At 36.4% G+C, this 144,179-nt stretch overlaps 1 protein-coding gene and 1 non-coding gene across 4 annotated transcripts; one reads left to right on the plus strand and one right to left on the minus strand.

The window, feature by feature from the left end:
* Window positions 1-24,847: 24,847 nt before the first annotated feature.
* LOC150021954 (U2 spliceosomal RNA) lies at window positions 24,848-25,037 on the minus strand. Its single transcript, XR_016513563.1, has one exon. It is a non-coding gene; the product is annotated as a U2 spliceosomal RNA (small nuclear RNA).
* A 27,731-nt stretch (window positions 25,038-52,768) lies between these two features.
* Window positions 52,769-116,864, plus strand: SPOPL (speckle type BTB/POZ protein like). Of its 3 annotated transcripts, none has more exons than XM_090279536.1 (12): window positions 52,769-53,009; window positions 93,975-94,111; window positions 94,291-94,412; window positions 94,664-94,815; window positions 97,986-98,113; window positions 99,801-99,896; window positions 103,434-103,611; window positions 103,692-103,747; window positions 105,629-105,751; window positions 109,106-109,248; window positions 109,337-109,390; window positions 112,567-116,864. In XM_090279536.1, the coding sequence occupies exons 2-12, from the start codon at window positions 94,034-94,036 to the stop codon at window positions 112,709-112,711; spliced, it is 1,275 nt and encodes a 424-aa protein (XP_090135662.1). In that variant the 5' UTR covers window positions 52,769-53,009; window positions 93,975-94,033; the 3' UTR covers window positions 112,712-116,864. The 3 variants fall into 3 exon arrangements, with proteins under 3 accessions (XP_090135662.1, XP_090135670.1, XP_090135664.1); XM_090279538.1 differs by lacking the exon at window positions 52,769-53,009 and adding an exon at window positions 53,295-53,405; XM_090279544.1 differs by lacking the exon at window positions 99,801-99,896.
* The last annotated feature ends 27,315 nt before the right edge of the window (window positions 116,865-144,179 follow it).

The raw sequence follows: 144,179 nt of genomic DNA on the forward strand, positions 1-144,179 counted from the left end.
TTGCCAAACACATAGCTGGAAGGCTCTCTTTTTGAGACTGGAACACAGCAAGCTGGTGCCAAGCTTTGAAAAACCTTTACAAGAAGGGCAGAATCATACACTCTAGTGAAGATGAAGATTGTACACAGTCTTATCAGCAGAGCTGGCCCTCTACCATTCCCCCAAGCTATAGAAAAGTAGATCTAATGTAAAATACTCAGTCCCAGCCCCGACCCATAGATATGAGAAAAACAAATGTGAGAATATGGTGGGAAGAAAGCATCAACACTGTATTAATAAGTATTACCAAAACGTGATCAAGATTAAAATAATAGCATGGAAAATAAAGTTAATGCAGAGTAAAATAACCCAACCTAAAAGAAAATATAGCTTAAAATGAGAAGGAAATATCTCACAATTCCTTCAAGCTATGATGTATTTAATTTTGATGCATAAATTCAGTTTTCTAAATGGCTCAAAACCGAATCAATAAAACAACAGTATGAGAGGAGGACAGAAATTGCCCATCTGAGAAAAATAATTTAGGATAGATAACATTTTTCTCCGGCTATAAAATTCGTTGGCTCTTCTTTCTTCCTTTAAATAAAATAGAGTTGATGAACTCAGGAAATGAAGTAGCCTCATTGTTTGAGGAGATTCCCTAGGATACCACCTGTTTCCTGCTTTGAAGATTATACCCTTCCCTCACATTTGGAAAGATAAATGCTTCTTGAAGACTCGGGTGAAACTTGGCAAATGCGTACACACCTACACATGTGTAAAGAAGTAGATATTTGAGATTTACTGAAGAGTTAAAATCTTTGTGATCCTTAAAAAGAGCAACATGCCCTGACTGGTGTGGCTCAGTGGATTGAATGCCGGCCTGTCAACCAAAAGATCACTGGTGTGATTCCCAGTTAGGGGCACATGCTTGGGTTGCGGGCCAGGACCCAGGTCAGGGTATGTGAGAGACAACTGGTGGATGTTTCTTTCACATACCAATGTTTCTCTCCCTCTCTTTCTCCTTTCTCCTCTCTCTAAATATAAATTAAACTTTTTTTTTTAAAGCAACATAACTTAACTAGTATGTACTGTTAATTCTCATTGGTCAAACCCCAATCCACCATCACCAACACCCTCATTCTCTGCCTCACTCTGGTCCAGGGGAAGCTAACCCCAGAGACTGATCAGCCTTGTTACCATGGTTGAGGCTTCCAGGTGGGCAGGGGATCTGAGCTGGGAGGAGGGAGAAGCTTAGGTATTTTTTTCCCCTATCTCCCCCTGCTCCATGCATCTTTCTGGCAGTAGGTGTGACCTTCCATAATTCCAATTTATATGGGAGAGACCCCTCTTCCAGTGTCTACTGTCAGTGGACTTCAGGAACACTAGTTTTCCTCCCCCTGCCTCTGTAGTTCTGGGGAGACAGCAGCTTCAAGCTGTTGTTAGCCTCTGGGATCTTACTATTCCTTGTCTTTTTCTCTTAACCTTTTAAGTATCTAAGGTTAAACCTGTTTTCTGCCAGGATCCTGAGTTGTAATAACAGAAACTGATCTTGGTTCAATTGAAATAAAGTAAATAAATTTGAAAAAACAAAGAAAATAAAAAAGATTGCTGAGTATGGTATTGCCCTCATCGAGAAAGGCTGGAAATAATAATAAATGCAGAAGAAAAAGGGGAGAAGAGGAGGAAACAAATCTAAAGGATTAGAGAGAAGCTATAGATATGAAAGGTAAAAATGATCTAACATAAAAAATTGGGTTATAAAAAAAAAGCAGTAAAACATATTTAAAAATATAAAACAAGAAAAAATTTCCTAAAATTAAGAAAATAAATGATGTGAACTAAAGGAATATGCTGTGTTGGAAGTAAATTTGATGCAGAGCAGTCCACACAATTTAATATTCTAATTAAGCTCTTCTCATTATGCTAGTTATGCTATTATCAAGATATTCAAACATAAGACAGAGAAAACCAATCACTATCATAGGGGGAAAAATCACATTAGCTTCAGATTCCTTTACAATAGAGTTTGGTTCTACAAAATTTGGAGGGAAAGAGAAACATCATTATAGTAATTATAATATTTCTATATGTTAAAATAATTTTTAAGAAAACTTGAAATATGAATAGAGTGAGATGAGAGAAAATAGGTGACTGCTAATATTCTCATCATGTACAGTAGGTAGTCACTATTAAAATTGAGACCTTGAAAAAGAATTCCAATTTTTTAAAGTTTATTTTCCCCAAATTTTTTTTCATAAGCCTAGAAAAGTCTTTTAGTAGTCATATATATATATATATATATATACATATATATATATACATATATTATTTTATGTAGATGGAAGAAATTTTTATTTGAATTTCACAATTCCATCACACTTTTGGGGATGGGTTCTTTTCTTTCTTTCTTTCTTTATTCTTTTTCTCAAATAGAAGTTTGCTTGTTTTGTGAGGGTTTTTTTTGTTTGTTTCTTTTTTTTGGTTGGTTGGTTTGTTGGTTGGTTGGTTTTACTTTAGAAAAATATAAGGACCCAGCAATTCCATTTCTGAGTATTTATTCAAAGAAACCCAAAACACTGAAGTGAAAAAACATATACCTCCATATGTTCATTGCAGTACCATTTACAATAGCCAAGATATGGAAGCAACCTAAGTTTCCATCAATAGATGAATGGATAAAGAAGTGGTGCATATATACAATAAAATATAAATCAGTCACAAAAAGTAATGAAATCTTGCCATCTGCAACAACATGGATGGACCTAGAGGGTATTGTGGTGAGAGAAATAAATCAGAGGAAGAAAAATACCATATGATTTCACTTATATGTGGAATCTAAAAATCAAAATAAATGAACAAGCAGAACAGACTCATAGATAGATACAGAGAACATTTTGATGGTTGCCAGATGGGAGGAAAATTGTGGGGGATGGGGAAATAGATGAAGGAATTAATAAATACAAATTGGTAGTTACAGAGTAGTCATGGGGAAGTAAACTATAGCATAGGTAATATAGTCAATAATATTGTAATAACCATGTATGATATCAAGTGGGTACTAGATTTATAAGGGTGATCATAAGTTATATAAGTACAATCACTGGGTTGTACACTTGAAACTACTAGGATATTGTGTGTATGTCAACTGTAATTTAAAAATTACAAAAATATCTATAATGCAACCATTTTAAAAGTGCTTTTTCTTCCTGTTTATCTCTCTAAGATTTGAAGATATATGACTGGATTTAACTTATTTTTAAATCATTTTATAGTATTTTAATTATTTGTAAAAATATACTTAATATTTACAAGAAAAACATAAGTAATTTTATTAAAAATTTTAACAACTATATATTTGAGTAGACGGAAATGACTTGTTTTTGTGTTCTTCCTTTGCTTTTTAATAAAAGTTTGTCTTTGAAAAACACAATATTAGGCTTTATTTGAGGAGATGTGGAAAGCTTCAATAATTTGCGACAGCATATTGTAGGATAGAATATCTATTGTTGCATAGCAAATCACTACAAAATTAGGTGGTATAAAATCACAACTCTTTTGTATACTATGGCCCCATAGGTCAGGCATTTCAGCAATGAACAGTGAAGATGACTTGTTTCTGCTACATAATCTTTTGGTCCTCAAGTGAGGTCACTTAAATATCTGGGAGACAGCTGGAATGACTCAGCTGAGGCCACATGTCTGAACACTCTCAACTAGGCATCTTGATTCTCCTCCATGTGCCCTATCCACTTGGCTACCTTGAGTCATCCCAGGGTTCTAAGAAGAAGCACTATAAAGAAGAAGAGTCTCTAAAATGCAAGCACTCATTAACCTTCTGTTTATGTCATGCTTGCTAAGATCCCATTAGCCCAAACAAGTGACATGGTCAAGCCTTGACTCAATGTGGAAGGGCACACCCAAGAAATTGGAATCTCAGCACTATCATTTTTGGCCTTGACAAGTAATTTAATTTCTCCAAGTCTCAGTTTCCTTCTCCATAAAATGAACATAATACCCACTTCACATAATATGAGAAATTAAATGAAACCATAAAAATATAGGTACTAGAGGACTTAAGAAATAGTAGGTGGTGACAGATATTAATTCCCACTTAATACATACTTATAAAAGGTATTTCTTATTAAAAAGAAAACTCGTTGCTTATCTTATAAATAACCTTTTGAATAAGCTTTGCATTTTTGTACAGTTGTGATTAGCATTATTTTAAATCTGCTTTTCAGTGTTCTAATTTAGTTTGTTGTTGTTACATAGAGAAGATTAAGGCTTTATTTTCATAGTAACTCTCAAGTATATAATAAAGTATTGATAACAATAGTCATCAAGCTGTACATTAGCTCCCCAGAATTTATTCATCTAACAAATGAAAGTTTGTACCCTTTGATCAACACCTCCCAATTTACCCTACCCCTCAGCCCCTGACAACAACCATTCTACTCTCTGTTTCTATGAGTTCAATGTTTTTAGATTCTAAATATGTACAATAGGTTGCTCCCACACCCACATGTGGCCAATAAAAATTGGGAGGGATATCTTGATTGCAGAAGTCACCCCTATGGAGTGAAGCATCCCAGCCCCACACCAGGTCCCCTAGCTCAGTGTTCCGGTACCAGGAAGAGAAGTTTCTGAAACTTCTGGCTGTAAAAATCAGCAGCGATTGAGGCTGATGGAGACAGAGGGCTTCTGGGGTCCCACAGGGACTTAATCAGACTCACTTTTTTTAACTCCAGTGCTGGGACAACAGCTTGAAAGAAACCAGGGAAATATGGGGAGCAACTGAATTGTCCAACATTAGAGTGAGTACTAGGAGTGGAGAGTTAGCTTTCTTCCAGACAGAAGTGCTGGCAGAGACTAGTGTTCCTTTGCTGAGCCCTCCCCCTGACAGAGCTGGCAGGTAGATACCATATCTGAGTCTCAATCAACCTGGCTTTTACTGATTGTCCCACCCTGGTGATTCCTGAGGCCCCTCTCAACTTTCAGGCCCATTTAAGCAGTTTTCAGTGGCTTTTCCATACAAAGTGCCTGTCTTGGCTCATGCTTTAGAATTCCTTAAAAATCTTTCAAACAAGCAGCACCTGCCATTGGTGTACCTCGTATCTCTCATTAAGTGGACCCAGGCCCAGCATAGGCAGCAGCCAGCTTTGGTTCACAACTTGAGCTCATCTGTACACTTCTAAGCACAAGTAGCAGCCATATGCAGATCACTTTTGTAGCTAATGCCAGGTGGCACTGGGCAGAACAAAGGCAATGGCGTGACCTTGACATGCACCTGTAGGGAAGCCTCAAAGCCAAAGCACCCAGTGGACAGCTTTAGACCACAATGAAGCATCACCACCTAACCACTTCCACAAGCAACACACTCAAGTGTTGACTCAGCGGGCACTAGCATCATACTGAAGTAAGGCCTGCTCTTTGAGGAGGGCTCCTGCACAGATGACCCTCCACAGTGGTCAAAGGTTGGTGTTTGGTGGTCATAGATAGTCCTTGTAGCTGACTGGCCTGGGGGTAAATCCCTACCATTGATGTGCCAGCAACAATCAGTGCTCAACTACAATGGCAGGGTCTACACAGCCCATGCAGTGAATAAGAAGGCTTTGCCACTGTACCCTGAAGGACACCTGCTACATTAGGCCTCTCTATCAAGCCTGAGAAATGTAGCAGCTCTATCTAATACATAGAGAGAAAAAAAAAAAAAAAACAGAGGGAAGATGCCAAATAAAGGGGGTGGGGGGTGGGAAATGTCCCAAATGACAGAACAGAACAAAACACCAGAAAAAGAATTGAACAAAATGGAAACAAGCAGTATATTAGATGCAAAATTCAAAACACTGGTTATAAAAATGCTGAATAAACTTAGTGAGAACATCAACAGCATGAAAAAGAACCAGTCAGAAATAAAGGATACACTAACTGAAGTTAAGAATGATATACAGGGAATCAACAGTAGAGTAGATGAAACCAAGAATCAAGTCGGCAATTTAAAATATAAGGAAGCAAAAAAACACGTACTTAAAACAGGAAAAAGAAAAATAATTTAAATAAGGATAGTGTAAGGAGCCTCTGGGACAACTTCAAGCGTATCAACATCTGCTTCATGAGGGTGCCAAAAGGAGAAGAATGAGAGCGAGAAATGGAAAACCCAATTTGAAAAAACAATGACAGAAAACTTCCCTAACCTGGTGAAGGAAATATACATAAAAGAAGCACAGAGAGTCCCAAACAACATTGACACAAAGAGAACCACACCAAGACACATCATGATTAAAATGCAAAAGGTTAAAGACAAAGAGAGAATTGTAAAAGCAGCAATAAAAAAAGCAGTTGGTTACCTACAAAGGGAGCTCTCATAAGACTGTCAGCTGATTTCTCAATAAAAACTTTACAGGCCAGAAGGAATTGGCAAGAAATACTTAAAGTCATGAAAAGCAAGAACCTACAATCAAGATTACTCAGCCCAGTAAAGCTATCATTTAGAACTGAAGGACAGATAAAGAGCGTCCCAGAAAAGAAAAAGCTGAAGGAGTTCATCACCACTGAAGTAGTATTATTTGAAATGTTAAAAGGATAGTCTTTAAGAAGAAAAAACATCAAAAATTTGAACAATAAAATGGTAATGAATGTATATCTATCAATGATTTAATCTAAAAAACAAAATAAACAGGAACATAAAAAGACTCACAGGTGCAAAGAACATTTTGATAGTTGCCGTATGGAAGAGGGTTTGGGGATGAAGAAGGTGAAGGCATTAAGAAGTACAAATTGGTTGTTACAGAATAGTCATGGGGATGTAAAGTATAGATAGGAAATGTAGTCAATAATAGTCTAATAACTATGCATGATGTCAAATGGGTGTGAGATTTATCAGGATGATCACTTAGTTAGGTAACATCTAATCACTGGGGTACACACCTGAAACTAATATAATAATGTATGTCAACCGTAATTGAAAAATAAAAATAAAGTATAAAATAAATAAATATTTATTTATTCGTGACTCAGTTGGTTGGACGTCATTGCGCAAAGTGAAAGGTTGCTGGTTCAATTCCCAGTCAGGGAACCTGCCTGGGTTGTGGGTTTGGTCCCCGGCTGTTTCTCACATTGATGTTTCTCTCAGTCTCTTTCTTCCTTTCTTCCCCTCTCTTTAAAATAATGAATAAATAAATAAATATCTTAACAAATAAATAAATAAATAATAAAATTCACTGTAAGCCATAAACAAAAAGATTATATCATTTAATTATTACAGAGATTTATTCAAGAAAGTCCTCATTACCAAAAGTTAGATGTAGCTTTATATTATTCTCTTAGTATATTACTTATACATAGTTACCTGTTTTATTATTTTTAAACTGTCATTTAAAAACATGAGCATAACAATATAGTTTATTCTAAACTACACCTTCTTTCATCACATAATTATATTAGAAAACACTAAGCCTTCTGCTACAATGAGATAATACAATTCCTAGGTGTTCAAAGACACATGGCGAAAACAATGCCTAAAAGGGGAATGTTATCTTACAGTAAAATATGCTTACCACTGAGGGCTTCGTTTTACCACTGCTAATGTGCTTCTGAAATTTTGACAGAGATGTACCTGTATGATGCCATTGACTGACAAGTCATTACATACAAAACACCCAGAGGGAGAAACAAATGACAGTAAGAATTCGAAACAAGACAGTGAGTGCATTTTGAAATGAATTTTGTAAAGCATATTCATGCAAATTAAAACCTTCTTTCTTGCAAACTGCCATAACTGTTTTCCTTGATTATAATGAGGCATTTGGTAGAATTAAGTATTTGATATCTATAAATCATTTAAAAATGGAATAAAGAGCTGTGGTTATTGTTGTCTGATGGGTTGCCTCTGAATTTACTCAGGGAATGAAGAACAGAGATATGATTCTGTGAGTTTTCTGGCAAATAAGACACATTTTTTTTCACAAAGGAGGATAAGGACTCTGTGTGAACTCATAACATTTTAGAACTTAGAGAAAATGAGAGAGAGTTAAATTAGAGAAAGAGCTTAGAAATCACCCAGTAAAGACCCTTCATATAACCATTTCTCTTGTTGTTATTCACTTGGTTTAAATGTCTTGTTCAAACTTAGTAGCAATCTTAGTCACATCAACTCTGAGTTACCCCTGCATTACCCACAGAAGGAAGAAAAATTTTACCAGTGTATGTGGAAAGGGTTTCAAATTGCAAAACCCCATCAGGAGGTCCCTGAGTTGAAAGAAGTGGGGAAATATCTTGATGTAAGTACAAGCCAGCCCTGACTGGTGTGGCCCAGTGGGTTGGTTATCATCCCACAAACTGAAGAAAGGTCACTGGTTTGAACCCCAGTCAGGGCAAATGCCTGGGTTGCAGGCCAGTCCCCAGTTGGGGGCTTGTGAGAGGCAAGTAATCAATGTGTCTCCTCCTCTCTTTCTCCCTCCTTTCCCCTCTCTCTAAAATAAATAAAATCTTTAAAAAAAATAAAGAAAAGAAAACATAACTCAGTTTCCTCTCTTTTGAGTACATTAAAAATAGTCAAAGAATCTGGAAGTTGGTAAAAGACCTAAGAGGTTACTTGTTTATACATTCCCTGCTTTGTTTTTAAAAATAATTTACAGTGGTTTTAAAAGTCAAGTAGCAAAGCCATACTTCCCAGAGAAGAAATCTGTGCCATCTCAAACTCATGTTCTTTTTTGTGTTCTAATGACAAAATACATATTTATTCACAAGCAGGTTACCATAGATTTGATAAAGCTAGTTATATTTTAAATCTCTTATATCAACTCACATCCTCTTTTCTATAATGTATACTTAGTTTGACTTAATACAATCCACTTTTAGGACTGTTTTCAAGATCATAATCTATTCATAAACTTCCCCCCAAAAGCTACAAATTTTTCTTCTATCAAAAACATTGTCTAAGATTTATTTATCCACTGCCTAAAATTAAGTATCTTTTCTTGATTCTGAATCAGCACAAGAATCACCTGTTGTGCAAAGTCATAGGCTTCACTCCAAACCTAATGAATCTGAATTTCTGGAGATAAGACCAGAGAATCCCCATTTTAATAAGCACCTTCTGATACTTATATAGACTGAAATCTGGGAACCAGTGCCTAAGAAATAGAAATAAAAAGCTGATGCGAATTCGACCACCTTTAAACTTACTCTTAGAAAAATCTTCTCATTCTACAAGGAAAAAGAAACCAAATTTATCTTAAAGCTCTAAAGTCCTACAAAGCACTACATTTACATAGAAGTAGGAATCCAAGACATAGTACTTTGTTGGAGGCTAATTGTTCAAAAGGTGGTAGTCTGCATGAAGACGGTGCACAAAAATAACAAGAGAGAAGCTATCATCATATCTGGGAAGTTGGAGGTAGAGGCATGCCTGTGATATGGTGCCCTCATCTTCTGCCATGAATATGAACACACCTCAATATATTGAAATTGAAGGTAAGCTTCTCTTATTTGAAACTTTGAATTCTTAAGACACCATTATAAAACGCTGGCTTCAGTAGCCCACATTAGGGTTAAACCAATTTTATGAACCTTAATCCAATATTGCAGTTTGCACATTGGTAGGGGCATCAAAAGACTGAGTTCAAAACTAAGCTATCAATATTAAATTATCCAAGGGTCTAATTAATCCTTGGAGCTCTCTTATTTCTCTGTCTACATTCACTTACCTGGTATTTTCATGGCTTTAATTATAATCAATACTCTGATGGCCACTAAATTATCTAATCCAATTCTCTTACCTAAATTCTAGATTTACATTCAACCACGTATTTGAAATCACTACTTGGATAGCTAATAGACATCTCAAACAAAATATTTCTAAAACTGAACTGTTCACCTCCCTCCAAACCCACTCCTCTTGTAGCCTTTGTCATCTGGTTAAGTGCAACCATACCCTTCCAAATGCTGAGGCCCAAAACCTTGCAGTCGTCTTTAATATTTTTCTCTTTTTCATCACAAATCCAATTCTTCACTAAATCCTCTTGGCTCCCCCTTAACATACATTGAGAACCTAACCTCTTTTTGACCATTTCTTCCACTCCCATCTAATCTGAGGTACCATCTTCTCTTGCCTGAATTATTGCAACAGTCTCATAGCAATTGGTTTCTTGGGCTCTAACCTGACCTCACTCTAATCCATTTTCAACACAAAAACCCAGAGTAAGCCATTTAAAAACTAAGCCCAAAGATATTACTGTGCTACTAAAATTTCTCCAATATCCACTCATCTCACCAAAGTTTTTGCCATGGTCTCCAGGACCCTATGTAGATCTGGTTCTCCATAACCTTTGAGATATCTTATCCCACTACTCTGCACCTTGCTCACTCTGCCCCAGACACCTTGTCCTGGCCTCCCAAGATGTCATCATGCTCCTGCCTATAGGGTCTTTGCACAGGCTTTCTCCAGATACTCATTATTTAATCCTTCACCTCCATTATGTTATTGCTCAAAAACATCACCTTGTCGATGAATATCTCCTTGACCACCCTACTTAAAATGTGCTTGGTGCTCCCAGAGCTACTCTTTACCTTCCTTTACTTCTGCTATGGTTTGAATATCTGTGTGTCTCCCATCATCCCCCACCCCACCCCAGCTGCCCAAATTCCTATACTAAAATCCTAATGCCCAATGTGATTATATAAAAAGGTAAAGCTTATGGAAGGTGTTTAGATCCTGATGGGCAGCCCTCATGAATGGGGTTAGTAGTCATAAAAAAAGAGTTCCCTAGCCCCTTCTAGGTGAGGACACAGTGAGAAGGCCCCAGCTATGAACCAGAAAGAGGGCCTTCACCAGAAGGTGACCATGATGGGACTTTGATCTTGGACTTCCAGCCTCTAGAGCTGTGAGAAATATAATTCTGTTATTTTTAAGCTACCAAGTTAATGGTATTTTGTTTTAGCAACCCAGACAGACTAAAGATGCCTGCTTTATTTTTCTCTTATGTGTTGTCACTATTTGATATTCTCTATAATTTAGTTGTTTATTTTTAGTTACTATTTGCCTTCCTTCACTAGAATATAAACTCTATTGAAACAATAATTTTTTGTCTTTGTTTTTCACTGTTGTATTTTCAGTACCCAGAATAACTCAAGGAACAAAGTTAGTTTTCAAACAAATGTTTTTTAAATGAATCAGTTAATGAATAAAGAAGCCTAACTGGCTCTGTGGCCCTGATAGAACAGGTCATTTAAGTTCACATCCTCTGTCCTCATTCGTGAAATGTGATTCATGATCCTTACTAAGATGCCATCCATGTTCTAAAATTAAAGTCATTATCATAGATCCATAGATATGGCAGAAAGCCCAATGAAGCTCTGGGATAGAGTCTCACTATTTGAACAGTGCTATAAAGCCAAGCTGGAGTGGCTATAAGGAAGGCACCCAGTGGTCCCATGATGAAGACTGAGTTTTAACAAAACTTGGTTTCAAGGTGGATTTGAGGTTGCACTATCCTGTCTCAAAAGAGTCATTAAAAATTTTTTTTGTTGATTTTGTCCTTATATCTTTTTGTTGCTTTGAGCTACCCAGGCAGTGTTCACTGCCTCCACTCAGCATGATTTTGGAAATGCTAGCCACATTGTAGGATTTCAAAGGATAAAACATCTAATTAAAATGAGATTTCTGGTGGGAGCAGCTTTCAGAGAATGTGACTAGACAACACTTAACCAAAAAGATGTGAGACTAGCAGTCAGAGGAACTTGATCCTAAATCTAGTTCTGTCATTATCTGGGTAACATCAGTGAAGCCACTTGGTTTTTATACCTCAATAGCCTCATTTGTCAAAGAGGGATTTGCCATACCTCATAAGGTAATTGTGGAAATTGCAGAGATAAGTATTTTAAAGTATATAAATGCCCTACACTTACATATGTTGAGAAATTATTTCAGCACTAATAAAGTGTTAAGTTCTGAAAATGACAGAGAATTAAACTATGAGATGCAGTCCTATAGGCTCAAAATCTTCCTAACAGGATATGACATGCACACTGGGAGACATTCCAGGAAAGACGCTGTTGACAGAGTGGAACAGTCAGCCATATGCAATTACAATGTTGAATCCAATCATCGTCATGAGTTCAAGGTAGATATTTGAAGATCACTGTGGGGATTGGGAGGAACCTGACATTCTGGGTGGGTAGTAGAGACAGGATTCTCACAAGGAAGGTAAAATTAGCAAAGACAAAGTCACTTCCAACTCAAGAATCAAATACAAGTTGTACAGTTAATCTATTTAAAAGGCACTAGCTTTTCCTGCATGCAGAAATTGAGTTTGGTTGCCATGAGACCACAGTAGATGTTCTGAGTGCCACACTTTGTACCAGCACAGCTGTAATTAGGACAGATTGCAATCAGGACACTTTTCTCTGGCTCTATAGATACTGACAAAATCCATGTTTTCTTTTTCTAAGCCTCAGCTCAGAAATCAGTACTGATCAAACAAAGCACACATTCCTTTTGGCACTAAATTTGACTTGGCAGAGTCTGTATGAGGATCTTGGCAAGCAAGAGATTTATTTTTTTAAGCCATGGCCAGTCACTGGAAGCAAACCTAAGCCTTATACGGTGTTCCAAGAAGAAAAGTGAGGAATTTTTAGAGATGGGCAGAAGAGGGGATTATGAATAACCATAACAAGATCCTTAGGGCAGAGAGCTATATTGTATTAAACTTTATAAGTTACCCCCTTTAACAACTAACTACATATGTTAATTAATGAGAGTATAAATGCCTAGTCAGGATAGTCTGAGTCTGTACGATTGTACCATTTGGCTGCAAAATCAAAACATTCAGCCTTTAGAATCACTGGGGACTGGCTCACCACTGTATGGAATAACAATTGTTATTTCTGAATGCCATCCATGTAGCACTGCCACCAGGATCAAGTACCATTTGAAAGAAGCAAATGTGTGCTCTATATTATATTCAGTCTGTTTTGGCCAAGGTCACACAGATGGATTCACAAAGGAAGTATTATTGCCATTGTCATGGAAGCACAAACCAACTTTTAGAAGACAAATACTAGTTGAAAGACAAAGTGAATTTAAGCCTATGTAAACAAGAGGAAATTCTTTTTTTAATTTTAATTTTTTGTCCCGCTTCATTGAGATACAACTGACAAATAACATTATGTAAATTTAAGTGTGCAACATGATGATTTGATATACAATGAGGTCTTACATAAATTACCCAGACATATAATATGAAAAATAGACATTTATTGAAAAAAAAATACAAGATACATTGTACATAGAAAAATGACACCTCAGTCCCCTTCAAAGTAGGCACCTTGGAACCTTACACTGTTCTCTTAGAGACTCTTCCCCTGTTCAAAACACTTTGCAAGGTTATTTATTGGAATTGCCATCAGCTGCCTTGCCATATTTTCCTAAATCTCATTGATGGTCTGAAATCTCTTCCCTTTCAAAGGTGATTTTAGCTTTAAGAAAAGCCAGAAGTCTTTGCTGATTGCAGCCCACACATGTTCGACATTTTCAGATGTTCTGCTTGTTGCAGGCCTTCCAGAATGTAGATTACTTGCAACAGATCCTCAACCATCTTTGAAGCATTTGTGCCACAACTTTATTTGCACTGCACTTGTTGCATCATCCCCAAAGCCTTCTGAATCATCCGAATAGTTTCCACCAAGGAATGTTCAGTCTCAACACAAAATTTGATGCAGATTCATTGCTCTACTCACTCATTTTGAATGCAATGGCCACACAGAGCACATGCTCATTCAATGGTGTCCACTGCCTCCACTGACTAAAACAGTGAAGTTGTCATTGTTCAAGCCTGTGCAGTCCAGTCCACTCTCCTTGGGTGCCAGGTTACAGTGATGTCATGCAGACCATTCTTGTCATATTAACAATGGCTGAACTTTTTCTGGATAGACCTCATATGTATATATTGTGAAATGATTACCACAATAAAGTTAAATACATTCTTCACATCACATTCTGTGTGTGTGTGTGTGTGTGTGTGTGTGTGTGTGTGTGTGTGTGTTGAAAACATTAAAGACCTATTCTTCCAGGAAATTTCAAGTATACAATAGAGAATTGTTCATATAGTCCACATGCCATACATTAGATCCCCAGAATTTACTCATCTTATAATTAATAACCTCTTCTACCTTTCTCTGCCAAGCTTTCAACCTTTAAATTCCCCCAAGCATTTCTGTTTTATACTCTTTTATAATTGTTCACAATAACACAGTTGTCTCCCATCCCCCCCACCTTTTGCCCCTCTCTACCTAGCCCCCTCACCCAGACTTCCCCACATTGCTGTCTGTGTCCCCATGGGCTATGCATACATGCATATATGTTCGTTGGCTAATCTCTTCCTGTCTCCCATACCTCCCACTCCTCTTAGATCTGTCAGTATGTTCCATGTATTTATGCCTCTGGTTTTATTTTGTTCATCAGTTTATTTTGTTCATCAGTTTATTTTGTTCATTAGATTCCACATATAAGTGAGATCATATGGTATTTGTTTTTCTCTGATTTGCTTATTTCACTTAGCACAATATTCTCCAGGTCCATCCATGCTGTTGCAAAGGGTAAGAGTTCCTTATTTTTATTTACATTGTGTAAACATACCACATCTTTTTTATCTATTCATCTACTGATGGGCGCTTGGGCTGTTTCCATATCTTGGCTATTGTAAATAACACTGCAATAAACATAGGGATGCATATATTCTTTCTGATTGGTGTTTTGCAGTTCTTGGTTACAGTTCCTTTGATGACTTTAGCTCCTCTTCATATGCATGAACTTTTCTTATGTGAAACAGTCACTTAATACAATAGTAAGACCCTACAAATATCCTGGTTACTTATATGGGCATACCATATAAGGTATCCAACAGATTTTCAACAATAGTAACACATAGTTATGTGATATATTATCTTTATTATTATATTCATTGTATTACATTATATATTCATGATATTACATGACATCATATTATATTCATATAACTATAACTCCACTGGACATATCTCTTGGTGACTCACAAAGTGCTTCAGTATCCATTGTGTCACAATGAGCAAAACAACTGTACCAAACTGCTGATAAACAGAGCATTATGTTTAATAGATTAATGGTAAGCACAAATATATCTTTATTTCAAAACTACTTAATATGCAGATAATTCTTGGTAACCTTAAGCATTTTCTATCTACATACTTATCAAGATTAACTCTACTTAGTTTCCCAGATCAAACAAATCAGGTATGATCTATATAGTATGTTTTTAAAGATTTGCTTGTGGTTATATTCATTTGTGCTCCAAGTTTGTTTGTTTGTTTTTCTTTTTCCATAATAGTGCCCTTCTTATGTTTTCCTTTTAGCTTCTTTCCAGGTTCAAGGGTTTTATTTTCCATGGCAATTTCTTTCTTTGGGTGTTTATTTTCAGGCTATGTACAATGAGTCCCCCAAAAGTTGGGTCACTGACTGGTCCTTATGTAGCAAAAATAATCAATATATTATTAAGCAAGTAATCAAAATGTTCTTGGAAGTAATATAGATTTATAATTTTCTTGGCTTGTTCCATGGAGCTCTGAGATTCTACAGATGTGCTTTGTTGGCCAACATAATATGAAGAGAAAGCTAAACTCACTTGCATCTCACACTCCTCAACCTGTGAAATCTTTTCCTCATCTATTTTATATATTGGGATTTTACATAAGATTGTAAAATGGATTCCATAGCATACATTTAGTTTGACAGTTAGTAATGTTCCCCAACTACTTATTGACTGTTAATATTTCATTTTGTTTGATGTAGTGCTTGTTAACAAAGCTAGTACTGAGTATCAATGATGCAGACCAGTCTTTTATTTGATGTGGAAATATTTTTTAAATATCAAGGGTTAAAAGCTGAATAAATGCTTACTGTCAAAAGTAGCATTATGCACAACACTTAACTGAGCTTCCACCCTACAGTTCTAAAATCTAAGGAAGAATATCTGTTGTTGCTTTGAAGATTTGGATTAGAAATTATTGGAGAAGCACATTCACATGCAGTTTGACTCTTTTTCACATTGGAATAATTACCCAGCATTGTAGCTGGAATCAAGTAAGGGATTTTGAACATAGTAATGAATTGTGGCAAACCTTCCAAGAAATACAGAACCATATGTCTCAGGGACTTGGTTGGAGGCTGAAGCTATAGATAAGGATATGGTAAGGGAATGCTAGTACTTCTAAAGTCAACTAGGGAAAGTTATAAATTGAAATTCATTGCTAATGTGGATGAAGTTGGAATTCATTTTTCCCATGATGTTTAGGGTGTAATTTGTCATAGTAGTAGGAAATTGCATGCTAAACTTTATAATTTGCTTTCTAATGATTAAAGAACAAAATGTCCATATTCTTAGAATTTTCATACTAGAAGCTTAAATTTATATATGGCTTATATTATCCAGATGACTACAATGAGAAACTATGAGAAGCTTAGGCAAGATCAGAAAAAGGTCAAAATATGAGGCTGAATATAGTGAGAATTCAAACACAATTCAGTAGTCCCCCTTTATCTGTGGTTTTGCTTTCCATTGTTTCAGTTACTTATGGTCAACCAATGTCTGAAAATATTAAATAAAAATTTCTAGAAATAACTTATAAGTTTTAAGTTGCAAGCTGTTCTGAGTAGCGTAATAAAATCTTGTGCAATTCAGAGTATGAATCATCCCTTTGTCCAGCATCTCCATGCTGTGTATGTTCCCTGCCATTAGTCACTTAGTAGCTGTTTAGATCATCAGATCAACTGTGTCAGTGTCACAGTGCTTGGGTTCAAGCACCCCTCATTTTACTTAATAATGTTTTATTCACCTCCCTCATCTCATTACATAGGCATTTTATCATCTCACATTATCCCAAGAAGACAAAGGGTGAGTACAATACAAAAAGATATTTGAGATATAGAGAGGCCACACTCACATAACTTTTATTACAGTATATTGTTATAATTGTTCTATTTTATTGTTAGTTGTTGTTAATCTCTTACTGTGCCTTATTTATATATATTTTTACTTATTTATTTTAATTCCTCATCCAAGGATATGTTTACTGATTTTAGAGAGAGAGGAAGACAGAGAGAAAAGAGAGAAACATCAATGTGAGAGAGAAACATCAGTCAGTTGCCTCCTATATGCACACTGATCGGGTATCAAACCCACAACCTAGGTCTGTGCCCTGACTGGGAATGGACCTGGCAACCTTTTGATGTATGGGAGAACACACCAACCAAATGGGCCACCCTGCCAGGGTTGTGACTAATTTATAAATTAAACTTTATTATGAGCATGTGTGTATAAGAAAAAAAAAAAACAGCATAAGATTTGTTACTATCCTTGGTTTCAGGCATCTTCTGGAGGTCTTGGAACATAACTTTCATGGATAAGGGAGATCTACTATAGATGAAAACAGCCAGCTGTAGAAGTTCCATATTTATAAGGTCTTTTCTTTTTCCTGAGGAGATTAAAATCCAGGCAAGAAACCAAATGTAAATAAGAAAACCAGTAACTTCATCATATCCATTTATTATCTATAGAAAGGATGGGATGTGTTTACAGAAGCACAGTAATTCAAACTGAGGCTAGAAAAAGAAAAAGCAAAAATAAAAGTTCATAGAAATTTATTCAACAGTATTTAAGAAGAAGAGCTATTATACTGTATTTAAGTCACCTAAGGTGCACACTTCTTGAATAAGGATGGCTCATCAAGCTTTTCTTGTAGACTTCTAGATAACTTTTAGGATCCCAAGAAATAATAGAGAAAACAGTTAAATTTAAGTAAAAGAGATTATTTTAGATGTGTTGGGTGGGCCTGCTTCAATCAGTTGAAAGGCTTTAAGAGCAAACTGAGGTTTTCTGGAAGAAGAAAAGAATTCCTCCTATGGACTGCAGCTTCAACCTGTGTCTGAGATTTCCAATATGCCTTTCCTGACAGCCTGCCTGTCCTGCCTGACCAGCTCCCACAATCACATAAGCCAATTCTTTTAAATAAGACTTTTAGTGTATACCTATTTGCCTTGTTTTTTTTTTTTTTTTCTGGCTGAACCCTGATATACTCTCACAAAGCCTTTCTCAGGCAACTAACAGAGAATATACGTCATCAAAAAAAAAAAAAAGAGGAAGACTAAGGTCAAGCAAACTGGGAATTAAAATTAAAGGGAAGATTAAGGCAATTCCAGGATTATGATGACTAAAATCTCCAGGATAGCAAGTATGAACCATGTTGGATAGGATGTCTAGTATCCATAAGGGAAACAGGAACATTCGTAAGATAAAAATCACTCATATATATCAGACTGGCAGCTTGAGAGGAAGACCAATGCCAGACAGATTTCAAAACAATATTAACAGGAGTTCTTAGTGTCCCAGACAAAAATGTACAAGTTGCCTGGCCATTCATTGGTACAACCACAGATGCTTCTAGTTCACTGCAAGCACAGAAAGCAGAGACACCAACAAAGCTCTTCCAGTGCCCTAGCTGTGCTGTAAGTATATTTTTGCTTGAGATTAACATCAATTTTATGTCCTGTGTTCTGAAGAAGAATCTCATCTCTGTTACAAAGGACAAGTTTAAAATAAAAATTCTGAGCAATGGATTATTTTCTATGATTTGTTGTATTAGAGAAAATAAAGGGTTAAAGAAATGATCTAGGGAAGATGCCAGAAAGAAAATAATTTCTAAGAGGCAAAGTAGAATTAAAAGTTGTACTGATAGAAAAATGCTTCTAGTAAATGGGAAGAAACTCAGTACTACCAAAGTTGTGCTGTGCAAATAAAACTCCAACGGCAGAGTAACAACTTTGATATCTCTCTGTTACCAGAGTCTATAAAATCAAATCACATTATTTAGATATCAGCATTATGTGTTTTGCTTAAAGGGGTCAAAGGCTAAATTTAAAGCAATTTTAGGAATGAACTGGGTTGTCAGGAGAAGAAATGCCTTCTGAAGTTCTGAGGAGTCCAGAAATCATCAAGTAAGGGAATTCTGAGCAGTAACTTCTATTATCCTCAGGTAGATATGTGAAGTGTCATTCAGACATCTCATAGACTCTGAAGTAAATGAACAGGTTATAAATAGTAACTACAATTGTTTAGAGTTAATTGGGTAGTCATAACAAAAGCTTCAAGTAGCTTCAAGACTATTTTCTTCCACATCAGCATCTGAGGGTTGTAGGGAAAGTTGGAGGTACAATGCCTTTATTTTTAGTGAGTTTATCTTTAACTAATATAGCACATGCATTTATATGTGCATATAAGAAAAAAAAATTATAGTATTATAAATTGGGCAGGTTGTGACATGAGACATCCTGATACTTTAGCAACATGTATAACCAAGAAAGGAAGAGAAACTGAGAGTGTAAGGAGAAGGACATGAGAATCCCAACCAGTCTTGAGCAGCTGGTTTCTGGAAGAATAGCCAGGAAGTCAAATATCCAAAAGCCAAAGGACATGGCAGCCTCAAGGCTGGGTAACTAAGGGTCCCCATCAGTTAGGCATAGAATAGGAACAGGAATCCATATTTGATGTTGATTATCACTCTCTTACAGCTAGCCCCTTGCCAGGAGCCAGGGTTCATGGGAAAAAGACTTGGTGTTAGTCATGGGGACTTGGAGTCAGCCAAGTGAGCTCCAGTTCAGGGAATATCTGAAGTCCAGCAAGGAAAGCAGAGCTGATTTATGATTGGATTATTACACTGTGTAATGAGGGAAAAAAAGGAAAAAAAAACAAACACCTGCAACAAAATGTCTTATGCTCCAATCCAAGAGTTTTCTACACCTATGCCAATTACAAAGAAGGAAGAATAGTTCTAGGCTCTATTGATAGGTCATGTGAACAAAACCGCTTGGATCTTCTGACCTGATCAGGCTTTGCTAGGGAACTGGGGTCAGCCTGATTCAGCATGAAGACATTATTGTCTCCAGCTTGGAGAAACTGGGGACAACAAAAGTAGGGAAAAATGAAATCATTAGGGACAACAAGTACACATCTAAAGCTACATAAAAAGGAATGACACTGGAGTCTTATTTCAAAGCTGCTATATATGCTGAGAATCCAAGGAACCCTTGTCAGTGATAAATCACAGTTTTTAATGAACAGGGTTATAGGAGTTCTATGCTATATACTTCTTAAAAATGTGCTCCTGATCAGGCCAATGGAAAGAAACTTTCGCACATTCACTCAGGCAGATAGCCGTTCAGAGTGATAACAGGAATTATGTTTTGATCTCAGTAATAGTTTGTGAAGCAGACTGGAGAGTCATGGAAAGAATGATCAAAGCAAAGACAAAAATAATCTGTGCTTTCTTTTTCCCATAGAGCACGAAAAATCTTTTTTACCCACCTTTCGTTATTCTTTGAAATAACTTGCAGGGGAATAAAAGCAGATGTCTGGAGAAGTCATCAAGAAAAGCCACAAATCAAAAAGAGATTTCAAACAGAAATGTTTTTAATGAACTGGCTGAAGGTTTTGTGTTTTCCTGCCCCTGTTCCATCACAACTTATCCCAATCAGTACTTTTCCAAATCTAAATGTGCTGTCATTCTCCTTTCTTTGGGAAGAGAAGACTTAAAAACTGGATGGAAGCATGGCTTAGAGAACCAAAAAAGCATTTTTCTGTAATCCAGACCTACTGCTTTTCTTTTAGTCCACAGCACAGCAACCTGGAGCTGGAAAACCTGGAATAAATCCTTGGCCATCATTCTGTTATGTTTGCAAGGAAAAAATATGAAGTCGTGCCTTTTGAGAGCTGTCTTAACTCACAGAACATTCACTCATTGGCCTTTTTTTTTTTTCTTTCTAGGGTCATAGTACTTAACAACGATTGAAAAGATCTTTTGGTAGTCTGGATACTTTTTTTCTTTTCTTTTTAGAAGAATAGGTACGTTTTTCCTATCTAGCTAGGGGTTTTGGATAGACATATTATTTCTGGATAAATAGATGTCTGCCACCCCCACCACCAAAATTAAGTAATTTCTATAACTTTCAATTCTTTTTTAAAAAAGATTTTATTCATTTACTTTTAAAGAGAGGGGAAGGGAGGGAGAAAGAGATGGAGAGAAATATCAGGGTGCAAGAGACCCTTGGACTGGTTCCTTCTCACATGCCCCCAACCAGGGACCTGGCCTGCAATGTTGGCATGTGAACTGATTGGGAACTGAACCAGCAACTTTTCAGTTGGTAGGCCAGCACTCAATCCACTGAACCACACCAGCCAGGGCAAATTATTATTTTTTTTAGAGTTCACAGCCTTCTTTATTGTTTATGTTATTACAGTTGTCCCATGTTTTTCCCCTTTGCCCTCCTCCACCCAGCCCACCCACAGCTTCCATAATCAGTCTCCTCACCATTGTCCATGTCAAAGGGTCCTTCATATATGTTCTTTGACTAATCTCTTCACCTTCCTTCAATCAGTCCCCACTTCCCTCATCCTGCTTACAGCTATCAGTTTGTTCCATGATTTTATGCCTCTGGTTCTCTTTTGCTCATTAGTTTATTTTGTTTATTAGACTCTTCCTATAAGTGAGATCATATGGTATTAGTCTTTCACCAACTGGCTTATTTCACTTAGCATAATAGCTTCCAGTTCCATCCATGCTGTTGCAAAAGGTAGGAATTCCTCCAGTTCTTAATATGACTGGCCCTGAGTCTAAGTCAGTCAATGGCTATAGTGTTAAAAGGGGCCTGAAGATACCATCTTGCCCTGTCTTCTGTGTTCTGACCAATAAAATGTAATTATGCCCATGTTTTAACTTTCTGGAGTGAAATTCAATGTTATGCTAAGGTTTCACTGCAGCTCAGAGAGCAAGAGAATCCAGGACAACTTTGCAGAGGGCCTTGATCTAGCACCACCCCATGCTGTTTCTCTTCTGGAACAGAGGCTAATTTAAGACATATTATTTACAAACTAGGTCATAGACATTAACTTAATAATTGAGTTCTGTGAAATTTCCAAGTTAGGTGACCATGATTAAAGAGTATCTTTACAATAGCAGCTTCATAAATAAAACAAACAATGATTTTGTAGAATGTTGTAGTCAATAAAACACATTTTTCTTTTTAAGAAAGCATTAAATAATGTTAGGAAACATTATTGGTAATTATTTAGATTCTTGCACCAATACATATAATTATAGAAAGCCTATATACTGCAGTGAATATATTCTTTTCTGAGATAAAATCATAGAGTCAATAATTGTAATCAGAGAAATAAAAAAAAGAAATGGCTATACAGAAAAATATGGTAGCACATGCTGTTGAAATATGGTAAGAATTGTCTGTGGTCTCTGTGTTCCTTGTTGGATAGGTCTGGGGTGGGGGGGTTGGTGAATAAAGAAGAATATGGGAAACCTAGGACTGGATTTAAATAGGAATTATGGGATTTACACTATGTTACCCTTGCTCCAGATAATGCCATTATTCTTCATTAATCATACTCAATCACAATCCCAGTTTTCCAAGGGAGCTTATAACCACACAACATGTGCCAAGAAGAGGAAAGCGGTACATCCACAGATGGTCTCAAGAAGTTTGGATGGCATCTCCAGCCAACTTTTTTTAAAAAAATATGTTTTATTGATTATGCTGTTACAGTTGTCCCAATTTCCCTTCCCTCTGCTCCCCTCCACCCCGGTGGCCCTCCTCCCTCCAGTTGTTCCCCCCTTTTAGACCATGTCCATTCCATTGGTTGTGCATATAGTTCTTTTCAACCTCTTTCTGTCTACTCCATTCCCTCCTACTATGCTTCTTAATTTCTGTACCATTTCCCTCCCTCTCCCTCTCCCCCTCCCCTCTTCCTACTGACCTCCCCCCAGTATGTTCCCCATACCTATAGTTCTTTTTCCACTTTCGTTGCCTATTTAGTTTGCCTTTGTTTCGATTCGCTAGCTTCTGTTGTTGGTTCTTGTGATGCAGTTTTCATTTTAATGTTCATAGTTTTGATCCTCCTTCTTCTAAACCAGTCCCTTTAACATCTCATAATAGTAGTTTGGATCTAATGAACTCCTTCAGTTTTACTTTGTCCTGGAAGCACTTTCTCTGCCCTTCTATTTTGAATGACAGTTTCGCTGGATAGAGTATTCGTGACTGTAGGTTTCTGCTTTTCATTACTTTGAATATTTCTTGTCAGTCCCTTCTTGCCTGCAGAGTCTCCCTTGAGAAGTCAGCTGATAGTCTAATTGGGGCCCCTTTGTACATGAGTCTTTTCTTCTCTCTTGCTGCTTTTAAGATTCTCTCTTTATCTTTAATTTTTGACACCTTGATTATAATGTGTCTTGGAGTGGTTCTCCCTGGGTCCAGTTTTTTTGGAACTCTCTGTGCTTCCTGGATCTGTAAGTCTATTTCCTTCCCCAAGTTTGGAAAGTTCTGCTTCATTATTTTTTCACATAATTTTTCAATTTCTAGTTCTTCTTTCCCCTCTGGCAATCCTATAATCTGAATGTTTGATCTTTTATAGCTGTCCCAGAGGTTTCTGATCCTCTCCTCATTTTCCTTACTTTTTGTTTCCTCTTTCTGCACTGGTTGACTGTTCCTTCCCTATGTTCTGGTTTGTTGATTTGATCTCTGGATTTTATTTTCTCACCACTTGTCTTGTATGTGTTTTCATTTGTTTCAGTATGAGTGGCTTTCTTTCCTTCCCTCTCCTGTTCCAAATCTTTTGTTAATTCTGTAAGACACCTTATAACAATAGCTCCGAACTGAGCCTCTGAAAGGTTTCTTATTTGTTCGTCTGTCAGGTTCTTCATCTGCTGCCTAGTGAGCTGCATCACCGGGATTTCAATCGTTGTCTCCTTCATTTTGACAGATTTGTGTTTTGCTTTGCTTCCTGGGCAGGCTGTGTGGGGGCAGAGCCCCATGTACTTGTCACTACCTGGCAACCGGTGGCGATCCCGACCTTTTTCGATGCACTGTGGCACTTTGTGTGAGGGCGGGGGTCCAAGATGGATTCCTGCCATTATTCTCCACTGGGAGACTGGGATCCATCCTCCCTCCCTCTGGGCCTCACCGTCCAATCCGATGCAATGGGGGGGCTGCCTTTCCCCGCGTTGGGGTTGCGAGCTGCCGGGACTCGACTACAGCCGGGATTGCTCCCCTTGCTGCTCTCCCCACTGCTACTGCAAACAGCACCACCCGACCTTTTTGTTCTGGTTCTGATTTTGCCCCTCCTACCCATCCAGGTGAGCACTGCTGGTTTATAACTTCATACACTGGGCTTCCATGTAGTTTTATTTTCTGGAATTTCTGGTTATCTTTTGTTTTGAGGTAGTTGTATTTCTTTCTAGTTGTAGAGGGAGACCGTGCGTGTCTGTCTAAGCCTCCATCTTGGCCAGAAGTCCTCCAGCCAACCTTTGAGAAGTGTTTATATTCAATGGAAAATGGGAATATGAAAACTCTATTATAAAGTCTAAAGAATGTATTCCTATGATATAGTTTCAACATTTTTTCATAAAACTAGATAATTGATTATTTACATTAACAATGTGGACAAAGACTTCTTTCTGGTAAATTAATATCACCAACTCCATGTTCATGTGACCATGCATATTCTTCTTTTTTGCTTTAGAATAAAATCTTTTAGTTTTCATATTTCTTGCAAAAATGCAGACTTTTAAAAATTGATTTTAGAGATAAGAAGGGAGAGACACAGAGAGAGAGAGAGAGAGACATGTATTTGTTGTTCCACTTAGGACAACGCTCTAACCAACTGACCTCTGCACTTGTCAGGGCTCTGCTGAGTGTTTTGAGAGGACACCTACTAGGAAAGGTAACAAATTACTGCAAACGAATTCTACTCTTCATATGACTAATTTTGTCTCCCAAGGGAGGTGCACCATTCCTGGAAGTACTGCAATACTGGGTCAATTTGCAAAGTGGACTGAGCAAGCTCCTATTCTATCTTCTTGCTCCAAAAATACATTTAATATAATGTCCTCAGATAGAGATGTATCAGATATTAAACTGATAAGAACAAATACTATACTTGATCTTAGCCAAAAGGCTGATAAGTGATTTTAAAACACAGACTTTTAAAAAATAAGATCCATAAATTGATTTTTTAAACATTATGGTTATGATGTTTTAAAACAAGTTATTATAGCCCTGGCTAAGTAGCTCACTTGGTAAGAGTGTTATCCTAATAAGCCAAGTTTGTGGGTTCACTCCCTAGTCAGGGCATATACAAGAATCAACCAATGAATGTATAAAAAAATGGAGCAAAAAATTAATGTTTCTCTCTCTCTCCCTTCCTTTCTTTATCTAAAATCAATTTTAAAAAATTAGTATAAACTTTATATTACTGATGAAATTAAGGAATTATTTTTAGTTTTTAAAAGCAATAATTTTTAAATTTTATACTTATAGTTGAGAATATTTCTGGGCACCATGTCCATATTTACATATATGTATACACACAATTGAATTCACACATATATTGCACATATACATAATTTTATACATTGCTTTGTCTCTAAAAGAATGTAGGGAAGAATGAAAAGACATAAATATGACATGAATCTGCCTTTAGATTTTGTATTGAAATTCAAGTTTATATTGTACAGTAGATAATGTATTTGTCAGTATAAGCTAGATTATGCTTTGTTTAATAAAAAACAAACCCCCAGATCCTAGTAGCTTAACAAAAACAAAAACTTCTTGTTTAACAAAAGCCATAAGGTACAAACAAGTTCAGCTTGTTCAAGGGTCTGAAAGAAGGTCATTCTCTGAACAGAGCTATAGATTAATTCAGAGAAGTAGGAAAATGTGAATCATGTGGAATCAAAACAGCCATAGTGTAGGATTTAGATTTAAGTGTTCTGAGAAGTAGTCCTTGGGGTATTTTGAGTAGAGATGTAGTATGACGTGATTCATATTTTACAAAGGCAACTGTGTCTTGTACAGAGAGAATAGTATCTGGGAGGCAGGAGTGGAAGCAGGGAGTTGGCAGGAAGCCAAAGCTCTAGTCCAGGTGGGGGCTGATGGAGGCTTGGTACAGCAGTGGAGATGGAGAGAAATAGACAGAATTCCATAAGGAAATTCCAAAGACATACATGAACTGGAAAAATATTTGCACCCCATATCACATAGGATTGATCTTCTACAGATCAATAAGAAAAAGACTGATAACCTGAAAGAAATTCAGTTTGCAAGAAAGGAAATAAAAAAGGCTTTTACATACATATATGTTAAGCTTCTCTATTTCACTACTAATTAAGGTAAATGAAAATTAAAATTATACTAGAATGCTTGTTTAAGTAGAATATTGGCAAAAAGCAAAGAGTTTATTAGGACATAGACTGAAGCTCGGTATGAAGAAATAAAGACTCTCATACATTTCTAGTATGAATGTAAATTAGTATACTCTATGTGATGGACAAATTTGAGACGTCTATTGAAATTACAAATGTACTTGTCCTTAGGCCCTGCAACTCTGCTGTCATAATCGATCCTACTGATAAACTTTTATTCTACATCCTAGTAACAGATGCTATCAGTGCCTTCCCCACATCCCTCAGGTACACAGCCCTCAATCAATGACTCTCAGACATTGGTGTGTTTTTACTTCAGCTCTCTCATCCTTAAGATTGTGAAGAGTGCATTTTGCTCTTTTCTTAAGTTTCTCCATTTTTAATTCCCCCATTAGGTTATGCCCCAGTTACCCACTGAGATACTTGGCTTAATTAATAGTGCACCACTGGTTGACTCCTTTATCCCGAATCACTTCCTTCTTTTACTAGTTTCCCCATCACCTACAAATAAACTATGCACAATCAATGTTGTTTTCTGTAGGACCCCAACTAAGAGAACCCTCAGCCTTTTTTCTCAATGTGCTTTCCACCTTTAGATTCCCAGTGGGCATGCTATTTGCATTTGCCCCTACCTTTTGGGACTCTTCCTTGGACACAGAACTTCTATAGCATTCCAGTCACTAGTCATTTTGACAACCAAAAACTTAATCCATGCATTTCCACATGCCTCTGTCTTTTCCTTGTGAAACAGCTTCCCCTCTACCCCTCACAAGTAGTGTCAATTTCTTCTCTTGTGTGTCTCCTAACAACACTGGGCCTGGTAGGGACCTAAGTGTCCTTTTTACTGTTCTTTAGTGCTTCTAAATCATTTTCTTGCTCTCTTTACCCAAAACTTCAGCTTTGTACCTCATATCTTCCCACCATAATACCATGATCCCTCATTGTAAGTGTAACCCTTGAAGACTCCTTCTTATTCCTTAAAGGTTTTAACCCCTCACTAATTATCATTTTAATTACTCCTATTTTAATTGTTGGTGATGGTATTATTTACCATGGCCTCTAAGCTTCTTGACCTTCTCTCTTGTCTGTTTCAGTGGCTTTATCTGTCCTTCAAAAGAGAACCTATACAACTTGTTAGCACAATACCGATTTCTCTGTATCTGTGCCACTACTGCCTTCTTTTCTGTTACTATGAATAAACTGCCCTATCCCTATCTAGACCAAACATGCTTTCTAATATCCTAATCCTACACTTTATTATCTAATCAAGGACATCCTCCAGCAAATCACATCTCTCTACCTGCATCATAAATTTTTCCCTTTCTCCTGGGTCATTTCTTTCAGCATTCAAATATGCTGCAATTTCACCATATGGACTGATAATACACTCACTTGGTTTTTGTCCTGCTTCATTGGACACTTCGTCATAGCCTTTCTTGCTGTTTCTGCCTTGTTCTATGACCTCTAATTAGAGGAGGGCACCATGGCTCAGTTCATGGCCTTTTCTCTATCCATGCTGCCTAGATCGGTGATTTCACCCAGTTTCATGGCTTGAAATTCCACATATACACTGGCAACTGCAGAATTAATTTCTTTATCTGGGCCCGCTCCTCTGAATTCTAGACTCATATATTGAACATTCTACTTATTTGGATACCTGATAAATGGTTTAACTGGTAATGTTCAAATACAGATTTTTTATCTCCTCCTACCAAATGGTCTTCTTCTACTCAGGAAATGGCATACCTATTCTTCAGGTTGCTCAAACTATACTCCTGGTATAATTATTTCATTTTTCTCTTTCTCTCATACTCCGCATTTACTACCACATATACCTCCATTGCCAGCATCCTGTCCAAAAAATTGCTTTAAAAAATTATAGTAGCCTATTAATTGAATTCCCTATTTTCATTTTCCCACCTCTCCGTCCCATAATTTAATTTCAACACAGAAACTAAAGTGACCTTCAAGCACTTAAGCTAGATCATGTTATTATTTTGATCAAAACCCCAAATTTCATTTGGAGTTAAGGTGAAAGTCCTTACAATGGCCCACAAGATCACATAGAATCTAATCCCCCCAGGTACTGCTCCATAGCTGCACTTTTTGAATAAATAACTAGACAGCAAGACAGATTAAGCATATATTTTAGGAATAGAACTATTAAGAACTGCCAATGGAGCCCTGGCTGCTGTGGCTCAGTGGACTGAGCATCGGCCTGCGAACCCAGTGTCGCTGGTTCGATTCCCAGTCAGGGCACATGACTAGGTTGCACATCAGATCTCCAGTTAGGGGCGCAAGTGAGAGGCAACCGCACAGTGATAAAAAAAAAAAGAAGAAGAAGAAGAAGAACTGCCAATGGACTGGATGTGGTAGGATTAGGCAAATAAAGCAATTAAATGTGGTAAATGACTCCTTGGTTTTGGGCCTGAGGACCTGGGTAAATGAAGAGTAGGTATGGGTCTGATGTGCACATATGGGATAGGATTATAGTGAGTAGATAAGAATTTTGTCATGTACATTTTAGGTTTTAGGCACCTATTAGACATCTAAGTGAAAGTTATGAGTACACAGCCAATTATATACATCTGTAAGAAAAAAATAGGTGAGTGTGATTTCATAGAACTGTAGAAAAATATTGTTTCAAAGAGAATGCAGTGATAAATTTATTTTTGATGCTGTTAAAATTGAGTAAAATTAGGACAGAGGTTGACAATGAATTTAACAAATACAGGTCATTTAGCGACCTTGGGACAATCATGTTGGTGGAGTGGTGGAATGGATTCAGGAGAGCATGGAAAGCATCAAACATGAGAGAGTTTAAATAACTAACTGATCTGATGGTGAGAAGATGAGCTGGCTCCCTTCTGGTCACAGTATTTTTTTGAAACACCTTTATTGTGATATAATAAACCAACATTAAATTTATCATTTGAAGTATACAATTTAGTGGTATTTAATATAATCACAAGGTTGTACAACCACCACCACTAATTCCAGAATGTTTTTAATATCCCCAAAAGAAACCCCATAGTCATTAACAGTCACTATCCATCTTCTCCACACTACCCTCTAACCCCCAACTCCTGGCAATCACTAATTTACTTTCTGTTTCTATGAATTTGCCTAGTCTGAACAATTTATACAAATTGTATCATGCAATGCATGGCTTTTTCTTTCACTTAGCATGTTTTCAAGGTTTATTTATTTTTTAGTATGTGTCAGAACTTCATTTTTTTAATATCTGAATATTATTCCATTATATGGACATTCCACATTTTGTTTATGCCTTCATCGGTATATAGACATTTGAGGAGTTTCCACCTTTTGGCTATAATAAATAATGCTGCTATGAACCTTTATGTAAAGGTTTTTATGTGAACATATTTTTATTTCTTTAGATACATACCTAGAAGTAGAATTGCTAAGTCATATAGCAACTATATGTTTGGAAATTTGAGGAACTACCAGACTGTTTTCCAAAGAGTCTGCATTTTACATTCCCACTACCGATGTACCAGGGATGTCTATTTCTCCACATCATCATCTGACTTTATGATTACAGCTTGACAAATACCAATGTAAAATTTAAGCTGTACAGAATAATGGTTTGACTTACATATATTGTGAAATAATTATTGCAGTAATTTCAGCTAACATCCATCATCTCATGTAAATACAATATAAAGAAAAAAGAAAAAAAATTTTTTCTCATGATGAGAACTCTTAAGAATTACTCTCTTAGCTTTCCTGTAGAACACATAGCAGTATTAGCTACAGTCACCATGTTGTATACATATCTAGTACTTGTAACTAGCAATTTGTACCTTTTGACCACTTTCTTTCAAATCCCCTCACTCTTTGCCTCTGGTAAGCACATGTCTGATCTGTGAGTTTGGGGGATTTCATTTGTTTGTTTTGTTTTTGTTTTAGATTTCACATATAAGTGAAATCACAAAGTATTTGTCTTTTTCTGTATGGCTTATTTCACTAAACATAATGCCATAGAGATCCATCCATGGATGCCAATGGTAGGATTTTCTCATTTTTATGGCTAAATTATATACATATAATTATACTACACCTTATTTATGCATTCATCCATCAATAGGCACTTGTTTGTTTCCATGTCTTAGCTATTGTAAATAATTCTGCTATGAATATGGGTGCAGATATCTTTTTAAGTTAGTGTTCACCCTCCCCCCATTGATGTATTCTCAATATATTCTCAGAAGAGAAATTAATAGATCACATGGTAGCTCTATTCTTAATTTTTTGAGGAATCTCCATGTTTTCCATGGTGGCTAGAAAACAATTCACAACGCCACCAACAGTGTACAGGGTTTCCTTTCCTCCACATCCTCACCAGCACTTGTTATCTCTTGTCTTTTTGATGATAGGCATTCTAACAGGCATGAGGTAATATCTCTTTGTGATTTAATTTGCATTTCTCTAATGATTATGATGTTGAGCATTTGTTCATAATGTTATTGTAAAAAAATCATTTTCTTAATTTAATTTTCAGATTATTCATTGATGTATAGAAACACCCTGATTTTTCTATATAATTTTGTATCCCAAAACCTTGATGAACTCATTTACCATGACATTTTGATTGCTGTAGCATTATAATAGTTCTTAAAATCAGGGACCATTAGCCCTCAATATTTATTTTTTCTTCTTCATAGCTATTTGTGTAATGTCTTTGTCTAGTTTTTGATTTTAGGATAAGACAGACCTCATAGAATTAATTGTCATGTAGTGCTTACTCTTCAAATTTTTTTGAGCTCTGGCTGGGTGGCTCAGTTGGTTAAAGAGTCAAAAGGTTATGGGTTCCATTCCTGGTTGGGGCACATACCTATGTTGCCAATTCAATCCCAGGTTGGGGTACATACAGGAGGCAACTGACCAATGTTTCTCTCTTACATTGATGTTTCTCTCTCTTTATCCTTTCCTTCTCTCTAAGGTTAGTAAACATCCTTGGGTGGGGATTAAAAAATGTTTTTGGAAAATTTTGGGTACAGTTGATATTATTTCTTCCTTAAAAGTTTGGTAGAATTAACCTGTGAAGTCACGAGGACCTATAATTTTCTTTCTTTTCTTTTCTTTAAAATCAAAAATTGTTTTAATGTATTGATTTTAGAGAGGCAGCAGAAAAAAGGGAGAGAGAGATAGAAAGAAAGGAGGAAAGGGAGAGGAAAGAGGGAGAGAGAGAGAAATATCAATTCAGTTGTTCCATCAATTCATGCATTCATTGGTTGGTTCTTGTATGTACACTGATTGGGGATTAAACCTGTAGCCTTAGCATACTGGGATGACACTCAAGCCAACTGAACTACCCAGCCAGGGCCAAAAACAATCTTGAAAAAGAATAAAGTTGAAGGACTCACATTGATCAACTTGGAACTTACTACAAAGCTACAGCAATTAAGAGAATGTGGTACTGGCATAAGGACAGATATAAAGACCAATGGAACAGAATCAAGCCCAGAGAAAAAATATCACATGTCTGGTCAAATTATTTGCAATGAAGTTGTCAAGACCATTCAATGAGGAAAGGAGTGTTTTCAACAAAAGGTGATCTGAAAACTGGATATTCACAAGTAAAAGAATGTAGTTGGATCCTTTCCTTGTGTCATACAGAAAAATTTACTTGAAAATGGATCAGGACTTTTGGCCAGGATGGAGGCATAGATAGACACATTGTGTCTCCCTCCACAACTAAGACAACCAGAAGTACCAGAATATCAAGCTGCATGGAAGTCCAACAAACGAAGATATAAAGAAGAAATACTTATCCAGACAGGTAGGAAGGGCAGAACAGAGTGAAGAGGATGCAGTGTGGAGGTGCAATGGTGGCAATAGCAACAGCGGCAGGCCAGAAGAAAGTGCAGTCTCACATTTTAAAAAGTTGGGAGGTACACTGGGGAATGATCCCAGCACCAGACCAGATCATGCAGCTCACAGCTCCAGTGCCAGGGAAAATAAAGCCACATTGCTTCTGACTGTGAAAACCAGTGGGGGTTGGGTCAGAGGAAGAAATTGCCTGTCTCTCAGCAGAGTCCATTTGTTTTAGAATGTCCAAAGATCCATCCACTCTGGTAACCACAACCAGAGCAAAAGCTAAAGGGGCATCAGTCTCATACGGGAAGTGGAAAAAGTGCCTGGAAAAGGGGTGAGTGCTGAGCAAGCAAGCATCCTTGTTACCTCTCAGCTGCAATTTTCTTTATTTCCTTTTAGAAAGGAAAAAGCTTTCCAATTTCTTTGTTATGAGTCTTTTCAGGTAATCTTTCTTTCTTTTTTCCTTTCTTTCTTCTTCTTTTTTTTTTTTTTTTTAGTGTGTTTTTCAAGGAATATATCTATTCCGTCTAAGTTATCAAACATATTGATACAAAATTGTTTATAATATTTCCTTATCATTTTACTGTCTGTAAGATCTATAGTAATGTCACCTCTCATTCCTGACATTGGTATTATGTGTATTTTAACTTTTCTTCCTAATCAACCTGACTATGGATTTATCAGCCTATTGATTGTCTCAAAGAATCATCTTTTCAGTTAATTGATTTTCCTTATTGTTTGTTTTCTATTTTTTATTTCGGCTTTAATATGTATTATTTCATTCCTACTTTTTACTTGGGTTTAATTTCCTTTACTTTGTTAGTTTTTTATGGTAGAAGTGAGTTCATTGACTTGGGATCTTTTTTTTTTTTTAATATAGGTGCCGAATGATATAAGTTTCTCCCTAAGAGAAACATCCCAAAGATTCTTATATGTCGTGTTTCTATTTTCATCCAGTTAAAGTAACTTCTAATTTCTCTTTTGGTTTCTCCTTTAGATAATGGGTAATTTAAAAGGACATTGTTTAGTTTCAAAATATTTGAGAATTTTCCAAAGATCTTTGGATTATTGATTTCCAGTATAATTCCCCTGTGGTCAGAGAACATACTCTGTATGATTAGAATCTTTTTTGTATTTTCTGAAATTTGTTTTAGGCCCAGAAAATGATCTATTTAGGAAATGCTTTGTGTGAACTTGAGAATAATGTATATTCCATTTTTTATTGTGTGCAGCATTATATAAAGGTCGATTAGAAAAAGATGGTCACGAACGCTGTACAAATCTCTGCATTCATTGTTCATTTTCTGCATACTTGTTCTATTGTTGAGAAAAGTATTGAAAACTCTGGGTATAATTATGGATTTGTCTTTTTTTACTTAAAGTTCTGTTAGTATTTACCCCATGTGTGTTGAAGAACTGAATTGACCTCTTAATTCTTATGAAATAACCATCATAATTCTTGTAAAATGAAAAGAGATGTTGCTCTACTGTGTTCTCATTTGGATTATTTCCAATTAAAAAGATCTCATCACATGAAGATTATAAAATATTATGGCTGGTAATATTTTCTGCTCTGAAAATTTGCCCAATATTAATTTGGCTTCCTCAGCTTTCTTTTGACTTGTGTTAGTATTGCATGTCTTTTTCATCCTTCTAACAACCTGCTTGTAGGCAGCATATATAAGGTTGGTGCAAAAATAATATTCGATTTTGAGGTCTATTTTAAAAATGAAAAAGACCATGATAATGAAAATATTTATTCATTGACATAACATCTTTTGCTTTCTAGAACCTCATTCCATCTGTCAACTAGCTTATAAATGCCACACTTGTAAAATTCTTTAGGTTTTGAAGCAAAAATATGAATCCAACTCATTTTCAACCTCTTCTCTTGATGTCAACCTAAGACCATTAAAATGGTCCTGTAGTCCCCGAAACAAGTGATAATCAGGAGCAAGGTCAGGAGAATATGGAGGATGAAGCAATATTTCCCAACCAAGCTCTTTCAGGAAATTTTTGGTGAGTCAAGCTGTGTGAGGACAAGCATTATCATGATGGAAGATGACACACTTTCTCTTGATGAAGGAGGGTCGCTTTTGGTTCAAAGCTGCTTTCATACGACGAAGTTGTTCACAGTAAAGATTAGCAGTAATTGTTTGATTGTTGTCTAACAATTCGTAATGGATGATCCCTTCCATATTCCACCTTACACTCAACATGATCTTCTTTGGATTAAGTCCTCATGTTGGTTGTTGAACTCTTCTTCCTCCTCGACTGATCCACAATTGGCAGCATTTAATATTATGGTAAAGGATTCACTTCTCAGCACCTGTAACAAGCCTACCTAAAAATGGTGTCTGAAGGTGTCACGAAAGCAATGATTCACAACAAGCAACACACTGTTGCAGATTCTCTGGAGACAGTTTCGTGTGCGACCCATTTTCCAACTACTGACACTTTTCTGATCCTTTTCAGTTGGCATAGCATGGTTGTATGGGCTACATTAAATTGTTCTGCAATTTCCCTGAGGTAATGGTGGGGTTTTCTGTGACAACAGCTTCCAATACTTAGGAATCAAGTTTTTTTGGATGACCCTCTTTTGGCTTGTTTTTCAAACTGAAATCCCCACTTCAGAAATGGGAAAACCACCTCCTGCAACTTCTTTCAGTCACTGCATCATCCCCATAAGCACTCTGAATAGACTTTGCTGCTGTACTTGCATTGGCACCTTTATGAAACTCATAGAGTAAAACACTTCTAATGTGGTCTTTAGATGGGAACATGGGTATAAATATTGCAGACAATTATGAACAATACTTTGATAATCTGAAAAATTAAAGTATAAATCAGTCATTGTGACAACAAAAAATTATAAGAAGAGGCATAAATTTAATAAATATTGTCTAAAACTTTCTTTTAAAAAAGTTGAACATTATTTTTGCACCAACCTGATATTTGAATCTTGCTTTTAAATCTAATCTGACCATTTTACTGTTTTTATTTCACTGCTGAGATCATTTACAATAATCATTTAATATGACTATTGACAAAGTTAGATTTTATTCTATTAGTTTTCTGTCTGTTTTTTATTTACCTTTGATAAATAAGTTCTTTGTCCCCACTTCTTTTTCTTTTCTGTCTTATTTTGGATTAACTGAGTATATTTTATAAATTAATTTTTCTGCTCTCTTGGGTCATTCACTGTAAGTTTTTCTTTAGTTATTTTAATGACTGCTTTATCTTGTCACAGTCTGTGTTCAAATGATATTATACCGCTTAAGCTCCACAACAATAATTTTGCAGTAAGATACTTCCATTTCTCCCTCCTAGCCTTTATGCTAATGTTGCCATGCATTTTACTTATACATATGTTATAAGCCCCACAAAACATTGTTATTTTTGTTTAAATAGTAAATTATCTTTTAAAAGTTTAAAACATAAGAAAACTATTTTATACATTTACTCATTAAGTTTCATTGCTCTTTATTTCTTTGTGTATATTCATGTTTCCATCTGGTATTATTTTCCTTCTGTCCAAAAAGCATCTTATGACATTTCTTATGGTATGCATCTGCTGGTAACAAATTCTTTCACCTATTGTATGTCTGAAAATATCCTTACTTCTGTGGTACCTTTGAAAGATATTTAGTAGGATACATAATTCTATACTGACAAATTTTTTCATTACTTTAAAGATGTTGCTTCATTGTGTTTTAATTTAGATTGTTGTCAATAAAAAAAAATCTCATGCCACTCTTATCTTTGTTGCTCTGTATATAACATGTGTTTTATCTCTGGGTACTTTTAAGTTTTTTCTGTTTATCACTATTTCTGAACAATTTGGTGATGACTTGGTGTAATTTTCTTCATGTTTCTTTTCGAATTTATGGGTTCATAGTTTCTAAATTTGGAAAGTTTTTGAACATGTTTCTTCAAACAGCTTTTCTGTCCCTACTCTTCTTCTCCTGTGAGGACTCTAATTGCCTACACATTAGGTCACTTGAAGTTGTACCAAATTCACTAATAGGCTTTCCTTTCTTTTTGGATTCTTTTATTTCTCTGTGTTTCATTTTGGATAGTTTCCATTGCTATGCCTTTAAATTCGTTAATCTTATCTTTGCCATACCTAATTTCTTATTAATTCTACCTAGTGTATTTCTTATTCAGACATTGTAGTTTTCATCTTTAGGAATTTGATGGGTCATTTTTTTTTTATTATCACTGCCTAAATTTTTGAATATATAGAATACACACTCACAATAAACATTTTAATGCCCTTCATTGCTAAGTATATCCTCTGTGTCAATTTTGGGTCAGTTTTAACTGATTGGTTACTCTCATTGTGGATTGTGTTTTCCTATGTCTTTGCATGTCTACAATCTTTTTTCTTTTTCTCAAATACAAGCAAAAGTTTCTTTAGAAAGTTGTCGCGACTTCCGGCCAAGATGGAGGCTTAGACGGACGCGCTAGGTCTCCCTCTACAACTAGAGAGGAATACAACTACTTCAAAACAAAGGATAACTAGAAATTCCAGAAAATAAAACTACACGGAAGCCCAACATATGAAGTTATAAACCAGCGGCGCTCTTTGGGCAGGTAGGACGAGAGAAAGGGGGCGGAGCTGTTTGTGGTCGCACCTGGGACAGCGGCGGGGAGAACAACCCCGGCTGCAGTGGAACCCCCGGCAGCTCGCGACCCCAACGCTGGGGAAAGCAGCCACCACATCGCCTTGAACAGTGAGGCCCAGGGGAGCGGGAGGACGGATCCCGGTCTCCTAGCGGAATAACTGTGAATCCATCTTGGACCCCCGCCCCCAAAGAAAGCGCCACAGGACTGCGAAATAGGTCACGGACAGGCGCCGGTCGCTGGATTGTGACGCGTACACAGGCACCGCCTCCTATAGCCGGCCAAGAAAACAAAACGCATCTGTCAAAATGAGGCAGAGATGATCAGTTCTGGGCCATTGTTATCAGGTGGCTTACAGAATTCACAAAAGGTCTGGAAAAAGATGAGAAAGAAGCGAAAAACACTCATAACGAAAGGAACAAAACCACATACGAGACAGATGGTGAGGAAATAAAATCCAGAGTTCATTTCAACAAACCGGAATATGGAGAAGGAACAAGCAGTCAACCAATGCAGCGAGAGGAAATGGGAAGCAACGATGAGAGGATCAGAAACCTCTGGGACAGCTATAAAAGGCCCAACATAAGAATCATTGGTTTGCCAGAGAGCGAGGAAGATGAACTAGAACTTGAAAAATTGAGTGAAAATATAATAAAGGAGAACTTCCCAGACTTGGGGAAGGAAATAGACTTACAGATCCAGGAAGCACAGAGAGTTCCAAAAATACTGGACCCAGGGAGAACCACTCCAAGACACATTATAATCAAAATGTCAAAAATTAAAGATAAAGAGAGAATCTTAAAAGCAGCAAGAGAGAAGAAAAGAATTATGTACAAAGGGGTCCCAATTAGACTATCAGCTGACTTCTCAAGGGAGACCCTACAGGCAAGAAGGGACTGGCAAGAAATATTCAAAGTAATGAAAATCCAAAACCTACAACCACGAATACTCTATCCAGTGAAATTGTCATTCAGAATAGAAGGACAGAGAAAGTGTTTCCAGGACAAAATAAAACTGAAAGAGTTCATTAGATCCAAACCACTGTTATATGAGATGTTAAAGGGACTGGTTTAGAAAAAGGAGGATCAAGACAATGAAATCTAAAATGAAAACTGCATCACAAGAAACAACAGAAGCTAGAGAATTGAAACAAAGGCAAACTAAACAGGCAACGAGACTGGAAAAAGAACTATAGTTACGGGGAACATATTGGGGGGAGGTCAACAGGGAGGGGGAATGGGGAGAGGGAGGGAGATGATATAGGCATTAAGGATCATGGTAGGAGGGAATGGAATAGACAGAGAGAGGTTGAGAAGAACTGTATGCACAACTAATGGACATGATCTAAAAGGGGGGGACAACTGGAGGGAGGGGGGCCACCGGGTGGAGGGGAGCAGAAGGAAGGGAAATTGGCACAAATGTAATATTATAATCAATAAAACACATTAAAAAAAAAAAAAAAAGAAAGTTGTCACAGGGGTAGAAGTGAGCCATGAAAGAAGTGAGCCTGCTGGGCTGTGTGGACTTAGGAAACAAATTAAAGACATAAAAGAAGGGCACTTGGAGCTTAGGAGAAAGAAAGCAAAGGCACGTGCCTTGAGTGAAGAAAGAGAGAAAGGTATAGGCATGCTCAAGAGAGCAAGAGTGCACTTGCATGCCTTTAATCTTTGACTGCATGCATATTTTGTGGATTTATTTTGTTGGATGCTGGATACTTTTGAACTTTCATAAATTTTTTTAAAAGATTTTATTTATTTTTAGAGCGAGGAGAAGGGAGGGAGAAGGAGAGGGAGAGAAACATTGATGTGTGGTTGCCTTTCACACACCCCCAGCTGGGGACCTGGCCTGCAATCCAGGTATGTGCCCTGACTGGGTATTGAACCAGTGACCCTTTGGTTTGCAGGCCAGCACTCAATCCACTGAGCCACACCAGCCAGGGCTGAATTCTCATAAACCTTACGCATGGTTCAGGAAAGATGTTAAGTTACTTAACATAAGGTTTTGCTTTCAGGGTTTGTTTGGCAGATTGGGAGTAGTTCTCAGTCTAGAGCTATTCCCCACTAATAATACTAGGCCCTCTTAAGTTGAGTTTTTCCAGCTTTGCTAGTTGAAACACCTGACATTCCTGGCCTTGTGTGTGCTCCAGATGAATCTTTAAAGGGACTCATGTAGTTTCCTTACAGGCATGTAATCGGGTCTCTGTGGAATACTTGACAGGGGTTCCTCTACAGAATGCCAGTGTTCTCTCTGTGCAGCTCTCTCCTCTTTGTCACAAGTTCTATCAACTCTCAATGCCCTGTTCTTCCTGGACTCTCACCTTTGTCTCTTCAATGCACCTTTCTGAATGGGCTTCACCTAAATTGTGTTTCCATATGTCATGACATGAAAACGCTCTCAACTTAGCATTCTGGGACAACAGTGGGGCTCATCTTTTTGTTTCCTATCTTTAAGAATCACTGTTGGACTTCTGGCCAAGATGGAGGCTTAGACAGACATGCTGTGTCTCCCTCCACAACTAAGAAGAAATACAACTACCTCAGAACTAGAGACAGCCAGAAGTTCTAGAAAACTGAGCTGCATGGAAGTCCAACAAACAAAGATATAAAGAAGAAATACTCATCCAGACAGGTAGGAGAGACAGGGCTGGGGTGGAGATGACTCAGTATGATGGCAGCAGTGGCAGGCAAGTGGAAAGTGCAGTCACATGTATTAAAAAGTCAGGAGGGACACCTGGGGAGCATTTCCAGCTCCAGACCAGACCATGGAGCTCAGATTCTTAGCACTGGGAAAAATAAAGCCTCATTGCCCCTGATTATAAAAACCAGTGGGGGTTGGGGCGGAGGTAGAAACTGCTTGTTTAAAGGGCCCCCATGGTTCTAGAATATCTTCAGACCCACCCACTCTGGGAATGACAGCCAGGGCAACAGCTAGAGAGGCGCCAGTCCCATATGGAAGTGGGAGAAGTGCTTAGAAAAGGGGCAAGTGCTGAGTAAGTGGCATTGCTTCCTCTTAGACCCCTCCCCCAATACAGCACCACAACGTGGTTAAATGGGTTGCCTGCACTGACAAATACCTAAGGCTCCGCCCCTTACAACATAACAGGAGAGACAGCTCTACCTAAGACACAGAGGCAAATAAACACAGGAACTCATCAAGATGAGGAGACACAGAAGTATTGCCCAAAAGGGGAATGGATCAAGGTTCTAGTGGGAGAACTAAGCGACGAGGAGATAGCCAACCTAACAGACACAGAGTTCAAAACACTGGTGGTAAAGATGCTCACAGGCTTGACAGATATGCTTGAATATGGCAAACGCATAAGGGATAAAATGAAGGCTATGCTAATGAAATGAAGAAAAATCCACACAAAACCAATGGTGAAGGGAAGGAAACTGAGGTTCATATCAGTGATTTGGAACATAAAGAAAAAAAAAAAAAAAAACAGTCAACCAGTACAGAATGAGGAAGCAAGAATTGAAAAAAAAGGAGAGGTTTGGGAACCTCTGGGACAACTCAAAATGTGCCAACATTCGAATCATAGGGGTGCCAGAAGAAGAAGAGGAAGAGCAATAAATCGAAAGCTTATGTGACAAAATAATGAAGGAAAACTCCCCAAATTTGGTGAAGGAAATAGGCATACAAGTCCAGGAAGCACAGAGTTCCAAACCAGCTAGACCCTAAGACAGTGTTTCTCAACCTGTGGGTCGCGACCCCTTTGGGGGTTGAATGACCCTTTGACAGGAGTCACCTAAGACCATCGGAAAACACATATATAATTACATATTGTTTTTGTGATTAATCACTATGCTTTAAGTATGTTCAATTTGTAACAATGAAAATACATCCTGCATATCAGATATTTACATGATGATTCATAACAGTAGCAAAATTACAGTTATGAAGTAGCAACAAAAATAATTTTATGGTTGGGGGTCACCACAACATAAGGAACTGTATTAAAGGGTTGTGGCATTACGAAGGTTGAGAACCACTGCCCTAGGAGGACCACGCCAAGACACAACATAATTAAAATACCAAAGGTGAAAGATAAAGAGAGAATCTTAAAAGCAGCAAGAGAAGAGCAGAGAGTTACGTACAAAGGGGTACGTATAAAACTATTAGCTGATTTCTCAAAAGAAACTTTGCAGGCAAGAAGGGACTGGCAAGAAGTATTCAATGTGATGAAAAGCAAGGACCTACAACCAAGATTACTCTATTCAGCAAAGTTATCATTTAGAATGGAAGAGCAGATAAAGTGCTTCCCAGACAAGGTAAAGCTAAAAGAGTTCACCATCACCAAAACATTATTATATGAAATGTTAAACGGACTTATTTAAGAAAAGAAGATCAAAACTATGAACACTAAAATGACAACAAACTCACAACTATGAACAACTGAATCTAAAAAATAAAAACAAAAGCCAACTAAGCAAACCAGAATAGGAACAGAATCATAGGTATGGGGATCATTTGTAGGGTTATCAGCTGGGAGGGAGTAGAGGGAGAAATGGAAAAATGCTGCATGGTTGCTACAAAATAGACAGGGGGAAGTTAAGAATAATATAGGAAAGGGTGAAACCAAAGACCTTATATGCATAATCCATGGACATGAACTAAGGGGGGTGGGATTGCTGAAGGGAAGGTGGGTACTGGGCAGAGTGAAGCAAAGGGGGAAAAAACTGGGACTATTGTAACAACATAATCAATAAAATATACTTAAAAAGAAAAAGAATCACTGTCCTTCATTATCTGATATACAGTGTCTTAAAAACCATCACTTTTTGTATTTTTTCTGTTTTTTTTTTTTTTTTTTTTTTTTTTTTTTTGTTTCAGTTACAGGTGGGAGGATAAATCTAGACCCAGTAATCCCATCTGGCCATATAGTTTTTGTTAACAGAGGTAGCAGGAAGACCTCTAAAATGGCACATCATCATCATGTCTTTCCTTAGTTATGATGAGAATGGAAATGTGGCTCAGGTTATAGATAAATAGACAGATGGGTAGATGACAGATAAATAAATGATAGATAGATTGTTTTGTTTGTTTGTTTGGTTGGTTAGTTGGTTGGTTGTTACTCAGAACTTAAAAAACAGATGCACTGATACCTCAAATGAATTTCTTCTCAAACATAAGAACATTTTACTAGGGACTACTCATATATAATATGGAATGCTAGTCCAAACTTTGTCCTGGCAGAATTTACAAATTCAAATATTAACACAGGAGTCTGATAGAAGGGAAGTTGCAGATAAGATAAAATATGTGATGAACTGGGGAAATGGCAATCACTGTAGAGATAGGACTGGTCCAAAGTCATTCAAACTCATAGTATTACAGCAACTAAAGGACCATAACTTTCTGACTCAACTTAATGGTGCTGTTTTTATCCTAAACTCCTACCACCTACCTGAACCATAAGATTGTTTTTATTAAAATACTACATTAAAAAATCTTCAAAAGTAGAGCAATACATAATATTGCAATTATTGTGGCATTATTATTAATGTTAATAAGTCCTATAAAGAGGGCCAATAGTCCCCCAAAGGAAGATTAATCAGGAGAGAATGCAAAATCATAGATGATGAAATGAATCTAATTCCCCTGAAGAAGTAATTATCCTTTTTACATCCTTGGAGACCTGTGTCCACAAAGCTTAGCACTATACACATGTCAAGGATAATACATCTCTGTAAGGGGACCAGTCTTTGTGGTTTCGGGAATTGTAGCCCAAACCATGAGCCAGCCCCCAACCCCCTTGCCCTCGGAGGCCTTTAAGTCTCAACAGGAAACTGAAAGGCTGAGTGTTAAATCAAGCATGCCGTTGTCCAGGGACAGCCAACTGACCTGGTGTCTGCACGATCCTTCCCGATGTGGGAAGGTCACCCTCACCTCCGCACCCCAACTCGTATTAGGGATTTCTGGACCCAAGGGTAGGCAGGACAACGACGATGTCCATCTTGAAGCAGTTAGAGGAGCTTGAGACCTTTGCCCATTGTCTTTTATAAGAGTATAAAGGGTCTTAAGTCTGAGAGGGAGGGATTGTTATTTTTTATTGTTAAAATAATTAATTATTTAAAAAAAAGAAGAAGAAGAATTAAAAAAAAAAAAACTGGAAAGCTGAGGCAGACAGGACTGAAGGCCACTCAGAGGGTTCCCATGGGAATTGGGTTTAAAGACTACATATTATGCTTGCTCTGCTTTTCTTATCTCTTAGTTAATTATAAACAATCTGTAGCAAAGAATGTATGAAACCTTGCACCTAATGCCAGTGTGGTGTCAAGATGTTTAATAGACCCTAACACAGACTGGTCACTGTGCCCTATATATTGATATCTATAAACAGTAACTGTCAACAGTAATCCAGGCACCTAAAAGCTAATTGATGATTTATGAATTTTGATCTTGTATCTCCGATGCATACATTTCTCAATAAAAGACTTGAGGAACAGAGGTCTTGCGCAATCTTCACTAGAGGGAACAGCCATCTCCCATTACCCCCAGACAAAATACAGTGTCCTGGAGAAATTTGTTCTACCATGGTCCTGAAATCTCTGCTGGACAGAGAAGTTTCCATCTGAGCCAGGGCATTGGAGGCAGCTCAGCCTCACATCTCTACTGTCTTCTCAGCAAAAGTAGCCCAACTACAACTGGCTTTTCCTGTTTGCAATCTGTTTGGGGCAATATTTTCTTAAGCTAGTAAGGAAGCTAACCAACACAGCTGGAGTAAGAAATTGGTCTTTGAAACCTATTGATAAAATTAGCTAAAAAATGACATGTTTGGTGATCTGGGTCAGTATTTTTTTAAATAATAATTTCTAGATTTTAAATAGCTATGGTTTGGATTCCAGTGTCCTAAAAACTCAGTGGTAGCTAAGAGTATCATATTAGGTGTAGTAATAATATGCAGGATTCCACTGATTATGACTTAGCCATGATGCTCATAAAATTCTAATTCCTGCTGCTATTCAAAGTAGTCTATACAGGTGCAGACCCAGAATATCTGAGTCATATTATGAAATATATGCTCCTACTAATGTTTAGTTTGACTTTCCTTGCCTTAAAGGACATCAAAAGATATCAACATATAATAGTCAAATATAAAGTGTGATTTTTGACTACCTAGTAAAATAACAAAAAGTATAAATTTTGTGAAGAAAGGCCACCCTGGTTGGGTAGTTTGACCACAATACTCAGCAGGAAGATGAGTCTCTCCAATATAAATACTTAGTAGGGACACATCACTGCTATCACAATAACCACTAACTTTCCCTGGGTTTATGGGTTTATGGATCTCTAAGAGGTTATGTTTCATTACTAACTGCATTTCTAAAAGAACTTTCCCCCAATCTTTTTTAGAAAGCAAAACCTTTTCTTTTTTAAAACAACTAAAATTAAAAGAGATGCCATTTTTTCAAATAAGTTTGGTTTGGTCAGTGTTTCTCACTTGGAGTGCTTTTGCTCCCCTCCTTTCTCCCAGAGGATATTTGGCAATGTTTAGAGATGTTTTGATTAGGAAAACTGAGGATGATGGTGTTACTGGCATTAGTAGATAAAGGCAGGAATTCCGCTGACCAGTTTACAATGTACAAAAAAGAATTATTCAGAGCCAGACGTCAATAGAACTGAGACTGAGAAATCCTGTTTTAGATGAAGGCTATGCGATGCTATTAAACTTCAGTATAAATTCCTATTGAGAAATACCTTTGCTGCTAACTTTTAAAATTACATTTGTTTCAAGAAAAAAAGTAAGAAGTCTTATTTTTTAAATTATTTTTTAGAGAGAGGGGAAGGGACTGAGAAAGAGGAAAAGAAACATTCATGTGTGAGTGAAACATCAGTAGGTCTCCCCTCCCATGCCCCCAGCCCGGGACCTGACTGGGAATGGGACCCACAACCTTTTGGTTTAGGCATGACGCCCAAACAACAGAGCTACATTGCTATATAGGTCAGGGCATAACTAGTTGTATTTACTATTTTTAAATAATAACCTCTTGCATTTGCTTAGTATTAATCATTTGCAAAATCCTTTCATAGGCTTTAATCTCACTTGTTCCTCATAGCTCTGATAAAGTCATCTTTTTTCCTGTTTTACTATCAGAGGCACTGTTGTTCAAGAAAAGGCTAACTGACTCCAGCAAGGTCACACATTCAAATTCTGGATGGAAAATCCAGTAACCTTTTTGCTATCTACCGCTTGTGATATTCTTGTAAAGAACATTATATCTATGGGGATATGACTCCAGAATACAGATATCATTTGCTCTGAGGGTGAAGAGTAGGCAAGGGAATGGGGTAGGTGTCATGGGAGGTGGGAGCAAGTATTGGAGGCAAGGAGAAGAAAAACAATGACATTACCCCTGGCTGGTGTGGCTCAGTAGATTGAGCACCAGGCTGTGAACTGAAGGGCTGCTGGTTTGATTCCCAGACAGGGCACATGACTGGGTTGTGGTCCAGGTCCCAGTTTGAGGGTATGTGAGAGACAACCAATCTCTCACACAACATTTCTCTCCTTCTCTGCCTTCCTCCCTTCCTCTCTCACTAAATAAAATAAATAAAATGTTAAAAAAAATAATGATGACATTAGTCAAGCCACATGGAGGAGCCGAGGCAGGTTCCTAAATTTAAAGTGGCTACTTCACTGTGAAAATCATTCCTTCCCCTCTATATGGGATAAAACCCTTATGAAGATATAAAATGGATAAATGCCATGAGTCCAACCAGGAAAACAGAAATCACACTCATTACTTCCAACAGAGAATTTCGCAAGAGGAACCCAATGCACAGGTGATGAAAAAACTGAGAAGAATCCAGGGTTTAGCAACCAGAGGAAGCCATTACACTTTTAATCAAGCAGGAGGGAAAAGGTGATATTGCCAGGGTCCAGGACTGATTCTCTGCTGATTCCCAGTGGAAGATGGAGCCTGAGAGCAGACAGGGTTGCTGCTGGGGTAGGGGCCTAAGGCAGAAAGAGAGCGGATGAAATACACTTGCTTTTCCCTTCGTCCACCTTCCAGGTCCCTGACAGTGCCTTCTATTGGCCTAATCCAGCAGGATCCTGGAAAACAGCCTGTAGAAGCTGGTGAGGTGTCAAGCAGAGGAGAAGGACAAAGGATGGATCTGAGGGCAAACAGGCTCAGGATCATCACATGTCCTGTGAGCATTATGCCAGTGGAAGGACATTGTGCATTAGTTCAAAGCATCAAGTAACTATTCCAGGACGTAAATCACATGTTTTTTCAAATCTAGGAAAGCATGTCTTGTGTCTATCCTGGATCAAACAAATAAGTAAAAAAAAAAAAAAACCTTAGAAGAGAGAAGGAATTTGACAAATGAAGCACAATAATATTTTGTGTAAATATCCAGACCTTTTATGGTTAAGTGATTGCAACTGAGAGAAATAAAAAATAGAAGAAAAGAAGGAGAATAGCTTTAACAGGTATTCAGAAAGGAAGTTGGAATTTTGTCACACATGTTCTGCACACAGTAGGCTCCACATTCAAAACAGAAGCAAATACTTGCTGAGCTTCTGACAACATAAAAATAAAAACATATTATCCCCTTTCCTTTCAGAATGGTAGACTATAGCAAGGAAAAACTAGCTGAATTTTCTTTCTGGGGTAAAAGAATTTAATAGGAAGACAAAGAGGCAATAATATATGTTACAGCTCTCCCTCTTAACTGGCTTACTGTATGGTCTGCATGTGCACAGTTCATTCTTAAAAAGTATGTTGAAATTGTAGAACCACTAGTATAAAAACTGGAAATCCTGGCAAGTAAAAGGCAAACTTCTAATAGCTTTCAGCTAAGTAATAGTTAATATTAAGAAGAGGTATAGTCTGGGGTAATTTCTGGGAACCTTTTTGTTCTCTTCTTTATGTTCTCCATTTGCATAATGAGTGATCAAGAAAGCCTCCAGGGAAGTGTACCAGTGATGTTGTATGTAATAGGCATAAAAGGCCTCCTTTAGAGATGGAGACACCTAAAGCACAGAGAAATGTGAACAGGCATTTAAGTAGGAAAATGAAAGTGTGGTAGCTATCCTGCTTCAAGCACAAGTGAGCTTCTCTGGTCAGTCTCAGCAGAAAGGGTTAAAACGAAGCATCCAAAATGCAGTATTGGACCTGCCTCTTGGAATGGAGGATGGGCAAAGAGTGGGATGCAGCTGCAGGCTTAACCAGAGCAATCTGTGGAGAACATTGTCATATCTATAGGGTCAAGCAAACAAACACCTAAGTCCACAGCTGCAGTCTTCTGGGGGAAAGAGGCTTTAAAACAATAACCAAGAGCCCTAAGAAATGGGAGGAACCTGTGAAAAGGCATCCTGGGGCTGGTGATCCTGTGAAATCCAGGCAAGCCAGCTAGCATTTAAAATAAAGGGAGTATCTATGTGAGCAGGGAGAGTGAAGGGTGAGTGACAGAGGCAAGGGATCAAAGAAGCTTGGTTATTAAAAACTAGGGAAAAGAAAGATTTAAGGGATGAATGGAGTGTGGGAGGGGCGTGGAACTGAGTCAAGTGTGTCGGTGCTTACCTCCCTCCCTCCCAAGCCATTTTCTTAATCCTTTTAAGGCACAGGTTCTCACTATAGGCACAGTGCCCAAGGCCCATAAGCTTTTCCAGGTTTTATCAAGTTGCTTTAGAGCTGGAAAAGAAAATATCTTGGCTCTAAAATATACATAAAACTATAAAATTAAACTAATAAATATTTTAAGTGGAAAATTATATATTTCATTTTGCATAATAAAATATTATATTTTTTATGTGGAATATGGCTACATTTCACCAGTGTTTGTTAGTATGTGTCATGAAGCCCCACATCCAGGGTTTATGTAGTCCTTGGGTTGGCCCTTCGAGAGCCTGGCATAGTTCCGATAGAGAAGGTCAAGAGTGTGCTAAAACTTTGGCAAGGATGGTCAGGCAAGTCGGGGAAGCCAAAACCCAAATCACCAAGGACAGAAATGTGGAGGAGGGGAAAAGAAGAAGGCTTGAGGGAAGAGTGTCTGGGACAGTGGCAGAGGTTGGGCTTTACCAGGTGCTAGGAGGTACAGACACAGTGTCCCTAGAGACGGCACAGTCTGGTTTCTAATTTTGGAAATGTCCATACCAGGGTTTCCAATCTGGCAGGCAGGCTGGCAGCAAAGGGCTCTGAAGAGCTGAGAGAACCATCTGGAGGCAGGTGGTCACTCAGAGTTGTGTTGGGATATGAAGGCAGAATTGGCAACAGCTAAATAGCAGGCTTAGTTTACAAAGCAGAGAAGTGACATAAGGCAAGGGGGGACTGCGGGGGAGAACTCAGTGCTTCTGAGGCAGCAGAGTAGTGGAATATCATGGAGTTACGGAACACGGAGGTACAAAGATTCCGAGACTCTGAGGTTCACTTAGTATCTGATTGGCTGCAGGGCCACTTCAGGAACACCACGGAAGTTTATCCAATGGGTTTTCTAGGACTTCTAGATTGCTGGTCTAAGAGCAGGACCCAATTCTATATTCGTCCCTCTTGAGAGGAGTGGTACCTTAGTCTGAGCGAAACAGGAGGCCATCTACTACGCTGCACGCTGGGCCCCTTAATGTGGCTAGAGAAAACAGGTATGGAGTTGGCGTTTTCTGAGTCAGGGTCAGAGGGGGGTGAAACAAAGTGACCCCAATTTTCAGGCGGAGCAAGGCTAAAGGAGACCAGGAACCATCCAATGGCTGTTGCAGGGGCAGATGTTTAAATTAAATCCTCTAGCCAGAAATTGCCCTGATAGGCAGAAGGGTGTGTCTCCCTGGGCGGGGATCAAAGACCCTGACTGGAGACATTGTGATGACTGAGCAGGAGATAAAAGAGGTGATTGAGCAGCTGCACCTCTAGAGCCATTTGGGGCTGCTGCAGCGGCTGGTGACCTCTGGCTAAAGAGCACAGTGGAGAGCCCTAGGATTCACCTGGGACACTTTCCAGGGTCCAGAATCAACCACAACGCTTTGGGTTACCTGAGACCAGAGAAGGGGCAGGGCCTGGGCACCAGGAGAGGAGAGCTTAGCTGGTCAAGTTAAAGAAGAGAGAGGTCATCAGGGACTACTAGATCATGGCAGTGACCTCCTAGATCCTGGCACAGTAAAAGATATCCAGCAACTGTAAGTGACCCTGAATGAGAGTACTTGGGCCATGCCTGGAGGGATGCTGTAGGAGCTTTGGATAATTTTGTAGAAGAGATCATTTTTGCTTTTCTCCTATTATATTGTAAGTAGAGGACTTAATAAGTAGGGTGACCAAGATTTTTCCAAGATGTTATGCTGCCTAGGTAGAGGTGTTGCTTTTTCTCATTCATTGGACATTATTGATCCACAATCTAGGGATTATTAATGTATTAAGAGTTTTAAAAAGGTTTTAAACCTGATTAAAATTAATATTTCATTGAATGGCTATAAAATGTATCAGTGCACCAACTAGTGAATTGCAACTCGACTCTTACTCTTCACATGGTGATAGAATAAAAAAAACAAAAATCACCTCTTCTAGAATATTATGCTTAGTGAAATAAGCCAGGCAGCAAAAGACAAATACCATATGATATCACCAAATACAGGAAACTAATGAACAACACAAACAAACAAGCAAAATAGAACCAGAGGCATGTAAACAAGGAACAGAAGACAATGACCAGGGTGGAGGGGCGAGTAGGAAGAAAGGGGAAGGGTCTGGTCAAGAAACTAATATAAATGACCAATGGACATGGACAATGGGGTGGAGATTGGCTGTGGGATGGGGAGTGGGTAGGGTGGGGGGAACAATGGGGGAAAAATGGGACAACTGTAATAGAAAAACAATAAATAAAGTTAAAAAAGTATCACCTCTCCTATAGTGGACTCAACAGATTAGTCAAAGGACCAAAACATTAAATATATGAAAGTTTATTGAATTTGAAACAGTGGAGCATCCTGAAATATTTGACATAATGTGGCTGGGGACATGAAAAGAGGGGTATCAATGAAGGACCTAAAAATGATCTTGTTCTCAGAATTCTGGGTGGGCCCTATTGTCGGTTTCCTAGGAGTGATTTCTGAATGATAAGGATATCAAACTAGCCCCATTTTTGCTGTAAGCATTACTACACAAGGTTGTAGGGATATGTTAGAGTTTTGAAGTTTTTTGATCCTTAAAAAGTATCATATAATGCAAAAATACTACAAAACAGGAATTCACAAAAAACATGAAAATCCAGAGATAAAGAAATGAAGACATGGGAAGATAAAATGAAATTATGTGTAAGCAAACTTATGAGTTATTAAACAGGGTTTTAGTGGTCTTTTCCAGATAAAAGACCTACTAATTAAAACAGTGAAAAACAATTAGTAAACAAGCTGTTTCCTTTCCACATAAATTCCAAAAGCTAAATGTTATTTTAAGTGTCTGATCATAAGTGTTAGCTTGTGGAAATAAGGCCCAACTTTGGTTCCCTTGACAAAATTTAAGGTAGAAGTTTAGAAAAATATCAGAAGTCGGCTCACTAGGAGAGGAAGAGCTTGGTGGACCACATTAAAAAGGGTAAGGAGATAAGCACAATGTCCAGGAAAGCTCAGAGAGTTATCAGTTAGGATTCATGAAGTATATCATGCTTACTAACAAGCATATCACTCCTGTTTATAACCTCTAAACAGAATAATGAATTTGTGGATTATTTGCCAAGTCCACTGCGTGTATCCAGCCCTGAAACAGAAACATCTGTGGTATTTAATTTAGAACAGAGGAATAAGATGATGCAGTCCCTAAAATATCAAAGTGGGATGCTTGGATGGCTCTTCAGATGAAGTCTCATAGGGCTGGGTCCAGAAGATACAAAGTGTGGCCTTCATCTGAGCTCATTAAGCTCAGAGAATGGTTCTTCTGATCTTTACCAACTGCCAAGCTATTAATTACAATAAGTAAAACATCCAAGTCAGCTGCATCCATTGAGGAATCTGAATCCTACAAAACTGACAAATGAGCAGCAAAATGATTATCATAGTTTCCTGTTATCTGAGGAGTTGGGTGATCCTAATGGCCAATGCCTTAGGCAATGTAAGCCTGATACATGATAGGTGGAAGTATACTATATTGTACACCAGTGATAAAGCTTTCATGTATTTTTAGAAGTCACTTACTAGCAGCAATAAACTAAAGCCTATTATACTAGTCTGGTTTATTGAACCATTCCCTGACTAGCACTCAGTCAAGTGTCAAGGGTCATCAGTACCACTCATTTCTGAACTCCCAATTAGAAATTCTACTTGAAGGGTTCATTATAATTTGATTCCTTGAGCATATTACATTTATTAGTGCCTAATGATTGACCAGTGGAAGAGAGGGTAGCATATAATATTAAGGGGTTGAAATAGCTAAAAGGCCTGGGCAAAAATTATATGTAATGTTCACTGTATATGTCATATGTCATGAAGTTAACAGAGGCCCACAATGAGCATAGCAGTTTAATTTTTATTTTAGTGAGAGCGAGAGAAACATCACTTTGTTGTTTTACTTATTTATGCATTTAATGATTGATTCTCGTATATACCCTGACCAGGGATGAACTGCAACCTTGGCATATTGGGAGGACTGTCTAACCAACTGAACTATCTGGCCAGGGATTAGCAAATAGTTTTAATTGTTCCTTCCTCATGCTTGGAGAATGTCATATATATATATATATTTTTTTTTTTTTTTTTTTTTTTTGCTAATTTTCTTCTCCCCACCAGTCACCAGTGCACCAGTGCTCATTTCCACTTCTGTTTTAAAATTTGTGTCCTAAGGCAACTTTGAACTCTCTCATTAGGCTGATCTTACTTTTTCTGCTATTGTGTTAAATATCTGAATAAGATTGCCAATGTAGTATTAATTTGAAGTGATGGGGATCTTCAAATTTCCCAGATTTCAAACCCCAGTAACACTGGGATGATTTATTTTTTCTGATCCTCAGTTGCTTTATCTGTAAGATGAGAATTATTTCTACCATGAAGTTGTAAAGAAGTTGAATTTAAAAAAGATCATACAAGTCTGGTTACAGTGCAACACATAGTAAAATAATAAATACTTGTCCTCTACTCTCCCCACACCCTCTTCTTGGAAAACCAGATAAGCAGTCAACTGAGTTATGCCCAGTTACAGCGGAAGGAGTTGGGGTTCTTAAATGATATTGATGCCTGTCCTGAGAAGGCCTGAATGGTTAAATCCCTCAAACCTGTTTCCATGTAAATGTTCTTGGCAATTAGATCCATTATCTTTTGCCCATTGTTTGCTGAATAAAGTTCTGTTCTTTATCACCTGTTTCGCTGAAATCCATGAGGAAGTCCCCTCATCTCTTCAGACTTTTGATCAGATAAGAGCTTTATTTACCCACACCCACTCTTGGGAGGCCGCCGCTCCTCTGCTGCCCTTCAGCGTACCCCTTCCCTCCTAGGCCCAAGACTTCCATTTGAGGCTCATCGCGTCCAGAGGAAAACCATTCCACTCTGGCACTTCCTTTGTCTTTTACGTTGGAAACTGCATACTAGTTTTGTCTTAGCAGTTCATATAGTTCTGGGCTGGCAACTGGGGCTTTCTAGTCTGGGCAGTACCAAAGAAATAGTGGCAGAAACGGTTGTCGCCGTTTGCACCCTACGTGGGTCAACCACACCATTCAGCAGGCATTATATGTGGGCTTTTTAAGCAAGGAAAGGTTTAGGCTGGGCCTAAACGGGGTCCCCTGAAGGTAAGGTCTCTGCCTCCTCAGAGCAGTCGCGCCAGGTGGAATCCAGTGACTGACTCAGGCGGCGCCGGCGCCGGCAGCACCGGCTGCGGTTACTTCCAAAACCCGGCGGTAGATCCGGGCTGGCCCGGAAGTGCCCAACCCGGCAGGGAGGGAGAAAACTCGCTAGCGGCTGCCGGCTCACCGCCGCGCGCACGCGCCCTCGCGGGCTGGGGCTAGGGCTGGGGCTAAGGCTGGAGCTGGAAAGACAACTAGGAAGCCGGAGCGCGGACGGGTCCGGGGCGGGGGGTGGGGGGGTTGCTCGGGGGCGGGAGCGGCGGAGGCGGCCGCCCCTGGCGGCGGATTTGTTTATCCCGGTGAAGAAGTTTAGGACCGGGAGATAGGGAAGGAGGGCGGGACGCGGAGGAGGGATGCGGTTCGGCGGAGGCGTCCACCACTGGGACTCGCCGCCATCACCTCTGCCTCCACGGCCGCCGCAGCCTCGGGCTCCCGGGGCCGCCGCCGCCGCCGCCGTCGTCTCAGCCGGAGAGGAACCGCCGCCGGGACTGCTCGCCGCCGTGCCGCGCGTCCGGGTAGGTGCCCCTCCCCCTCCGGGGTCCCTACCGCAGCCCTGGCCGCCAGCCCGCGGACTCGCCTGCGCTGAAACCGGGCGGCCCCATCCCATTGGTCCGGGACCCCGCTCCGGCGGCTTGCCTACCCCGTTCTCTGGGCTTGTCTTCCTCCCCCGCCCCTCCGCTCCTCCGCCCCACCCTCCGTTCCCCCGGACCGCCCTCCCCACGCGGGTCTCCACTTCCTCTGGGGACTCCTACCTCCCAACCCCCCCGTCACACACCCTTTGATTTCGCAGCCTTCGCGTACCAGGATACCACAGACTTTCCTCCGCAAGCCTGACCCCCTTTGCTTCCCCGGTCCCCGTCTGTACCCAAACACCTCCACGCCCTCTCATTCACACCTCGTCTCTTCCCACCGTGAGTACTACTCTAAGGGAGAAGCGCCCCCCCGCCTCCCCAACCAGTGTCCACATCCGTACCTCATTTCAAACATGTACACTCGAAATTGTCATCCCTGTTACCTATTTTAGGGCGAGTTTTCAGCTCCCCCCAAACACCACTCAATACCTGCACCTCAGTGGTCATGCCCTCAACCTCCTTACCCCCAAGCAGACGTTCTCTCAAATTCACCAAGGTACATCAGGATAGCTCCGCGGTTCTCGGTCCAAGTCTTGACTTTTCCCCTCTTCTGCTCCCTTCTGCTATCTATCCTATCTCCTAATTCCTCCTCTTCTCGAGTCTGCATACTTGTGTAATGAATCGCATAAAGGGAAGGGGATGGTAGAATTTCTCCCTCTTAGCAGTAGATCCAGTAGAAATAAGATTGACCTTTGCTCATCTCAACTTCTGGCTTCTTTCTCTGTGAAAAGTGTCATTCAGCCATAGCTTTGAGACTTCTGATGCTTTGTATGTGAATAATCCTGGGCCTAGATTGTTCCATTATAATACTGTTCCCCCAGTTTTTCCTTATAGTTGAATCCCCTCTTTTGTAGACTGCAAACTTAAGTATCATGTATTTAATTCTAAGAGAAATGAGAAACACTGGAGAATGATAAACAGCTGAGTAAGTTACATTTTTGTTTTAAAAACATCATTTGGCTGCTCTGTGGAGGACAGATTGGAGAGGCAGCTGTAAAAACGGAGACCAGTTAGGCCAGTGCTACTCAAAAGTATCTGTGGTTAAGGACCTGTTTTGTTTTCTTTTTGTTTTAGTTTCTAATCTGTACTGGTACTTTAGTGAAATAATCAAATGGATGGTGTGGCTTATCAACTTTCTATAAAAATTTCTAAATGCTTCCATTTAGTTTCTGTATTTACCTTTTCTCAGACCAGTAATAATAGTTCGTGAAACAGTATTGGTCCACACCCCACACTTTGAGTAGAATTGAGTTTGTTACAGTAATTCAGACAATAGATGATGGAATCTTGGTCCAGTATGACAGTGATAAAGTAGCCGGATTTGACAAATATTATGAAAGTAAAATTGGTAGGATTTGGTGATGGATTCGATTTGAGGGAGTGGAGAAGGCTGATTTCCAGGGTAAGTGGTTCTTGCATCTAATATAGGAGATACTGGGAAAGGATCAGTTTTTTGTATGTTCATTTCTGGGTGGGCAGATATTGAACATAATACAGTTGGGAATAGTCAGTGTATAGCTTGTACGTAATTGATGTCTTAGTGAGGGAGGTGGGGAGTGAGATTGCCTAAGGAGAAAGTGTATAGAGAGAAGGTGGAGGGGCATAGTGTCCCCTATGACTCTTTAATATTTACTTGTTTAATTACTTAATCCTCACCTGAGGATACGTTCATTGATTCTAGAGAAAGAGGGAGGAGGGTGGGAAGGAGAGGGGACTCCAGTACTTGCGCTGACTGGGTTCAGCTCACAACCTAGTCATGTGCCCTGACCGGGACTGAACCTGCAACCTTTTGGTGTACTGGTCAGTGCTCCAACCAGCTGAGCCACTGGCCAGGGCTAACTCTTCAATATTTAAACATAGGGAAAAAGAAATGGAATAAAGGCGACTGAGAAGGTGTAGCCAGAGGTTGGGGGAAATTTTCCTTGACATCACTGAAGCCAAGGCAATAGACTGAAAAAGGAGGGAGTGGCTAATCAACTATGTTGAGTGAAGCTGAGAAATCAATTTAGTTGGGAACTAAAAAGTACACGTGGTATTTAGCAACATGAAGATAATTAGTAGCCCATCTATAAACTATTCGGTGATGAATTTTGTTTTAATCTGCCAAAGCAGCAGTCCTAAACTTAGAATAAACATATCTATAGCATCAGCCATATCTTCCTTCCTGGGCTCAGACTCATGTTTCTGTTTATCACCATCTGGATGTTCTTATATGCCTCTCAAACTCTATTTCCACAACTCATTCATTCAGGACATATTCAGACAGAATATGTATTTTAGTACTATTTATCAGGCATTGAATACTAGACTTTTAGGAGTGTCATTAGACCTCTGAGACTTTGAGGCAATGAACATGTATTGTTATTATAGTGTCATCAGACCTGTCATAGCAGTTTATCCAGGTTGCCTTGGAAGCACAGAGAAAAAGGTGCATTAGGGAAGGCTTTCGAAGGAAAATGACACTTGGGCAGAATGTTTCTGAAAGACAAATGGAGAGATGGAGATGGTGATGCAGTGATAGAAGAGTTTAAAGAAATTCTAGGTATTTTGAAAGTATGCAAATCCAAAAAATTGTGGATTTAGTATATGGGTGGTAGGTTAGTGGGTTGGCCACGTCTTTCAAAAGTTTTTCTCTTGAGCTTGTGCCTCTTTTTTGCTTGTTGTTTTAATTAATATTATCACCACTCATGCAGTCACCAAACGTGGAGATATCTTTTGAATATCTTCAAAAATTAAAGATTTTCTTTGTTGTAGTATTTGTTGTCCAAGGTGGTATTTTGTTTTATTTATATAATTTTTTTTGTATTCTCACTCAAGGACATTTTTTCATTGCTTTTAGAGGGAGAGGAAGAAGGGGGAGAGAGAGACAGAGGGAGAGACATCAATGAGAGAATCATTGATTAAATTGCCTTCTCCTACATGCCCTGACCAGAGATCAAACCCATGATCTTTTGGTCTGTGAGACTACACTCCAACCAACTGAGCCACACCAGCTTGGGCGAGGTGGTGGTTTATTTTTCTGGTTAGCTTTTATATTTTATATATTACCCCTATACTTATAGAATAATTAAGTCACTAATAGTACTACTTAAATAGTATTTCAATTATGCTTTAGTGATTTTTTTTTAATGGGAGAAATTTTATACATGTAATTTTTTCTCAAATTTAGAGTTGAAAATGAAGGCCTTTGTAAGGATTGCTAAGAGTTTACCTTTACTGTTCACCCCAGATATATGGTCAGTGATGGTGCTTTTGGGCTCAGTAGAATAATAACAGTTCCTTGATACCTTCAGTGCCATTTCAGTTGGTTGTCTTAACATCCTTAGACTTATTTTTTGCACCATAGTAGAAAACAGTTCATCTGTAGGGATTACTTTCTGAAGAAAACTGTAGTTGGCAAAACTTTAATTGGCAAGATCAAAGTCTCATAAAAAATAATGTGTTAGTAGGGGAAATGATGTTAAAATGGATTTTAAAAACACAGTAATTAAAGGTTCTAGGAAGCATCTGCTCTAAAATAAAAGGGTATGGGATGGGCTATATCAAAACTTGTTCCTGAAATGCCTTCTTTTTGTTATTGTAGAAACATCTGCACCCTGGGTGGTATGGCTTAGTAGATTGAGTGCTGGCCTGTAAACCTAAAGGTTGCCGGTTCGATTCCCAGTCAGGGCACATGCCTGGGTTGTGGGCCACATCCCCAGTTGGGGGAGTGCGAGAGGCAACCACACGTAGATGCTTCACTCCGTCATTTTCTCTCTCCTTCCTGTCTCTAAAAAGGTACATATATAATATCTTTTAAAAAAATTTGCTAAGGGAGTCTTCCTTAAATTTCATATTAATTAAATTATAACTTTTAAAATTTATTTTTATTGGTTCTTATTGGCTTTAATATTTTTTGATCTTACGCTCTCCCTGGTTTTTAGTTGTTAAGTCTTACTAAATTCCTTTGTATACTTTTTATATATTGTTATGGTTTTTTAGAATCAGGCAACCTTTTCCAGAATAATGATTAACATTACATTCTGAATGGTGTTGTGAAACAGAACTTTACATAGGTAAAAGCAGATTTAAAAAAATTTTCTGCAAATATTTGGGTGGGTTGTTTATATACCTGAAGCGAAAGTATGTTGGGAATACTCTTAGTCATATGTGCAATATGAATGTACTTAGAAAATAACCCCCACCAACCCACACAAACTCCTTTGGCGTTTTCATATTTGCTTTCATCCTTTATTAGATATAGAAATAAAAATAATTAGAAATAACAATTCAAAACCAAAAAAGAAGGGTTTTACAATGCTTCATATTAGTGACGCAAGGTCCAAAAGGTTGTTGTGAAACTGAAAAGTAGTATGACACTTTTTAAATATTATTTGAGATTTGTTGTCTAAGACAAATTTTTGTTTGTTTAGTTAAATCTGAAACAGATTTAAGGGTTTTCTTGTATACAGTGCACGTGTACTCCTCCTTCTCTGCTCCTCAAAATAATAAGTTTATCCTAAAATTGTCAAGGCAAGTACCAACACAGGAAGCTATCAAAATGTAAATAAATGGAATTTTATTGAATTTTTTTTTTTTTTTATTGACAACTCTCAGGATCAGTTTACACCTTTATTGACCAGTTATTCAACATGGCAGTTCAGTTTAATATGTTTAGTTTTGTTAGAGAAGCTCAAGTAGGGTATAGGCACACACTAAACAGATTGGTTCATTTCTGATTATATTCAAAGTGTATTGTTATAAATGTGAAAATACTTTTTCATGTGAACATGTTATCAGTGGCGTTTGAGAACTGGCTTGAATCAAATGATGTTTTATGGGTATCTTGATTTATGCTTCGCTGTTGATTTTTTTCCCCCTTAGGTTTCTTATTTCCACTGTTGTTTTGCTCTCTTCATAACCCCACTCCAGTCATTTAAAAAAAAAAAAAGTCATCGTTAAATTGTGTAATGAAAGCAGGATTATTTGAACATGCGCAGGAGAAACTGACAACTTACTCGACTCTGAAGATATCATTACGTGGAATTTCCTTATAGGTCATTTGGTTTAAAGAGAAGAACTATGCTTCTTAATTTAAGGCACTTGTACCAGATAGTACTTTGCTTAGTTACTTTATTTCATTTATCTTTTATTACTAATTATGAGGTGTAGATAACGTCATTTAGTTTTGAATTGCACTTGCCATCAATTACCACATGCACCGTTATTTTATGTATCCTAAAGAGAGATGGCACTGTCAATTACAATTGTAAAATGCCATCAATTTCAGAAATGTTAAAATATGGGGGGTGGGAATGGGTGTCTTAGACTTAACGAAGTATGGCATTTAGTGCTACATCATTTTATGGTTATCACTTAAAGTCTTCAAAATAACTAACCTCCCAGCATCAAAAGAAGTCAGTACATTTAGTTCTGCTTTACTCGAACGTCAGAGCTCTCTAGACAGCATAGCATCTGTCTGCTATTTAAAGCTTTAGCTTTACTTAGGCAAGTCACTTAGCGTTTCTGCCTCAATGTTCTCATTTGTAAAATGGAAATGATTATGTATCTATCCAAGAGCTGTTAAAAGAACAAACCCGCCCCACCGCTCCCCAAAAAGAAAACTTCATGTGTAGGAAAGTGAACAAAAGAAAGTGTAAACTATGGTAATGCAATTTTAGTGAATTTTAGAAGGACAAGGATTTTCCTTCACACTGTTATTTTTGTCCCTACCTAATCCCTCCAGAATTTGACATTCTGAAGTAAGCAATGACATAAAGTTCTTTGCATAAAACTAATAAGACCAGTTGTTGATAGAGGTTTTGTTAACCAAGACTTTGACTGGAATGTCATACCTAAAGGAGGCATGCCTGGGTTCTGGTTGTTACCAAAAAGCTCTGAGGAACTGAGACTGACTTTTGAAGGTAATAAAAGCCCATGAGAAAAAAAGGCCTGGTACCTTGGTTGGTTGTAAAAAAAAAAAAAAAAAAAAAAAGAACTGAATGAGTTATATTTACATTTAGAATAGTGCTTCCCACATAGTTTAGTGCTTTGTCTGAATGTTGGTTAATGAAAAACGGTAATACTATTTGTGATCAAAAGGATGATTAAAGTATGTTATTGATTTGTCTTTGAAAACTAATGTAAGATTGCAGTCTTGACAATTTTGATATCTAAATTGCATTTTTATTTTCAAAAAATAATACTTGTAAAAGGTTCAGCTGAAATACGCTTTTCTTTCACCTCTGTTATGACATATTTAGTCAGAATATTGATGTGCTCGGATGGATGTCTTAAAAATAACCATTCCTGTCAACCTCATGAAGAGTTTATTCAGAAGTATTTTAAAGGGTTTCAATATTAAAGAACCATGTTTTAATTTTAGTTAAAACATCCCACTTCTGCGTTGAGAAGCATATGGGGGAAAAATAACACTGAGGCAGTTTTTGTTTATTTTAATAGTTATATATATGATTTTGTTATTTTGTCTTGAGATTTAAAAATTAATTATATACCTTGATAACAAAAATAAGTTATGACTTTACTTTGAACTTCTTGACTTTTTTCTTCATTCCCACTTCTCCCTTATTTTCATTTTGTTTTTTTACTGTTTTGAGCTCACATCATTCATTTGCTCCGCAAATAGTTATTGACCAGCTATTAAATGCCATGTTTTGTATTTACATTGATGAGTTGGAAATAGCCCTTGACCTGGATGACTTACTATGAAAGTTTATTAATACTCTAGTCATTGAGTGCTTAGGCACAGTGCTGAATTTTTTATACACTTTTTTTTTTTTAATCCTCATAACTACTCTGCTAGAGTAGTTCATTACTTTTTAAATGTTCCTACTAAATAAGTGGCAGAAAAAAGTGCTCTCTTGACTGATGGAAGGGAGGTAAAGATCAGGTGTAATCAAGGTAGTATTGTGGTGGAGGTAGAGAACTTCAGTTTCTCCTAAAAAGGATTTAGTGTTCTGTCCCAAATTTAGGATGATGGGAACATAGCACTGGAAACAGGATTTTTATTAAAAATATCTAGGCATCATAGTTATTTATTTATTAAATATTTGTTTGCCTTTTTATTTTAAGTAAACTCTTATTGAAGTATAACATATTCAAAGACATGCACATAGCAGCATACAGCACGCACACCATTGTATCTGGCTTCTTACCCTAAACATTTTATGTGACCCATCCATTTAGTGTGTAGCAGTAGCTTATTCATTCTCGTTGTTCTATAGTATTCTGTTCCATTGTATGACTATATGTATACCATAACTTATTCATTTTACTGTTGTGAGTATCTAGGTCATTTCCAGTTTTGAGCCACAACAATAGTGTCCCTATAGAATATACTTGTATGTATCTTTTGGTGCATATGTATACATTTTTGTGGGATATGTAACTTGTAGTGGAATTCTTCAGCCACAGTGTGTTTATGTTTAGCTTTAGTATACATTACCCAGTGCTTTCCAGAGTGGTTGTATCAATTTATGTAGTCTCATCAGTAGTGAATGAGAGTTCCATTTGTTCCAACTACTCTGCAGCATTGGCTTGATATGTCTCATTATATTTAGCTATCCTGGTGAGTGTAAAGGGGTATTGCATTGTGGATAGGCTTGTTTTACAAAATAAACAATTACTTTTTCTATTCATATCCTTATATCCTTCCTAAGTGCACACCAAGGGAAAATAATAGAGACATGTTTATTTTCACAAAACCCATCAGATGATTCTGGTTGCCTTGTCACTGTATAGTTCACTGGCTTTCTGACAAATGGTGCCCTCCTTCCTGACTATTGCTGAACATGGAAAAAGTTTTAAGATTTTGCAAGCTGGAGAAAAGTTTTATAGGCTCTTTTATTGAGTGAGTTTGCAACATTGACCCAAAGCTTTAATTACACAATGCTGAAATGCACTTGATTTTACTTGACTGTCTACCCAGATTGTAGGTTGTATTCATTCATTTTATGAGGTTTTGCTACACCTTACATAAGAGAAATACTGTATACACAGCTGAGCTTACTCAGTTTTCAGAACTTGAAAGTAAAATTGAGAAAATTTTACCATATGCCCACAGCATGCAGTGTGTTTTTATATTTAATTCCATGTTACTTATGGATTTTTTCTTGTATCACAGAAGCAATGTTGTTAATATGTGTTTTGCATATCAAATTGTGTAGTGAAACCAAGAATGCAAAAATATTTCTGCCTGTGTATTCTTTTCAGTGTTAGAATTATGCTTAGTCTCTTCTTATTCCTCATTGAATGTAGATTGTAAGAATCATATCTAGGGAATCACCATTCTTGTACATTTTGGGGGTCATCATTAGTTGATGATTTAAGTTAAAACACACATATAGTCATAACTGCAGATAAGTCCGTAGTTTTCCCTTTTCAACATTTTTGTATATGGCTTCATTTCTTACTACTGCAAGTATTATTCCAAGGTAGAACAGCTGTTTGATAAGTACTCGTGCTCTGCATATTCATATGCATTTACTGATTATTGTTAGTTATAAGAATCTTGGAATTACAACTCATCATCTGAGGACCTGAGATGCATTCACATCCTTAAAGAATTCTGTGAGGTACAAGAACAACTCAGTTTATTTTACAAAGCATTTCCTTGAGAGAGAGGTAAGGTTGGTAGTTGGATGGCAGTAGCTTCCTTTTAAGTCTAGTTAGACTGTGTTACTTCATTTCAGAAAAGACTGGCTTAAAATCCAAGGTCTCTTCACACATTGCTCTTCCTGGATGACTTCTCTTCATTTCTTTTTCTCTCTTAATTTCTTTTTTCTTCCTTTCCTTTTCTTTAATCCTTCCTTCCTTCCTTCCTTCCTTCCTTCCTTCCTTCCTTCCTTCCTTCCTTTCTCTATATAAACTACACAGCTATGCGGCAAAAACTTTTCTTTAAGGAAAATTAAGCCATTTTAATGGTTATGGACATGCAGGGTGTCATGATATAGACATATAGATCCTTACTACTGTTTACCCTAAAGCATGTGATTTTGTCAATTTTTTCCCTAGATTTTATAATTTAGAGGTCCAAAAATATTTTTCAAGGTTAATGATTTATTTTGCTTTTGCCTAGAATAGTACTAGTTTATCTTTTTTGGTTCAGCATTCTTTTTTTAAATTTACCATTTGTAATAATATTAATAAAACATTAATATAATAGTTACATTAAAATGAGCCTGAATAGGTTTAGTGGATTTTTACTTCCAGCTGTTGCTATGGTCTAGTCTAGTGATAGGTGAGATATATGTGCAGTAATGACTTCTGTCTTTAACATGTGGTAAAATCTGAAAGGAATCTGCTAAGCACACGTGTCTCTAACCCTTCTTAGATACAGTGTGACCAATACCTTCCTTTAATTACCATATTGGGGCAGGGCTCTCCATGATTGGAAGTGTGCTGGGACACAAATGACTAGGGACAATTAACTAACTTCTTTTGGTCTCAGGTGATAGTGAGAGATAGATTTGATGCCACTGTTCTTCTTGGCACCACTTCAGTACCAGCCTGTTGTTTAATGTTCATGTTGCAGCTTGCAAGATTCTTAAAGTCACAAGGATGGCAGTAGGTGGTGTCAGTGGGAAATTAGAGGTTATGTGAACTGAAATAGTGGCTGAGAAGCCCTGTCATAGAATGTGTAGAGCAGCATTGTTTAATAAAGCTTTATGCGTTGATGGAAATGTTTTAAATTCTCCACTTTCCATTATGGTAGCCATTAGCCACTTGTGTTTATTTGACACTCAAGATGACTTTAGTACAACTGAGGAACTGAATTTCTAATTTAATTTATGTCATTATTTGGTAAGACATTTTACAATAGACCCTCTGACAAAGAAGTATGTATTTAATGAAAGTATACACTTAAAAAGTTGCTGTTTTCCTTTTTAAAGATCTTCTAGACCATTGCTCAGCAACAAAAATAAAGGAGCAGACATTAGGTAGTTATATTGATGAAGAGTGGAGAGTTTACAGAATGGTTGTGGTTAAAAATTAAAAAAAGAAAAAAGAGGACCGAAATGTTAAGCATGCTTGCTAGAGAGTGTTTGAAATGATGCATTTTGGGTTTTGAGTTTGATATGGAAGCGAAGCCATAATGGGGATACTGACTTAAGAATAGTAAAGACTCAATGAAGTGTTGGTCATAAGAGATATTGGGGATTAAATTGATGACATCAGGAATAAGTTCTGTTATAAAAATGATATACCAGGGTTTATTTTCATAGTTGACAAGCTGTTCTAGGTAATAAGTTACAAGTCAGAATCTTTGAAAAAGATTGGTAAAATGTTAAGTGGATGAGATCATTCAGAAAGATTAAGGAAGTTTACTAGTAGGCCAGAAGTCCACAGATGTGAAATTCTGCAAGGTGATGGTAGGAATAGTGAAGAAAACAACAGAGACAAGTGCTCAAATCCCCCATAAGGGAGCCTAACTGGAAAAGAGGGTAGATGAAAGCAAAGAACAGGACAGTAAGAAAATATAACATTGGACTCAAACAATTGCCAAATGGTTTTGAAAGGATGGAAAAGTGGTCTGGAAGAACAGTGGGGAGTTGGAAGAACTCTACTTCCAACTCCTTTTTCTAGATCCTTCACAGTTGTAAGAAAATGATATTATTGTAGTGATTCTACTTGATCTACTTTGGTTAGGTGTTTGCCTCTTTGAGCTTGTCTTTGTCTAGTGTCTGATCTATTTAGGTACCTAATAAATGTTTGTTAAGTAAATGCTAGATGAATGTGAAATTATTCCAGTGTTCTGGAATTCTAGAATAAGACACTGCTTAGACACTTTAAAAAAGTTATTTGAAAATTAGTAAAAGGAACTGTTGCTTTAACATAATTGTGTTTTCAAAGTATGGATTTAATTACCCCAATTTTAATGAGACATGTTTGTATTTCAAAGGGTAATACAAGAAATGAATTATATAACTTTTTATATGAATTAGTAGATGGTAGTGTTGTAATGGTTTATTAAGGGTAGCTAGGCTATTTGGAGGTCTAGGCTTGATTTTTAGAGGTTGACAAGAGGATATTGCAAAATCGATGCTTATTTTTCAGACTTTTCTATGATTATCACAATGCTAATCTCTGGCAACTGGTTATTTTGTTGTTTCCTTTTATTAACACATTGGACTTTTGAGGAAGGAATTGTAGCAGATTAACTTTGGGCAAGATAAAAAGATTTCAGTAATTTAAGGTAAAAATTTTTAGCCATCGCTAAATGAGCAGGAGGAGAAGAATGAAAGCAAAAGACTTGATTTTTGTATAAAAAAATAAAAAGCTGGGCAAAAGTTTTAAACAAGTGAGATAATATATGTAAGAATAAAGTTCTAAAGTGTGAAGTAAGATCTTATGAATTATTATACTAATAACTAATAAATTTGATTAGTTCTATATGAGAGGCATTGGTGATGAAAGGGCTCAGGTAGCTGGGGAATAATTCGTTTTAATGAGGAAAATGGAATGGGGGCATATGTTGGTTACTGTTTTATGGACTCTGGTTAGCTAGCTTAGTTGCTTAGAGTATTGTCCCAATACATCAAGGTTGTGGGTTCAGTCCTCTCAGGTACATACAAGAATCAACCAATGAATGCATATAAGTGGAACAACAATTCAATGTTTCTCTCTCCTCCCCCATCTCTCTAAAATTAATAAATTTTAAAAGCTGGGGTGGTGAACGTGCAATACAATGTACAGACAATGTGTTGTAGAATTGTTTACCTGAAACCTATATAATTTTGTTAATCAGTATCACCCCAATAAATTCAATAAATAAAATTTTTATGGAAGGGATGACATTTAAGATAGATTCAAGTTCTTGTCAAGATGGCAGAATAAGTCAATGTTGTATTGCCTCTTCCCACAACCACATTAAAATTACAACTAAAGTACAGTACAATCACCCTAGAAAACTAACTAAACAGAAGTCTTATAACTAAGTATATAGAAAAGAAACCACATTGAGACTGGTAAGAGGGGCAGAGACCAGTAATAGGGGTAGAGATATGGATCAGACTCACCCCACATTCGCATGTGGTGGTTAACAATTGAGAGAGTTGTCTCGCTAAGGAGGTGTCCCTGGGGAGCAAGGAGTTTTAGTCCCACACCAGGCTCCCTAGCCCTGGAGCAGCAGTGCTGAAAAGAGGAGTTCTCACAACAACTGGCTATGAAAATAGCAGAGACTCATTCCAGGCAACAGAGGGCTGCTGCTGACCCAGGCATCCTCTTAAAGGGTGACTTGCTGGTGAACAGACTCATTTGCTTACAAACACTAGCCCCAAGCTCCAGTGAAGAGACAACAGCTGGAAAAGCACCAGGGTATTCAGGGAGGAACTGAAAGTTCATAGTCCCAAACATGATGAACCCAAAGAGTCCCACACATTATAATTAAAGTGACAAAGGTTAAAGGCAAAGTTAAAAGCAGCAAGAGAAAAGCAGTTTTTTACCTACTAACTTATAGGATCCCCCATAAGACTGTCAACTGACTTCTCAACAGAAACTTTGAAGGCCGAAGGGATTGACACAAAATATTTGAAGTAATGGAAAGCAAGGACATACAACCAAGATTACTCTACCGAGCAAGGTTATCATTTATCATCGAAGGAGAGTTAAAGATCTTCCCAGGCAGGAGAAGGCTGAAGGGACTTCTTTAAGAAGTAAGAAAACAAAGAAATATGAATAAGAAAATGTCGCAAAGAAAAAAAAAATTACTGACAAAGGGAAACATTAAAAGCAGTGACTCAACTAACACTAAAGCTCTTACAAAGGTTAAAAGGCAAAATTGCAAATATGTGTAATTTCAACAGTAAAATTAAGGCATTACACAAATACACATACACAAAGAAGTAAAAAATAATGACAAAAACATAAATCTGAAAGGGGTGAGTAAAAATGGTAGTGATTTTAGAAAGTGTTTGAACTTAGGCCATCAACTTAAAATAGATTGCTATAAACATAGTTACCATAGGAAGCACATGGTAACCACAAACCAAAAGTCAACAAAAGCTATACAGTAAGGAAAGAAAAGAATCCAAATGCAAGACTACAGAATGTCATCAACATACAAGAGAAGAAAGGAAGAGATAAGAAAGGAACAGGATTAAAAAACAATTAGAAAACAATAAAATAGCCATAATTACATGCATATCAATACTGACTTTAAATATACCAGTAAATGGATTAACTCCAACTAAAAGATGAATGGATGAAGAAGAACTGGTCCATATATGTACAGTTGAATATTACTGGGCCATAAAATATGAAATTTTACTATTTGTGACAGAATGGATAGACCTAGAGGGTGTTATGCTAAATGAAACAAATCAGGCAGAGAAAGACAAATAACATTTTATTTTATGTGGAATCTAAAAAACAAATAAATGAACAAACAAACTCAGATACAGAGAAGAAACTTATGGTTTTCAGGAAGGGGTGGTGGTTAGAGGACTGAATGAAAAAGATAAAGGGATTATTAAGTACAAATTGGCAGTTCTAAAAATAGTACAGCATAGAGAGTATAGTCAAAATGTTGTAATAACTATATATGTTGTCATGTGGGTGTGTGACTTATTGAGGGGAGATCACTTTGTAAGTTACGAAAATGTCTAACCAGTATGTTGTGCACCTGAAACTAATATAAGATTGAATGTGAACTGTAATTGAAAAATAAAAATTAATAATTTATTACAGATGGACAGATTCCAATATAGTGTTGGTGCTTAAATAAGGGATAAAATTAAATTTATAGTTTGTTAATTGAGATAACTTACTAAGAGTTGGATAAAAGAAGTGTATTACTGTAATTTATAAATTAGAGCTTGAATTAACTTGACCTTAAAATTTTAATTTCTATCAAAAGTTTATAAAATATATATACTTCTATGCTCTTTCACACATTTTACAAATACAAATTGTGCTTGATCATTTCTGATTCTTGTTAAGAGCTTAAAGCCATTGCTGAAATTTGCAAAATTTTGTAGGCTAATGCCCAAGTAAGCAAGCTGTTTTTAGATAACTAATAGTGAACTTAAAGGTGAGACTTTGCTGTTAAGAGCATCTGGATGATACTATTCCTTTTATCATGCTTATGCTGCCTAGAAATACATTCACACATATATTTGGGTGACAACATTTGGTTTTAGCTATTTGAAGTTTTTACCAAAAAAGACATCAGATGTTTACTGTTTTTATTTATTCTCTTAAGCACATTTGAAGTTATATCAGTAGATTTTACCCAGAGGACCTCTGAGATTTGTCAGTAGTTCATTTATAAGGTCAGAGGTTGTCTTCCTATTGTTCTTCCTTGTTTTCACAGAGCCTGCCTCAGTGTGGGTTCCTTCAAAATATGCAGCTGGGTCAGTGAATAAGAGAGAAAGAAAGAGAATAATGAATAAATGAATAGTTTTAAAAACAAAAAATAAAACAGAAAAGTCTTGCAACTATTCCATAGTTGGTAGTTTCCTGACTGGTAGCCTCTTGCGTTTCAAGTTCACAACAGTTTATATGTTACTGTAGTTTAAAATCTTAACTCATGAGGTTTAATAACCATAGTTATAAACTCATGATAACTAAATCTGATTTTTTTTCAATAATCCCAATGCTATCTTTATAAGATTTGGGAAATAACCTCCTTTTAAAAAATGAAATATTTGCTTTGTACAATTTAAGGTGGTATGGCTATTAATATATATTCAGATAGGCCTATACTTGTGTTATCTTCCTTTGTTCTTGTATATATTGTTAGTAAGTAATAAGAGAACAATTGAACTTATAGCAACTACTATGACATATAAATGTAGTTGTTTGCAAATGATGATTTTGAAAAATGATTTCCAAAGGTCCAGAGTGGCCTTAATATGCTGGAAAAAATCAGTTTCTGAAATGATCCGTATTTGATTTAAAAAAAAAAAAAAATTATTGCAGTGTGAGGAAATTATGTGGTGCTGTGGAGTCAGTCTTAGTCTATAGTGTATGAGTTTTACTGTATTAGTTTGTGGTAGAACTGTATGGGACCTAGTGATTTTTGTCCTCAATTTTTTGTACACCAAAAGTTCAGTGATTTATGAAAGGGTATGTGGTCCGAAACCTAAAATGGCTAGGAGTAGAATTTAGGTCTCTCAACACATGGATCATAGGGTTTTTTTCCATTTTTACCATTGTTAAGGGTAGTTTACCATTTTTAGGTAAAATCGAAGACTTAAAGGTGGAGGACAAATGGATAGCGAGGAAAGTTATGCTGAGATTTTATTAGTGGTATTACCAATTTTCTAGTCTAACCCTCAGACTAGAAGAGTGTTTCTCAGTGTGTGATTCCTAGACCAGCAGCATCAGTACTACCTGAGATTTTTGTTAGAAATGCAGATTTCAGGACCTGACCCCAGACCCTCTGAATGATTCACTAACTCTGGGGTTAGGACCCTATATTCTGGTTTAAAAAGCCTTCCATGGGATTGTAATTCACACTTAAATTTGAGAATCACTGCCTGAAAGAAATATAAACTTTTAAGTCTACCATTTGTAATCACTAGAGGCCAGGAATATTTCATTGGACCATATGAAATATTTTCTGATAATTCTACTTTTTTAAAAGGATTTTATTTGATGGTTGCCACATGGGAGGGGAGTGTGGGGGGAATAGGTGAAGAGGTGAGGGGAATAAGAGGTACAAATTGGTAGTTAGAGAATGGCCATGGGGATGTGAAGTACAGTATAGGAAATGGAGCAGCCAAAGAACTTATGTGCATGACCCACGGACATGAACAAGGGTGTGGAGATTGTATGAGGGAGTCGGGGGTGCTGGATGGAGGGGGGCAAAGGAGGAGAAATCGGGACAACTGTAATAGTATAATCAATAAAATTTAATTAAAATGTTTTATTTATTTTTAAGAGGGAGGGGAAGGGAGGGAGGGAGAGAGGGAGCGAAACATCAATGTGAGAGAGAAACATCTATCGGTTGCCTCTTGGGTGCACCCCAACATGGGAACCAAACCTGAAACCCAGGCATGTGCCCTAACACGGAATCCAACCAGCGACCTTTCACTGTGTAAAAGATGCCCTACCAACTGAGCCACACAGGTCAGGGCTCACCTGCTTTTGACTTACTTTAACTTTAAACTTGTCAAGCTTTGAAGGAAAGTCACCTTTTATTTCAGGCAGAGTTCAAACTATAAAACATCTATTTCACTTGGCCTCTCAATAGCCACAGTAGGAAAAAATTAAGGGCCCAGGTAAGTAAAGGTACTTGCCAACTCTCATAGGTTTTTCTTCTTTAAAACGGAAGCCCTGTGAGCCCTGGCTGCTGTGGCTCAGTGGATTGAGCATTGGCCTGCAAACCAAGTGTCGCGGGTTTAATTCCCAGTCAGGTCACATGACTAGGTTGTACACCAGGTCCCTAGGTGTGGGCGTGTGAGAGGCAACCGCACATTGATGTTTCTCTCCTTCTCTTTCTGCTTTCCCCTCTAAAAACAGATAAATAAAAATAAAATAAAATAACCTTGTTAAAACATAAAAAATAAAATTGCTATCCCTTGTAAAAAAACAAAAAACTGAAGCCCTGTTTAATATCATTATTACATTATTAATCATGACTTCTGGGTTCCCATCCCTTCTTCCCACTCTCCCAGCTCCTTTAGCTTTCATTTTATATGAGAATGTATAGCAAGGAAGAAGGAATGGTCTTCCCATTGCCAGCCAATTTTTTTCTTGAAAGTTCAGAATATTGCCATGGTTGTACTCTTCATGATGCCATTACTGCCTAAGATTCTTCTCCACAGCATGGGTATTCAGATATGCTGCCATTGATTCAAATCATTCTACTGAGAATCGCAGCTATTACTGTATCAAAGAGGAAACTTTCTCTCCATGTAATAAAAATGTTAGTCAACTTTAGATACACTAGTTTTAGGTGATTGAAACCACAAGGTAGTTTCCTTGTCTAGATCTGAATTAGCTGTTCCATTAATTAGCTGTTCCATTAATTCCCTCAGACCATATAACTAGTTCCCCTCCTTTTTATTTAAACATCGAGCATTGTGCTAGGCTTTACGCTATAGAAATGAATAAAACAGGAAAAACCTTCACAGAGATTATAGTGTATATAAAAAGACAACCATAAACAAAACTCAGTAAAAGGCAGTATAGGAGGGGAGTGATGGGGGTGATGGAGATGGTAGAACTGTTTACTGTGAGTTGGCAATGGCAATCAGTAATTGATTTCAGTTTTCTAAATGGGCCTATTGTGTTGAGCTTTTCGCCCTCTGCTTATAATACTTTTTAAAAATAGAAGTTGTAACTGCATTGAATAAAAAGAATAGGAAGTCACCTTTCCATTCTAAATTCTGCCTGCTTTTTGTTTTGCCAGTGGTTTCTATTGATAGTTATTTTTATTTATTACCTCTAGACAGTATTAACCTACTTCTGTAAATGATAGTCTTGTTCCTCTCCTCATTCCCGCAGTCTCCCAATTATTTGTTGTTAATGTTACGTCATCGCAGTTTTTGAATTTATTTTGTAAGTAAAACTTTTTTTTGCTGTATTTACAGGTCAATTCTAAAAATTTTAAACCTGGAAATATTAATAATGTGATTATGTAAACACTTACTGCAGAACAAAGTAGAATGGTCTGACAGAGAATGAAATGTAGTCTTATATACATTAAAACTTTAGCAATTGAAAATTTTTCCCAGTGTCAAATTCTAGTGGGTTTTCTTTCATTCATTCATTCATTCATTCACTTATTTATTTTTAGTTTATTTTCTTCCTCTGAGACCTGTTCAGTTCTATTGTTTCTTCAATTCCATGATTCCCCTACCCTCTCTTGGATTTCTTTTTGTTTAGTTAGAACTGTCTTCAAATGAGACATCCACATTAAAGTGGAGTGTCAGAATATACTAGAAATTGTTATCTGTTCTTTGTTACCTTATTATTTTTAATTTTTATTTTGCTGTGCTTTAAATGTACATAACTATACCAGTATAATATGTTAATTTATAAATAAATGTGTATACTGAGAACATATGTTCAAATGTTTTTTTACTCATAAAGGTATGCCATATCAAAATGTTTGGAGTTCACTGGGTTCAGAATACCTTATTGAGTAATTTTTCAGTATGGCGTGCACATTTTTCAAGTATTTGCTGTCTGAAAATGTTCTTTATTTGGCCTTTATTATTGAGTAAATTTGAATATGGAATTTTAGAGTCAAAAATTTTCCCTTGAAAATCTTAAATTATTTGTCCTGTGTTTTAAGAGCATTCATATCTCAGTATGACTTGTTCATTTCTAAATAACATGAGAACGTTTAGGGTTTTCTCTTTTTTTGGTGGAACTTTTGTTTTTTAATTTTTTTATTTTTTTCAGATTTAATGTGTTTTATTGCTTAAAATATTAATTTGTGCCAATTTCCCTTCCCTCTGCTCCCCTCCACCCAGTGGCCCCCCTCCCTCCAGTTGTCCCCCCCTTTTAGATTATGTCCATTAGTTGTGCATACAGTTCCTCCCAACCTCTCTCCGTCTATTCCATTCCCTCCTACCATGATCCCCAATTCCTATATCATCTCCCTCCCTCTCCCCACTCCCCCTCCCTGTTGACCTCCCCCCAATATGCTTCCCGTACCCACAGTTCCTTTTCCACTCTCGTTGCCTGTTTAGTTTGCCTTTGTTTCATCTCCCTAGCTTCTGTTTTTTAAACCAGTCCCTTTAACATCTCATATAACAGTGGTTTGGATCTAATGAACTCTTTCAGTTTTATTTTGTCCTGGAAACACTTTCTCTGTCCTTCTATTCTGAATGACAATTTCGCTGGATAGAGTATTCGTGGTTGTAGGTTTTGGATTTTCATTACTTTGAATATTTCTTGCCAGTCCCTTCTTGCCTGTAGGGTTTCCCTTGAGAAGTCAGCTGATAGTCTAATTGGGACCCCTTTGTACATAATCCTTTTCTTCTCTCTTGCTGCTTTTAAGATTCTCTCTTTATCTTTAATTTTTGACATTTTGATTATAATGTGTCTTGGAGTGGTTCTCCCTGGGTCCAGTCTCTTGGGAACTCTCCTTGCTTCCTGGACCTGCAAGTCTATTCCCTTCCCCAAGTCTGGGAAGTTCTCCTTTATTATATTTTCACTCAATTTTTCAAGTTCTAGTTCATCTTCCTCACTCTCTGGCAAACCAATGATTCTTATGTTGGGCCTTTTATAGCTGTCCCAGAGGTTTCTGATCCTCTGATTGTTGCTTCCCATTTCCTCTCTCTGCATTGGTTGACTGCTTGTTCCTTCTCCATATTCCAGTTTGTTGAAATGAACTCTGGATTTTTTTCCCTCACCATCTGTCTCGTATGCGGTTTTGTTCCTTTCGTTATGAATGTTTTTCGCTTCTTTCTTATCTTTTTCCTGCTCTTTTGTGAATTCTGTAAGCCACCTGATAACAATGGCCCAGAACTGAGCCTCTGACAGGTTTCTTATCTGTTCATCTGTCAGGTTCTCTATCTGCTGTCTGGTGAGTTGTGTCACCGGGATTTCTATAGTTGTCTGCCTCATTTTGACAGATGCGTTTTGTTTTCTTGGGCCGGCTGTACGGGGCAGTGCCTGTGTACGCGTCACAAGTCAGCGACCGGCGCCTGTCTGCGACCTATTTCGCAGCCCTGTGGTGCTTTCTTTGGGGGCGGGGGTCCAAGATGGATTCACACAGTTATTCAGCTAGGAGACCGGGATCCGTCCTCCCGCCCCCCTGGGCCTCACTGTTCAAGGCGATGCGGTGGCTGTTTTCCCCAGTGCTGGGGTCGCGCACTGCCAGGGGCTTGACTGCCGCCGGGCTTTTTCGCCGCGCCGATGACCGCAAACAGCGCTGCCCTCTTTAACTCTTACCTGCCCAAATGACACCGCTGGTTTATAACTTCATATGTTGGGCTTCCGTGTAGTTTTATTTTCTGGAATTTCTAGTTATCCTTTGTTTTGGAGTAGTTGTATTCCTCTCTAGTTGTAGAGGGAGACCTAGCGTGTCCGTCTAAGCCTCCATCTTGGCCGGAAGTCTTGGTGGAACTCTTAAAAGTTTAAAACCAGGATGTGTCTAGATATAGATTCTTAATACTTGGTGAGGCCTATCTCTGAACTCCTGTCTTTCTTCAGATTATGGAAGTAATCTTTCTGATTCTTTTTTCTCTTTCTATATCTCTGTCGTTTCTGTTTTTAATCCCCTTTCGGAGCACATATTATGTAAATATTGGATCTCTTCAATCTGACCTCCAGATAACCTCTTCTACTCTATTTCCTATATTTTTTGTTTTTCGTTTGTCTCCTTAAAAGTAGTCTTTATCTTTTATTTTCTACTTATGTATCAATTATAGCCATTTTATTTATCCTGCCCATTGAATTTATTGTATAATTTTTAATTAACAAGAATTCTTTCTTGTTTTCTGATAACTTTTTAAAAGCAGCTTGTTCTTGTTCTATCAAGTAAGTATACTTTATGAGAAAAAGCTGTAAGTATGCCATTCTGTCTCCAGATTGTCTCCATTTCTACTAGGGTTACTTGGATTGGTCTGTTTTGTTTCCTGGTTTTGGGTCTATTTCCAAATCTCTGTTGTCTTGGGTTTTCCATTAACATTTTGGTATGAAAAAATAAGTTGAGAAGCAATGGTATCTGGCTGGCATGGTTTTCTCTAAAGTTGTATAGGTCTGTTTCCCCACAGCCTCTCCCCTAAAGGGGAAGGCTATGGATGCACTCAGTTTAAGTGGGCAAAGGGTTTCAACATAGTGATCACTCACTGTAGGTTGTGTGGGTAGGTTGGGAATCTCCACCCATATCAAAGTAAGGAGGGCTTCATTTTGTGTACAGTGCTATAATTTTTAATTTCTGTTAGGAATTACCTCTTCTCACCATCTTATCCCTAATGTCTGTTAGGATATTCAGGGATAGTCCAATCTGTATCCTGTTTGTCAGGCACTGACACTTTCACAAGGAATGTACCCAGGCGGGTGGCCCAGTTCCCTTAGAGGACAATTTTTGGGCTTTGGTGTGATGGTAAAGGCCACAACTGCCAGCCTTGAGAAAGGGGAAGGCCCTACTTTTCCAGGTAGCCCAAATGCTTTTTCTAAAATAATTAACCTGATGATCGCCACTGGCCATTTTTCTGTTCTTTGCGTTTGATGAAGGGCTGGTTCTTCTTTGGGGCTCCTTGAAAGAACTGTGGGTAGATATTGCTTAATATCTTGGATTGTGATTTTCTTTCTTAATTTCTCTGATATTTTGTTTCCATTTATCTGCCTTGGATTTCTCAGTTTTTGATTACCAATATCATCCTTTCTTATGTTCATTGTTTTGTAAACATTTGTTGTCTTCTCACTGGTATGTTGGGAAATTTAAAAGAGACAGATAAGAGTTCTCACTTTACTGCCTTGAGCAATGAACTGTCTTCAAGGTTCCATCTTGGGTACAGTATCTCATCCAGGTATCTAGAAATTAGAAAATTGATAGGAGTCTAATATCTGTCACAAGAGTCTGGAAGAGGTTATAAATCCCCGTGTTCTGGATCTTTTAAAATGAAGCCCCCACCCCCCACCCCACACCCCCGTGGACAGTGAGGGAGGGGATGGTTACTAAGGTGCTGGAAAGGGTGTCCTTAAGAATGTAAGTCTTAAGTGTAAGTTCAGGCTGAAAGCCAGGCAGGCATTGCCATATTTTAGTGTTATAATCTTGAGCAGGTAACATACCCTTTTGCACTCTACTTTACTCATCATAACATTGGCAGAAGCACTTATTACCTTCTTCACAGGGTTATTTTGGGAATCAAATTACTGTATTTTTTGCTCCAGAAGACGCACCCCCCCCCAAAGTGGGGGGAAATGTCTGTGTCTGTGTGTCTTATGGAGCAAATATTGCGTCACAGACTGTGATGTGTATTACCTGACCTGTCAGTGAAGGATGAAACTGTTGTATGGTCATTCAAAAAATATAGCATTAGCAATGCCTTAGATCAGCGGTTCTCAACCTGTGGGTCGCGACTCCTTTGGGGGTTGAACGGCCCTCTCACAGGGGTCGCCTAAGACCATCGGAAAACACATATGTAATTACATATTGTTTTTGTGATTAATCACTATGCTTTAATTATATTCAATTTGTGACAATGAAAATACATTCTGCATATCAGATATTTACATTACGATTCATAATGGTAGCAAAATTACAGTTATGAAGTAGCAACAAAAATAATTTTATGGTTTGGGGGTCACCACAACATGAGGAACTGTATTGAAGGGTCGCAGCATTAGGAAGGTTGAGAACCACTGTCTTAGATGGACTGAAGTTAGTATCGTATATGAAGATAGCAAAGAAAGTGATATCAGTATTGTGAGCAACTGAGCTTCATAAATTCTGACACTAGCGATGATGAGTTCTTGGAGTTCCCAGAAAACTAGAAGAGTACTTGAACCTTAAAGTCTCTCCTCATTTGTTAATGACAGTGATGATGGTTCTTAATACTGCTGCTGACTGCTGTTCACTTTACATGGTTGAAATATTATTCTGTTATATTTTATTAAATATTTTAGTACACTATTTGGTTCAGAATATTTTTTTTCTTGTTTTCCTCCTCTGAACCTAGGTGCATCTTATGGTCAGGTGTGTCTTATAGTGCGAAAAATACGGTATATACTTAAGCCTGGTGTATAAAAATTTTTTAAAAATCTATATTTGGTCTTATTGTTTCTATTCAGGAAAAAGATACATTTAAATAGCATTTTCCTCACAGAACAGATAGGTTTCTACAAAATTGACTATGCAGTAGTTTACTATAGAATAAAATTTCACAATGATTCTCTTTGTAATTCTGAAGTTGCATTTGTAGAGAAAAATTTCTCTGTCTTATGAGTTGAAAACTTTTGGTGAAGCAGTTTGCTAGTGGTTTGCTGGAATCAGTAGCAAGGATATTTGCAGGGGTTTGGCCAGTAGAGATTCTTGTTCCATCTTAGGAAGAACCTACTGGAATAGTAGAGCTCTTTGTGTGATTAGGCTCATAGATAGCCAGCAAGTAACACTCATGTATCATTTCTGTATGTGTGCTTCTGTAAAGCTATATTAAATATAATATATATTTTTATGGTCTTTTGAATATGTTTGCAATATATCCCACCCCACATCTCCCACTAGTATCTCAAACTCTGAAGTTGTCCAAAAACCTAGCTTTTTATTCTGTCGTTTATATGAATCCCTTTTATTACTGAATTGTTTTCTAAATTACAAATTTTGATATCTATAAGTCCTCAAAATCTTGTCACTTATACCTCTGCTATTTTGACTTCCTATATCATGTTAGTGTTACCTGTTTTAAAACTTTGAATGGAATCATATAGCATGTCTTGCTTTTTTGGCTTAGTATTATGACTATCAGATTCAACCATGTTGCATATTGTAATAGATTGTTCATTCTCATTGCTCTATAGTAGTCCATTATATGACTACCACAGTTTATCCATTTCTATTATTGATAGATGATTGTGTTGTTTTTAGTTTTGGGTTATCATAGGTGCTTTAATTGCTTTATTTTCTTATTTATATCTGGAGTCCATCTATGAACATACTTGTACACAGCTTTTGTGCACATCATATTCTTATACATATAAATGCAAGCTATTGGATATATACCCAGAAGTGGATTTGATGGGTTGTAAAGTATCCATTTGTTTGGCTTTAATAGATACTGCAAATAGTTTTCCCAAGTAGTTATACTAATTTATACTTTTACTGTTAATATAATTTTAGAGATTCAGTTCTCCATTTCTGCCAACATTTATTAGATTGTCTTTAATTTTAACCATTCTGTTGTGTGAGTAGTACTGTCACACTGTTGTCGTAATGTGTTTTTCTGGTGACTAGTGAAGTTGAATGCCTTTTCATATGTTCATTGACCTTTTGGATATCCTCTTTTTACTTTTTATATAGTCTGTTGGATTGCCTTTATGTTCTTTAATAATTTGCAGGAATTCTCTTTACATACTGGATGTAAATTCTATATCAGATACCTTATTGCAGATTTCTTCTACCCTGTGTCCTGCTTAAGAAATATTTACATACCCCAGATTTATAAAGATATTATCTAGTATTGTCCCAAAAGCTTTATCTCTTTCATATTTATATATGAAATATGTCTAAAATTGACCATTGTATATGATATGAAGGAGTCAAGATTTAATTTTTCTATATGACTATCCATTTCACCCAGCACTCTATTAAAAAATGACCCTTTCTGTACTATACTTCATTATTAACTTTGCCATGAATGAACTGGCTAAAATATGTGTGTCTGTTTGTGGGCTCTTTATTTTCTTCCATTCATTATCAGTTTCTTTATTTTTAGCTCCAGTACCACACTTAATTTCAATGGCTATATTTTGTCTTGATATTTTATATTTATTTCTTATACTTAGGTCTTGATATCGTGTACCTGATGTACTTATAACCCTTCAGCTTTGTTGTTCTTCAAGATGCTTTGTGTTTTCTTGTCCCTTTTTCATTGCTGTATACATTTCAGAATAGCCTGTCAATTTCCACCAAAAGCACCTTTGGGTTTTGATTGGGATTGCTTTGAATTTATATATCAGTTTGGGAAGATTCTTTGTAAGATTGTGTTTTCCATTTCATGAACATGGTATATTCCTTCATTAATTTAGTTTATCTTTACTTTTTTGTCAATATCATTTTGCAGTTTTCATTGTAGAGATTGTGAACACCCTTTGTTAGACTTATTTCTGGGAGAATTGGATTTTTAAATTATACTATAAAAGGTATCTCTTGAAATAATTATTTTCTGATTTTTTTTTGCTAACAGAAATACAGTGGATTTTTGTATGTTGACCTTATATACAACAATCTGGACAAAATTACTTGTTAATTCTATTAATTTGTACACAATCATGTTATCTGTGAGTGATGATCATTTTTTTCTTCTGTTAAATTCTTACACCTTTTGCTTTTCTTGTTTTAAGGTACTGGCTAGGATTTTCAGTACAATGTTGAATTAAGTGCTGATAGTGGCCTTTCTTATCTCACTTAAAACTCTTACTATAGAGGTGTGTTTTAAGACCTTTTGTAAAATTAAAGAAACTTCCTTCTGTTGCCAGTTTGTAAAGAGATTTTTATCCTGAATGGGTTGAATTTTATCAGATGTTTTTTCTGCATTCATCAAGGTGATCGTTTTCCCCTTTTTTGGTTAATAAGATAAATTATATTAATAGATTCTGATGTTAATCACCATTGCATTACTGGAATAAAAAAAACCATTGATGATGAAATAGTATGCTTTATTATACTTTTTATGCAATGCTTAGGTTTCACTTGCTATTACTTTGTGTAGGATTTTTACTCTGTGTTCATGAGAGAGACTTTTCTATATTTTCCTTTCTTGTAATGCACTTGACAAGTTTTGATATAAAAGCTACACTGGTTTCATCCAACAAGATGTGAAGTTTGTTTTTGTTTTCTATTCTGTGGAAGAGCCAGTGCAGTGAAGTTTTCTTTGGGGTGGGGGTTGTTAATTACTAATTAAACTTTAATCAAAATTGGACTATGATTTTCTCTTTCATATTGTGTGTCAATTTTGCTAAGTTATGTTTTGCAAATGATTTTCTCATTTCATTTAAATTATCAATTAAATTGTTGTAAAATCTCATTATCTTTTAGGGAATCACTTTTGGTGTTATAAATTGTGTCCCTTCTCTTTTTACTTGATTAATATGACTAAATCTGTCAATTTCTTTTTCCCAACTTTTGACTTTGTCTTTTCTCTTTGTACGTATTTCCTTATCATTGGTTTCTGCTCATACATTTATTATTTCTTCTATTATTCTTTCTTTTACTGGTATGTGCGTGAAAGATTATAAATTTCCTATATGCATCGATAAAATTATGTCTTTCAAGTTTGGAAATTTCTTATTTTTAATATCATTTAGTTCAAAATATTTTGTAATTCCTTTTTAAACCCACAGATTATTTAATAAGTTATTGTTTAATTTCTGGGGACTTATGTATTTTCTGTTTATCTTTTGCTTATTGATTTTAATTTAATTCCACTATGATTTCAATGATCTGAAATTTGTTTGCAAGGTTTTCTTTATTATGCAGTAATATGGTCAGTTTTGGTAGATGTTTTCTTTGCAGTTGGGAAGAATTTGCCTTTTTTATTTTTTGCTGTTTGGTGCCTTGTTCTCTCCCTACATTGTGTAGTCATTAAGGTTGTTCTTTTAATTATTGAGAGAGGTGAATTAAAGACTCCCACTATGATTTTTTAAATTGAATTTATTGGGATGACATAGGTTAATAAAATTATACAGGTTTCACACTTTGATTTTTGGAACTGACCCTGTTATATACAGACACACTTAGAATTATGTTTTCATGGTTGAACTTTTTCTCATTTTAGTATTTTCCTTTTTCTAATGCTTCTGATTTTAAAGTCTGCTTTGTCTGATCCTAGTATAGTTGTATCTACTTTGTTTTAGAATTTTTAAAGTATGTATTTTTCCACCTTTTTAAAACCTAAACCTTTCTATATACCCTTATATTTAAGTCTTCCTACACAGCAAATAGTTGTTTTTAATCCTCACACAGCTTCCCATAATGTTAACACCATATTAGACACCAATAAAATGTAAAAACCTTTTTATTATATTAAATGATATAACTATTAAACTTATTAAAATCAAGAAATAACATTGGTATAATACTGTTAATGTTAACTAACCGAACACTTGAATCAGATTTTTACCAGTTTTCCCACTACTGTCTTTTTACTATTCCAAGATCTGCCATTGCAATTAGTTGTTATTGCCTTTGGTTGTCTGTTTATTTAATCAGTCTGGTAATTAGCGTATGTATCCTATTTACATATAAATGTAATTATTATATATTTACATCTTTACCATCTTACCTATGTATTTGTTTTCTATCTTTTCCCCTTCTTTTTTGGTCTGTTTTTTAGTTGTCTCACTTTTTAGCTATCTCACCTCTCTTTTAGCATAGTGTTTATATGCTTCATTTCCTTATTATAGGTAATAGCAATACTTATGTTTCCCACTTACCCAAGAATGCTAGAACCTTAGAACACTTGTTACATTATTGTTATGCATTTTAACTGTACATGTATTTAAGCTTCATAATACAATTATTGTTTTGTTGACCAATTATGCAAAATTATTAGTTATTTAGCTTTTTTTTTTTTTTGCAACTCCATTCACACATATGTTAGACTTTCACTGTGTCTCATATTTGTTTTAGGGTTTGGGTTTTTTGTTTGTATTTTTTATAATTTTTCTGCTTTAGTACTGATATCTATTATTGACCTTTAAACTTTTCTGGTCCTCTTCTGCTGTTTAGTGTGCTGTTAACTTAGATGTTTGTTAATAATTTCAGGTATTTTCCAGTTCTAGAATTTTTACTTGATTCCTCCCTAAAGAATTAAATTCTTGGACTTCTGGCCAAGATGGAGGCCTAGACAGACATGCTGCGTCTCCCTCCACAACTAAGAAGGAATATAGCTACTTCAAAACTAGAGACAACCAGAAGTTCCAGAAAATCAAGCTGCATGGAAGTCCAACAAACAAAGGTATAAAGAAGAAATACTCATCCAGACAGGTAGTAGGGGCAGAGCCAGGGCAGAGAGGACACAGTGTGGTGGCAGCGGCAGCAGTGGCAGCAGCAGGCCGGTGGAAAGCGCAATTACACATTTTAAAAAGTTGGGAGGAACACCTGGGGAGCACACCCAGCACCAGACCAGACCACGCAACTTACGGTTCCAGTGCCGGTGAAAATAAAGCCTCATTGCTTTTGACTGTGCAAACCAGTGGGGGTTGGGGTGGAGGAAGAAACTGCCAGTCTCTCAGCAGAGTCCTCTTGTTTAAAGGGCCCCCACAGTCCTAGAACGTCCGCAGACCCACCCATTGTGGGAACCACAGCCAGAGCAACAGCTAAAGAGGCGCCAGTCCCATATGAAGTGGGAGAAGTGCCTAGAAAAGGGATGAGTGCTGAGCAAGCAGCATTGTTCACTCTCAGACCCCTCCTCCACATACAACTCCACAACAGTGGTGAAACCTGTTGCCCTGTACTAATGAATACCTAAGACTCCACCCCTTACAACATAACAGAAGTGATAGCTCTACCTAAGACACAGAGGCAAACAAACACAGGAACCTGTCAAGATGAGGAGACAGAGAAATATGGCCCACAAGGGGAACGGATCAAGGTTCCACTGGGAGAACTAAGCAACAGGGAGATAGCCGACCTAACGAGGAGATACCCAATCTAACAGATGCAGAGTTCAAAACACTGGTGATAAAGATGCTCACAAGCTTGACAGGTATGCTTAAGTATGGAAAATGCATAAGGGAACAAGTAAAGGCTATACTAAATGAAACGAAGGAAAATCCACACAAAACCAATGGTGAAGGGAAGAAAACCAGGGTTCAAATCAATGATTTGGAACATAAGAAAGAAAGAGTAAACCAGTACAGAATGAGGAAACAAAAATTGAAAAAAATGAGGAGAGGCTTAGGAACCTCTGGGACAACTTTAAACATGCCAACGTCCAAACCATAAGGGTGCCAGAAGGAGAAGAGGAAGGACAAGAAATTGAAAACTTCTGTGAGAAAATAATGAAGGAAAACTTCCCGAATTTGGCAAAGGAAATAGACGTACAAGTCCAGGAAGCACAGAGAGTCCCAAACAAGCCAGACCCAGAGAGGACCACACCAAGACACATCATAATTAAAATGCCAAAGGTTAAAGATAAAGAGAGAATCTTAAAAGCAACAAGAGAAAATCAGAGTTACCTACAAAGGGGTGTCTATAAGACTAACAGCTTATTTCTCAAAAGACACTTTGCAGGCAAGAAGGGACTGGCAAGAAGTATTCAATGTGATGAAAAGCAAAGACTTATAACCAAGACTACTCTATCCAGCAAAGCTATCATTTAGAATGGAAGGGCAGATAAAGTGCTTCCCAGACAAGGTAAAGCTAAAGGAGCTCATCATCACCAAACTATTGTATGAAATATCAAAGAGACTTACTTAAGAAAAAGAAGATCAAAATTATGAATATTAAAATGACAATGAATTCACAACTATCAAAAACTGAATCTGAAAAATAAAAACAAAATTCAACTAAGCAAACCAGAATCGTCGGCAGCCGTCCGTCTCGAGACGATGGTGTAGCTTCTTAAGAGTCTATCTGCACCGCCGAGAATGGCTGTGCAGTCCAACTCGGGAGTGACACGGTATCTGTCTCCTCCCATGTTGAATCGACATCTTGCGATGACACTGGAGTATCCTCTCCAGTGAAGCTGAAGCTACAGAGCCTGGGCAGGGTGATATGGAGGGTCTGCTGTTGCCCATGCAGCAGACCCCCCCTCTCTTCGCAGCTGAAGGATCCAAGGGAAAGACGGAGTCAATACAGCTTGGCTTCAGGTGCGCCGCAGGAGTTGCCGGTGTTGACTACAACGTCAAACCACCTTAGGGACTCCGGCTCCGGATTTTCTGTCGGGGTTTACTCCCTTAGCCTTTCCCCTGAAGAGGTATGCCGCAAGGCAGCGGAGGTTTTTTGGAATCAGAGTTTTCCTTCTCTGATGTGCCCTGACTGGAAGATCGAACCAGCGACACTTAGCTCGCAGGCCGACGCTCAATCCACTGAGCCAAACCAGCCAGGGTAAAAGCAAACCAGAATAGGAACAGATTTATAGGTATGGGGATCATTTGGGGGCTATTAGCTGGGAGGGTAAGGGGGAGAAATGGGGAAATGGCGTAGGGATTAAGAAGCATAATTGCTTGGTACAAAATAGACGGGGAAGTTAAGAATAATATGGGAAAGGGTGAAGCAGAACAACTTACATGCACAACCGATGGACATGAACTAAGGGGTGGGTGGGATTGCTGGAGGAAAGGGGGCTACTGTGCAGAGGGGAACAAAGGGGAGAAAAATTGGGACTACTGTAACAACATAATAAAATATACTTTAAGAAAAGAATTAAATTCTTAATAAAACTATTTATCACCTATTTTTCTTTTAAGTTTTTTCTTTCTATTACAACATATTAATCACAGTTATTTTATAATCCTTGTCTTGTGACTCTCCTAAAGGTCTGTGGGTCTATGTTTGGTACTGTTTTTTTTCCTAGTTTTCAGTCATATATATCTGTCCTTTGTAAGCCTGGTAATTATTAATTAAATACCAACCATTATGAAAATTGATATCTTCTTTTATTTTATTTTTTTACTTTATGTTGACACTATTATAGATATCCCCAATTTCCCATTCTTTGACCACCTCGACTCAGCCCCCTGCCCTCCTTCCCTCTGGCTAACACCACACTGTTGTCTATATGTATATATGGTTTTGTGGTTAATCCCTTCATCTTCTTTCATCCAATCCTTCCCCCAACCCCCTCTCCTCTGAGATCTGTTTGTCTGTTCCATGTTTCCATGCCTCTGGTTCTGTTTTGTTCATCAGTTTATTTTGTTGATTAGATCCCACATGTATGTGAGATCATATGGCATTTGTCTTTGACTGGTTATCCTTTCCTCTCTTTAGTTGTAAAGCATAGGGTCTGATAACTTTGAGCCAGTCAGGAACTGTGTGAATTAAAGCTACTTGCACATTTGGTTTGTCCTTCTTGTACAGCCTAGCTTTCCAGGCCTTCCAAATGACAGTGTGATGTTTTTACTTCGGCTTCTCTCTTTGTCAGATCCTAAACTCTCTAATCCTTGTCTTCTCAGCAATGAGATATGTGAGAACTTTGCTGTGCTCTTTGGAGGCTTTCTTCCTGGCATCCTGCTCCATGCCGGGTCAGCATTCGGCAGAAATCTTAAAGGGCACTATGCGTGAAGATAACTAGCCCCTCAGGTATCCATTTTTATTTCCTACCCCATGAGGCCAACGAGAAGAAAGCGCTGTACTCTATCAACTTAGCCTTTAGATTATTCCATTGTCTCTGAAATTTTGGGACCCCCCTATCCTGATTGCTTGAGCAGCTCTAGATGCCTTTAAATGGATAATTATTTTTTCCAGGGTTTTCTGCTTCAGAGCAGAACTTAGTCCGCCTGCCAGCTATTCCATCATACTTAGAAGAAGACCCCATGGTAGCTTTTAAGTACTTTTTAATATACATTAATTATTTTACTTCGGTTTTACCACCCTTAACACCATTGCCCAAATTATTTAATCTCATGCGTCACCTGTGAAATTTTTCTTGCTTATGGGTTTATTGTACTTATTTATGTGTAAGTAAGGACTTATATATTTTATGTTATCACTCGCAAGCCATAGAGAAATAAGATACTTTAATCCTTTAATAGAAAAAGGAGAGGCCCAATGTCTGTAAGATTGCATAATTCATGTCAAAACTATGATTCACACTGGTCTTGGTATATAACCCTTGCTATTAAAATCTGTGCTTTAGTTTGTGGTCTTTAATTTGTTTGCTATTTTTAGCATCCAGCTCAGGGACTATCTTCATGACATCCTTCCTTGTCTAAAAATGCTCCATATTTCACTATCATATTATCGTATTGAAAGTGTCTTAGCATGCATTGTCTCCCTTACCATATTATAGTCTTCTCCACAATAGGGACTATATGTTATTCATCTTTGTACTTTAAAGTCCATTAGAATGTACAATATATATAGCATATAATAAATGTTTATTGCACTCACATTTTAGATACATTTTAAGAAATTTATGATACATGTATTTTAGTTGTTTATCACCATTGTAAATATTGATTGTGGTCTAATTGTTCTTCCTGATAATAGTCTTAGAAAAATTGTTGAACATTATATATTAAGTTACATATGAATTCATTTCCTTTCATTATGTAATCATTGTCATTAGATATATAAATTGCTTTGACTTCAAATGGTATTTTCAGCTATAATTTTTTGAAGCAGTAAAGATAACTTTTAACGTAAATATGGTACTTTACAGTTGTAGAGTGACTTACATTTTATTAGTTGAATAATTAATAAATAAAAATGTTATATAATTAACATTTCAATTGAGTAAGCTAGTGCCTAGAAGACTTTGACCTCATTACAGATAACACTAAAAAGAGATTACAGATGATCTCATAAGCATGATAGTTATATTTTATAACTGGAGAGAGTTTTGATAATATTCTTCAGACTCTTAACTTCTTTCCTCGATAATTCATATATCCCATTTGTCTAGAAGCTCAACAGCTAACACTAGGAATATTGCACAATTTAAGATAATTGTTCAAAAAGCTTAATAGTCTTTCTTTTGAGAGTCATTAAAAAATAAACTGCTAGGTACTTTATTCTGTAATAGTGGCCAATTTAGACTCACTATTAATATTTTGATAGGAAATTTGTTGAATCTATAGATCATTTTGGATAGTATGAACATTCTAACAATGCCATTTCTTCCTAACCATCAACATGGTGTATGCTCCCATTTACTTGTATCTTCTTCAATTTCTTTGTTCAGTTTCTTTGTTCAGTGTCTTGTAATTTTTCAAATAGAGATCTTTTACCTTCTTCTTTAAATTTGTGCCTAAGTATTCTATTGTTTTTTAATCCAATTGTAAATGGGGTGGTTTTCTTGGTTCTTTTTTTGATAGTTCTTTATTGGTGTATAAAAATGCAACTGATTTCTGAATACTTATTTTGTATCCTCTACTTCACTGAATTCATTTATCAGTTCTAGCAGGAGTTTTTGTTTGTTTGTTTTTTAGTGGTACCTTTATGGTTCTCTCTCTATAGTATCATATTATCTGCAAATAATGACAGTTTTACTTCTTCCTTTCCAATTTGGATGATTTTTATTCTTTCTTGTCATTGCTGTGGCTAGAACTTCCAGTACTATGTTGAATAAGAGTGGTGAAAGTGGACATCCCTGTCTTGTTCCTGATCTTTAAGGGAAATGCTTTTAGTTTTTATCCATTGAGTATGATATTAGCTGTGAGTTTGTCATATATGGTCTTTATTATGTTGAGGTATGTTTCCTCTTTTTCCACTTTGCTGAGAGTTTTTATCATAAATGGGTACAGGATTTTGTCAAATGCTTTTCTGCATCTACTGACATGATGATACAATTTTTATCCTTGTGTTTGTGATGTATCATGTTAATTGATTTGTGGATATTGAACCAACCATGCACCCCCAGGAATAGATTCCACTTGATCATGGTATGGTGTATGATCTTTTAAATGAATTGCTGGATGTGTTTTGCTGATATTTTGTTGAGAATTTTGCACCTATGTTCATTAGAGATATTGGCCTGTAATTTTCTTTCTTTGTAGTGTCTTTATCTGGTTTTGGAATTAGGATAATGCTGGCTTCATAAAATAAACTTGGTAGTCTTCCTTCATGTTGAATTTTTTGGAATAGTTTCAGAAGGATAGGTGTTGACTGTTTGGTAATATTAATCTATGAAGCCATTCGGTACAGGACATCTGTTTGCTGAATTATTTAATCACTGCTTCGATTTCATTAGTTGTAATCAGTCTGTTCAGACTTTCTGCCTCATAGTGGTTCAGTTTTGAAAGATTTTATTTTTTAAGAAATAATTATTTTTTCTTTCAGGTTATCCCAATTTGTTGGTGTATAGTGGCTTGTAATAGTTTCTTACAATTCTTTTACTTCAGTGGTGTCAATTCTTCTCTTTCATTTCTAATTTTGTTTGGGGGGGGGTTCTCTCTCTCTCTCTCTCTCTCCTCTCTCTCTCTCTCTCTCTCTCTCTCTCTCTCTCTCTCTCTCTCTCTCTCTCTCTCTTTTTTTTCCCTGAGTCTGGTTAAAGGTTTGTCAGTCTTGTTTAACTTTTTCAAAGAACCAGCTTTTGTTTTCATTGATCTTTTGCATTGTTTCTTTTAGACTTTTTTTTTTTAAATTTACCCTCTGATCTTCACTATTTCCTTCCTTCTGCTCACTTTGGGCTTTGTTTGTTGTTCTTTTCCTAGTTCCTTTAGGTGTAAGGTTAGATTGTTTATTTGAGACTTCTTCTTGAGGTAGACCTGCATTGCTATGAATTTCCCTCTTAAGACTGCTTTCACTGTGTTTAATAGATTTTGGTGATGTGGTTTCATTTTCATTTATATCAAGGTATCTTTTGTTATCTTCCTTGATCTCATTGTTAACCCATTCATTGTTTAGTTATGTTATTTAGCCTCTATGTGTTTCTGTGTTTTTCAGTTTTTTTTCCCATTGTGGACAAGGAAGATGCCTGATATGATTTTAGTCTTCTTAAATTTATTGATACTTGTTTTGTGTTTTAATATGTGCTATACTAGAAAATGTGCTGTGTGCACTTGAAAAGAATTTATATTCTGCTTTTGGGTGAAATGCTTTCAAAATATCAAATCCATCTGGTCTGGTATATTGTTTAAGGCTACCATTCCCTTATTGATTTTTTTGTCTGGGAGATCTATCCATTGATGTCAGTAGGGTGTTAAAATCCCCTACTATGACTGTATTACCGTTAATCTCTTTATATCCATGAAGATTATCTTTATACTGGTGATTATCATCAGTTTGGCTCAAATAAACTCATTGAAATATCAAAAAAAAATTCTTTTTTGTTTTAAATATTTAAATATTTCTATACTGGGTGGATAAATGCTTAGAAGGGTTGTTGCTACTTTTAGGGTTTATCCCTTTATAATAATGTAATATTCTTTGTCTCTTACTATAGCCTTTGTTTTAAAGTCTACTTTATCTGACATAAGTATTGCTACCTCAGCTTTTTTGTTTCTTTCCATTTACATGAAATATCTTTTTCTATCCCTTTACTTTTAGCCTGTGTGCATCTTTTGGTCCAGTTTTCTTTAATGTTCAGCTATCCTATGTCTATGGATTGGAGCATTTACATTTTAAGTGATTATTGATAAGTACATATTTATTGCCATTTTATTGTTTATAGCTATATCCCTCTTTTGCTTTTTCTTTCTTCTTCTTAAGTCCCTTTAACACTTCTTGTAATACCGGTTTGGTGGTAATGAAGTCCTTTAGCGTTTTCTTGTCTGGGGAGCTCTTTATTTCACCTTCAATTTTAAATGATAGCCTTGTTGTGAATAAGTAGTCTTTGTTGTATGTTTTTGCTTTGAATATTTCATGCCAAACCCTTCTGGACAAAAATGTTCTGTTGAGAAATCATCTAATGAGAACACTCTTGTTGATGATTCTCTTTCTCTTGCTGCTTTTAAGATTCTCTTTTTGTTTTTAATCTTGGCCATTTTAATAATGATGTGTCTTGAGTGGTCCCCTTTGGGTACATCTTGTTTGGGACTCTGTGCCTCTAGGACTTGTGTGTTTTTTTCCTTTTTTCCTTCACCAGGTTAGGGAAGTTTTCAGTCATTATTTCTTCAAATATGTTTTCAATTTCTTGAGCTCTCTCTTCTCCTTCTGGTACCCCTGTGGTGCGGCTGTTGTTATACTTTATGTTGTCCCAGAGGTCCCTTAAATTGTTCTCATTTTTGTTAATTTTCTTTTCTTTTTTCTTTTATTTTTAAAGTATAGTTTATTGATTATATTGTTACAATAGTTCCAAATTTTTCCCCTTTGCTCCCTTCTGCCCAACACCCTCCTCCCCCCACAATCCCCCCCCCCAGGTCAGCTGAATGCCAGGTATGTGACTCAGTTTCTGTGCCCTGAAGGGCAAACTGAAGATCACCCTAAATGTTCCTTGCATAAGTTCCAGCAAAGCAGAACTAAAGATCATAAGTGATCATTTGCTGCTCTTGTTGTGTTTATGCAAATAAACAGGATAAATTAAAAATGGACTTAATGCAGTCCCTTTAATGACAAGGAGGTTAATTTTCTTTTCTTTTTGCTGCTCTGATTAGGTGTTTTTTGCTATCTTATCTTCCAAATCACTGATTTTGTCATATGCTTTATTTAGCCTGCTCTTGATTTCTCTTAGTGTATTTTTCATTTAAGATACTGTATTCTTCATTTCTGACTGGTTCTTTTATTTTGTTTTTTGTTTGTTTCTATGTCTTTTTTGTTTAGTGTCTCTCTTTGTTTAGTTCTCACTGAATTCATCCATCTTTTTCTTTAAGTTCCTTCAGCATCCTTATAACCATTGTTTTAAACTCTGTGTCTGGTAGCTTGCTTGTCTCCGTTTTATTTACTTCTTTTTCTAGACATTTGTCCATTTTTTAAATTCGGGACATGTTTCTTTGTCTTCCCCTTTTGGCTGTTTCTCCATATTTGTTTTTGTATATTAGGTTGATCTTCTATATCTCCCAGGCTTGGTATTGTGGCCTTCCTCTGTCTCTTTATTTTTCTGGTGCCCATGTCCCATTTCTGATACTGGAATAAGGGTAATTCTGGCCTCATAAAATGAGTTTACAAGAGTTGTCTTCATCTGTTTTTGAAAGAGTTGCATAGATAACATGTTAATTCTTTTTTGAATATTTATTCACCTGTAAGGCTGTATGGTTCTGCACTTTGGTTTTTGGGGAGATTTTTGATTACTCATTCAGTCTTTTTACTACTACTCTGTTATGATTTTTTGTTTTTTTTCATGATTCAGGCTTAGTTAAATATATCTAGAAACTTAACCTTTTCTTCTAGGTTTTCTGATTTGTTGGCATAGTAGTCTCTTATAATCCTGTGTATTTTGTGATTTCAGTTATTATATCTCCTCTATCATTTCTGATTTTGAGTCTTTTTTCCTAGTTAGTCTAGCTAAGGTTGGTTAATTGCATTTGTCTCTTCAAAGAACTAGCTCTGACTTTCATTGAGCTTTTCTATTGGTTTTTTTGCCCCTATTATCATTTATTTCTGCTCTTATTTTTTCTTTCCTCCTACCAACTTTGGGCTTCATTTGTTCTTCTTTTTCTAGTTTCTTGAGATGAAAGTTAGGTTAGGCTTTTTTATTTGAGACTTTCCTTGTTTCTTGATGTAGGCATTTATCGCTGTGAACTTCTACTTAGGACTGGTTTTGCTGCATCCCATAAATTTTTATGTTATATTTCCATTTTCATGTGTATCAAGGTATTTTTTATTTCTCTTCTGTTTTCTTTTTTAACACATTGATTGTTCAGAAGCAGATTATTTAGTCTCTACATATTTATGTATTTTCCAATTTTATTCATGTAATTGACTTCTAGTTTAATACCATTTTGGTTGGAAGTGATGCTTGTTATGATTTTGATCCTCTTAAGACTTGTTTTATGCCCTAACATGATCTATCCTGGAAAATATTCCTTGTGCACGTGAGGATGGAATGTTATTTATATATCTGTTGAGTTCATCTGGTCTAGGGTGTCAGTTAAGGCTGGTGTTACCTTATTGATTTTCAGTCTGGATGATATGTCCATTAATATTAGAGGGATATTAAAGTCCCCTACTATTATTGTATTGTTGTCTATTTCTCCCTTTAGATCTGGCAATATTTGCTTTATATAATTAGGTTCTATTTGGATGCATAAATATTTATGAATGTCATATCTTTTATAGTGAGCCCTTTATTATTATATAATGCTCTTCTTTGTTTCTTATTACAGTCTTTGTTTTAAAGTCAATTTTGTCTGATGTAAGTACAGTTACCCCAGCTTTCTTTTGGTTTTAATTTGCGTGGAATATCTTTTTTCATACCTTTACTTTCAGTCTGTGTATATTCTTAGGTCTAAAGTGAGTCTGTAGTAGGCAGCATATAGAATGCTTTTTACTCTGTACACTTATCCTCTCTGTGTATTTTCGTTGGAGAATTTAGTTCATTTACATTTAATTATTGATAGGTATGAACTTACGCCATTTTGTTAATTGTTTTTTGTCTGTTTCTATAGTTCCTCTCTGTTTCTTCCTTTGCTCTCTTCCTTTATGGTTTGATTACTTTCTTTAGTGGTATGCTATTCCTTTCTCTTTATTTTCCATGTATTTACAGTACTATAGGGTTTTGCTTTGTGGTTATGAGGCTTATATGTAACAACTTGTTTGGGAGGGATGGTCTTTTAGTTGTTTATAACTTGTTTGGTTACATTTTAAAACTCAACATTTTAACTCTCCCAGTTTTTTTTTTTTTTGTCACATTTTACATCTTTTTCTCTTGTATATTTCCTTAACTAATTACTGCAATTATAGTCTACTTCTTTTGTCTTTTAACTTTTATAGAAGCTTTGTAAGTGACTAATCTACCTTTACTATATATTTACCTTTCCAGTGAGATTTATTGTTTCACATGTTTTTTTGTTACTAATTGATGCCCTCTCTTTTCAGTCTAAAGAACTTCCTTTAACATTTCTTGTAAAGCCGATTTAGTCACTGTGAAATCTTTTAGCTTTTTGTGTGTCTCAAAAAGTGTCCTTCAATTCTGAATAGCTTTTTTTTTTAGCACTTTGAGTATATTGTGCCATTCCCTTCTGACTGAAAAGTTTCTATTAAAAAATCTGTTTTAGTCTTATAGGGGTTCCCTTGTGTGTTACAAGTTGTGTTTCTCTTTCTGCTTATAAAATTATTTCCTTGTCTTTAAATTTTGCATTTTAATTATAATGTGTCTTGGTGTGGGTCACTTTGGGTTCTTCTTATTTGGAACTCTAGGCTTCCTGGATCTGGTTGTCTGTTTCTTAACATTGGGTTATAGAAGTTTCAGGCATTATTTTTTCCTATAAGAATTCTGCCTCTTTCTCTCTTTTTCTTTTGGGAGCCCTATCATGTAAGTGTTGGTTTGATGTTATCTCATAAGTTCCTTGAACTATCTTTACCTTTCAAAATTCTTATTTCTGTTTGCTAATCTGATTAGATGACTTCCACTTCCTTTTAGTTGACTGATCCTTTCTTTGCTTCATGCGGTCTGCTGTTGTACCCATTTAGTATATTTTTCAGTTCATTTATTATATTATTCAGCTCTGTTACTTCTGTCGAGTACTTTTTCTATATTTTAATCTCTGTTGAAGTTCTCACTGCATTCCATTACTTTGAACTCTTTATCAGGTAAATTACCTATTTCTGTTTTATCGGGGGGGTTTTGTGAGGTTTTATCTTGTTATTTCCTTTGGAACATATTCCTTTGTTTCTTCATTTTGTTTACTTTCTGCGTCAACTTTTATGCACTAAATGAAACAACTACCTCTTTTAGACTATTGTCCCTTGGAGGGGAGCTTGACACACATATGTCTGGTACCATGGTTTTTGTGCCTACTGTCCAAGGGATGGATGCTCTTCATCATTGGGCTCTGGTGGCCGAGGGGGGTGGGGAGCTTGCATTCCTAGGTCCCATGGGAGTGTGGCAATTGGAGAGACAGTTTTGGCATGCTTCCAGCCCTGCACATTGCACAGACAGCAGACTGAGGCACACCTCTCAGTCTCTGAGAGAGATCTTTTTACTTGTCCTGGGCCTTTGGCCTGAGGGACAGGCTTTAGGTTTGGCCCACGACTAGTGTCCTACATAGCTGCTCTCAAGGATTTTAGGTTCCAGACACCATCTTGGTGCTCTCCCTCTGCCTTGCTCCAGCTTTCTGGTACCTCCAAGAAAAGAGCTTTATACATGTATATTGAGCCCTTATTTTCGCAACTGACTCTAATGGGTAGCAGGGCTTATATTTGTGGTCCCACAAGACTGTATTTATTTGCGTACTTTTAAAAGCTGCTACCTGAGAACCTGATTGCCTGTCATCCTGTATCTAGGTGCTGACATCCTCCCATTTGGGATACCGGCAGGTGTTGGCATATACTTAACTATTGGGAGCTATTAAAAAATAATAGCCTCCTTGGACAAGCACAAAGGTTTGAGAGACAACCGAGAGATAGAGCAGGGTTGAACAAGGTTCATCTCCTACACAAGGCCACTGCTTCAAGCCTAGTTCAGATTGTTATTGTGCTTCTTCATTTGTAGCTTAACATTTTTTCATACCTTTTATAGGTCTTTTTGATTCTATGTGTCTTTCAGGTGGCTTTCTTTAATCTTTGTTTTCTCACTTCCAGTGTTGTTTCATTGGGTATAGACCTAGAGCAAGTATTTTCTTCTCCATTTTAGACAAAATCCTTTTCCCTTAGTAGTTATTTTTTTAATAGGAGTCATGTGGTTTTCTTTCCTCATTAATTATTCTTAAATGAAAAGAGGGTTCTCCAGACTTGAGTCACTATGTTGGAATGTAATATTGAACCCCACTACCCCACCGATACCCCTGCAAATTACCCTACTTATGTAGCTCTTATATTTTGCCTCTTTTACAGACTTTCCAAGTTACAAAGCATAGTCATCTAGTACCTAATGTCTTGATCAGGTTATGAGGAAATTATGCATCCAGATGAATGTAGTATGAGAACAGCTACCTGGGAAGAAATTTTATGATATGGTACATATTATCTGATAGGGATAACAATCTAATAGAGTTAGACTTTTGTGGAAAACTATATAATTCTTCTTATAAAGCATTACCAGTTAGGTCCCATCTGTGTTTCAGTTGGTCAAAACATTGGGGTCTACCAGATGAATGACTAATATTTGTAGTTTTCAGGGTTCTTCTGACTTTACAACCATTTTGATTTTTGCAAATTGGTCAATGAAAAGATGAAGGAAACTGAATCAGATATTGTTTTCATTTTTTTGTGTGTGATTTTTTTGTTTATGATTGTACTATTAGGCTATATAAAGTTTTGATTTATGTTAGTTTGGTAAGCCTGCCTTTATAAAATAATGTGTTATCTACAAGTATTACGTTTGTATAGATTTCTAGTGTTATGTTACAGAGGCTGATTTTATTTCTTAAAAATTATAAAAATAATGAAATCCTTGCATGTTCTCGTGTAATCTAATTTGGGAAAGCAATTGTTTTATGGTTGTTTAAATGTTTCTTCTCTGGATTCAGTCAGTTAAACTATTAGATCAGTAAATGAAACTTTTTTTTTTTTTTTTTTGGTAGTAAAGTACTCAGCTGTGTGGGGTATTGCATAAATCTTGGAAGTCTGCAATTAAGTGGCAATGTCTCGGGAGCCCACCCCACCTCTCCCTGGAGATATGTCTGCTGCTCCAATAGCAGAAAGCTGGTGTTATACACAGGTACATGTTGTTGAAATGCCTTACTTTGTCACTTACAAATTTTACAGTATTTTGCTAGTATTATGAAGCACCTTGGCATAGTTATTAGAAATGTTAAAAGACGAGGTCATAGAATGTTTAACATGTGACAGTTTAAAAGCATAAAATTTATTATGAAAGTGTTTTTCTGTATTTCCTAGGTTAAAGTAGTAAAGTTTTCCTACATGTGGACAATTAATAACTTCAGTTTTTGTCGAGAAGAAATGGGTGAAGTATTAAAAAGTTCAACATTCTCATCTAGCCCAAGTGACAAAATGAAATGGTAAGATTATTGTTTGCTTGGAGTTTTGTTTTTGATGTTATTATTGGCTACTTTATTGTTTTGTTGGTATTGTTTCTGAACAGACATTAGTCCATTTTATATTAGATTTGTAAGAAGTTTCTAATAGTATAGAGAATTGTAAAGAACTGTGGAGATGTTGATGGGATATTAACAAATGATTTCAATATTGCCTCTCTTTTGAATGTTTAAAATATTATATTTCTCCATATGAGCCTATTGTTTTATTTTAGGTGCCTGAGGGTAAATCCAAAGGGATTAGATGATGAAAGTAAAGACTACTTGTCCTTATATTTGCTTTTAGTCAGCTGCCCAAAAAGTGAAGTTCGAGCAAAATTCAAATTTTCCCTTCTGAATGCTAAAAGGGAAGAAACAAAAGCAATGGGTAAGTGATTTGCAAACTTAATGAAGAAGTCTCTGTAACTACATGCTGTGACTTCTACACTTTTGCCTACAAAAATTTAGGATTTCTTTTTTTCCACTAAAATCTCCTTAGCCTAAAATATTTAATTTGGCTATTATTTAATTTTAAATGGCAATGTAGAGCTGTAGTTTTTGTATTAAGTCTTAGTCTTCATAGATATGTAAAATTACTTAAAATGATATTTGAATTAATATTAAAATTTAATTTTCTCATGTTCTAAAATAACATTCACTTGTCACTTGAAAAAACAGTTGTTGTTAAGGGCAAGATACCTGGTTCAGTGCCTGGCATATGCAATAGGTGTTGCGGAAATATTTCTCTTCTCCCTTGCTATTTTTGCCAGTTAAAATCTGAAGACTATTGTGAAAAAATATTAAATGTCTCAATATGTTGTCTAGCATTTTTAAAAAATAATAGACCTGAACACTGATTGAAAATAAGTCAATTTTTTTAGTCTTAAGACTTGTTAAATTCACTTCAAGCTTCCCATATATTACCTACTGGAATCATGTAGCCTGGAGCTTCATAACTGAAGATGTGCATAGTAGGAAAATATATCATGAACTGCCATGTTAAATTTTAAGTATTTTATAAGAGTGAATCACAGAGTCAAGTAACATTATTTTAAAATAACCTCCTCTACATATTTTTAAATAATCTTTTATTGCCAAGGTAATACATAGTTTCACATGTAGTTTCACATTGGCATTTAGGACAGTGGAATGTCCTAGTCTGTTCAGGCAGCCATAACAAAGTATTGGGTTGGTCAAAAATTGCATTTAGTTTTTTTTTTATAAAATAAAAGACATTTTTCATTTTCAACAATACCTTTATTGATTTGGATATTTTGAGTACGTCGGCTATCTCCCATGTGGTGTAATGTTGATTATTCTCAATCAATGTCTGAATTTGATTGCTGTCACCATCAACTGGTCTATCGTACCATGGAACATCGTCCAGCAAGTAATCTCTACCACGAAACTTGTCAAACCACTTTTGACACATTCTATCAGCCACAGCACCTTCTCCATACACTGCACAATCTTTTTTTGTGTTTTATTTGCATTTTTACCTTTCTTGAAATAATGAAGCATAAAATGCCAAAAATGTCGCTTATTTTCTTCCATTTTCAGTATTGAAATGGCTACACAAAAATTCACCGATTTGGTAAGTTTTTTTTTTTTTTTTTAATGTACGCTGATATGATAGCTGTCACAATACAATGTAACAAAATTGTTTTGAATGAAGTTAAAGATAACTAAGTGCTACTACAGCCATCCTAGAGAAAAAAACAAATGAACTTTTTGGCCAACCCAATACCACAGACTGGATGGCTTATAAACAACAGAAATTTATTTCTCTCACATCTGGAGACTGGGAAGTCCGAGATCAGGGTGCCACCATGGTCAGATTCTGATGAAGACCCTTTCTGGGTCATGGACTATCAACTTCTCACTGTATCTTTGTGTGATGGAAGGGATTAGGGAAGTTTGTGAGGTCTCTTACAAGAGCAGCATTCCTATTCTAATCTCAATTACTGACCTCTTGTAACCATCACATTGGGAGGTATGTTTTTTCTTTCTTTCATCTTTGAGACTGAAGAATTTTTTGATTGAATTATAAAGGATGAATGTTGGATATTCATCAAAGTTAAAGAAATTAGAAATTCTACTTTCATGGAAGACATTTAGTGATGAAGATACATGTCCCAGTATTTAAGCTGTAAAATTGTATAAACAATAAATAGTTTAAAATTTTTTGAAATTTGGTCCAGACATATATACTGCAGATACCAAGAAGTAGCATGCAAAAAAATGAAAATTAATCATTGAAAAAAATAGTTGGATCTTGAGTATAATTATTTATTTTTAAGATAGCACCAAAACTGTGTTTTAGTTTTTTCCTACAACAATTGTAGGTTTGTTAGAACACAGATTGCTGGGCTCTACTCCCAGAGTTTCTGAGTCCAGAGGTCTGGCTTGCTGGCTGATTTTGCATTTCTAAACAAATTCTCTGGTGATGCTGATGCTACTGCTCTGGGAACGACACTTTGAGAAGCACTGAGTAAATTCTAGCATATACAAAGATTTACAAAGAGATGAAGAATAAGTCATAAATATACTTGACCCACCATCTAACCTAAGAAATTAAGCAGTAAATGATTTGAAATCTCTCGTATGTCTTTTCTGAATTGTTTCTCTTCTATCTTCAACCCTAGAGGTAATCATTATCTTGCATGTTTCCTCATTATTTTTTATGGTTTGCCATGAACTGCTGCAAATCAACAAGAAACAAGTGGGGTGTTTGGTTCCAATATAAGAGTTTTGATGGGATACACACATTCAGTCCATATCATGGAGTATCTGAATTAAATTTACCACTGGTTTCCACCTCTGATTAATTTTTTTTATGTAACAGTGAATACTTAACTGTAGAGGGTCTTGTTTATTTCATAGTATACAATTGTTATACATTATAATAGGTATTTGAAACATTTACTTCAGACACTTATTTATTAGAAATTATACTAAAAACCAGTTTTTAGATTTTTATGAAAGCTGCTTTTAGCAGTGAGTGGGTTATGTCTAAAGACCTGGGAGTGATAAGTGACCTTATTTAGGTATTTCACCAATTAATGGATGCTTTCTAGTTCAATAAAACTTAAGTCAGTAGGGTGGTGTCCCAGGAAGGCTTAAATGATCTCCTGGTGATTTAGAGCATCTACTTTTTTTAAAGGGAGAAGAAGGAAATGAGAGGCATGTTTCTAATCAGGTTCTGATGGTAGATTACAAGTACTAAGCCTATGCCAGTGCATTTTGATCCTACTTTATTATTATAGGGCCTACATCTTCTCCACAAGATTTGATCTGGCTTTACTTCTACATAGAGATCCAGAAATCTGAAAGTGAGCACATTTGATGGCCAAAATTTGAGTAATGCTGAGGAATGATCTGATTCTACCTGATGTAACTCTTATTGACACATTTATTTATGAAAACAAATATCTATATTTTTTATGATGAATGTATCAACCGAGTCTTATTTTTGCATATTCATTTAACTATGTTATCATTAACAAAAATGTTCTTGGGTACTTGCTTTATTTAAACTTCTACTCTGTTTTCCACCAGAAAGCCAAAGAGCATACCGATTTGTACAAGGGAAGGACTGGGGTTTTAAAAAATTCATTCGAAGGGATTTTTTGCTTGATGAAGCTAATGGTCTTTTACCAGATGACAAGCTTACGTTATTTTGTGAGGTGGGTACATTTTATGTGTCCAGGAGCTTCATAGTTATAGTTAATGATAAAGCAAAAATATAAACCACAATAATATTAAGTATGTTATACAAAATAATAATTGGGGTAATTGGTAAGGTTTCATTTGAAAATGTTTTACCAGTAAAGTCTTAGAAATTGCCTTAGAAATCAATATAGTAGCCCACTATGAAAAAAAAAATTGGTCATATCTCTAGTATAAATTGTACATGCAGTTATACTAGCCCATACTAAACATTTCTTTCTCTTAGGAAGACTATGGGTGTGTATATCTTTATATGAAAAATTTAAATATCTTTGTCATTCTGAATAATTCTTACATAGATGGTGAATATTTTTTGTCATATTCAGATAGATCATATTAAACATAAAAGCATTATTAGTAGTTTTATCAGTCTGAAACATTACTTTGAACAATAGTGCCTGAAAAACATTGGGAAGCTTTTTATTCATTCAGGTAGTTGAGTTCATTTAATCAAATGATGTTATTACCATTATAAGCAATAGCATCTCAAATTTTTAGGTGTGCCCATGTCTACATGTTATCGTTATATACTTTTACCGATACAGATTATTGAGATTCATCTTTGGAGTGAATACAAGGATTATGTTATCAGTACAGTTTATAGAGAATATACATCAGTTACATAGTTTTATCAAAAAAATTTACAGTAGTTGATAATTTTTATAGCAAAGCCAGTTGAAAACTTGTAATCAGGTAAACTCAATGTTAAATATATTTCAGTAGGTTATTATAGACAGATGAGTGTTTTGGAAATATAATAACTTCATTATTTATACAAAAAATGTAAAATTTTTCAGCAAGATTACAAACTAATTATATGCCATTATGCTATGTTAGAAGAATAATTGAAACATGGCCCCAGAGACTACGTAGTGCAAATATAGTGCATCTTATTTTCACTTAGACAAGTTAAATGAACTGTATGGTGAATTTGTTATGAATGCAATTATTTGGTTGATAAGGCACATACTGCAGGTATCTTGAACAGAGCTTATCATTAAATAATTTTTTTAAATAACTAAGACATTTGTTTTCAATAGGTAGATATTATAAGGAGTACTCTAAATAAATGTCATTATTTTAAAATTTAGCATCCTTAATATAGAATATTCCAGAATTCTAGCAGTGATCTTAAATTTTAGCATGTTGACTTTTAAAAATCTTGTAATCTCAGAATTTAAAGGACCTTAAAAGTCATTTAATCCAATTTATAAAACTATAGCTAAAAGTCTTTTTGTTAAGACTTGGACTGTTAACTTTTAATATTAACTTTTATGATATTTCTTTTTTTAGAATTGAAATATTATTTACAGATAGTTTCCCAAGCATGTTTATTGGAACCTAGCAACCAAGAAATTCAGAATGAAGGCTGAAATTAAGATTTTTTGATACATATTTTTGAAATATACTTTGTATCTCCATGCTAGTGACATTATAATAGAGCCCATCATGACATATATTTTAAGTTGGCATTGATCAGATTCAGTTTTGGATACTGTTAATATGTACCTTTTTATCAATGTAGCCATTTATACTCTGTGCACCATAGTAGGCAATAGGAAGGCAAAAAGTACTTTGAGCAAACATTCCTCATGCCCTCCGCCATTTCTTCCACACCTCTCATTGATGCCCTTCCTTCTACAGCATCTCCAGCACTGCTTGCAGAAGAGGAGGAAGCATGTACTGCCCTACGTAAAGAACTGCCTCCTCCCCCTCCCCTGCAAGTGGTGCTGTAGACAGGTAAGGCAGTTTGGTGCTACCCTTTTTGTGCAAGACATAACTTAATCTTGCAAGTTCCATACTGTGAATCAAGTAGCCAGTGGTAGAAATTTCTAGCCATGTTAACAGTTCCGCCCCTTCTCTCTGAAAGTGATACAGATTTCAGGAATTGAGGAGTAAGTAGAAAAAATAGAAAATTGGTTAGATTAATTCATCTTTTGAAATCCAAAAGATTTTAAATAATCTCATAGTCTATGGACCCATGCCATTCCTTGATATACAGAAAAAAAAAAAAAAAAAAATATATATATATATATATATATATAAATATTTAAAAAAATTATTTAAAAAGACACCTTTTCTCCCCCATCCTGTTTTTCTGTTGCTAAGGTATTCTTCTATTTATAATACTTTTGATGATGGGTGGAAGTTGGGTTTATCCTCTAAAAAGCTATTTCACGGCAAAATGAAAAGTTGACAACATTGTTTCTGTCACTCAGATTTTTAAAAAGGATACCTATCCATGAAAGTCAAAAGATCTGAGACCCACTATTCTATAAGATGAATGAAACTGTACTATGAAAATTTTGTCACCAGTGTGAGGGATGGTTAGATAGTTAATTAAAGTGGCAAAATCTGTATTCCTAAACACCCTTGTAAATTCCTAGTTCTCAGAATTAATTTAGACAATTGAGATTTTTAAAAATTGGAGCTAGTTGTCACCTTAATTCCACACTTAGAGGAGACCCAGATTTCCAGAGTGCTTACAGCTGATTTGAGCCTGCACGTGTTCATCTTTAGTCTGAATTGTATTCTCAGAGTGGAGCCAAAAGCAAATTTGAAAAAGAGCTGTCAGATGAGTTCAAGGTTTTGCTTTGTATCAGTAGTTCAATTTTAAGTACTGTACATTTGCCCTTTTATTTTGAAAGAGCAATTTAACCTCAGGAAAGAATTTCAGCCTTTTTTCTGAATTTTTTACCCTAGGTTCCATTGAGTTAGAATGTTTATTACCCATATTCGAATAAGTACTTGAGAAAAACTAAAATGTTACCAATTTCTTAGTTATAGGTATCAAGAAAGTAATTATCAGAATTGATTGCATATCATTTTTATGTAAATTATAAACTTATGCTCTATAAATAATCCCTTGAATACCCTTTGGAGTATGAAATTGTCTTAGTTAAAATTTGTGGTTGTTATGAAAAATACTGTGCAGATGTGCATATCAATATAAATTCTTCTGAATTATGATTACATATACAAAATACAAATGTAACATCATCACTACCTATGCCAAATAATAATGGCTTTATTTTTTGATGCTTTTATTTTTATTTTTGTTTTAATCATCACCCAAGGATATATATTTATTGATTTTTAGAGAGAGAGGGGGAGAAACATCGATGTGTGTGAAAAAATATCAATTGGTTGCCTCCCATATGCACCCCAGCTGGGGACTAAAACCAAAACCTGCAACTATTTTGGTGTCTAGGACAATGCTCCAGCCACATGAGCCACTTGGCCAGGGTAGCTTTTATTTCATCTGTTAGCTGATTTTTGCCAAATCTTTACATTAAGTATACTATTTTGATTTAGGGTAATAATACAATCAATAAATTTTAATTCCTAAATTAAATGCATCATCACATTTTTATAACTTCACTACATACTTTATGTAAGTAACTGAACTGATTAGTTCCTGCAGTCTAGAAATCTCTAGAGGAATGATTGCTATGAACAAATAAATACCATTTATGTGATAAAAAATTGATCCCTAACTAAACCCTGAGTATTAACACCAACATATTTGGTTTATGTATCATTAAGTTATAATGTATGGTATAACAGGGCAATCAAGTAAGGGTTAGTGAAGTTTTCTTCTGTTTTGTAGTTACTAAAATTTTAGAAATTATTTTAATAACTAAAAACTTAATAGGAGAATATGTACGTAATATTTTGATGATTATATTTAGGAAAGCATCTTACAAGATTTGTGATAAATCCTTTCTGAGTCATAATTGCATTAAAGTAGTACTACTAACTTTAAAAATATATCAAAAGAAATAATTGTGTAGAGCTAAAAAAAGGAATTTGGAGGTAGAGGTCTAGTCTTCCTCTAATATTTACTAGCAATGTGATTTAGGACACTTCAGTTACCTTCTCTTGACCTCACTTTGGAAACTTTTTACCAAATATAGTGATTGCATTAGGTGATTTCAATGACATATGATTCCAAAAGGTTAATAATGCAAATTGGAAAAACAAAACAATTAATAAAAATATCCTCAAAAAATAAAAACTTTCTTTAGAACTGCACATTTATTCACATGAGATATATGTTTAAACGCCTAGGTGAATGAGGGCTTCTCAGATTTAATATTCTCCAAATATTTTATACTGAATTATTATATTTTCTGTGTTAGCATATTAGTAGTTTGGTCTAATCTGTCCACTTGTAACTTACATTTTCTTCATAGTTTTCTGTATTCATACATGTTTTTATGTATACCTACGCTTACTTAATAAAAGTCATGTGAAATGTTTTTAAATGAGCATAGTTATCCATTGTTGCATAAGAAATGACCACAGAGTTTAGCAGTTTAAAACAATGGATAACTAATGTAGCACTTTTGTAAAAAGTGGTTCATTTACCCTGAAACATGCTTTACTTGTTGAGGTAGTATTTTCTTAAATTTATTAAATGTAATTTGAAGTTCCTAATAGTAGAATACATTTTCTTATAAGTAATGTGCAAGACTTAATAGTGTTTTAATATTATATTTAGTACATAGTCGTCATCTTTAATTAGAGATAATTTAATCCATATTATATTGGAGTCTGTATAAAAGCAATGTTATAATTATATCAATTTTATTGACTAGTTAACAGGTAAATAAAAGGTCTAAAAATCAAACTAAGTTATATTTATATTGTTCTTACTGTTGATATTTTAAAATAAAAGATCCCATGAACTTTTTAATAACTAGTTGCTTTTGTGAGAATTCTTGCACTTTAAAATTTAAATAAACATATACTTTAAATCAATTTTACTGGAGTTAAAACATGTAGGAACAGTATTTAAAGTACTTCTCAAATTGCACATCATCCCTTTTTTAATACTATAAAAATTCATTATAAGTACGATGTTGTGTTTACTGTATGTATAGTAAACTTTAAATGTTAATAGAAAATAAAAATGAAAAAAATTTCTTCACTTCACAAAAATGTCTCCTCGTTTAATTTGACATATTATGACTTATTTCTTGAGAAATAATTTTTTGTAATTAGTTCAATAAACAGTTATTCTAAACAATTGATAAACCATTTATTTACATAAAATTGTCCCTTGAAAAGGACATAGTTTGTTTCAAATTTTTTCTATATTATTTCTCTCTTTTAAATTGTATCCTTAAAGTAGATTCTCAGGTATTAGCATTTTTATCAGGAGTACATTTAATTATTCAAATGATTTAAATGATAAATTTAAGTATAGTCTTAGTAACTAATTACTGATATTAAATTGTAAAAGTGTTTTTCTTACTATCCCTTTTTTATTAGGTGAGTGTGGTCCAAGATTCAGTAAATATATCAGGGCATACTAATACAAATACTTTGAAGGTGCCTGAATGTCGACTAGCAGAAGATTTAGGTAATCTCTGGGAAAACACAAGATTTACAGATTGCAGTTTTTTTGTGAGAGGACGAGAATTTAAAGCTCATAAATCTGTACTTGCAGGTACTTTTTGCTTTTGGGTAATATAATACATTTCTTCTATAAATTTATGCATTAAATAATGATGTTTAATCTTGTTACAGCTCGATCCCCAGTTTTTAATGCAATGTTTGAACATGAAATGGAAGAAAGCAAAAAGGTAACCATAGCTGAAGGGCTAATATTGAATTTATGCAAATGTAGAATAGTAGAATGTATATTTTAAAAGTATTGTGTATGTTCTAAGTTGTTAAACTGTGATTTTAGAAAGCATAGAAAGATGGAGGAAATGTGTTCCTAAAGTGGGTGAATATTCCAAATAACAGCTATTTTGATCACCATTTGGTGGGAAAATAACTAAACACTCCTTACCCAAAAGGGTAGTTTATCCAAAGGACTGGCTACTTGGGAGTTCTCTGATTAGGAAAAATATTTTTCCTTTCTAGACTTTATGAGTTAATTTTGGAATTTGTTTTCCAGAGCAGAATTAATGCCTACATTTTTTTTGACCACTAAAATGAGGGGATATTTATTAGATTTAACAAAAATGACATAAATTATATTATTATACATTAACTGTAATCAAGATATTACCTTATTGGTTTTCCCGGTTGTTTCTCTGTCACCTTTCATCTGAAAACATGAGATTAAAGATCTGAGGTTGATTCTTTGCTGGTTGCAGTACGTGTGATCGTGTGATCGTTAGTGCTCCAACTGGACAACTCCAGAGTTTATGTGGGCTCAGCTTTATTCTTTCTGCAGAAGTAGAGGCTGCAACAAAATAGCTGCTTCCTTTCCTTTGATTGTTGGTCTGGGCAGGTAGTATGATCAGACAGCCTTCTGATCACTTCCGGATAAGGAGACATTAATGATGTGTGAAGTGCTATTGTCAGCAAAGGATAAGAAAAGTTTATTATTGTTTAGTGTTAGATGTTTAGCTTGATCGATCCGGGGAGAGGAACCAAATTTACAAAGATACAGGACTAAAAAAGAAACTAGTCCTCTTCGGACTTGAGTATGTGTTAAGCAAAGAGGTGAGATGCCATTTTGCAAAAGGGAGAGTTCTGAAGTGTGGGCTCTGGAATTATCTCATATACCTGACTCTTCTTTTGCTTGAAGCTGGTTATAGGATCTTGGGCATTGTATTACAACTTAGGAATTCAGCAGAGAAGTTAGTAGACAGACATCTGCTACGACAGAGGTCAGAAACTGAACACAGACGTGTTTTGTTTGGCCGACAGGTTTTTGTTTTCTCTTTCTAATTGAGAAATTGGGGTTTATATTCCTACATGGTAGTGTTTGATTGTACTTCTCCTCTTAGATCTTCCTGTTTCATTTTGCCTGCATAGCTTACTGAAGATGTCTTGGATTGGCCAAAAAGTTCATGTGTTGTTTTCTGTAAAATAACACTTTTTTCCATTTTTTACCAATAACTTTATTGATTTGGATATTTGGATATGCTGTCTCCTGCATGTTATAACGTTGATTGTTCTCAATATCTCAATTTGATCACTGTCAACTTCAACTGATCTACCCGACCATGGAGCATCAGTCAGCAAAAAATCTTTAGCACGAAACTCTGCAAACTACTTTATGACACACTCAGTCAGTCAGTCACAGCACCTTCTCCATACACTGCACAAACCATTTTTTGTTTTTCAGTTGCATTTTTACCTTTCCTGAGATAATAAAGCATAATATGCTGAAAATGTCGCGTCTTTCATCTTCAATATTAAAATGACTGTACAAAAATTCACCAATTTTGATGTGTTTTTTAAGTGCATGCTGATATGATAGCTGTCACAATAAAAAGTAACAAAATTGTTTTGAATGAAGTTAAAGATAAATAAGCGCTACCAGAGCCATCTTAGGGAAAAAAACAAATGTTTTGGCCAACCCAATACTTACCTCAATTTTAAAAGTTTAATCTATATTTGAGTTGTACAGATTTGGGGCTTTTAATACTGCTGAGGTTTCCCCTGGTTCATTTGCATGTGTATGTTTTTTAAGTATAATTTTTTTGTGTTGTTTTCAATATCAGAATCGAGTGGAAATAAATGATATAGACCCTGAAGTTTTTAAAGAAATGATGAGATTCATTTACACAGGGAGAGCACCAAACCTTGACAAAATGGCTGACAACTTGTTGGCAGCTGCAGATAAAGTAAGTAATTAGGTCTTAAAGAGCTGGAAAATATCTTCAAGCTTTTGATGTATCTAAAAAGCTATCATCAAATGAAAACCTCAAATAATTTGAAGTACTGAATTAATTTGTACTATTTATAGATAGCTTTTGAGAGTATTGTGAAATAGCATATAGTGGGATAATATGGAAATGAGATTTTTAAAAATCAGTAGCACATAAAAATATTTTTATATGGAAAAAAGTGATTTTTCTTGGGGACTAAATTGTAAACTCTGTATTTTTAAGTATATCTTTACTGTTTTATAAGAACACACTAGCATACATAATTTATTGCAATTTTCATATATTCTTATTTTTAATATACAGTGCCTTACCTCTGTTTACAGAAAGGAAGAAATATTGGGTATTTTGACTAATTAAATTCTCTGTATTCATAGATTAATTTATTTTGATAATGTAGAAAGAGAAGAAAATGTTAATTTTATGATGCTCTTTTATGATGGCAATTTTTTGAAGGTAGGGAAACTGCAAAAATACTAAAATCTTGAAGCCAGTAGTTGATAATCCTGAGAGCGCATCAAGAGCTTTCTCCAAAAGTATTGATGTCATGTCACTTTCATCCATGTGTATGCATGTGTGTATGTATGGGTGTATATACACATAGGTAGATAGATATATAGACCTCATGATATTATAATTGTTTTACACAATGTTAACATGGGGGGAAACCGGGCCAAATATATATAGAATCTTATTTCTTACAACTGCACATGAATCTATAACTATCTTAATAAAAATTTAATTTAAAAATGCCATTTATATGTAATCACATCAGATATATTAAACACAGGCATAAATACATAGACAAAAAATGTTGAAGATTTATATACTGAAAGTTGCAATATATTGCTAAGTGAAATGCAGGTAGACCTAAATAAATGGAGAGAGAAATTTTATTTATGGATGGACTAGAAATTTCAATATTATTAAAATTCAGTTCTTCTTAATATTGAGTAGTAGAACCAACATGTACTAACAGACTTTTTCTTTTTCTAATTGACAAGCTTACTTAAAAATGTATATGTAAGTGCAAGGACCTATAATCAATAACTGAAAAGAAATCAAAATGAAAGACTAACACTGTCTGATAATAAGACATTATAGTGCTTCAGTATTTAAAAGAGTGTTTTATTGGTGACAAGAAGGACATATAATTCATTAGGACAGAATAGAGAGCACAGAAATAGACTGTCACATATATGGATATCTAATTTTTAATGAAAGTGCAAGAGTAATTCAGTGGAAAAAGGGAAGTTTTTTCAACAAATAATGTTTAACAGTCAGATACTCAAATGCCCTGCAAATTGAACTTTTATTGGATTTATTTGAAAAAAATGAACTTTGTATATGAATTTCGTGTCATATGTTAAAAATTATGCAAATAGGATTACAAACCTAAAATCTAAAACTACTAAGAGAAAGCATAGGAGAAAATATTCATGATCTTGTTCAATCTTTTGGGTAAAGACTTCTAAACTATGACCCCCAAAACATACTACAGTAGTCCCTCTCTATATTGCAGTTCACTTATTGCGGCCTCACTGTACCGCGGATTTTTCGCTATATGGCGGAATTTTGTGGTACTGTATATGTATGTTAAAGTTATGTAGGTTTAAGAGTGTAGAATAAATGTAAGGTTCCTACTTTGCGGGGGTGTCTGGAACGTAATACCCGCAGTAAGTGAGGGAATACTGTACATAAAAGAAAAAAATTGATAGACTTAAGTAAAATTCGAAACTACTTAAGACACAGAAGAGCTCTGGCTAGGTAGCTTAATTGGTTAGAGTGTCATCCCCATTCACCAGGGTTGCATGTTTGATCCCCAGTCAGGGCATATACAAGAAGCAACCAAGGAGTGCATGAATAATTAGAGCAACAAATTGATGTTTCTCTCTCTCGCTCTCTCACATCAATCAAAAAAAAATTTTTTTAAGAGACAGACTAAAAACTATTGACAGAGTGGGAGAAAATATTTGCAAAGCATATATTTCATCAACAACTTTTATTCCAAATATATCTGATAAAGGAGTTTTCTGAAAATTCAATTGTAAGAAAGCAATCTTATTTCTAAAAATAGAAAATATTTGAACACACATTTCCTGAAATAATGTCAATCAAGCATATCAGAAGATGCTCAACATCAGTAATCATTAGGAAAATGAAAATTGAAACTATCACAAGATACTTCTTTAGCTATCATAATAGCTAAAAATTTAAAAGACCGTATTAAGTATGGTCAAGGTAGTGAAGAATTAGGGCTGTCATACACTGCTAATGGAAATGTAAAATGGCACAACCATTTTGGAAGACTGTTTGGTCATTCCTTAAAAAGTTTTACACTTGCCATACGATCCAACAAACCCACTTGTTAGGTTTTTATTCAAGAGAAAAGAAAGCATTTACCCATATACTAACTTACATATTAATGTTTATAGCAGCTTTTTTTGGTAATAGCTAAAAAGTGGAAACACCCAAATGTTCTCTTAACAAATGAATGGATAAACAAATTGTGGTATGTGTATATACAATGGAATACTACTCAGCAATAAAAGGCATTGAACTTTTGATATACAGGCAACAATATGTATGAACTTCAAAATAATTATACTTTGTGGAAGAAACCAGTCAAAAATGAGTACAATGGTATGATTTGAATTATGGAAGATTCCACAAAATACAAAATATAGTAGTAGAAGTCATGTTAAATTTGTTGCCTGGGGTGGGGTGGAGTGGGAGGGAAGGATTACAGAGAGGCAGAAGGAAATTTTTGAGGATGATGAATATCTTCATTGTCTTGATTTAATGGTGATTACAGGGTTATATAAACTCATCAAAGTATAAACTTTAAATACATGCACTTTATTATATGTTAATTATACCTCAATAAAGCCGCCAAAGATGTTATAATATACACTAAGGCTTTTAGTGGCTATGAATATAATTTCTTTTGCTTTGTAATTCATTCTTCAAGATTCAGTTGTGACAATATGCATTGTACTGGTTAGTAGAGAAGAGAGCTATATTCATTAGGAGTATTGAGTAATAAGGTTTTATTTTTAGAGAACAAAACACTATTTTTAAAATACACAGTATTTTGCACTGTGGAAATTGAAATCTCCTAAAGAAAACTTTTTTCTTTTGAATGGATTCATTCATATTTTTACCATTTTACGTTAAAACTAATTTAGAGACTTAAGTTACCTTCAGTTCAAAGTATCATGCGCCCTAACTATTTCTAAGTCACCAATATTATGTATTTAAAACTTGGTGGTTTGAGTAAATGTTTAATGGTTATGTTTTCCTTTTGGATAGTATGCACTGGAACGGCTGAAGGTCATGTGTGAAGAAGCTTTGTGTAGTAACCTCTCAGTAGAAAATGTTGCTGATACCCTTGTCCTTGCAGATTTGCACAGTGCAGAACAGTTGAAAGCACAAGCCATAGACTTTATTAATAGGTAAGCTACGCTTGTGTTTCAGAAGACATGACACCTTCAGCTTTTTTCACTGGACTTTTTTTTAAGTGTGTTTAAATCTTCAATACAGGTGCAGTGTACTTCGACAGCTTGGGTGTAAAGATGGGAAAAGCTGGAACAACAAGTAAGATGGCATCAGTTTCTGACCTAAAGTTGATCTTCTTACATAAAATTAAGTGTTGGCATAGCCTTTTGTTTATCTACAATAAGTAAGAATCCAAATATTAGTTATATAGAGCACACAGCTGGTTATTTAAAAAAAAAAAATGTGGATAACTTAGTGTCCTCTCGGGGCCATGCCCCCTGTAGAGCAGCTGCGAACGTGCGCTGGGACGGATGCTCTAATTTCCTAAGCACATGTGCTCACGTAGTACAGGGCTGAGTCCAGGTGTCTCAATGGCTACTAGAGAACCTTTCCCGCTCCCTTCAGAATGCATTTCTAAAAATACGGAAAATACTCATTTTATCCTATGAGTAATGTACCCTCCAGATTTGTCTAAAAAGCCTTTACACTTGAAAGCTAACCTATTACTTCTTAGGATAGCCAAGTACCTTTCATTCAGTGCTATATTAAGCTCGCTATCTAATATTCCAAAAATGAGAGTAATTTGATCTTTATTTTCCTTGGTAAAACTCTAAGAGGTAGCATAGTTATATCTTTTCTAAGCCCAGACCTTTTGAATATGAACTATTAGAACTTATTATTCCCTTCTTGTTTTCTTCTCTCATTTTTAGAGAGACTTTTCTACTCTTTAATTATTCAGAATCAAAAAGGGTGAAGTCATTAGGTTGATTTTTGCATCTTCTGATTAATTTTTGCTTGTAAACCCTAAAATCCCTTTTTTGCATATTACCAAAGTTGATAGAAGGATGTCATAAAAGACAAGTTGATAAAAAAAAGTAAGAAAAGTCAGTGTTAGAGACAATAAAATGAATGTTGACTTATTTCCCATTGTTTTAATCTGTTTGATACATGTGAAGTTAACTGAATTCCTATCAGTTTGTGAATTATCTTTTCTGAAAGTAAAAATTAGTGACTACTTATAATTTATTGTTCTGTGTATTGGTCAGTGTGTAATATGTTACCATTATGGTATATGATCTAGATAATCAATTTTAATTTAAAATATAATTAGTAAACAACAAATGACAATTTTTTTATCTTTTGTACTTAGCCACTTTCAAGCTCTAGTTTTGTTAAGGAAATATTTTACATTGTATAACTTTTTCAGTATAAAAAAAGAACACAACATTTTTATATCCTCTGAAGAAGCTGTTGTATGTACAGACCTTCAGTAGATATTTGTTAAATAAATGAAAATGTCAGCTATCTTGAGAGAGATCAGTATGATACTAAAACTAATTGAAATTATAAACATAATGACACACTGATAATCATATCAGGTAAATAAAAAAGTTTTATTATTAGCTACTGTTCAGCAAACATTTACTTAGTATCTGTTATATCTCAAACACCACGCTAATATGCTACCTATAAGGACAATTATAAGGAAAAATTTCTGTTCTTGAGAAATTTATCTAATGAAAGAAAAATACATGAGTATAATCATTCATATATGGATAGAAATTTATCTAATGAAATAAACAAATACATGGACATAGTTTATTATAATGTGGTAACTAATGTTATAAAGGAAGCTATGTGTAGGACACAAAGGCTGGAGGGTTAGGGATACCTTACTGGATATGACAGAGGTGTCTTAAAACATGAATAGGGATTAGCAGAACAAAAAAAAGAAATAACATGCATTGCAGATAGAAAGAATAGCTTGAATCAAAGTACAGAAGCCTGAAGACAGCAGTTAATCATTCATTTTACAGATATTTATATTTATTCTCCAATAAATACAGCTCAATGCAACATTCTCAGTATCAAGAATATAATAGTGAATATGGCATATGTGTTCCCTCTCTTTATGGAGTCTGTGGTTTAGCAGGAGATAAATAGGAATTAAGTAACTGAATTAAAGTGTGATGATAGGTAAAGTATAGCATGCCCATCCAAGCATATAGCAAAGGCACCTAACCTAATCTAGGGATCAGAGGAAGCCCTTTCAAGGAATTGTATAAATAAAGACCTAAAGCGTTAGTAGCAGTTACTCTGGTAACAAATAGGGGAGAAGTAGAAAAGTACATCCCAGAAATCAGGTATCAAAGTTTGGGTTGTGGGAAGCTGGGGAAAGCAGGCAGGGATAAGGTCCTGGAAAACCATGTAAATTAACATTAGGCTTTTAAAGACATTATTCGAAGAGTAATCCAGTAAAAGATTTCAACCTAGGGCAGAGCCTGATCAGGTTTGTGTTTTTAGCATTCTCCGTGTAGAGAATAGGTTGCAGAGAGGTTTAGGTGGTGTGGTACTTGACAAGCAAGGTTAAATAAATATAGGTAGACAATTTGGAAAGTTATTGGAGTAGATCAGGCAAGAGATTAGACCTGACTGGTAACAGAGGGGCTAGGGAGAAATGAAAGGGTACAGTATTCCTGAGGGACAACTGTAATATTTGAATATCTATTATATTTGGATGCCAGTCTGGTAGAAGGGAGAGGAGATAGGAGACAAGGAAGGGTAAAGTAAGATGATGTGGGTCTTAACTATAGACTTAAGTATTGTGGGGAATTAAAATAGGGTTTTGATGACTGATTAGAAAGGACAGAGTCTAAGATGACTTGAATCACTGGATGATGGTGGAAACATTAGCTGACCAAAAATGAGGGAGGAAGAATTTAGGGCTTGGAGAGAGACATGTTGAGTTCTTATCTAACAATTCTTAATACAGTGTATGGATCTTGAAACACATCCAAGTAAATAGAACAAATGGTTGGGAACTAACTTTGTAAGAGGCTTAGGATTTAGCAAATCAGTAGTTGTCATCATTGAATATGATAGCTAAAATTGTGAAGAATGGATGAGATAGGATGAATAATGAATGCTAAGAAAAAAGAGTAGAGGACAAAAGTTGGAACTCTCAAGGAAGACCTGAGCTAGGGAAAAAAGCTCCTGAAAGAGCTGGTTTGGAAATGGCAATGATGGGAATGGGATTATTTGGACAAGTGTCACATACTTCAAGAGGAGAGAATTTCTAGAAAAATTTAATAGTTTCAGTTGCAACAGAAAATACTAGTAAGGTGAAGATACTTAAAGGAATTTGAGTGGTTTGACTATATACAGAAGCAGTGTTCAAAACATTTTAAAATCCATAAATTTAAAAAAATTAACTGTGCAACAATGCATTTTGAAAAGTGCTCTTTAAATAAACACCTCTTAATTTTATTTTTCAGCCAAGCAGCAGACATAATGGAAACATCAGGGTGGAAGTCCATGATTCAGTCTCACCCCCATTTAGTAGCAGAAGCCTTCCGAGCACTAGCATCTGCACAGTGTCCACAGTTTGGCATTCCACGCAAACGGCTAAAACAGTCCTGAAATCTTCCATGAACTGTAGAAAAATGGAATTGACTTTTATTCCTCCAGGTCCAGAAGGATTCTAGTAGACAAACCATAAACAAGAGTTGTTGCTGTTGTCTTGTCTGCAGAACAGAAGCTGAAAAAGCATATTGCTTGTGTTTTAGGTGGATAATTTATGGTTTATTCTTCAGCTTTAAATTGGACTGACTGTACTCTTAATTCACTTCAAGGCCTTAAATTATCTCCAATGACTTCTCTTGTTCATATAATACTTTAATTTTTTATCGTGCCTTGTCATTTTGACCAAGGCTATGCAGGATTGCACTAGCTCCATAATGCAGTAATATTGATAACTGAAGATATTATGTTTCAAAAGGATCTTCCATTAGCTTAAGAAAAGCAAAATTAATTTTAGAGGGTTTGTGTTATGCTATCTCGAAGTTTAAAACTAGGTTCTTCTTAAAAGCACTTGCATTGGAGATAACGGTTAAAGTCTCCCGTCTGAGTTCTATAGGCACAGGAGAACCTGCTTACCTTCAAGGTAAGTTATGACAAAACACTGCTTCAGTTCTAATTTATTTTTTATTTCATGGGGCAAATATGCAATGAGTTGGTCCCAAGTTTTAGTAAAATCTGTGGTGTTTGTATGCTAACTGTTCAACAAACTAAGAGAAGCATAACAAACCTTTTCTTTGTGGGTTTGTCCAAGTTTACAATTACTGAGAACTGGTTGAGGCTAAGATTTCAATAAGAAGAAAGCATGTTTTGTGCTGAAAAAATTTTTTTTTAATTTATAGTGACCTACATTTATATGAAGAATTCTATACATGTTAAAAGTAAGGATGACCAAATGTAAATTTAATGAGTGGGCCAATTAAGAAAGACATATATGCACTTTTAATGTGTAACTTTTGTATGTTGAGTGGTACATATATTTTTTTTGCTTTTGAGGGAATTAAGGTATAATAAAATGTGTCTTAACTTTTGAAAGAATTTTTTAAGACTGAAGTGACTGGGCAGTTTGTGATAATAGTTAAGAAAGATATCCTTCATTATAGTTAAATTGGTTTCAATTTCAGATAATTATTATTGAATTTACTCCTTTTTTATCACACTTTGGAGAAGGCAGCTGAACAATAAATGAATCCCGGACAGTCTACTATTCTTCTAAAAACAATGAACTGATGTTATTTGCAGACTAAAGGAGAAAACCCATAAAAATATGTCAGGTCAAATTCTGAAACTTATCTCTCTGCCTAGTTTTCTCCTTTCTGTTTCAGTTACTGTACTAACGTTGTGGATGATACTGAAATTCTGCATAATGTGAACAGGATAACTATTTATAAATTGCTTTTCATGGGCCAGTTTATTATAAATGAATTTTAGCTTTAAACACATACACATGTTCAGTGTTCAATAGCTCTGTTCCCAGTGAAAGTCTTGTTTTGATGTGTTGTCCTGGAGAAGGAGGAGCTGTCACCATCAAGTCACTGCATCTGATTTCCTGCAATAGGGGTAGTGCGCTTAGGCAAGATTTAGATTTATATTTGACCACAGGGGAAAAGTTTGTCACTGGAAAAAGGTGCATAAACCTATACACTTGCACATATAACTTTAGTCTCCAGATTAAAATTTGTATAATTTCTTTATTTAGCTTTTTAATTTAGGATAAAAGTGAAAAAAATAAGCCTGAGGTTTCAAAATAGATTTTAGGGGTTATCTCTTTGTTAGGTATTCAGTGAAGCAAATCTAATATAGTAATAGTGATTGATATTTACATTGAACAACACTGTCAAATAAGCATTTGTTATCCATAACAAACTGCAGTTTAGAAAGATCTTATTTTTTCATGTATCTTCATTTCTTTCTGTGTAGTTTCATTGAGTCTCTGTTGTGTTAAATTTGAAATTGGAAGCGTCCCTTGAGATAGAAGTTTCTTCCATGTTAATGGACTCCATCCTATGGAGCAGCGCTATAGGGGGCAGAGATTCACTTTCTTAATTTCACCATGAGATTGAATTCATTAAATGTACCATGTACAATTTGAAAAAATACACACACACACATATATACTAAGATAGTAATTTAAAATTTTTCCAGGGTCTTATAAGAAAACAAAAACTCCTCAGGCTATAGAATTTTGTTGTCATATATAAAAAACAAAAAACAAAAACCCACAACACACAACACTGGCGTGCCCATTTATAGCAAATGTACACAGGCACATTGTGAATTCACTGCTTGAATGCACATTTCTAACCATAGCGACTTCAGTAATTATACCCTATAATAAACATTTCAGCTTGCCCTCACTTGTTTTCATGTTTATTGCAAATCTTAGGGGTTTTATTATAAATACTTTTTTTTTAAGTTTGGTAGCACATTTTGTACCAAAAACGTCAAACACTGTGCTGTAAGAATATCCATGTTTGTAGAAGTGTCCACTTTTCAGATAATATAATGCCTACCTTTATAATAACAGAATCATATGGTAGTTGATTTACTTTTTTATTTATTATGTATATTTTTTGGTATTGTGGGTTCTTGAGGCAATGATAAAAAAACTGTTAATGTGTTATGACATAAGTGTTCTAATAGCTCTTTTCTTCCCTTTTAAAATACATTGTTTTCAATGGGTACAGATTCTATCCAGAGTAGTCTGGCCTTTTGATTCTCAGCCTGCTCCTGTTTCCCTTTTGTCATCTAAACAGAACTTTTTCTTAAAAAGTAGTGACTGGTTTTAAGTTACATATTACAAAAGTAACCATTTGAAAACTTTTCTTTAGATTCAGATTGGGAAACACTGTATTTGTGCCTTTTTCATTTTTGAATTTTAATGCATATATTGGTATTTGGAGCACAGATATGAAGGTGCCATAATATTATGGCTGCCATTGTTACCTCCTTGAATACTTGTGTGTCATTGTCTTAAAATGGTCATTGGAGAACCTTGCATGTGTTATTTGGTTATTTGGGCATCTGTGTGCATGCATGTGTGTGCATGAGTGTACATGTATTGTACTTGATTTCACTTGGGCTTGTGTGTGCTATATTCAAGCGAGTGAATTTCTGAAAATAGGACTCAGTTAAATGTTGAAAGTTCAGGTTAGTAGAAATATTTCATCTAAATGTGCTTTACTTATGGGGGCATTGATTGGCAGTGGAAATTATAAATTGTCAAAAATGTGACCAATTTATGTATGACAAAGTAGTGCCTTTTTAGAACATCATCAGTTTTAAAATTAAGTTTAAAATGTTAACAGATCTCTTAAAAAGTCATCATGAACATTATTGGCTTTTTAAAAACTAGACCTAAGTTAGACCTTAAATTGCCAAAATTATATTTACTAATTTATTTACCCATTTAAGTTTTGTGCATAAATTTTAAAACCTAAGCAGGAATTCTTTATAAAGTTGTGGATCATAGATGCTACCCTTTGTTATTAAAATAGAACACTAGGGACTTCTGTAAGTTGTTTTGTTAAACTCATAAAGCTTTCTTCATAGCCAAGTATACTTCAAATGTTTAATTATTCCACGTTGGACCTTCATCCGCTTTGGTGGATAAAATAAAAATATTCAATATATTCTTGCAAAATAAGGTGGGTGGGTGGGTTTTAGTGTTTTCAGTTTATAAAGACAGCACTTTTCACACACTAATAAGAGTATTTTGCAGACCTTTTTTATACAGATTATGAGCTCTATTTAAATGTTCATGGAATGGTGTAAATTTTAGGTCCAGCTGAATAAACACTGAGTGCCTGCCGTATCCAAGACTGACTTCCTTTTCACTAGGAATTACATCATCACATCATGTCTTCTGCGTGCACTGTGTGGACTTTATGTTTGAAAAGGAATTGGTATATTTAAATTTTTTTTTGTTAAGAGTTTATTATTGTATATTGTAACTCAGTTAATTTTGCAATCAGATTTTTAGATGAAGATAAAAATTGAGTCCCACTTTTGAAAATGAAATTCTGGTAAAATTATTTAAAAATTAGTTCTGGGGAACTTGATTTTCAAGTTTCAAATGTATAAATGCTTCTATTGAACTTTTCAGCCTCATTTTTAATCAGCTCATGTTAATGATGAGATACATACTTTTGGTATCTTGTTGCTGAAAATATTTTTTGCATTTCAGCACTTTGCGTTAAAATAAAGTTGTTACTACTTATTCACAATTAATTGCTTTATTTTGTGTTTATTTGAAAATATGAACTCTTTATTTTTTTACCTGATATTCAGTGTCTTAAAAACCACTGTTTAATGTATATATTTGTCTGTTGTGTTTTTATTTTTGTTCTAATTTGGTTGTTACAAGTGGGAGAATAAATTTAGACCCTGTAACTTCATCTGGACCATAATACAGCTTTTGTTAACCAGAGGTAGCAGGCAAGACTCTGAAATGGCACATCATCAATGTCTTGCCTTAGTTATGATGAGAATGCAAAATGTGGCTCAGACTATCTTACCTATCATCTGTCTGTCTAGTTTTTTGTTTGCTTCTCAGGCCTCAAAAAACATGCACTGACACCTTAAACGGATTTCTTCTCAAAAAATAACATTTTACTTGGAAAAACATATGTAGTATGGTATGTTGGCTCAAGATTTGTCCTAGCAAAGTTTATAAATTCAAATGTTAACGCAGGACTCTGATAGAAGGGAAGTTGCAGACCAGATATATTATGTGATGAGCTTTAGAAATGGCAATCAATGTAGAGGTAGGACTGGTCCAAAGTCATTCAGATTTAATAGTATAACAGTAAATAAGAGGGTCTTAACTTTCTGGCCCAACTTAGTGGCATGGTTTGTAACCTAAATTCCTACCACCTACCTCAACTATAAGATTGTTTTTATTGAAATATTAACATTTAAAAATCTTAAAAGGTAGAGCAATACATAGTAATTACAGTGACTTTGTTATTCATGTTAATAAGTCCTTCAAAGAGGGACCACAGTCCCCCAAATTAAGATTAACCTGGAGAATGCAAAATCATAGATGAGGAAATGAATCTAATTCTCCTAAAGAAGTAATTATCCTTTTTACATCCTTGGAGACCTGTGTCCACAAAACTTAGCACTATACACATGTCAAGGATAATACATCTCTGCTGTCTTCCCAGCAAAAGTAGCCTATTACTACAACCGTCTTCTGTTTTGCAATCTGTTTTGGTCAATATTTTCTTAAGCCTATACAGCTGGAATGAGATATTGGTCTTTGAAACCTGTTGACAAAATAAGCTAAAAAAGATATGTTTGGAGAGCTGGGTCAGTATTTTTAAAATAATTTCTAGATTTTAAGTAGGTATGGTTTGGTTTCCAGTGTCCTAAAACTTCAGTGGTAGCTCAGAGTATCAGATGTAATAGTAATTGCAGGATTCCACTGATTATGACTTAGCCATGATGCTCATAAAATTCTAAATCTGCTGCTACTCAAAGTGGTCTATACAGGTACAGATCCAGAATATCTGAGTCATATTATACTGGGGAACACAATTTTCACTGAGTTAGATTTGACACTTGTTTTTGACTAACTTTTGGCATCTGAATCCAAAAATGACCCCAGTTTTTCTCTTACCATGTCAACTTATTAAGGTACAAAATACCCTTCCTTTGTCCCAAAAATCATACAAAATGTACATACAAAGGAAAATTAAAAATTACCTGAACAGACTAATATTTATTTTATTCATATAAAGGCTATGTATTGTTACTGTAAGTCAAATTGTTTACAAGTAGTAAAGTTCTACCAAACATACGTATTAAGGTATTTTATCTTTTCAAACGACAGGCTTGAAACAGTCTCCTTCAGTTGGCAAAGCTTTAACAAATTGCTTCATGAGACCCAGTTTTATGTGCAGAGGTGGAATATAATGTTCTTTCTGTCAACAAGTGGCTCATGTAGAATGTTTGGATTACCAGGTTTGAGGTCAGATCTTGGAGGCCAATTCGACTCCACCCAATGCTTCTCATGAGCTCTGCTGTCCCACATAGAAAATGGATACTTGGTGTATCTGTGTTGCTGACCAAGAAGGAAACAGATCATTTGAAGGTCAACACAGATGATACAATGGTGCTTGTGATATTGCAACAGATCAATGACTGTCTTCGTGTCTTCATATTCTTCACGAAAACAAACTAGCCAATTGGAAACTGCACCAAATAAATTACCATTGTGGAGGAGGACACACTTGAAGCTCCACTTTGAGCTATCAATGACCAGTTGCCATTCAGTTGCGTTCTAGATTGGAATTCCCAATTCCTCCATTAAACCATGTATGTTATGGCAATACACAAAGCCACCGTCACTTTGAAAGTACTGCAGAAGTGTACTTTCTCTTGATTGAAAGTAGGATACCTTCGCTCCTTTTTCAAGCAAGTTTTTCTCGTGGAGTCTTGTTGCTAGGAGTCCTGAAGCCTTTTTGGATAGTCCCAAATCTCGTGCCAAATCAATTCATGCTGATCAAATCCCTTACGAACTGAGTCATCAATTTCAAAATCTTCCATCATTGCTGTCACTTAGTTCTTCACCATACTCCTGTTTTTCAAAAGAGGATAGTTCAATGAAAACTGGCACTAGGATTTCAGCTGAATGCGGCACTGGGCGTATAGCTGATGGTAGACTAGGATACTCTATTTTACATTTATTTTTCTTGTTATATCCTGACATTTTTACTATACAAAAGTAACAGTCACTTGAATGATCTCTCGGCTCTCATCAAACCATAGGTATACCAAATGGCAATTTATCACGTGTTCCCTCGTCCACATCTGTAAACGCTACCCACAGCTTGCACACCTTGTGAGGGGCCCAAGACTCATCTTGATCACCAAGTTTTACTTTAAAATATGCAAAATAGGCTTGTGCTGATGTTTGTCCTTTAAGAATGGTGAAACTGCCACAGGTATAACAAAACGAATCAGGGTTGTTTAAGCACTTAACGATGAGAAATAGCAGAGGCAGACATGATCTGAAGGAAAGGAAATAAGTACATATGTAAATAAAAAAATTCTGCTAACTCCTTGTATACAGACAAGAACTTGGACTACATTTCGGAATATGATTCACTACATAGAAAGGCACACAACCTCTCACCACACTTTCTCATGTGTAACTGAATAGCCTAGACAAGTATGAACCTGTCACTGGTCTCTAAGGTCGTCCTCCACCCCACTCCCACTCGAGTGAGGTTTGCTCTCAGCCAATAGGAGATCACTAGGGCTTCCCTTGATTCAGGATCAATCCAGCCTAGAGTGGTTGCATTAAGATAAGCTCTATAGAAAAAAGTGACATGATACAAGAACACTACAGTTTTGGAATCAGCATGCCTATTTAAGTCCAAAACAGCTGAAAAATTAAGCTCAACAGGAATTATGTTAAAAAAGTGTCCCCCTGTATTATGAGAGACACGAGATCTGTTTAGAAGGTATCTAGCCATGTAATATGAAAAATAGACATTTATTGAAGAAGATATAAGATACAGAAACGTTACACATAGAGCAATGACACCTCAGTCCCCTTTAAGGTAGGCACTTTGGTACCTCACCCAGTTCTCCCGATCGCCATCAGCTGTCTCGTCATATTTTCCTGAACCTCATAGTCTGACATTTCTTCCTTTTCAAAGGTGATTTTAGTTTTGGGAAAAGCCAGAAGTCAGGGTGCCAAATCTGGGCTGTAGCAGGGCTGACTCATCAGGGTGATTGAATGTTTTGCCAATAAACTCTGCATAGGACATGATGCATGAGCGGATGCATTGTCATGATGAAGCTGCCAGTCACCAGTAGCCCATAGCTGTGGCCTTCTGAGTCATCATAATAGTTTCTGCGGAGGAATTTTCAAGCTTAGCACAAACTTTGAGGCAGATTTGTTGCTTTACTCAGTCATTTTGAATGCAATGGCCACACAGTGCACATGCTCATTGACAGCATCTGCTGAGCCCACTGACTAGTACTGTGAAGCTATCATTGTTCATGCATGTGCATTCCAGTTCACTCTCCTTGGCTGCCAGGTTACCATGATGTTGCACAAACCGTTCTCATTATATTAACAATGGCTGGACTTTTTCTGGACAAACCTTGTGCCCTACTTATATTTAGTCTGACTTTCCTTGCCATAAAAGACGTCAAAAGATATCAACCTATAATCAAATAGAAAGTAGTGTGGTCTTTTTAATACCTAGTTGAATAACAAAAGCCATTAATTGTGTGAATAAAGCCCATCATGGTTGAGCAGTCCAACCACAATATTCAGCAGGAAGATGAGTCACTTCCGCATAAGTAGTGAGACACATCACTGCTGTCACAATAACCACTGACTTTTCCTGGGTTTATGGTTCTCTAAGAGGTTATGTTTCATTACTGAAGTGCATTTCTGAAAGATCTCTCCCCAAATCTTTTTTAGAGAGCCAAACTTTTTTTTCTTTTTTAAACAAAAGAGGTGCCATTTTCAAATAGATCAGTGTTTCTCACCTGGGGTGCTTTTGCTCCTCCCTTTCTCCCATAGGACATTGAGAATATTTAGAGATGATCTGGTTGTCAAAACTGAGGAGAAGGTTGTTCTTGGCATTAGCAAATAAAGGCAGCGATTCCACTGAACATTTTACTACATACAACAAAGAATGATTATCCAGAGCCAGACGTCAATTGAACTGAGACTAAGAAATCCTGTTTTAGATGAAGGCTATGCGATGCTATTAAACCAATATAAGTTCCGATTAAGAACTATATTTGCTGCTACTTTTTAAAATTACATTCGTTTTAAGAAAAAAAGTCTTATTTCTTAAATTATTTCATTTATTTTTTGGAGAGGGGAAGGGACAGAGGAAGAGGAAAAGAAACATTCACATGTAAGTGAAACATCAATAGGTCTCCCCTCCCACGCCCCCTAGCCCAGGACCTGACTGGGAATGGGACCTGCAACCTTTTGGTTTAGGCATGACGCCCAAACAACAGAGCTACATTGCTATATAGGTCAGGGCATAACTAACTGTATTACTATTTTTAAATAATAACCTCTTATATTTGCTTAGCATTTATCATTTGCAAAATCCTTTCCTATGCTTTAATCTCACTTGCTCCCCATGGCTCTGATAAAGTCATCTTTTTCCCTGTTTTACTATCAAAGACACTGTTGTTCAGGAAAAGATTAAGTGACTCAAGCAAGGTCACACATTCAAATTCTGGATGGAAAATCCAGTAACCTTTTTGCTATCTACCGCTTGTGATATTCTTGTAAAGAACATTATATAAAAAGGGATTTAAAAATGTAAAAGCAAGCCATTGTGAACCTATGGGGATATGACTCCAGAACACAGATATCATTTGCTCTGAGGGAGAAGAGTGGGAGAGGGCAGGCCATGGGGTGGGTGTCATGGGAGGTGAGAGCAAGTATTGGAGGCAAAGAGAAGAAAAACAATGACATTACCCCTGGCTGGTGTGGCTCAATAGATTGAGCACCAGGCTGTGAACTGAAGGGCTGCTGGTTTGATTCCCAGACAGGGCACATGACTGGGTTGTGGTCCAGGTTCCAGTTTGAGAGTGTGTGAGAGACAACCAATCTCTCACACAACAATGTTTCTCTCCTTTTCTGTCTTCCTCCCTTCTCCTCTCTCAAAATAAAATCTTTAAAAAAATAATGATGACATTAGTCAAGTCACATGGAGGAGCTGAGGCAGGTTCCTAAATTTAAAGTGACTACACTATGAAAATCATTCCTTCCCCTCTATATGGGATAAGACCCTTACGAAGATATAAAATGGATAAATGCCATGAGTCCAACCAGGAAAACAGAAACCACACTCATTACTTCCAACAGAATTTCACAGGAGGAACCCAATGCACAGGTGATGAAAAAACTGACAAGAATCCAGGGTTTAGCAACCAGAGGAAGCCATTACACTTTTAATCAAGCAGGAGGGAAAAGGTGATATTGCCAGGGTCCAGGACTGATTCCCTGCTGATTCCCAGCGGAAGATGGAGCCTGAGAGCAGACAGGGTTGCTGCTGGGGTAGGGGCCTAAGGCAGAAAGAGAGCGGATGAAATACACTTGCTTTTCCCTTCGTCCACCTTCCAGGTCCCTGACAGTGCCTTCTATTGGCCTAATCCAGCAGGATCCTGGAAAACAGCCTGTAGAAGCTGGTGAGGTGTCGAGCAGAGGAGAAGGACAAAGGATGGATCTGAGGGCAAACAGGCTCAGGATCATCACATGTCCTGTGAGCATTATGCCAGTGAAAGGACATCGTGCATTGGTTCAAAGCATCAAGTAACTATTCCAAGACCTAAATCACATGTTCCTTCAAGTCAAGGAAAACATGTCTTGTGTCTATCCTGGACCAAAGAAATAAGTAAAATAAAAATCAAACTCAGAAGAGAGAAGGAATTTGACAAATGAAGGACAAAAATGTTTAACTCTTCTCCTTTGGGTTACTATGATGTTTTGCAAGAAATGCCATGCATTTTATATGGTATGTTAAAATTATGCAGAGCAGTTACTTTTCTACATAGGGACTCTAGTATTTTTTGGAACCTACTAAAAACAGGTATTGCACAAGTATTTGCCTTAACATATGCAAACCTTCAGTATTGAATGAGTTATGCTAATATCATGTAACTTTAATGTGGCACTTGAAGATCACCTTTCCAGAGTTCTACGTTTTCTTAATTTCAACCAGCAACTTAATCATTTGCTACTATCTAAAAGAGTCAATTTGGGGCAGGACATTTCTGGACCAGCTTAATAATATTAACACAATTACTGCTAAAAAATCTTGGCCAAAGTGACAGTACAAGTACATTACACGAGCATACACATGTTCACATACACACTGAATTTCCCTTAGAAGAAGAAAAGACAGGTTGGAAAAGTTAAGAATGTTGTCTATGCATTCATAGTAACATAGGACAAGTACTCATATTTTCTAAACTTAAAAGGAACTGTATAACCTTTTCCCTTCTACTCTGAAGCAGTCGGCGCCTTTAATGATTTATTTTAGAACGTGGAGATGTTGCGTTTTCTCCATTCTACCACCTCAGAATCGTTTGTTTCTAAGAAAAGGCTAAGAGTGGCATTCATTTTGATCACTGTTTTTAATAGAACACATATTGGTAGAAATCTTTCACACAATATGCTATTGGCTACATTTTTTTCTCTCAGTAACAGGGAGGTTTGCGTGCATGTGCAGTGGATAGGGGCAACAGAAGTTTGTCATTTCTTCTCTGAGCGCTTCCCTTTCCCCTCTTCTGTCTCTTGCCCTCCTCCCTTAATCCTTTTATAAAGAATTCAGATGTAGTCCTGTGACATAACAAACAATTCCTGTAGTTTCTAATCTTACCATGTGCCCAAATTTAAGCCAAGCCTTAATAAATATGAAAAATAAAAGAAAAAGAGTAGTATTTAGGAATACTAACTGCAACACCCAAAACAAAACAAAAAATCAATATCCTGAGGACTCTGCTGTTTACTTTGCTCTGAAATAGATTTACTGCCAAAGCTGAACGTGTTTGGAATGTATACTTTTAGAATGCTAAAATGATCTTCAGGACATTATAAAAATTGGGCAAAAATGAGGAAAATAAAAATAAAATGCAATAGAAAGAGAGTAATAAAATTAGATGCATTAAACTTGATAATTACCAGAGATGATAACAGAAATCTGAGTCAGTAGAAGACAAGGTCTAGAAATTCTCCCAGATCACAAGGACCAGAATAGAGAGATGAAAATTCTGGTGGTTCAGTTTAATTTCTATAAACAATGAATTAAATGGAGTGCCAGATACTGTGCTGATGAGGTTTACAATGATAAACAAAGTATAAATGTTCCATATCCCCAGGAAGTCTGTGTTCTGAAAGAAAGCTCGATTATACAATTCAAATTCACTGTACCAGGAGAGTATCAACTCTGGGGTGGGGGTGGAGATCCCACATAACCTTCCTGAGGACATGGTATCTAAATTGAGATTGGAAGTTAGGCAGTTTAGTGAGAGTGTTGTCCAACTCATTATGCAAAGTCTCAGAAGTTGACCAAGGTTTATATGGAACATTTATAGGAATGAAATGAACATGGCTATGACCTACTGTGTAAAGGGAAGAGAAGATTAAAACAGTAGATAAAGGTCATGCATTTTTACAGACCTTATTATTAGAGGAGTCAAACTTAACCTGTGAGTGCTGAGGGATTTTAAGTGGGGTTATATCATGATAAACAATCTAAATGGGCAAGGGGGATGTGAATTAAAAAACTCAATCTCAGATAAATTGTCAGAGGCTAAAAGAGGGTAGAAAGACCCTTTTAAGAGGTGAGGAATGATAGTGCTCTATGTACTGGTATGGATAAAGGAGAGACCTGAAAGGGCTTGGAAAATAACTGCATATGTTAGAAGGGAGAGAGGAGTCAAGGATGACCCCCAAGTTTTTTGTTTGAGAAACTGGGTGGAGAATAATACTGTCCCCTGATTCAAGGAGCACAAGGGTGCAGTTTTGAGAGAAAAAGTTAGTTTGATTTGGAGCCTGTTGAGTTGAAAGATCCTATTGGGCATTTTGGTCAGATATGTGAATGTTAAATGTGGGAGTGATCTGACTTATAAAGTCAGGCATCCTCAATATAGAGATAACAATCGGTGTGTGTAGGCTAACCTGAGGAGAAGAGAAGACAGTGCAGGGCAGAAAGGGACAGAACCCGCAGCTTGAGAAAGGTGGTAAATCACAAAGATAAAACCAGAAGAGTGTCCATTTCAGAAGTTGGAAGAGACTCTTTCAAGAGAAGCAATGCCTAATCGTGTCAGATGTTGTTGAGCAGTCAAATAGGGAGCTAAAATACAAATTTAATTTTTGAGATTGGACATGATAGGAGTCTTTGGAGTGGGGAAAGAAGAGATTGGAGTGAGGAAATGAATGCTGCAAATATAGAGCATGGGACATTTGGCAAAGATGGCAAAGAGAAAACTGTAGCTAGGAGATGGGGTTTAGGGCTGGTTTCTTATTTTGGTTAATTTGTTTTCCTTTATGGTGGGAGAAGTGTCAGTATATTAAGGTAATGATAAGGAGTCAGAAAATAGAATGCAGACAGGGTTATGAAGGTCCTATCAGAAGAGAATGGAATGAAATCAGATGCCAGACAAGATTGTCCCTAATGTGTGAGGGAGAATTTCATGAATGCAGAGTCAGATTCATACTTTTTTTTTTTTTTTTGCCTGGAAGTTGATATACTGATTTTATGTCATTATTCCTTGCAAAGTCATATATTCAGAGTACAGGGCGTAGGTGATGGGTTTAGAGCAGGGCCCACAAACCTACTTTGTAAAGGACTTAGTAAATATTTTACTTGCTCAGCTACTCTATTTCAGTGTGGAAGCAGCCATAGACAATATGTAAATAAATTAGTGTGACTGTGTGTCATTAGAACTATTTACCAAAGTACATAGTGGGCTGGAATTGACCCCTGAACTATATATAGTTTTCTTAGTTCATAGGTTTGAGAAGGACAGAGGAGTTTTGGAATAACATGGAGAAAAACCATATATAGGATGGCCCAGCTGAGATTGGAGGCCATGACTTTACAGAGGATAAACTGAGGTGACCCAGTGTTTCTATATTGATGTTACCAACTACATAATAGGAATATAATTAGTGATTACAGATCGTGTGTGTGTGTGTGTGTGTGTGTGTGTGTGTGTGTGTATTCTCCAGGTCCAACCATACTGTTGCCAAGGGTAAAACTTTCTTCTTTTTTTATGGCCAAGTAGTATTCCATTGTGTAAATGTCCCACAATTGTTTTACCCACTCATCTACTGATGAGCACGTGGGCTTATGCTAAGTGAAATAAGCCAGTCAGAGAAAGACAAATACCATATGACTTCAGTCATGTGTGGAATCTAATGAACAAATTGAACTAACAAGCAAAATAAAGACAAACTCAGAGAGAGAGCAGATGACAGCTGGGGGGCAGGAGATCAGTGGGTGGAAGGATTAAGTAAAAAGGAAACAGAATTCATGGACATGAAAAACAGTGTGGTGATTTCAAGGGGTGGGGATGAAAGGGGACTAAATTGTAATGGAAAAAAACAATAAAAAATTTTTAAAGTATATGAATTTTAGAAATGAGAAAATTTACATTGCTCCAGGTGGTAGTCATGAACTGATATCCAAACCCAGACATACTGGGTTACTTGTAAATTGGAAAGACAAGCAGCGTGAATACCCAAGCAATAAATAAAAATTCAAAAGTCATATAATCTCTGACAATACTTTAAGTGAAATAAATTTTGACTTAAGAACTCTTAGCCATTTAGTCTTTTATATCTAAAGTTAATATTTAAATAATATCCTTGTATGTTAACCTAGTACCCAAAACTAGGGAATGCTGAAAATTGATCAAAATTAATCCAAGCATAGAAGTTGAGGCTTTAAAGGACTGGCAATAAATATTAAACTTAGGGGGAAATCTAACTTATTATAACATTGTACACAAATATAAATGTAAAAATTTATTATAACACACTCACCACAGCCTCCTGCACTCCTGTCCGCCACATGATCCTCCTGCCCTGCTTCAGGAAACATGTGGAGACAGCACTTATCCTCCATGAGGGGCTGTCTTACCTCCCTGAGGAACTTCAGCTGGGTTAGAAATATGAACTATGAAATGTAAACATATAAATGTTACAAATATAATTGTAAAAGTCATCATTTATCGTAAAGTAAAAGGAAACTAGGCAAGAGGGAGATAGGGAGATGAAATTGGGAAACAAAAACGCAAAATTCTTCCTCAGCTATAAACAGGAATTAAAAATGTTCTCTTACTGATTTTTGAACTTTGGTTATAAATATTTAAGAATTTTTTAAAGTAATTAAGAAGATTTAACTACCCACTGGTGGAATTTAAAACAGACTATATGTGTGGCAAAGTCAGGGGACAAACAAATTAAGGCACCAAAAAGAAGGCAAAGGTGACATGACAAAGCTCTAGAGCCAGGGTGACAAACGGAACAGGTTAAACACACTTACTAGAAGAAAATCTTATTCAGTAATGATCTCAGATATTTTCTTCTGATAGAATTTAATGAAATCAAGAACAAAATATAAACCTCATGAAAGAGGAAGTAGAAAGGGTGTTGTGTTGCACACCTCAACAGTGTGTAATTGCTGGCCAGGCATAGGACGGAAGTGTTTCCATAAGGGACCAAGTGTGAAGGCTCAGGGGCTAGAGGGGATGGATGATGCTTTCACTGAAATGTGGTAGAGCTGAAAGGTAGTGCTTCTTGTTGATGTGCAGTGCCTCTGTGTGCGTATGCATCTCTTTTTGACAAGAATTCAAGTGAGAGAACTCTGGGAGGACTAAGTCAGGAAAGCCAGTTTAAATTCTAAATTGCCCAATTTGACTAAATCAAGGGAAAAAAAATGAAAACATTTTTAAAATAGTTACCTCCACAGAAGGATTGGAATTAGCTTGGCTTTATATGGAAATTACTTTAAACTTTCTAGGAGCTGATAATTCCCATGATATAGAAATGGAAGTAAATACTGAAAAGTAAATTTATATAAGCAATTTTAATCAAGCTAGTATAAACCAGATAGTGTTAGGAGAGGCCAGTCAAGATGGAGGAGCAGGTAAACATAGATCACCTTCTCACACAACCACAGCAAAAATTACAACTAGACTGCAAAACAGATATCACCCCCAAATTATCAGAAAAATCAATCTGTATGGAAGTCTGAAAACCAAGGAATTAAAGAAGCCACATTCACCTGGACAGGTAGGAGGGGTGACGACATGGTGACACGGAGATGCGCAGAGAAGCACAGAGTCCCAGAGGTGCAGAACAGGTGTTCCCACACATACACGTGTGGTGGATAAAAATTGGGAGGGATACCTCAGGAAGGAGGGATCCCAGCCCCACTCCAGGTCCCCCAGCTCAGGGTTCCAGTGACAGGAAGATAAGTCCCACAACTTCTGGCTGTAAAAACCAGTGGGGGCTGGGGACGATGGAAGAAACTGCAGGATTCTCAGAAGTCTCCTCTTAAAGGGTCCACGATGGACTTGGGACTTATGCAGGCTCATTCCCTCTGGGCTTCAGCATTGGGACATCACCTGTAAGGGCACAAGTGGCATACAGGGAGAAATTGAAGTGTCTGGCATCAAGGTGAGTGTCAGGAAGTAACTTCTTCCTGGAAAAAACTCCAGAGGCCAGGCAGTGGCTCTGTCCCCTTTCTGAGCTCTTCCCCACACAGAGCCACAGAGTGGCACCACCAATCAGAGATGCCTGAGCTCTCTCCCACATAGAGCCACAGAGAAGCAACAGCAATCAGAAACTCCATCAACCTGGTTCATAGGGGTTGCCCCATCCTAGCAATTATCTAAGGCTCCACTCCATCCAACTTACTGGTGCACTTTTCTACATTAGGCCACTCTACTAAGATGGGGAGCCAAAGCAGCTCTATCTAATACATACAAACAAACTCAGGGAGGCTGCCAAAATGGGGAGACAAAGAAATATGGCCCTAATGGGAGAACAGAACAAAACTTCAGAAAAAGAACTAAACAAAATGGAGATAAGCAATCTATTAGATGCAAAGTTCAAAACGTTGGTTATTAAGATACTCAAGGAATTCATTTTATACTTCAACAGCATAATAAAAGGCCCAGGCAGAAATGAAGTTTACACTAAGAGAAATAAAGAAAAATTTACAGGAAACCAATAGTGGAGAGAATGAAGCTGAGAATCAAAACAATGATTTGGAATGTAGGAAGGAAAAAACATTCAATTAGAACAGAAAGAAGAAAAAGGAACCCCAAAAAGGAAAGGATAGGCTAAGGAGCCTATGGGACAATTTAAAACATACCAACATTTGAATGATAGGGGTGCTGGAAGGAGAAGATAAAGAGCAAGAAATTGTAAAGTTAATTGAAAAAATAATTAAAGAAAACTTCCCTAATTTAGTGAAGGAAATAGATATACAAGTCCAGAAGCACAGAGAGTCCCAAATAAGATGGATCCAAAGAGGGCCACACCAAGCCACATCATAATTAAAATGCTAAGGGTTCAAGATAAAGAGAAAATCTTAAAAGCAGCAAGAGAAAAGCAGAGAGTGCCTATAAGACTAGCAGCTGATTTCTCAAAAGAAACTTTGCAGGCAAGAAGGGACTGGCAAGAAGTATTCATTGTGATGAAAAGCAAGGACCTACAACCAATATTACTCTATCCAACAAAGCTATAATTTAGAATGAAAGGTCAGATAAAGTGCTTCTCAGGCATGGTAAAGCTAAAGAACTTCATCATCACCAAGCCATTATCATATGGAATGTTAAAGGGGCCTATATAAGAAAAAGAAGATCAAAACTGTGAACATTAAAATGACAACAAACTCACAACTCTCAATTCAATCTAAAAAAACAAACTAAGCAAACAAACATAACAGAAACAGAATCATAGATATGGAGATCATTTGGAGGGTTATCAGTTGGGAAGGGGCAGGAGGATATTGGGGGGAAAGGTGCAAGGATTAAGAAGTACAAATTGGTACATACAGAATAGACAAGGGGAATGTTAAGAACAGTATAGGAAATGGAGTAGTCAAATAAATTATATACATGACACATGGACATGAACTAAGGGAGCGTGTGGGATTATTGTGGGAAATGGGGGTACTAGGTGGAGGGAGGCAAGGGGGAGAAACTGGGACAACTTTAATAGCATAATCAATAAAATATATTTAAAAACTTAACCAAATAGTGTTAGAAAATTGAAAAAATAAAAAATTAATAAAATCATTGAGACACTAATGCAATGTCCTAAAGGTAGCAGTAGCCCTAATAAATGTTTATTCCCAGTCCCTTTTGTTCTTTTCCTAGCAAGTAAACAAAAGGTTTACTTACAGACCCATTTCTATTGAAATATAAAAGATAGAATCCTGAATAAAATGTTAATAGCTAAAATATAGTAATAGAATGTAAAACAAATCAAGTCACCTAAGATTGATCTAGGACTCTGAGAATGATTTAATATCAGAATATCAGTTTTACACCACACCAAAGGTAAACTAAAAATTCATTGTCATTTAGTTGAATTCTACAAAAAATGCACATTTATTTCACACAAGATATTTTAACAAACCAAGTATGGGAGACAACATGTTTATTACTTAAATTTTTTCTAGAAAATTTATTCCATGAAACAAATATACAATATAAGTATGGGAAAGGCCTATATTTGAAAGTTATATACAATTATTTTCCTATAAGACCCAAATTAAGTTTAAAATTTAATGCTAGTTTAGTAAAATGACCAGGAAATTAGAAATGATCTACAAGATAAATGTACAGAAAGAAACCATTTATGAAAAATAGCATACCAATCACAGTGGTAGAAAATAAAATGGAAAAGGCCTAAGAGTGATCTTAGTAAGAGCACTACAAAATTATACTGAAGGACAGGAAAAAAATTTAATTGTAAAATAGGAAAAAACAATATTTATGAAAATATACTTGAGGGAGCCTTGGCTGGTGTGGCTTAGTGGGTTGAGCACTGGACTGTGAACCAAAGGGTCGCTGGTTCAATTCCCAGTAAGGATACATGCAGGTTGTTGGCCAGGTCCCCAGTTGGGGGCATGAGAGAGGCAACTGATTAGCGTTGATGCTTCTCCCTCCCTTCCCTGCTCTCTAAAATAAATAAATAAAATCTTAAAAAACACATACTTGAGGGAAATACAAGAACAAAATAAAAGTATTTGTCTTGAGAGGCAAACACACACAAGAGACTTCTGGCCAAGATGGAGGCCTAGATTGACATGCTCCATCTCCCTCCACACTAAGAAGAAATACAACTACCACAAAACCAGAAATAACCAGAAGTTCCATAAAACTGAACTGCATGCAAGTCCAACAATCAAAGATATAAAGAAGAAATATTCATCCAGACAGGTAGGAGGAGTGGAGCTAGGGCAGAGAGGACGCGGTGTGGTGGTGGCAGGAGCAGTGGCAGTGGCAGGAGCAGTGGCAGTGGCAGGCCTGCGGAAAGCACAGTCACATGTTCTAAAAAGTAGGGAGGGACACCTGGGGAGCACTCCCAGCAGCAGCACCAGCACCAGAACAGACAGCACAGCTCACAGTCCCAGCACCAGGGAAATTAAGCCTCATTGCTTTTGACTGTGCAAACTAGGGGTGGTTGGGGCAGAGGAAAAAACTGCTGGTCTCTCAGCAGAGTCCACTTGTTTAAAGTGCCTCCACGGTCCTAAAACGTCCGCAGATCCACCCATTCTGGGAATGACAGCCAGAGAAAACAGCTAGAGAGGTTCCAGTCCTATACGAAGTGGGAGAAGTGGAACAGGGGCGAGTGCTGAGAAAGTGGCATTGTTCCCTCTCAGACACTCCCCCACACACAGCACCACAATGTGGTGAAATGGGTTGCCCTATACTGATGAATACCTAAGGCTCCACCCCTTACAACGTAACAGAAGTGATGGCTCTGCCTAGGACACAGAGGCAAACAAACACAGGAGCCTGCCAAGATGAGGAGACACAGAAGTATGGCCCAAAAGGGGGAATGGATCAAGGTTCCAGTGGGAGATCTAAGCAACAAGGAGATAGCCAACTTAACAGATACAGAGTTCAAAACACTGGTGATAAAGATGCTCACAGGCTTGACAGGTATGCTTAAATATGGAAAACACATAAGGGAAGAAGTGAAGGCTATACTAAATGAAATGAAGGAAAATCCACACAAAACCAATGGTAAAGGGAAGGAAACCAGGGTCAAATCAATGATTTGGAACATAAGGAAAAAAGAAACAAGAATTGAAAAAAGTGAGGAGAGGCTTGAGAACCTCTGGGACAACTTTAAACGTGCCAACATCCAAACCATAGGGATGCCAGAAGGAGAAGAGGAAAAGCAAGAAATTGAAAACTTATGTGAGAAAATAATGAAGGAAAACTCCCTAAATTTGGTAAAAGAAATAGACATATAAGTCCAGGAAGCACAGAGAGTTTGAAACAAGCTAGACCCAAGGAAGACCACACCAAGACACATCATAATTAAAATGCCAAAGTTAAAGATAAAGAGAGAATCTTAAACGCAGCAAGAGAAAAGCAGAGAGTTACCTACAAAGGAGTGCCTGTAAGACTATCAGCTGATTTCTCAAAAGGAACTTTGCAGGCAAGAAGAGACTGGCAAGAAGTATTCAAAATGATGAAAAGCAAGGACTTACAACCAAGATTACTCTATCTAGCAAAGCTATCATTTAGAATGGAAGGGCAGATGAAGTGCTTCCCAGACAAGGTGAATCTAAAGGAGATCATCATCACCAAATTATCATTATATGAAATATCAAAGGGACTTAAGAAAAAGAAGATCAAAATTATGAACATTAAAATGACAACAAACTCACAACTATCAACAATTGAATCTGAAAAATAAAAACAAAATTCAACTAAGCAAACCAGAATAGGAACAGAATCATAGGTATGGGGATCATTCGGAGGGTTATCAACTGGGAGGGGTAAGGGGGAGAAATGGGGAAATGGTGCAGGGATTAAGAAGCATAATTGATTGGTACAGAATAAACAGGGGGAAGTTAAGAATAATATAGGAAAGGGTGAAGCCAAAGAACTTATATGCACTACCCATGGACATGTACTAAGGTGGTTGGGAAGGCAGGTACTGGGCAGAGAGGAGCAAGGGGGAAAAAAAATGGGACTACTGTAACAACATAATCAATAAAATATATTTTAAAAAACAATAGAAACTACAGTAAATAATATTTTTTTCCCCCAAACTGCATGATCTTTCTTGTTTCATGCCACTAAAGTGAGGCTAAGTCAATACGATATGTAGTGATTCTGTTCTGGGTTTTGTTGCAGATTTTGGTTAAAACACTTCACCAATGGCTCCAAACACTTTGAAAGAAAATCAAGTTTCCCTCTGAACACAGGTGATATTCCAGATATATGTATGTTTTATAGCCAAGCTGCCAGCTAAGAAGTTTTATTTGCTCTTCAGTCTTGTTTCAGGCCTTCAATTTTTTGAAAAATGTCTTTCTACCTAGAAAGCAGTAGAGAAATATCTCTTACTTCACCTTCCTTGAATTTCTGGAGTAGACCCAACTTGACCATGATGTATTATTTATTACTCTTTTTTTATATTACTGGATTAATTTTGCTAATATATGTTTAAGAAATTTTGTGTGTGTGTTCATGAAAGATACTGTTGTGTGTGTGTGTTTTGTTTTTTCTTGTAATACTGTATTAGGCTTTGGTATTTACAATCATTGTAGCTAAATTATTATAAATAGGTTGGGTAATATTTTAATGTTCTCTATTTTTTGAAAAAGATTGTATGATATGACATTGTTGCCTTCTTAAATGTTTAAAAACACTCATGAGGAAAATTATGTAGACCAGAAATTTTCTCAATAAAGATTTTTGTGCAATTTCTTTAATAATATGAGGCTATTAACATTTTGTAATTTTTCTTGTGTCCATTTTGGTAAATTGTGTTTTATTTATGACCATTTTATATATGTTGTCAAACTTAATTGGCATGAAGTTGTTCATAATATTTACTTTTCATCTTTTTAATGATTATATGATCTACAGTGATAACCATTTATCATTTCTCATGTTGGTATTTTTTTCTTTAATTTTCTTGACTGGCCTGATAGGATTTTATCAGCTTTCATTAATCTTTTTAAATGTCAATTTTTGTTTTTTTAAATCTCCTTTTAAATTTTTTTATTGTTATTGTTCATTTTTATTTACTAGATTTCCAACTTGTTAAATGTTTTCTTCTTTGTACTTACAATAATTTTCTCAAATTTTCCTAGATTTTTAAGGTAGAGACTTAAATCATGGGTTTTACATCTTTATTTTTCCAGTCATAACCACTTAAAGCTATAACTTGCTCTCTACAAAATCTTGTAACTGCATTTTACAAATTTCTTTTTGTTGTGTTTCATTATTGTTCCATTGAACCATTTTCTAAAAATTTCCTGTGATTTCTTTTCTTTGGATTTTATTTTCTCTGGATTTTTCAGCTGGTTAGGATTTTTTCCCCTAGGTGTGTGTGTGTATATATATATATATATATATATATTTAATTGAATTCTGTTGTGTCTAGATGATATACTCTGGCCTTTTATATTTATTGATACTTTTATTACTCAAACATCTGTCTTGGTAAATGTTTCATGTGTATGGGAAAGAGCATGTATTCTTTAATTTCTCGTGTAAGAATCTATAAATATCATGAGATCAAATTAGCTAATTATAAGATTCAAATCTTCTATAACTTCAAATTTTTGTCTACCTTTTTTATCAGTTAATGAGAGAGTTGTTAATCTCAATATCACCAAGGAACTAAATAGGCAAAGACCAGAATAGTAGTCAGTAGGGGGGAGGGGGGAGGGAGAGAAGGGGGATAAATAAGGGAAGGGTCTAGTCAAGGAACGTGTATTAATGACTAATTGTGAATTTATTACTCCTTCAGTCCCTGTCAATGCTTACTTCTTGAATTTGAAGCACTTTTTATTAGATACACACACACTTAGGACCTTTATGTCTTTCTAATGACTTCATCTTTTTATTATAAAATAGTCCCCCTTATCTTTGATAATACTTCTTGTCTTGAAGTCTACTTTAGTAATATTAATGTAGTTACATCAGCTTTGTAAAGCTTAGTTTGCACGGTATATATATATTTCCTTCCCCGGCTGGTATGGCTCAGTGGATTGAGCGTCGGCCTGCGAGCTAAGTGTCGCTGGTTCGATCTTCCAGTCAGGGCACATCAGAGAAGGAAAACTCTGACTCCAAAAAACCCCCGCTGCCTTGCGGCATACCTCTTCAGGGGAAAGGCTAAGGGAGTAAACCCCCGACAGAAAATCCGGAGCCGGAGTCCCTAAGGCATTTTGACGTTGTAGTCAACACCGGCAACTCCTGCGGCGCACCTGAAGCCAAGCTGTATTGACTCCGTCTTTCCCTTGGACCCTTCAGCTGCGAAGAGAGGGGGGGTCTGCTGCATGGGCAACAGCAGACCCTCCATATCACCCTGCCCAGGCTCTGTAGCTTCAGCTTCACTGGAGAGGACACTCCAGCGTCATCGCAAGATGTCGATTTAACACGGGAGGAGACAGATACCGTGTCACTCCCGAGTCGGACTGCACAGCCATTCTCGGCGGTGCAGATAGACTCTTAAGAAGCTACACCATCGTCTCTTGAGACGGACGGCTGCCGACGACGACGATGATATATATTTCCTTTCACTTTCAACCCCTCTGTGTTTTCATACATAGTATGAGTCTTCTGTAGACAACATATAGTTGTGTCTTACTTTTTTATTTATTCTAAGAAGTTTTGGCTTTTAATTGGTGTGTGTATACTAAGCTACATAAATTACATCATGTAATTACTGATACTTTTGAATTTATATATACTATCTTCATATTTCTTTTTTGTGTTTCTTTTACATTTTTTTCTCCTCTGTCACCCCTTTTCTATTCTTTTTGTGTTTTCTAAAAGATGTTTTTAGTATCTATTTTCTTTCTTTCACTTTTAGACATACTTTTTTTGCACTTTTATTAGTTGTTCTATAGACATTGCAATGTATATTCTAACTTATCAGTGTACTTATAATGTTGCATCATTTCATGTAAACTATAAAAAAAGTATAACTGTTTAATTCCACTTATCACCTCCCCATCCTTAATGCCACTCTTGTTAAATACTCTATTTCTACATACATTATGAACCCTATAATATCATGTTAGTTGTTGTTCTAAACAGTCAAAATCTTCTAAAGTTATTAAGAAACAAAAAATGACAGAAATTATTTTTATTTACCCACTTATTTCCTACTTATTCCCATAGATATGAGTTTCCATTAGAAGTTTTGCATTTATTTAGAGAGCTCTGGCAGAGAGTTTGTGGATAAGTTAACGATGGATAACTAGAATATTAAGCAAATATGCAAACAAAAACAGTTGTTAACTCCAGGGAACAAGAAAAGTTCTTCAGAGAGAAAATGCAATCAGATCATACTATGTGGCTCAGCCAGAAACTATGTTTTTATAGTAGCTTGATAGTACAAACAATGAATATTGCCATAACCACAAATTTTTCTTAGTGGGCAATCAACAGATAATGTCTGAAACTAAAAAGTAAAGTAACTAACTAAATAAATAAAATAAAATAGAATAGCAGCAATTTGGAGTTTGGAAAGAGGAAGGTAAATTTCAGAGAGAAGAGTTCAGTTGGCAGTTTGCCTCTGGCAAGCAAAAAGTAGGGGACTGCTCTTTCTCATATTAGGTTTAGTTTTACTGTTTGAGTTTTTATATTATGCACATGTACTACTCTGATAATAGAAGCAATTGTTAAGCTAATGGAAATATTCCAGTGAGAGGGAAAACATAAGTATGTAAAAAACAGGCTAATGGACTGTGTAAGATTTCTCAGTACACACATTGGGATGATATTCAATAAAGTAAGTGGCCTTAAGTAGAAGAAAAGATAGTTGCCCTGGTTAATTTAGCAAGAGGGAAGGATAATAGGATCAGAGCAGATGATGGTGGGTGGCAGGAAACTGAAGGGTGGTCTGGTTCTATTTCGCTATGGAGACGTCAGTGAGAGGAAACTGGAAGCATGGAGTGTCAGCTGCTTATCCCTGAGGTCTTGCAGTGATGAAGATCAAAGGATTCTTTAAATTATTTAAAATTTTTCCATTAATTTTTTTTGATTACTTCTGTTGTCATGTTCATTTTTATATCCTGATACTTTACTTCTTAGTTTATTTTATATGTATTTTCTCCTTTTCATTTACATAGTCTCAGGCATATTCCCCTGAAAAGACACATGTAGTCCTTTGAAAGTGTGTACTTTTTCTTTTTTCTGAATAAACACAATGAACTTTATTTATGAATATCTGATAGCTATCATCTGAAGAAAAATTATACACGCCCATGCTATCCCTATAATTTCTGAACTCCTTCTGTGCTTGAGATAGTATACTGTCAAGATGCTGAAGAAGCTTAAAATCAAATGGTGGTCTAGAACAAAGTCTCCTCCTGTACTTTGTCTTATAGAGTGAGGCAGACGTGCTTTGGGCCTCGAGGAAGAATTTGGTATACGTGATCACAGTGACTGGAACGTGCACATAGATGTTGAAGGGACACACTCAATCTAAGCCATATGATAGAATGTGGCTCTGCCAACATGCCCTCAACACAGATTTAATTAAGCAACTGGGAGTTGGTATCACTGCAATTGAATCCTCCACTGTTTACTAACTGTGTGCTCTTTGGCAAATGACTTAAACTTTGAATTCATTGCCTCATTTTTTAAAATGTTGATCATTTTATTACCTCATGAGAATGTTGTGAGGATTGAATGGCAGAGTGAACATGAATGTAACTATCACAACTACAGTCACATACTTGGCTCCAGGAGAAGGTAGTGCTAATCACCTAACCACCACCATAAACTCATCAATCAATAAACTAATCTGCAGCTCTCCTAAATTTAAGAAAACTTGCTCTTTAGAGGATCAAGAGTTTTCACCTTCCAATGAGGCAATTAGCAGTTTGTGGTTCTGATGTGAGAAGTGTCAAAACGAAGTAAAGAACAATGAGGCTAATGAAGAAGGCTAGGAAAAGGAAGAGGTTGGAGTTTGAGACAGGAGAATATGAGAGCAATTGCCAAAAAAAGGTGCTGAGGTTCTAACTAGGGTTTATTGCCATGAATATGGATGGAGGGGTAGTCCCAATATTTCCAAACTATGCTAATATGGTCAGTGTGTAATGTGGGCTTACCATGAAACTAACAAAGCTTTAGCTTTAAAGCCCCTGGCTTGCTCAGATAAGCTCCTCCTTCCAAAGCTCTGGGAGAAGAGCTGGTAATGTGATTGAATATTCATGTATTTTCATAAAATTTGCAAAATAAAATGTTTTGACTCCAACTGGTTAAGACTAGTGTCTTTTGATTTCACCTTTCTGTCACTCTTCCCCTTGTATTGAGGGAATATTGGAGAGACTGCAGGCATTTTGAGGCTCCAACCAAGAAGAGATGAGTTGGGAATACTTTTAGTTTTGAGTTTTGTGGGATCTATGTACGTGGGTCACAAATGTTCATGTACAGTTAAATTATTGTTAGCTGTTCTGGTGTAGGAATGGCTTCCAGGAATAACCTTACTGTCCACCATGCCAACTTCCTGAAACAATGAAAGAAAGGTGCAAGGCCAGATGTTACATTATGATAGAAACATGTCCTAAAGGTCCTGGCATAGAAGTACATGGGTAATGAGAAAAAATATTTGAAGTGTCAGAAACCAAATGGCCTATGCAAAAGCCTTCCAACCCTCAGATATGTAAGTTTTTAAGAGGTAACTTTAGTCCCCATTAATACCTACAAAAAATGGAAGTTGTGTTCTATAAAATATACTTAACAATACACCACATAAAATTATCAATGTACAATCATTTTTTCTTTCTTGATGGAATTTGTGTGATATTTATCAAAATTTCTATGTATGTAGGGCAGTAGACCTATTGCAGCATTACAGATGCACTAGAAGTGAGTGTGAAGTCATGTTTTATGAATCCCAGCATAACTCATCTCATTACCAATAACAAGTTGTAAAACTGTTTTTAAAAAAAATTTAAATATTTATTGAATTAATTGGGGTGACAGTTAATAAAATTATATAGGTTTCATATGTACAATTCTATAATATACCATATTGTAGTGTGTGTTCACCACCTAAAGTCAAGTCTTCTTCTTCATCACTTATCCCCCCATACCCTCTTCTACTTCCCCAACACCTTTCTTTCTCTCTGGTAATCACCATTCTGTTTTCTATGTCTATGAGATGCTTTTCTTTTCTTTTCTTTTCTTTTTCCTTAATCACCTCATCTTTTTAACCCAGCCTTGCAACTCCCTTGTTTTTTTTTAAACTATCAGTACTATAATACCAATTTCATCAGCCATGTTTCAGATTGAATTACGTATCTGTTATTTCTATAGGTAATATATTATAAAATTTCCAATATTAATAACTCTTCAGAGGTTATGAAAATTATATGAAAAAGGAGTTTAGTGTGTAGCAGATCATTAATAAAAACATTGTGTTTATATTAATTTTGTGATGTCTATATTTATTGGCTTTATTTTATTTATTATTGGGGTGGTATGATTTTTTAAGTATATTTTATTGATTATATTGCTACAATAGTACCAATTTTTTCTCCTTGGCTCCCCTCTGCCCAGTACCCCTTTCCCCAAACAATCACCCCCACAAGTCCATGCCCATGGGTCATACATACAGGCTCTCTTGCCTCTCCCTTTCATATATTCTACTTCTTCTTTTTTAAATAATTAATTAATTAATTTAACAATAAAAAATAACAATTTCTCCCTCTCAGACTTAAGACCCTTTATAATCTTATAAAGGACAATGGGCGAAGGTCTTGAGCTCCTCTAGCTGCTTCAAGCTGGACATGGTCGTCGTCCTACCTACCCTTGGGTCCAGAAATTCTGAATAAGAGTGGGGGTGTGGAGGGGAGGGTGGCTTTCCCACATGGGGAAGGATCGTGCAGACTCCAGGTCAGTTGGCTGTCCCCAGACAACAGCATGCTTGATTTAATAGGCTGACATACTTGTTGTATTCTTGAGGCAACAGATTTGGCGAAAAGGGTTAAAAGACATCATTCAATCCATAACCACTAGATGTCAAAAGACAGGTATTAATTTTTCAATGTCCCACATTAGGGAAAAGAAGGGCTTCTTTGCAGGAAGGTGTGCCAGGCACATCTCACCTGTCCAAAACCCTTTTGCCCATTATACTTAGTTTGGGCTGAGGGAAATATTGTAGGTTTCCCCCCTCTCAGACCTTTGGGCTCTCTCTGTCCAAGCCATTAGGACATAAAAGAGAAACCTGTTTTAAAGTGAAGCCCACAGACCACCCCATTCTTCACCAACCCAGCCACTTAGTTCAGCCAAGTCACTGAGTCTCAGGAGGCATCGATGCAGACAGAATTAAGTGAGGCCTCTATGTACAGACAATCACTCAGGTAATGAGATCATAGGCTTATGCCCTTTGAAAACAGAAAACACGTGTTAATTTATGTAACATAACCCACATACAAGTCTCTAAATCTATAGGACTGTCTTATTGGAAAGACATCCAGTTGCAAGGCATTTGACATTCTTCTTGCCTGTAAATTAAACATCTTTGATGATACCACAGACATAATTTAACTTTCAAATGAAAACAAATTTTAAATGAAAAGAAACTTTAAAGACGGTTAGCTGCACTACTTTATAGTCTACCACTGAGCGTTGTGATTTTCCTTGAATCACGATTTTTCTCCCTAAGATTACCCTCCTTGTCATTAAAGGGACTGCATTAAGTCCAGTTTTAACTTATCCTGTTCATTTGCATAAACACAACAAGAGCAGAAAATGATCATTTATGATCTTTAGTTCTGCTTTGCTGGAACTTACGCAAGGAACATTTAGGGTGACCTTCAGTCTGCCCTTCAGGGCACAGAAGCAGAACCACATACCTGGCATTCACCCTTGCCTGTACACACCTGTCTTTTCCAAGTCCTTCTGGTTTTCCATTGTGCCTTAAGGTCCCTTCTAGCCTTCTTTCAGGAAAACAACCTTCTTTCCTTCCCTGGAAAGATTGCTGTGGACCACACATCCAACCAAGGTACCAGGCCTTTTATCTCATGGGCTTTTATTACCTTTGAAAGTTAATCCCAGTTCCTCAGTGCTTTTTGGTAACAACCAGAGCCCAAGGATGTCTCGTTTAGGCATGACATTCCAGTCAAAGTCTTAGTAAAAATAACTTCTATTAATAACTGGTCTTATTAGTTTTATGCAAAGAAACTTATGTCTTTACTTACTTCTTTAGAATGCCAAACTCTGGAGGGATCAGATAGGGAGAAAAATATACAGTGTGAAGGAAAATTCTTATCCTTCTAATATTCACTGAACTTGTATTTCCATTCTTTATATTTTCATTTTTCCCCCCACTAAAAATTTTTTCTCCATTACAGATGCCCCACTTTTTTCCCCTTCTTGCTTCCCTGCACCCTGCCCCCCCTTCTCCCACATTCAGTCCCCACTCAGTTGTCCATGTCTATGGGTCATTTATACATGTTCTTTGACTAGACCCTTCCCCTTCTTACCCTCTTCTTCCCCTCCCGCCTCCCTCCTTGTTACTGTTAGTCTACTCCTTGTTTACATACCTCTGGTTCAATTTTGCTCATTTGTTTGTGTTGTTCATTAGTTCCCTGTAATAGCTGATAGCATAAGGTATTTTTCTTTAATTGCCTGGTTAATTTCGCTAAGCATAATTCTCTCTAGTTCCATCCATGTTGTTGCAAATGGTAGAAGTTCCTTCTTTCTTTCGGTACTTATTCATTGTCATTTTCCCCCTTTGTACTCATGTTCCTCTCTGTCTCTCTCTGTTTCTTCATCTTCTTAAAGCAGACCCTTTAGCAACTCTTGCAATGCTGGTTTGGTGGAGATGTATTCTTTTAACCTTTTGTCTTGGAAACTCCTTATTTCACCTTCCATTTTGAATGAGAGCCTTGCTGGGTAGAGTATTCTTGGTTGTAGGCCTTTGTTTTTCATTGCTTGGAATATTGTTTGTCATTCCCTTCTGGCTTGTAGTGTTTCTGCTGAGAAATCTGATGATAGCCTTATTGGAGCTCCTTTGTATGTTATTAGTTGTTTCTCTCTTGCTGTTTTTAGGATTCTCTCTTTGTCTTTGAATGTTGGCATTTTAATTATGATGTGTCTTGAAGTGGGCCTATTTGGGTTCATCTTCATTGGGACCCTCTGTGCTTCCTGGACTTGCGTGACTCTTTCTCTCCTTACGTTAGGGAAGTTTTCTGTCATTAGTTTTTCAAAGAGGTTTTTTATCCCTTGCTCTTCTTCTTCTCCTTCTGGAATTCCTATGATACAAATATCATTACACTTCATGTTGTCCTGCAGCTGCCTTAGAGCCTCTTCAGCCTTGTTCAGTCTTTTTTCATTTTGTTGCACTGTCTGGGAGTTTTTGTCTACATTGTCTTCCAGCTCACTGATCCGATCTTCTGCTACTGTAGCCTGCTTTTAATTCCTTCTACTGTGTTCTTCAATTCAGAGATCATATTCTTCATATCCTCTTGGCTCTTATTGATAGCTTCTATGTTCTTTTTCATGCTGGTGTAATTCTCAGTAAGTTCCTTGTAGTTTTTCTGGAGTTCTTTGTAGTTTCCGCTGAGCTCATTGAGCTTCTCCATAATACATGCTTTCAATTCCATATCTGATAGTTGGCTCCCCTCTATTTCATTTAGCACTGTTTCTGGGGACTCTACCTTTCCTTTAGACGGGGGGTTGTTTCTCTGTCTCCCCATTTTTGTGACTCCCATTGTTTGTTGGTGCTTCTTAGAATGATCTGCACTTCCTGGATCTGCCCCTGGTGGCGTCAAATTCTGTTCCAGTCTGGGCCTAGGCAGCCTGTTGTAGACTTCCAGGGATCTACTGCCTTTGTCTGACTTCTTTAGTTGTTAATCTATTCAATCTGTCATTAGCCCATCAGGTTTAAGGACCGTGGGTGTGGCAGGTTAATTCCTGTAGGCTGGGCTTTTGCTTCCCCTCAGGCTGATGCCACTTGGAGGGGTGGGAATGGTCTGCCTGCAGTACTGGGGATGAGTCAGCACTGGGACCCAGTTGGCTGCTTCCCCAGTTCTCCCCTCAAAGCCGCCGCGCCAAACTCTTCCCAGGTGTCTCCAGTCCTCTCTGCCTTCCCTCTGCTCGAGCCCAGGGTAAGTGGGGGCCAAAATATTTTTGTATGTGATCCACTTAAGAGCTCTTTTTCTCCAGCTGTTTCTCTCTGGCTAGCAAGAAACTCTGTGGCTTTTCGCTTTTCACAGCTGGATACTATTTTACTTTCCACTCTCTTGCTGTAGGCTGGGAAGCTCAGCTTGGGGTTTAGACCCTGCCCTTCTCAGGGAGAACCCCCAGGTGCTGAGCTGTTTCTCAGTCCCTTCAGCTGCCACCCATGTGATCCCAGCCAGCCCTTCCGCGTCTCCACACTCCCTACCAGTCACGTTGTGATGTAGTGGCCTTTTCTGTCTCTCCATGGTTATAAGACTTCTCTCCAGCTAGTGTTCGATTGGTTATTTCAGATGCTTTCTCCAAAATTAAGTTGTAAATCCAGACTAGTTCTGGGAGGAGATTAATGTAGCTTCCACTTACTCTTCCGCCATCTTTTTTCTCCTATTGACTTTTATAAGTTTAATTTATTGTAATTTCTCATTCAGAATAATTATTGACTTTTCTAACAAGTTTTGTATTAATAATTGCTTTTTTCTTTAATAATGCCCTCCACAAAATTGTATAAACATCAAATCTCACAAAACTTGACACCACCCTGGACAGTGAGATAATAGTGCAGGACAGAACCGTTTTTTTCCAGAAAAGGACATTAGTTCACTCCTTAAGCTGCCAAGACCTT

This window comes from Furipterus horrens, unplaced genomic scaffold (assembly GCF_987537825.1).
Source record: "Furipterus horrens unplaced genomic scaffold, mFurHor1.1.pri manual_scaffold_1, whole genome shotgun sequence".
In the NCBI taxonomy this organism is placed as follows: domain Eukaryota; kingdom Metazoa; phylum Chordata; class Mammalia; order Chiroptera; family Furipteridae; genus Furipterus; species Furipterus horrens.

Excerpts from the sequence above, each read along its gene's own strand:
- SPOPL (XM_090279536.1), top strand. The coding sequence starts at position 94,034 with ATGTCTCGGGAGCCCACCCCACCTCTCCCTGGAGATATGTCTGCTGCT. Across the intron at positions 105,752-109,105 it reads TGTTGGCAGCTGCAGATAAA|TATGCACTGGAACGGCTGAA; the intron begins GTAAGTAATTAG and ends CCTTTTGGATAG. Across the intron at positions 109,391-112,566 it reads GGGAAAAGCTGGAACAACAA|CCAAGCAGCAGACATAATGG; the intron begins GTAAGATGGCAT and ends TTTATTTTTCAG.